This window comes from Antechinus flavipes, chromosome 4 (genome assembly GCF_016432865.1).
Source record: "Antechinus flavipes isolate AdamAnt ecotype Samford, QLD, Australia chromosome 4, AdamAnt_v2, whole genome shotgun sequence".
Lineage (NCBI taxonomy): Eukaryota > Metazoa > Chordata > Mammalia > Dasyuromorphia > Dasyuridae > Antechinus > Antechinus flavipes.
Genome location: NC_067401.1, coordinates 1278765 through 1415692, shown reverse-complemented (window position 1 = coordinate 1415692; position 136928 = coordinate 1278765). Strand labels below are relative to the sequence as shown.

The following is a 136928-nucleotide window of genomic DNA, read 5'->3' as shown; positions in this document are numbered from 1 at the left end:
GCCAGCCTGGGGCCCACTGGCGGCATGGTCTGCTGGCTGGGCGCAGGCAGGGCCCTCCTGTGGGGCTGTGAGGAGGGGGAAGAGCAGAGGAGGAGACCCCCACCTGGTCTGCTGCAGGGAGCCCCCGAGCCACAAAGGGAATGGGAGGGAGAAGGGCACGGCACGAACCTGAATTCGAATCCTGCCTCCTCGTACTCCCTTCTCGATGGGGCGCAGTTCTTCCTCTGTAAATAAGATGCCTGGCTCTGTCCCCTCCGAAATGGTGACTTGGGGCAGTGGAGCACCCGCCGTCCTCTCCTGGAAGCCTGGGGTCCTCCCGTTTGTGGCTCCCTGTCCCCAGGCCCCGCCCTGAGGAGCTCCTGGATAAATGTGGATGGGGGCAGTCTCCGCTCAGCACCCACCGTACCCGTCTTTACGGTTAAGATAAAACTTCCCAGCCAGGGCTTCCATGTTTCAGAGCTCAATTTCATGGTAAGGCCTAAAAGCCCCCGCCGGCGGTCCCACAGCTCTGCGCTCCAAAGCAGCGACAGCTCACACCGGGAGCGGCCCTTCCCCTAATCAGAGAAATGAGGGGCGAGCTGGGGCCAGAACTGGGAGGTTGGCACCCGCCCTTCGTTCCGCAGGAGACCAGCTTCCCCGCCCATTAGGTGCCAACTCATTAACACACTGGATTTTCACTGGGAGAAAGTGAGGGCAGATGCAGCGTCTTCTCAGAAAAGGATATTTTAAGATACATTTGTCCTGTTAGTTAAGCCAAGGTCTTGCTTTGTGAACGTGAGAGAGCCCTGGCTCTGAGGCCGGCCCGGGGCCTCGTCAAGGTGAAAGGCTCCCCCCCACACCCGGTTCTCCAGGGGATCCTCAAAGTCCTGACGGGCAGGCTGGGCCGGGAGCAGCGGCCGGGCGGAAGGGACAGTCAACAGCCAGAGGCCGGAGCCCGGCTCCAGAGCTGGGCCGAGACACTGGTCACGGACCCCAGGGCTCCCGGGAGCCGGAAAGGACCAGAGAACGTGACGCCAGCCCGGCTGAAGGAGCCTCTAAAGTGTGAGGGGGGGGCCCAGGCGGAGACTTTGTGGCACACTCACATATTCACACTCACACACACTCACACACACACAGACACATATACTCATACACACTCTCTTGCACACACTCACACACAGACACAATGACACACACAGACACACTCGCACTCACACACACTCACATACAAACACACTCACACACACATACACACACACTCACACACACACACACACACACACTCACACAGACATACACACACACAGACACATATACTCATACACTCTCTTGCACACACTCACACACAGACACAATGACACACACAGATACACTCGCACTCACACACACTCACATACAAACACACTCATACACACTCACACAGACACAGACACACACACTCACACACACAGAGACACACAAGTTGCTGCCATGGACACCATGGGGACACTGATAGCATGGTCCGGCTCCGGGCCATCCCTGGCCTGGGTGAGCCATGGATGCTCTAGCCCAGTGAGCCCCACCTGAAAGGCCGAGTGGGAGACAGACAGAAGGGGGAAGGGGAGGTGCTGGGCAGCCGGAACCGGGACCTTGAGGGCCAGGGCCTGAGGAGGAAAGGCCCCGAGGAGTTTCTCCATCCCCCGGCTTTGCTTCTGCCTCCGTTTCTTTAGGCGTCGCACAGAGCTGGCCCAGGAGGAAATCCTTTAGAGTTCTCTGCCAAGGGGCCAAATATAATCGAGGCAGAGTTTCCAGCTGTTAACAAGCAGGTTAATCATTAGACCAGACAATAGCACCAGATTGTCAGGTTTCTCTCAGTAACCAAAGACCCCGAGGGGGATCCTGAAACACCTTCCATCAGGAGGGACCTTCTGCCTGGGCCCCTGACAAGGGAAACCCAGCCCTGATTAGTGGGCATTTAATGAGCGCAGCGATAGCCATTCCCAGTCCAAATGAGGGCCTTGCTGGGGGGAGGGGTCAGCTGAGAAGTGACCTGGGGTTGGGGGTGGTATTCTGAGGCCCGCGGGCTCCCCCTGCAGCCGCCTTTCTGCTGTGCGCATGGGCTGGGGGCCCATGAGTGTGCCAGCCAAGTGCCAGGGCTAGTGGGCCCTGGAGACGATGCCCTTATCTAACGAGCGGAGGGATGGGGACCCCTCGGTGGGGGGTACAGTGGCTAGAAGTTGGGTCTGAAAGATTGAAAAACTGGGGTTCAGATCCTAGCGACTTCTGTGACTCAGGGCTTCCCGCTTCCAGTCTCTGAACTTCGGTTTGCCCGTCTGAAAAATGGAGACAACAGTGTTCTACCTCATATTTTAATGTTGGGAAGCCTTCTGGATGTCCCAGAATGACCCACTTCCTCCTGATCTGGAGGTTAAAGGAGAGAAACTGCTGCCCCCCAAACAGGACCGGAGAAGCCAGGCCCCAGGGTCCAGCTCACCTTTGATCTTGCCCCCAACTGCAGGACCTGGAGGGGCCCTCGCGTCCATGCGGCTCCGGATGGCAGGGGCACCCGTGCCCTCCCAGCTCTGCCAGCCTCTCCCCGTCCAGACTTCACAAGTTCTGGCCAATCCACCTCCTCCCTGAAGGTCAAGCCCTTTACTTCCTTGTGCGTCTGCCCGCAGAGGCTCCGGGGGCTCAGTTCTCCTTCATGTATCTCACTGCGGAGTGCTGGGGCACTTCCTGAGTCCTTCCCACAGACCTTTGGTTGTTGTTTTTCCCCTTCTAGGCAAGGCTGATGATCTCTGAGCTACAGCGAACCAGGAGACTCAATAATCAACCCAAGAAGCTCAATGAGATTTAGTCATTGGGAAGGGTGGGACAGGGCAAGCTTGAGCCCCCCCCCCTGCAGGCCTGGGGGCCCTCCCTGAGGGCGAGGAGAGAGGGGCTCATGGCCTGCAGCTGCCAGGTAAGGAAGGCTCGTGGAGACGTCATCGAAACACAGGGATTTTTCCTCATTAAAACAAGCCTTGCACCTGCAGGGGCCTGTGCAGAGGCTCAATTAAGCCCCATCACCCATCTGCACACAGCAGCAGTGCCCTCCAACCTTCCAATTATCCCGAGAACCTGAATTACCCAGGGAGGGATAGCGGGGATGGCACGTGGGCTGAAGGGGGAGGGGCTGGGCCGGTTCAGTGCTTGGGTTTTTATCCTGTAATTTAGAAAATGAATTGACATCCCTGGGACAGGTTTGCAGCCTAGAAGCCCCAATCACAGAGCACTAAGGACGAACCTGTGGCTCCGTGTCCCATGGGCCCGTGTACCTGAGGACAGACCTGTGGCTCCATGTCCCATGGGCCCGTGTACCTGAGGTGGGACCTGTGGCTCCGTGTCCCATGGGCCCGTGTACCTGAGGTGGGACCTGTGGCTCCGTGTCCCATGGGCCCGTGTACCTGAGGACAGACCTGTGGCTCCGTGTCCCATGGGCCCGTGTACCTGAGGACGGACCTGTGGCTCCATGTCCCATGGGCCCATGTACCTGAGGTGGGACCTGTGGCTCCGTGTCCCATGGGCCCATGTACCTGAGGACAGACATGTGGCTCCGTGTCCCATGGGCCCGTGTACCTGAGGTGGGACCTGTGGCTCTGTGTCCCATGGGCCCGTGTACCTGAGGTGGGACCCGTGGCTCCGTGTCCCATGGGCCCGTGTACCTGAGGACAGACCTGTGGCTCCGTGTCCCATGGGCCCGTGTACCTGAGGACGGACCTGTGGCTCCATGTCCCATGGGCCCATGTACCTGAGGTGGGACCTGTGGCTCCGTGTCCCATGGGCCCGTGTACCTGAGGACAGACCTGTGGCTCCATGTCCCATGGGCCCGTGTACCTGAGGTGGGACCTGTGGCTCCGTGTCCCATGGGCCCGTGTACCTGAGGTGGGACCTGTGGCTCCGTGTCCCATGGGCCCGTGTACCTGAGGACAGACCTGTGGCTCCGTGTCCCATGGGCCCGTGTACCTGAGGACGGACCTGTGGCTCCATGTCCCATGGGCCCATGTACCTGAGGTGGGACCTGTGGCTCCGTGTCCCATGGGCCCATGTACCTGAGGACAGACATGTGGCTCCGTGTCCCATGGGCCCGTGTACCTGAGGTGGGACCTGTGGCTCTGTGTCCCATGGGCCCGTGTACCTGAGGTGGGACCCGTGGCTCCGTGTCCCATGGGCCCGTGTACCTGAGGACAGACCTGTGGCTCCGTGTCCCATGGGCCCGTGTACCTGAGGACGGACCTGTGGCTCCATGTCCCATGGGCCCATGTACCTGAGGTGGGACCTGTGGCTCCGTGTCCCATGGGCCCATGTACCTGAGGACAGACATGTGGCTCCGTGTCCCATGGGCCCGTGTACCTGAGGTGGGACCTGTGGCTCTGTGTCCCATGGGCCCGTGTACCTGAGGTGGGACCCGTGGCTCCGTGTCCCATGGGCCCGTGTACCTGAGGACAGACCTGTGGCTCCGTGTCCCATGGGCCCGTGTACCTGAGGACGCACCCGTGGCTCCGTGTCCCATGGGCCCGTGTACCTGAGGTGGGACCCGTGGCTCCGTGTCCCATGGGCCCGTGTACCTGAGGTGGGACCTGTGGCTCCGTGTCCCATGGGCCCGTGTACCTGAGGACAGACCTGTGGCTCAGTGTCCCATGGGCCCGTGTACCTGAGGTGGGACCCGTGGCTCCGTGTCCCATGGGCCCGTGTACCTGAGGTGGGACCTGTGGCTCCGTGTCCCATGGGCCCGTGTAACTGAGGACAGACCTGTGGCTCCGTGTCCCATGGGCCTGTGTACCTGAGGTGGGACCTGTGGCTCCGTGTCCCATGGGCCCGTGTACCTGAGGTGGGACCTGTGGCTCCGTGTCCCATGGGCCCGTGTACCTGAGGTGGGACCTGTGGCTCCGTGTCCCATGGGCCCATGTACCTGAGGACAGACCTGTGGCTCCGTGTCCCATGGGCCCGTGTACCTGAGGACAGACCTGTGGCTCCGTGTCCCATGGGCCCATGTACCTGAGGTGGGACCCGTGGCTCCGTGTCCCATGGGCCCGTGTACCTGAGGTGGGACCTGTGGCTCCGTGTCCCATGGGCCCGTGTACCTGAGGACAGACCCGTGGCTCCATGTCCCATGGGCCCGTGTACCTGAGGACAGACCTGTGGCTCCGTGTCCCATGGGCCCGTGTACCTGAGGACGCACCCGTGGCTCCGTGTCCCATGGGCCCGTGTACCTGAGGACGCACCCGTGGCTCCGTGTCCCATGGGCCCGTGTACCTGAGGTGGGACCTGTGGCTCCGTGTCCCATGGGCCCGTGTACCTGAGGACGGACCTGTGGCTCCGTGTCCCATGGGCCCGTGTACCTGAGGACGGACCTGTGGCTCCGTGTCCCATGGGCCCGTGTACCTGAGGTGGGACCTGTGGCTCCGTGTCCCATGGGCTCGTGTACCTGAGGACGGACCTGTGGCTCCGTGTCCCATGGGCCCGTGTACCTGAGGACAGACCTGTGGCTCCGTGTCCCATGGGCCCATGTACCTGAGGACGCACCTGTGGCTCCGTGTCCCGTGGGCCCATGTACCTGAGGACGCACCTGTGGCTCCGTGTCCCATGGGCCCGTGTACCTGAGGACAGACCTGTGGCTCCGTGTCCCGTGGGCCCATGTACCTGAGGACGCACCTGTGGCTCCGTGTCCCATGGGCCCGTGTACCTGAGGACGAACCTGTGGCTCCGTGTCCCATGGGCCCGTGTATCTGAGGTGGGACCTGTGGCTCCGTGTCCCATGGGCCCGTGTACCTGAGGTGGGACCCGTGGCTCCGTGTCCCATGGGCCCGTGTACCTGAGGTGGGACCTGTGGCTCCGTGTCCCATGGGCCCGTGTACCTGAGGACAGACCCGTGGCTCCATGTCCCATGGGCCCGTGTACCTGAGGACAGACCTGTGGCTCCGTGTCCCATGGGCCCGTGTACCTGAGGACGCACCCGTGGCTCCGTGTCCCATGGGCCCGTGTACCTGAGGACGCACCCGTGGCTCCGTGTCCCATGGGCCCGTGTACCTGAGGTGGGACCTGTGGCTCCGTGTCCCATGGGCCCGTGTACCTGAGGACGGACCTGTGGCTCCGTGTCCCATGGGCCCGTGTACCTGAGGACGGACCTGTGGCTCCGTGTCCCATGGGCCCGTGTACCTGAGGTGGGACCTGTGGCTCCGTGTCCCATGGGCTCGTGTACCTGAGGACGGACCTGTGGCTCCGTGTCCCATGGGCCCGTGTACCTGAGGACAGACCTGTGGCTCCGTGTCCCATGGGCCCATGTACCTGAGGACGCACCTGTGGCTCCGTGTCCCGTGGGCCCATGTACCTGAGGACGCACCTGTGGCTCCGTGTCCCATGGGCCCGTGTACCTGAGGACAGACCTGTGGCTCCGTGTCCCGTGGGCCCATGTACCTGAGGACGCACCTGTGGCTCCGTGTCCCATGGGCCCGTGTACCTGAGGACGAACCTGTGGCTCCGTGTCCCATGGGCCCGTGTATCTGAGGTGGGACCTGTGGCTCCGTGTCCCATGGGCCCGTGTACCTGAGGTGGGACCCGTGGCTCCGTGTCCCATGGGCCCGTGTACCTGAGGTGGGACCTGTGGCTCCGTGTCCCATGGGCCCGTGTACCTGAGGACGCACCCGTGGCTCCGTGTCCCATGGGCCCGTGTACCTGAGGTGGGACCTGTGGCTCCGTGTCCCATGGGCCCGTGTACCTGAGGACGGACCTGTGGCTCAGTGTCCTGAGCCAGGGAGACAGAGTCCTGGAGACATCATGCGCTTGTGTGATCTGAAGCAGGTGGGCCTGTGCCAGACTCAGAGCCTCAAATGTACCAGCCCAGGCCCAGGGAGGAGGTGCCCAAATTCAGCAAACACAGGCCTGTTTGTGCCGTCTCTGAGCACCCAGAATGTGCCGGGCACTGGGAACAGAGGAGACAAAGATCAGCTGCCCTCCAGGAGCGTGGCTCTGCTGGGGCCGGAGCCTTTGTGGAGAGGGGGACGCGAGGCCGACGAGGAGGGGAACCGGGGCGGGGGAGGCGCCAACACGGGCCAGGATGGGGGCCGCAGGGAGGAGAAGAACGCCAGGGAGAGCGTGGAGATCTTCGCCACGGCAGGAACATCTCAGGAGGGAGAAGGTGGCCCTGTATATAGACCAGGGCTCCACCTTCCAGCCCCACGGCCACCTGGGAGGCATGTGTCATTAGGATGCCTGTTTCACAGATGAGGAAACAGAGGGAAAAGAAGGGAAGGGACCCACCAGGCTCCCCCAGCGGGGAAATCTGTGCTTCCTAACTCCAGGCAGGAGCTCTGCACTGCCACTGACCATTCATCCAGGCCCTCAGGGAGCCCCTGGGCTCCTGGTCAGGGTGTGCTGACCTCTGGCAGCCGAGTAGAGGACTCAGAGGAAGTCTGGACCCCGAGGGAGGTGAGGGGAGGGGTCTCATTTAGGCAGAATTGCCCAAAATGGGCAGCGGTGTAACACTGGACAAGTCAACCTTCTGCCTCAGTTTCCCAATCTGTGAAATTAGAGAGTTGAACTTGGAGGCCTCTGAAGGCCTTTCCACGTCCGGAGATGGGATCCTATAATTAGACCTGGGTGGGGATGAGGAATGGAGGGCGACACTTCAGATGTGAACCTGTGAGACGGGATCGCAGCAGCTTCCGGAGAAAGTGGCCTCCCAAGGTGGGGAAGCCTTGGGTGGGGGGGATTGTGAGGAGAGGGAAAGAGGCAGTCTGTGGGGGCTTGTGAGGAGAGGCACCTGGGGAGCTTCTGAGGAGGGGGTAGCCTGGGAGGGCTTCCTGAGACGAAGCAGCCGGAGGAGGGCTGGGGAAGGAGCCTCAAATGGTGGCAGAGGCAGGATTGGTGCCAGGTGTCCTGACCCCGAGACTGCCCACTGCCTCTCAAACAAACAAAAACTAACACTTAACTAGGAGAGGGCAATGGGGACTTTGATCCTGGGAGAAGTCTTAGAAGGAACTGACATCCCTCCCCTCTGATAGCACAGACTCATCAGAGCTTAGCCCCATTCAGAATAATTTCCACCATCTGATTCCCCCCAACACCAAAGGAGTGACTTCATTTGTCTAGAATCACCAAATCCTAGGCCAGTGCCTTGCATATAACAGGTGCTTAATAAATGCAGATGACTTCCTTAATTGAAGCCCCAGGACCCCTAACAAAGCCGACTTTGTTCTGCTTGTCCCAGATGTGGTTCCTAACAGGGCAGGAGGAGACAACGTTGGCAGAGCGGGTTCCAGGGACATGGGGCAAAAGAGTATCCCCCTTCTGTCCAGAGCACAGAAGATCCCTCTAATTTCCAACCCACTTTCTCATCCAAGGACGAGCTTCAGACAGGAAAAGCCAGCACAGCATCAGCTAAGGGAGGGCCAAAGCCCAAGGACAGGGAGGAACCCGGAAGCACATGCCCACCTGGCCCCGAGCCCAGAGCCAAAGGATTCACCTCCCCTAATTCCAAAGAAGCCACGGGTGCGTTTCCTGCAGTGGTAAATAGTGATGGGCCCCGAATGGTGGTCACCCTAGATAATGCCCCCTTGTTGTTCTGCCCCGGGAACTGCTCCACGTCGCCCCTTTGAGAAGGGTACGAGATTCTGCAGCTTCTGGCAGCCTGCTGACCTTGTGGAACCTCAGTTTCTCTTTCTAGATGCTTCTTGTCACCCTTATTAATTCAGTCTGCCATTTTACCAGGAGCCCAAGACAAGCAGGTGTATACGTCTGCACCTGCTGTTTTCTTCCTGTTCTGAAAATCAGAACATCCATCCCTCCTTGGCCCAGCAGTCTCTCAGGGTCACTGCTATTTAGGGTGACCACCATTCAGGGGTGGTCTGGGGCTAGACAATAAGAGGACGACGTGAAGGGGCTCCCGGGGCCGGACGGCGAGGGGGCGACGTGAAGGGGCTCCCCGGGCTGGACGGCGAGGCGGGCAATGTGAAGGAGTTCCTGGGACTGGACAACAGGTGGGCTTCACAGGGTTTGGACATGGTTGGACACACGTCAGATCATTCCAGCTCGGCTTCCTCATGGTGGGAGGTCTCCGGGCCAGCGCCCCAGAGATGCCTAATAATGTTTAATATTTCTGTCAACAATCTGGATAAAGACAGACATAAAAATAATTACCATGTGCTCATGATCAGAATGGACACGTGACGCTTTGGTTTCTCCCACAAGCCCCCAGTTGCTGCCCTTCTCCGGCTCCCCAGACCACCCTGCTTCCTCGGTCCCGAGCCAGGACAGCCAGCTCTGGGCACAGGGCTCCCCTGAGAGAAGGTAAGCTCTGGAGCCCCAAGGGCAGGGCCCCTGTACTCCAGCACTCGGTGGGGCCACAAGCACTTTCCAGCCCCGGTTGTGCATGAGCTCTGCTCTCCACACTGGCCCATGATCCCCAGGGCAGAGGGCTGCAAGCGGACTCCGCCTCGGCACCAGTCCAACTGGGCCCGACCAAGAACTTCCTCTGGAATATGATCCCCCGACAAGCGGGCTTCCGGGGTCTGCTTGATGGCGTCCAGAGAGGGAGCCCCCCTCCCAGAGCAGCGCCTCCTGGCTACGATTCCTGGGGAGCCGACCCCTCTGCAGCCTCTGTGGCTGCTCCTGGCTCAGTTTCCCGTCGTCCCCCTTTTGCACTTGACGGTTTTTGAGACACTGAAGGCGGCTCTCATGCGCGCTTCTCTTCCCCAGGCCCAGCATCCCTGGTCCCCCATCTGAGGCCCTTTCCTGGCCCGGGCTCCCTCCTCTGGCGGCTCTCCAGCCCCTCGTGTCCTTCCTAGCCCGCGGTGCCCAGAACGGAACCTTTCATTAGCCGGTGGCAGCCGCTCCTTATGTCTTCACAGGGCTGTATTAGCAAGCAAATGAGCGGTTTGCTTGCCAACGCTCTGCCATCAGGACATGGGCCAGCTTCCTCACAGAGCCCCCGAAACACCTTGGCAGACTGCGGCTCCTCGGGGCACGTGGTCCTGCGTGGTCTCTGGGTCAGTGGGGAGCCAAGGTGGCCTCTGGGGCCCCCCAACCCCTCCACCACGGCCTCCTTCTCTTACATCTGTGGCGATTTGATCAGAACGTATCCCGAGGATGTCTGGGGGGCCTCTGGAAAGGGAGGCTGAGACCACGGGATTTCCTCACCCCCCCCCTTAGTTGCCCTAAAAGGAAAGTTTGGAGATGGAGCCTGGGGGTTATTTAATGCCCATTTCTCTTTTTACTCACTGGGAACATTGTTTTTTCCATCTGACCACTTAGGGTTGGCAAGTCTTTATTTGGAAATGGTTCCCGAATATTCAGAGTCGGGGCTCCCTGAGGGGAGGGATCGGGTCACATTCATACTTGCACATCAAGCCCTAGCCCCGCCGGTACCGCTAACCCATGCTGATGGACAGGATGGACCCCCTACTTGTTGACATGTGGTGGGCAGCTTTATGCATTTTTCTAATCACTATGTCAGAGACGTTGGAGGCAAGGGCTGGGGGAGGGGGTTCCCCACTTTGCTCGGAATCTTTGAATTTACTCCGAGTTCAGCTGGATCACTCCGTGCCCCAAGTGCTGGCTGTCCCGGAGGCCAGCACCCAACAAGCCGGGGCCTTTCCGTTTCCTTGCGAGCATTCTGGGCGGACGAGCAGCTTGTGGAAGCTGGGAAGGCCCTTGTTCCCCCAGCACCGAGCACGTGGGAGAATGCTGTTAGAGTGGACCCAAGGGGGGAAATGTAGCAGGAACCGCTGAAAGGGCACAGGTTTGGGCTCAAGGATTGACTTTGTAAGAATGAGCCGAGGGAAGGACGCTGATTTCAGCTCTCCCCGCTTTGGGACTCTTCCTTGTATCTGCTTCCAGCTGAAAAAGGCCCGGCCTCCGGTGGAGACACAGGCCAGACTCTCTTCTGCCACCCCCTCCCCCACCCCTGTACATTGAATGGAAAATGCCCCGGGCCCTCATTCTCGGATCCCGGACGGGAGACCACTTTACAGAACCTTCCGCGTGGCCGCCGAGGACTCTGGGAGGCTGCAGGATGCCCCGGGCCCTCATTCTCGGATCCCGGACGGGAGACCACTTTATAGAACCTTCCGCGTGGCCGCCGAGGACTCTGGGAGGCCGCAGGATGCCCCGGGCCCTCATTTTGGGATCTCAGACTGGAGACCACTTTACAGAACCTTCCGCGGGGCCGCCGAGGGCTCTGGGAGGCTACAGGCCGCCCGGGCCCTCATTCTCGGATCCCGGACAGGAGACCACTTTATAGAACCTTCCGCTTGGCCGCGAGGGCTCTGGGAGGCCGCAGGATGCCCCGGGCCCTCATTCTCGGATCCCGTACCAGAGACCACTTTACAGAACCTTCCGCGGGGCCGCCGAGGGCTCTGGGAGGCCGCAGGACACCCGGGCCCTCATTTTGGGATCTCAGACCGGAGACCACTTTACAGAACCTTCCGCGTGGCCGCCGAGGACGTTGGGAGGCTACAGGACGCCCGGGCCCTCATTCTCGGATCCCGGACGGGAGACCACTTTACAGAACCTTCCGCGTGGCCGCGAGGGCTCTGGGAGGCCGCAGGATGCCCCGGGCCCTCATTCTCGGATCCCAGACGGGAGACCACTTTACAGAACCTTCCGCGTGGCCGCCGAGGACTCTGGGAGGCCGCAGGACGCCCCGGGCCCTCATTTTGGGATCTCAGACTGGAGACCACTTTACAGAACCTTCCGCGTGGCCGCGAGGGCTCTGGGAGGCCGCAGGACGCCCCGGGCATTAACGGGAGCACCGTTTCCGGGGTAACAGGAGATCGCCGTCCAAGAAAAACTCGAAAGTACCTCCAGCTGGATCTTTCCAGGCCGGGCCGGTGACGAGCAGCCCAAAGGCTCCCAGGCCGGGCAGCAGCTCGGGTCCGCCGCGCCCCAGACCCAACAAGGCCCCGACAGAGCCCACGGCCGCCTTCTGCTTTCCGGCCTCAGCGGGTGCGGGGGAGGGAACGGAGAAAGGCCATTTCCCCCAGATCCCAGAATCACTAAAGCACCAGACCCTCGGCTCGGGCTGCTGCTGCCCCCGTGTGGCCGGAGGGGTAACGGAGCGTTTGCGGAGCAGCCGCCGACCTGCCTGGGGAGGGCCACAAGAACAGCATGACGCTCTGCTGCCCCCTGCCGTCCGAAGGCGGCCCGCCGGGCACCCCTTTGGCGCTGGCGCCTCCTCCCTGGCGGTCTCTTTCTCTCTTATCATCCGTCCTAGACCGAGGAGCGCCCAGAGAAGAGGAGTGGCCATCCGTACTTACATCCCAAGCCCCTGGGGGGCGTCGTGGCTCCCCCCACTCCTGCGAGCTCTCCTTTCGCGTGTCTTCCGTGTCTCTTCTCATCCCGGGGTCTCTTGTTATTGTGCTCTGTTATTATATGGAAGCAGAAGAAGAGAATATTATCATATTCTATTACTGTACATTAGAAGTCATATACATAGGTCATTGCTATGATTATGTTATTGTTCTATCATCTTGTGTCCTTTGCTTAGGGCTCACCTCCTCCCCTTATGAAACTGGAAACTCCTTGAGAACAGGAATGGGGTTCTTTTTCAACTTTGCATCCATCCTTCTCCTCTTCCTCTTCCTCTTCCCCTTCTCCTCTTCCTCCTTCCTCTTCTTTCTTCCTCCTCCTCTTCCTCCCCGTCCCCTTTCTCCTTTTCCTTCTTCTCCTTCCTGCTTCTCTCTTTTTCTCCTCCTCCCTCCTGCTGAGCCTCTTTCTCCTTCCTTCCCAATATTTCAGTCTCTTTTCCCAGTTTCTCTGTACCCCTCCCCCAGTTCTCCCCACTCCCTCAATAACAACCGGCAACATTTAGATAGCTTGAAGCTTGGCAAAGCACTTCCTATCCTCGGAGTCCTTTGAGACCCCAAGAGTTTTGTGAGATCGCTCCGATGGGCACCATTACCCCCCAGAGATGTGAGGAAAATGAGGCTTCCTCAGTTTCCCCACCACACATACACCCCCTGCTTAGCCATCTACTTTGGCCCCTCTGAGCTGAGCCCATCTCCCACCTCGGGGACTTTGCACAGACCTGGGGCCTCCTCGGCCCCACCCCAGAGAATCCCTCCCTTCCCCCCGGAGTCCCAGTGAAGCCCTTGCCGATGTCCCCCTGCCCCATTTATCGGCTTTATCTTTTTCAGGATTACCGTGTCCTGCCTCGCATTTACATTGTATAGTGGGAACACCTCGGCCCTGAGTTCCAGGACTGTTTCTGACATCATTATTGATTCCTGACAAATCATGAGACCTCCGGCTGACCTCTGAGGGGTCTCCCAGCTCTGGGTCCGCCTTCCCTGAGCACATGTTCAAGGCCATTGTCGGCAGAAGGGAAGGATTTGCATAGCATCCACTGTGTGCTAAGTGCTTTAAGGTTATTGTCTCAGTCACTGGGAGGTGGATGCTATCCCCATTTTACAGAAGGGGAAACTGAGGTCAGCAGAGCTTTATGACTTGCCCAAGGTTACACGTCTAGTTAGTGTCTGGGGCTGGATTCAAACTCAGGTCTACATGACCCCAGAATCAGTGTTCTAGGTCCTCTTCCAACAGATACCTCAAGTAGTGCCAGAAGGGACTTAAGAAGCCATCAAGTTTCTCATTTTACAAAGGAGGGGACTGAGGCACAGAGAGAGGCAGTGGTTTCCCCACAAATGCTGGCTCCATAGTCCAGGGGCTTCTCTTTCCACTGCAGGACAGTGAGCACTGTCTTTGCTCTGGGGACACAGTAGGTGCTTAATAAGAGCTTGCTGAACTAGAGAAAAACTATTTGTTGAATTGAGTCACACTGGGAGAACTGAACTAATAGGAGATCTGGGAGACCAAGAGGAATGGAGGACAGCAAGCTCAGGCAAAGGGGCCCATGGAGCAGGAGGAGGAAGAGAAGAAAGAGCAGGAGGAAGAGGAGGAGGAGGAGGAAGTGGAGGAGGAGGAGGAGGGAAAGGGGGAAGAAAAAGGGGAACAAAAGGAAGAGGAATAGGGGGAGGAGGAGGAGAAAAAGGGAAGGAAGAGGAGGAGGAAGAGGGTGAGAAGGAAGAGGAGAAGGAAGAGATGGAGGAGAATGATGAATAGAGAAAGGAGAAGGAGGAGGGGAGGAAGAGGACAGCAGCAGCATCCAGCAGGCAGGACAGGCAGGATTTTCCAGCCCCCAGGAGCACCTCCCCCACCAAGACCAAAAGCACCTGAGATAGCCCATCCTTCCCTGCTGGCACAAAGCCCCCTGGCAGGGCTCTTTCTGCCTTATTGAAAAACAGCCTTCTGGAGTCCTGAGCAAGCCGTCCTGGGAGAGCGGTCTGAAGCCGCCCAGTGGGACAAGAGGCGGGCAGCAGGGGAACCGGAGGGGTTCCAGAGGGGCTCCACAGCAGGAGACCCCAGCACCCACCCCCGTGACCCTGGTGAGACAGACAAGAGCAGAAATGCCACGTGAGGAAAGACGGCCAGGATTCTGGCACATGGACAGCGGAAGAGGGATTGGCCAGATTCATCTTGGAGAGAAGACTTGGGGGATGGGGGAGCCGCCCCCCGATTGGCTAAGGAGGTGGGCGTGGCCAAGAGGCAGGGGGAGACTTCCCCGGGGAGCTGTCCCAGAACCCCTGGCCAGCCCGAGGAGGAGGGAGGGGGCCTCCTCAGCGTCCTGGGGCTTAGCACGGGCCTGGCGCATAGTGGGCACCTGATAAAAGCTGACTGACTGACTGCCGGTCTCTGCTGCTTGTGCTAATTTGGGCCTAACAACGAACACTAAGAAAGCCCGGGTTCTCCACCAGCCAGTCCCACACCAGCCACCATGGAGCCGTTGGTCAGAGCAGATGGAGAAGTTCTGAACAGTGTGGCCGAGTTCACTTCCTTGGCAGTGTGGGTGAAGAGGTTGGCCCCCGCGCTGCCAGAGCTAGCTCAGTGCTTGGGAGGCTCTGGAGGAAAGGGTGGGAAAGGAGACACAATCCTGACTTCCAGACTGAAGATCTACAGAGCCCGTGCTGACCTCCTGTGTGTGCCCAGGAAACCCAGAGCCGGGCCTAGAGACTGGGGACACTTCCATTCGAATTGTCTTGGGAAGATTCTGAAGATCATCGGGCAGGACAAGCTACCAGACCCTGAGGGCTTTTCTCAAGGAAACCGCCCACTCTGCTGCAGAGAGCTCCGATGGCTGTCCACCTTTGGCTAAAAACCCGTCTACAACGACTCACACGGGCCAGCGCTCACCAGGCATTGGGAAAAGGTAGCGAGACTCTCAGGCTCTCTCTGAACAACTGTGCAATCCACTGGCGTAGACAGGCCGACCCAGTACGGCCCCGCGCCGTGGAGGAGGACCGGCGCTCGTGGGTCCACAGCCCCGGACTCTCAGGCCCACCGCACATTCACACACAGAGACTCGCACCGCGACTTGTCAACAAGTCTGAGACAGTTTCTGGGTCACTGACGCCTTTATGAATCATGCCGGCGATAACCGATGAATGGGGTCGGGGCCCTTCTGAACGCCAAAGGCGCCTCCCAGAACCCACTCAGCCCTTCCAGGCCCTCAGAAGAGCGGGCGACATGGCATCACACACACTCACACACACTCACACACACACTCACACACACACAGACTCACATCCAGACATAGGAGCATCACACACACACACACTCACACACACACACACACGTCCCTATGTACCCAGAGACATACGTGCATCTCCACACACAGACTCACATCCAGACATAGGAACATCTCACACACACACACACACACACACACTCACACACACACTCACGAGACCCACGTGCATTACACACTTAAACATGCCCTCACACACACGGACACATACATTCCCATGCACACACACGCATGCACATACACACATTCCTTGCAAACCTATGATGTCAGCCCTTCAGCTCGTCTGTCCCTCCCTCCCCCAAAGCCAGCCTCCAGTGCCGGGGCGGAGGCCGGCTGCCGGGCCCCAAGGGCCGCTGGCCCCGACCTTTCCCAGACACCCACTGCCACGACCTTTGCCCTCCGGGCCAAAGGAAGGAAGGACACTTCCTTTCAGGGGATGCCACAGACGCCGCCTACACATTTGGACAAAGTGTTCCGCGGAGATCCTCCCGTCCTCCTCCAGCCTCTCAGAGGCGGTTCTGGCCGGTCGCCCTTCCAGCTTCCCTCAGGGTCAGGGCGCCCGGGCCTTTTGAAGTGACCTCAGTTACCACGCTGTCCATCTTCAGCTCAGTGTAAACATTTTTGGGGGGAGGGGGAACAGGTGCTGTTCTGAGTCTGTCTGTTTCCGGCTCCCAGTAGGAGTTTCATTCAAGCCTGGCTGAGGGTGGGTCAGCGAGGGGAGGGAGCAGGTGGTCCCTATGGGTTCCAAGGGTCCCTCCAGGCCCTTGGAGGCAGGAAGCCCCAGGCAGGAGGGGCTTCAAAAGGACCAGGCTTCGGGTACCTGGCCCCGGCCTCCAGGATCTGCCATTGTCTCCCTGAGACTCCCTGCAGGAGCAAAGACAGAGATGGGTTAGCCCAAATGGTGTGAGCCCTGGGGGGGGGGACCTCAGGAGGACCTCTCTGGCCAGACTCTGCTTCCCCTCACCGGAACATCACAGACACACGTGTGGACACAGGTTCTGGCCCATGGGCAGCCTCGCAGCTGGTCCGGGGGGCTCAGGGAGGAGTCATTAACGGTTCTGTGTCCCGCTCACTGGGGGTCAGACAGGGGTCTCCAGGGAAGTCCCATGGGCTCTGTGCCCGGGCCTGTCCCCAGGAAAGGCTGCAGGGGAAGCATAATTATTTGTGGATTTCCAATTACACCCAAACGATGATTTTGGGGGTAAAATACAAAGCTGTGGTTCAGTCGCGTTGGAGTTTTCGGGGCAGATTCGAGGGGGGCCATTCCTTCTCCATTTCACAGCCAAGGAAACTGAGGCAAAGGGGGTGGAAGCTCAGGGTCCCACAGCTGCGTCTCAGACAGGATTGGGAGTCATGGTCCTCCCGACCTCCATCCACTGCACACCCCGCTGCCCGTCAAGAATGCATAGACATCTATTAAGCTCCTACTGGGTGCCAGGCACAGCGAAGAAGCACCAATGACAGACCCCGCCCTCAAAGAGCTTCCCAGTCCGTTGCCCACCAGGAGGGTGGTCATCAGTGGGGGGGGTTCCTGGCATGGGCGAGGGGGGGGGGCAGGACGGCCGCTGCCGGACCCTCTGGGGCCCTTCATTCAGCGCTTACATCCTCCATTTAGGGGGGTACGGCGGGGGAGGGGTTCGTGAAGCCGGGGAATCTGACTTCAAGCTCCGCCTTCGCCATTGGTCCCTTGTTTCCTCCTCCTCCTTTCCCTGGGCCTCCCCCGGGGTCGGGAAGTTCTCTTTTCTTTCTCTCCCCACTCTTTCCTCCCTCCCTTTTCCCCGTGAAGGGGCGGGCCCTTGCTGAAGCTGGGGGCGGGGTCAGGCAGGATCTGGGGGCCGGCCCGAAGCGGGGGCGGGCCTGGGGGCGGGCTTCCCCAGACTCCCGCTTGTCGCCGGACACGCCCCCTCAGCCAGTCCCCCATCCCGCTGCCTCCTGGGCCTCGTAGTCCGCTGGTGCTTGGCGCGCACGCGTGTCCGCGAGCCCGGGACTCCAAGTCCCAGAAGGCCGCGCGCCTACTCCCTCTGCCCCGTCCCCTTTCCCTCCAAGTGCCAACAGATCTTTCCCCGCCAGGCCCGGTCCAGTCCAGCCCAGTCCGCTGTCCGCCCTCCACCCCGGTGTCCGCAGTCCGGTCGCTGCTGCCGCTTGCTGCCTCTCCCGCGGCCGCTGCCCGGGCCACCGCCGGGTACGCCCCCTTCTCCCCCCACCCGCCGCCCCGCGCAAGATTCCAGGACTTGGGTGCTGAGGACACGTAACTCAGGTACTGGCATCTCCCCCTCCCACCCCTGCCCTGCCCGGGGGTCCGCGGCGGGCGGAGGGGAGGGAGAGACGGTGCACCCAGAGCCCGGCCTTGCCCGCCAACGCGCGTGACTGTCTGTCGGACTGCGAGGAACCCGCGGGTCCTGAACCCCCGGCCCCGTACCTGGGTCCGGGCCAAATGGGGGGCCAAGGAGAGGACGGGCTGGGGGGATGGTGAGGGTGAAGGGGAACAGGCCCTTCCTGACCCCGCGCTCAGTCCCCATCCACCCGAGCACATGGGTGCGCCACGTGGGGCCCTCCCGGGAGGCCCCAGATCACCCATGTTGGAGCAGGGCAGGCTGACCCAGCCCCACTTTATGAAAAGGCAAAGGCCCACAGAGGGAAGGGCTCTAGCCCCCAAACAAGGGTGGTTAAGGAATCGAACCCTGGTCACTCGGACTCCCCTCAATGCTGGGGTTCCCCCCATTCCCGGTTGCCCCCCCTCAGTATCCCCAGAAAATCTTTGGGAAGGAGCCATGCTGGGGATTTCCTGCTGTGACCCTTTCATTTTCTCGGAGGAGGAGACTCCAAAAAGCCCCAGCCAAAGTGGGGGGGGCTACAGCCCAAGCTGGGGGGGGGGGGGGCTTCTAGGAACTCCTCCCAACCTCCCACCTGTGTCTCTATGGAACTGGTAGGGAGAAGGGGGTGGGTACCAAGAAACGGACCCTCTTCCTCCCTCCTCCCAGGGTCCCAGCACTAGCCGCGGTCTGTGGCGTTCCAGCCAGAAAGCCCCATGAAAAAGTGCCTTGGCAAGAAGTGCATGTACATGAGTGTGTGAATGTCTGTGTGTGAGCGCATGGATATAAGTGTGAGTGTGAGTAAGTGTGTTCATGAGTGTGAGTGTGAGTCCATGGGTCTGAGTGAGGGAGAGTATGTGTGTGAAGGAGAGTGCTTGGGTATGTAAGTGTGAGTGTGAGTATGTGAGTGCATGTGTAGGATGTCGGGGCTGGTGAGGGCAGCAGATCTGGGAGGGGCCGCCTAGGCCCGGACAATCTCCCTTGGGACTTCTGGGACCCCCTAGTGGCCAAGCTTGAGGCCCATTGGCACCAAAGGCACCTGCTGGCTGGCATCCCTGGTGTCATGCAGGCCCCCCCCCCCCAGAGAGGCCAGAAGTGGGGGCTCCCCGGCTAAGGGGGAAGCAGCGAGCAAATACGGGACAGACCGAAGCGATGGATAGGGCAGGCCCTGGAGGGAAGATGGCTTTGGGGGGCGGGGGGGATTTTAACAGGGACAGAAAGAAAGCTGAGCTGGAAGGGTGTCCTGGCATGGGAATGGTGATGCAAAAGCAAGGAGGTTGGAAACAGTTCCAAGTGTGAGGGAGAGAGAGGGCCAATCTGAACTTGGCAAATCTCAATGTGCTATAGAAAGGAGGGGGAGAAGGAAAGAGAAAAGGAAGGAAAAAAGGAGGGAAGGAAGGAAGGAAAAAGAGGGAAGGAAGGAAGGAAAAAGGAAGAAAAGAGGGAAGGAAAAAGGAAGAAAAGAGGGAAGGAAGGAAGGAAAGAGAGGGAAGGAAGGAAAGGAAGAAAAGAGGGAAGGAAAGAGAGGGAAGGAAGGAAGGAAAAGGAAGAAAAGAAGGAAGGAAAGAAAGAGAGGGAAGGAAGGAAGGAAAGAAAGAGAGGGAAGGAAGGAAAAAGGAAGAAAAGAAGGAAGGAAAGGAAGAAAAGAGGAAGGAAGGAAAGGAAGAAAAGAAGGAAGGAAAGGAAGAAAAGAAGGAAGGAAGGAAGGAAAAAAGAAAGGAAAGGAGAGAGGGAGGGAGGGAGGAGAAAGGAAGGAAAAAAGAAAGAAAAGAGGGAAGGAAAGAGAGGGAAGGAAGGAAGGAAGGAAGGAAGGAAAAGGAAGGAGGGAAAGAGAAAGGAGGAAAGAAAAAAGAAACAAGGAAGAAAGAAAAGAGGGAAGGAAGGATGGGAATGACCAGAAGGAAAGAGGGGAAAGGTGCATATATTAAGAGATTAGTAGATACTAAACCCTTGTGACACAAACTGAGAAGCCAGTCTGCCCTCAAGGTTATCGCCACATCTGGAGCAGGGGCAGGAGGGTGATCAGGAGGGGGGACAGGGTCCTGAGGGCGCAGGAGGAGGGGCAGGGTCCTTAGGGCAGAGCAGCGAGGCAGGAGGAAGAGCAGGGTCCTGAGGTTGCAGCAGGGGGGGCAGGAGGCGGGGCAGGGTCCTGAGGGCACAGGAGGGGGGGGCAGGGTCCTGAGGGACAGCAGCAGGGCCAGTGGTCCAGTCTCTTCTTCATTCATTGTTACTGATAAAACAGATGGAAAGGTGCTTTAGTCCGCCAGGGCCCCCGCTCCAGCTTCTGGGTCTCCGCTGCCCCCTCCCCACAAAGAAGGGGGCCCGGCCTTGAATCCTGCTGCTGCGGGGCAGCCCAGCCAGAATGATCAGATAGCATTTCCCTAGTGCCGGACAATGCCCAAGGCTCTACAGAGATGATCTCACTTGGTTCTTTGGTCCCACAAGGCTAAGAGGCAGGGAGCGTCTGAGGCTGGATTGGAACTCGGAGCCTTCTAACTCCCGGCTGCCAGCTGCCCCTCCATCAGGGGCCTCCTCTGTCTTCCCCTCCCTCGGGGGCTGGGAGTGCCATCTGGGCGCCCTCAGAGGCTCCGCGGCTCTGCTCTTACTTGTGCCCACAGGGGAAGCTTTGACCTAAAACAGGAACCCCCGAAGGCGGCAGGGGTGCTGAGCGCCGGCTGTGTGCCCTCTCTGTTCCTTCAGTCCCTGGCCTTGTGGGAGGAGGGAGCTGGACCTCAAGGCTTTCTGGTAGCCTCCTCCTGCCGCGCCCCGTGGGTCATCCCTCACACCGGGCCAGGTTGGGAGCTCCCCCCCGCCCCCCCAGCCCCTGCTGCCCTTCTGGCCCTGTACTCTTCCTCTCTCCTCTTCCCTGTCTCTTCCTCCCTTCTCCCCCTCACTCATTTCTTCTTCCCCTTCTTCCCTCTCCCTCTTCCTCTTCCCCGCATCCTCTTCCCCCCTCCTCTTCCCTTCTCTTCTTCCCCCTTCCCCTTCTCCCCTCTGGCTTCCTCCTCCCTCCCCTTCACCATCTCCCTCCCTCCTCCTCCTCCTCCTCCTTCCTCTTTTCCCCTCTCTCATTCTCCTCCTCCCTCTCTTCCTCTTCCCTTCTCTTCCCCCCCTTTCTTCCTCCCCTCCCCTGTCCCTCCTTCCCCCCCAGAGCCTGGACTGGGGGTGGGCGAGCCGCCCACAGATGAGGGGGAGGAGGCGGGGCAGGGCTGGAGCCTGTGTCCTGGGCTCAGTCTCATCTACTCCCTGGCTCTGGGCTGGCTCCGAGCTCAGCGCACATTAGGGGCTTACCAAAGCTCACGAGGTCTGTTTTGTGGTGGGCACTGAAACCAAGAGCGGAGTGCCCGCGGCTCCCTGGTCAGCCTGGGAGGCTGGGCCAGGCCCTGCTGCCCCAAGAGCCCGCCCCTCAGGGCGCAGGCCCAGGCTCTGGGACAGCTCCCTGGGGCACATCCTGAGAAGCTGACAGCCTGAGGAGGGGCCTGGGAAGAGGCCTGAGGAAGGCCAGGGACAGGAAGCAGGGGGTGCGGAGGCCTCTGCTAGCCTCGGAGGGAGTTCAGCGGGCCTAGCAATGCCCCCTGTGGCTGCCCCGGGCCCCGTTCTGGTGCTAGTTGGGGCCCTGCCCGACGCAGTCTTTGAGAGGAAGGGCTGTAGTCCTTGAGATCCCAGGGCATAAAGGCTCAGCCCGACCCTCTTTCCTAACTCAGCATGGGGCCCTTTCTGGGTGCCTCAGTTTCCCTTTCTGTAAGTGGCTTTCCACGCCCAGCCTGTGGCCAGTTGAGTAGGAGCAGCCCCCTTCCAGCTCCCCTCCCCAGCTGATCTCATCCGCTGCGGGTCTTAGCTCTCTCCATATTGGGAATGGACACCGAGTCCAGGAACTGCTCCGGCCTCAGCCTGGGGGACGGGGAGGGCTCTGGGGCCCAGTCAGATTACTGCTGGGAAGAGATTTTGGGACTGACCTCCCCCCGCCCCCTCTGGGATCATCCCTTACTTCCTTCACCCAAGCCCTTCCTCAGGGGCAGACGCTGTCTGGGAGTATGGGAAGGGACAGATATCGCTGTGCCCTCCCTGGGGGAGAAAGCCCGGGACCTAGGTGGGGGAGGGCGCCTGCCGAGCACTACTCTCAGCAGAGGGCAGGCAGGGGGAGGGGGCTGTCCTGGGCTCACAGGTGGACCGTCCGTCTGTCTGAGGACCCTTGGGCGTCACTGGAGTCCTGTGCAAACTGCGTGCTAGCTTAGGGGGCGTCGCCAGCCAGTGAGCTTGGCAAGCGGGACTCGAATCCAGCTCCCCTCCTTTCTTGGGGTGTCTCCTCAGGCAGATCCCTTTCTTCCCTGCGGCCTCAATTTCCCTTTCTGATGCGGAAGTCGAAAGGGCCTAGAGCCCTGCGCCAGGGAGCAGCTGTTGAAGGAGCGGTTCTTTCCAGTTCTCCAGAGCCTTGTGGTCGCTGCAGCTTCTGTAAAGGAAGTGGCCACCCAGGGGACACGAAAAATCACGAGGGCCCGTGGCAGCCGAGAGCTCTGCCGTCCTCTAGAGCTTGGGGGGCTGCTCAGGACTGAGTCAAGGACGAGGGGGGATGATGGGAAGAATCTGTGAGAGCCATCCCAGTGTGGGGGAGCCATCCTAGCATGGAGGGGCTGTCCCATTATGAAGGAGCCATCCCAATGTGCTAGCCAGGCATGGGGGAGACATCTCAGTGTGGGGGAACCATTCCAAGGGGAGGGAGCTGTCCCAGTGTGGGGAAACCATTCCACTGTGGGGGAGCTGTCTCAGTATGGGGGAACCATCCCAGCAGGAGGGAGCTGCCCCAGCATGGAGGAAGAGTGTCTCAGCATGGAAGACTTTGAGAAAGAGTAGATGTCCACTTGTCATAAGCGCTGGACCAGGCTCCTATGGGCTATTAGTGACTTTAGGACACTATTGGGGAGGGACGTTGTGTGTGCTTCCGAGGCAGAGGTGTGTCCCCTGATGCCTGCTTGTCACTTCTGTGAAGGGGACGAGCATTTATGTAGCACCTACTGTGTGCTGGGCACCTGCTAAGTCAGAACTTTTATAAATGCGATCTCAATAGATCCTCAAGATCAGGACAAGAACGTGCTGTTATAACCCATTTACAGTTGAAGAAACTGAGGCAGACAGACTTGCCCAGAATCACTGGGCTACTGAGTGTCTGAAGTCATACTTGAACTCAGGTCTGCCCAACTCCAAGACAAGCGCTCCCTTGTTCCAGACTTGTTTTTTAAATAGTTTTTTCTTTTTAATTCTACATCCTCTTCCTCCCTTGCCCTTGGAGAAGAGAAATATGAGGTCGCTCGCTGGTACACAATGGCATCATGTAGACATCTTGCCTCAGTCACATTGTGGAAAAGGAGAAAAGCAATTGAAATACAGGAGGCCAGCTGCTGCGCCCCCCCCCCCTCTCCCCCCAGCCATGTAGTCAGGTGACTCCCTCTCTGCAACAGGCCTTTGGCTGCTCAGGATAGAGCCTGGGGCGTGCTTGTTACAATGTTGCAGTTTCTGGATCCTTTGGCCTGCTTTGTTACAATGTTGCAGTCTGTGGATGTTTTGGCCATGGTTGTTACAATGTTGTAGTTGTTGGGTACTCTGGTCGTGTTTGTTACAATGTTGCGGTTGCTAGATACTTTGGTCATGTTTGTTATAATGTTGCAGTTGTTGGGAACTTTGTTTCTCCGGATTCTTCTGTTTCCAGAATTCCACTGGCAGGCTGGGCCTGCCCAGCCATGTGCCCTGCGGCTCAGGCAAATGTTTCCGTTTGTAAACCTGTCTGGTGTTTTCCTCCCCCTGGGTCTTTGCTCACATTGTTCCCCCTCCTAGCAGTGCCTCCCTCCCCTTCAGCCTCTCAGGTTCCTGACTGCCCTTTCAAGTCTAACCCCAATGTTACCTCTCCCATGAAGTCTTCCTTGATCCTCCCTGTTGGGACTTCACAGAATGCTTTGTTTTGTAGTCCAGCTGCCCCTGAGTCTTCTCCCCATACATCCCTAACAGTCCTGCTCCCTCCTCCTCTCTTGCCTTTCTTCACATCAGGGGATCAAGATGGGGGTTGCTGCGGCCCCTTCACCTACTCCTGACTAGATTTGAGGGTGAACAGAGCTTTGGACCAACACTGTCCTTGTTCTTTTTGTTCCAGCCCCCACCGGAGCCAGCCTGGACTGCCATGGCCCCCGCCGTGGCAGACGTGGAGAAGGCAGGGCCTGCGGCCCCCGATAAGTCCTGGAGGTTCCTGGTTTTCTACATCTGCTTTTACGGCTTCATGGTTCAGATACGACCCGGGGAAAGCTTCATCACGCCCTACCTGCTGGGCCGGAACTTCACCCAGGAGCAGGCAAGTTCAGGGGCGTCAGCACAGCCCCACCTGGGGAGCCAGTGCCCTTGGGATTCTTCCCCCAGGCTCTCCCCCTCCCCGTGAGGCTGTCTCCCCCCCAGAAGCTGGCCCCTTAGCCCCAGCCTAGACCCCCTCCCTCCTGGAGGATTGCCTGCTGGTGCCACAGGGTGCCCCTTTCTGGTTCTTCTCATGGGAAGCACTAGGCGGGGTGGGGGGAGGAGCTGTGGGGTGGAGGCCTTGGCAAAGCACACACGAGTGACTTGGGGCTGTGGGACCTCCCAAGTCTCATTTCCCCTAGATCTGGGACTCCCAGGGCTTCTCTAGTCCCTCAGTTTCCTCATCTATAGAAGGGGCTCAGCTCTCTATGGCCCCTTTTCTTGCCGAGTCTTGGGGAGCCTGTGGTCTGAAGGGCCTTCTCTGAGAAGCTTTTGGTCGGGAAATCACATTTACGGAGCCACCCCACAAAACTCCCCTCTGTGTGTCTGCTCTTCTCATCCACTCTGTATGAATCTCGTCAATGGCCAGTTATTGATTGTGATACCATACACAGTGGGAGGCCTTCCACCCTTGGCCTCCCCCTTCACTCCTGGCCTCCCCCTTCACCTCTGGCCTCTGCCTTCCGTCCCTGGCCTCCGCCTTCCGCCCCTGGCCTCCGCCTCTCCAGAAGGTGAACTCCTTGAGCTCAGGGCTCCTGCACGGGCACCCAGCAGGTGCTTTGGGGATGCTTGCGGGGTGATGGGGGGCTCTCCTTCAGGTGAGGAGGGTCAGGCAGAGAGCTCAGGGGACAGGAGGGAGGCAGAAGGAGGCAGGGAAAGGACCAGAACAAGTCACTGGCCTGTCGGGATTGCAGGTTATCTCCCTTGGAAGGGGAGGCCGTCCCACAGCCCTGCGCACACCAGGAGGCGGCTGGGCAGCCAGCTAGGAGGAAGCGGGCGAAACCTCGGGCTCTGGGGCTCCTCAGACTGTGCATCAAGAACCCCGATGTATTCCTCCCAGGCTGAGCGGGGGCGGGGGTGGCCTTCCAGCAGAGGCTCTGGGTGAGATTTCTGCGGAACACCTTCAGACTTTGGCAGCGTTCCCAGCTCTGACTGATTAACCAGCCCGGCCGGGAGGGCCGGCCATGGGGCCTATGTGCCTCAGCTGCGCCACGGGGCTGGGGGAGGGTCGGCCCACGGGGCTCACGGGCCCCGCCCCGCCTGCTCCTTGGGCACAGGAGGCTGGGAGCAGCTCCCTCTCCTCGAGCCTGGTCCTTTGCTCTTTGTAAGTGGGTCGGGGCAGCGAGGGCAGGAATGTTTGCCTGCTGGGACCTGCGGGAGCCCGGAGACAAAGTCCAGGTCAGGGGACACTTAATTACGAGCCCGTCCTCCCGCCAAATCCTTGGCTGCTTAGTCACCCAGCAGCACAGCTGGCGATTTTCCCCTTTACTCAGCAAGAAAAAGGAATGGAGACGCGCCCTACCGGGCCAGGGCGGCGTGACTGAAAACCCATCCAGATCGGTCCATTCCTGGATGGCCGCTAAGCCCTCTGGGACTGGAGAAATGGGGACGGGCCCTGGTGGAGACTGGCCCTGACCCCAAACGCCAGGTCAAGAGGCCCCTTCATGCCCCACCTCAGCACGTGGGGAACCTTGGGTTACGGGGAGCTCCCACCTCCCAGCCAGCTCAGCACGTAGGGGACCTCCGGTGCCGAGGAGCCCCAGATTCCAGTCTCCACCAGCAGTGGCCTCTCAAGGCCATACCTTGCAGAGGAGGGGTCAATGTCCAATGGCCCAGCGGTTACTATAGATACTATCTGTATGCATAGAAAACCCCCTCCCTGTGCTGGGCTCCCTCATTAGAATATTAGCTCTTTTCCCCTAGGGACTCTCCCTCCCCCTATCTCGGGCCTGGCTGTTTCTATCTCCGGCCTGGGCCTGGCCTAGGGGACTGTCTGCTGGGTCCTTCCTTGGGCCCCTCGCTGCAGGGGCGCCAGTTTCTGGCTGGATTTGGGCCTCCGGGGCTTCCCCCTCGTCCCCAGTGTTGCAGTTGTTGCCCCCTGCCCGTACAACGGAAGCTCTGTGAGGGCCAGAGAGTCCCGCACACAGTAGGTACTCTAACAGGACCAAGCCCATGAGGGGGCTGGGTGAAAGGCAGAAGGTCCCAGAAGGAAACTCGGCCCGGAAGCTAAAGCGATTGGACCAGAAGTGAGCACTTGGCCAAGTTGATTCTGGGTGGCGCCTGGCGGAGCCTTGCTTCTTCAGCACCAAGGTCAGCGCTCCCTGTCTGGGGCCAGCCGGCTATTGTACCCTGTGCCAGCCTGTGCCCTGTGCCATGTGCATTGTGCCGTGTGCCCTGTGTCGTGTGCCCTGTGCCAGCCTGTGCCGTGTGCCCTATGCCATGTGCCGTGTGCCAGCCTGTGCCCTGTGCCCTATGCTGGCCTGTGCTGTGTGCCCTATGCCATGTGCCGTGTGCCAGCCTGTGCCCTGTGGCCTGTGCTGTGTGCCCTGTGCCATGTGCCTTGTGACGGCCTGGGCCGCCAGCCTGGGTGCAGAGGAAGCCGACGGGATCGAGATGCCAGCATCTCCCGTCTCAGGGGCAGGTTCAGAAGCTCCCACTGTGCCCGAGAGCCCCCGGCCGAGGCTCTGAAGCTCGGGGATGGCTCCACCGCCCTCCAGGGGAGCCCAGATCTCCTGAACTCTGGCTGCCATCTTGGTTGGCATTTCCACACTCACCTTTTCTTTCCCAAAGCTCGCAAGAAGTCTCTGCCTCATCCAGACTGAACTCCCGGGGCGGGAGGCTGAGGAGGCCTACTGTGTCCGTCCTGGGTGGGCCAGTGGCAGCGAGTGCTGCCCGGGGAAGGAAGCTGGGCCAGGGGAGCGCTGCTCCGGCCCGGCCTCCCCGAGAACCTCCCCTTCCACTTGGGCTCTGGTTTCCAGCGAATGCGCCTCTGGCTAAATGTGCGTCCTGGCCCCCGTTCTGCCCCCTGGAGGTCAGGGGAAGGAGGCAGCTGGAAAGCCTCCCAAGACATGGTAAACACTTGCCTCCTCACCTCCCTAAGCAGCTGATTTCTCCCCCTTCCTCTTTCAGTCTGGTTCATTACTCATGTGCTCCCTCAGCCCCATAATCCACTGCTCCCACCCCAGAACCCGCAGGAGCTGCCAGCTCCACTCCCCATCCCCCTCCTCTCCCACTCCTCTCTTCCCCCTCTCCAGCAGGGCTGGCCAGTGGGCCCCCAACCCTCCCAACCCTCCCCGGCCTTCTGAATCCCTCTCCAGCTGGAGGGGCCGCGGCTGCTGAGCCTGAGTCAGTGAGGAAAGCCGGGCTGAGTTCAGCCTCAGCCCCTTCCTAGCTCGGTGGTCCTGGGTGAGTCACTGCCTGTGCCTCAGTTTCCTTATCTATAAAACAGAAATGGCAGCATCCACTGCTACGGAGGATTGTTGAAAGAATCACTGAGATAACTTAGAAAGCAGTTTGCGAACATCAGGCGCCGCCAAATGCTCATCGGGGCCGTTGCCATTTTATGTGAAGAGCTCTGCCTCATTCCCGGGCAAACCAGGGGGCCTGAAGAGCAGGAGGGCAGCCCCTGCGGCTCCCTCTGAAGTCAGACCCGGCTCCCCCCCACAGGCAGGCCAGCTCCCCCCTCCCCCACAGGCAGGCCCAGCTCCCCCCTCCCCCAGGCAGGCCCAGCTCCCCCCTCCCCCAGGCAGGCCCAGCCCCCCCCCACAGGCAGGCCAGCTCCCCCCTCCCCCAGGCAGGCCCAGCTCCCCCCTCCCCCACAAGCAGGCCCAGATCCCCCCCTCCCCCAGGCAGGCCCAGCTCCCCCCTCCCCCACAGGCAGGCCCAGCTCCCCCCTCCCCCACAAGCAGGCCCAGATCCCCCCCTCCCCCAGGCAGGCCCAGCTCCCCCCTCCCCCACAGGCAGGCCCAGCTCTCCCCCTCCCCCACAGGCAGGCCCAGCTCCCCCCTCCCCCAGGCAGGCCCAGCTCCCCCACATAGGCAGGCCAGCTCCCCCCTCCCCCACAGGCAGGCCCAGCTCCCCCTCCCCCACAAGCAGGCCCAGCTCCCCCCCCCCACAGGCAGGCCAGCTCCCCCCTCCCCCAGGCAGGCCCAGCTCCCCCCTCCCCCAGGCAGGCCCAGCCCCCCCCCACAGGCAGGCCAGCTCCCCCCTCCCCCAGGCAGGCCCAGCTCCCCCCCACAGGCAGACCCAGCTCCCCCCTCCCCCATAGGCAGGCCCAGCTCCCCCTGCTCTTGGCCAGCTGCCCCTCCCTGGCAGCCCCGGATGAAGGCCCAGTTCTGTCTTCTTCCCTCTGGTCAGTGAGAAGGGCATGGGGCCGTTATGGAGCAGGGGCTCCCTTTGAGCGCTCTGACCTCATCTCACCAATGGCTCCCGACTCCTGGCCGGGGCAGACCTCCTTCCTGGCCATTGTCTCCCTGGTGACCAGCCTGGCCCTTGCTGCCAAGTGTGGCAAAGGTGCACTGCCTCGGCTTTCGCCTTCCCACTGCCCCCGGCCTGCTCTGGCCTCCTTCCTGCCCCCCCTTTGATCCGACCCTGGGGCTCCCGAGATTAGTCCTCGAGTCCCTTAGGGCCTGCACAGGACGAGCTGCAGAGGTCCCCTGGGTGAGACGGCCCCCGGAGGCAGGGACTTCCTTAAGGCCCCAGTTAGCCCCACTGATGGCCGCGATAGGGGAGGGAGGGAGGGCCTGCCCACTGCTGGAGGGGCTCCCTGATGGCCAGTCCTTGTCCCCGTGAGGCCTCTGCTCCTGCGGCTGCCCCTGCCTGACCTCACCTCCAGGGGTCAAACCCTGCAGATTGTGCCCCTGCCTGGGAAGGTGGGTCCCTCCTGACCTCACTGCAGCACGGGGGCTCCTCCCTCGGACATTGCGGACCTCCCCCTTTCCTCCTGGCTCAGGGAGCTTCCCTCGGGGCACGGGATGAGGGAAGGAGCAGCGGCTGCTCCCCGGGCCATCTCCCTGAGCACAGGAAGCCCAGGGACCCCCCCCCAAAGCCCCGGGCCTGTTTGTGTCGTGTGGGGGCTCTGGGAGCGGAGCCCCGGGTTCCTGGCAGAGCAGATCCAGAACTGGGCAGGTGGGGGCGGGGGGGACCACCCTGCATGCACCTCGATTTCAGAGCACTGGCCCAAGCTGGGCCCCGGCCTGCTCCGGGTGTGGCGGCAGGGGGAGGCTCGGCCCTCTCAGGGAACAGAACCCCTGGGTATCTGTTCAGGAGTAACAGAAGGGTAGAGGCGGGAGGCAGGGGCCACAGCGGCCTGAGAAGTCCTGGGCCCCCCGGGGCTGGGGACATTTTGCGCCCACACCTTCATTTTCCCACAGAACCTGCAGGTAACGGCAGGGGAGGGAGGTGGGAGACCTGAGGGCCAAAGCCTTTCACTCCCCAGGCTCCTGGGGAGGGGGCTCCAACTTCTCAGGGGGTGAGGGGGGAGAGCACCACAGTACCCGCTTTTTCTTCCTTTTAGAAAATGCCTTAGAACACATGGGAGTAACTCTGGGTAATTCCCCCATGTCCCTGCTCATTAGCACTGAGAGTCCCCAGTGGTCCCCTGCAGGCCCAGCCCCCCCAGGTCCCCCATCTCACCCCCCATGGACCTCCCATGAGTCCCCTGGCTCAGCCCCCCCCCATGGGCTCCCCAGCTCAGCCCCCCTCCCGTGGACCCCCCAGCTCCCCAGCTCAGCCCCTCCATGGGCCCCCCAGCTCAGCCTGCCTCCCCCCGTGGGCCCCCCAGCTCAGGCTGCTCACTTCCCCCGTGGGCCCCCCAGCTCCCCGGCTCAGCCCCTCCATGGGCCCCCCAGCTCAGCCTGCCCCCTCCCCCCATGGGCCCCCCAGCTCCCCAGCTCAGCCCCTCCATGGGCCCCCCAGCTCAGCCTGCCCCCTCCCCCGTGGGCCCCCCAGCTCCCCGGCTCAGCCCCTCCATGGGCCCCCCAGCTCCCCAGCTCAGCCCCTCCATGGGCCCCCAAGCTCAGCCTGCCCCCTCCCCCCATGGGCCCCCCAGCTCCCCAGCTCAGCCCCTCCATGGGCCCCCCAGCTCAGCCTGCCCCCTCCCCCGTGGGCCCCCCAGCTCCCCGGCTCAGCCCCTCCATGGGCCCCCCAGCTCAGCCTGCCTCCCCCCGTGGGCCCCCCAGCTCAGCCTGCTCACTTCCCCCGTGGGCCCCCCGGCTCAGCCCCTCCATGGGCGCCCCCCCCCCCCCCCGTGAGCCCCCCGCCCGGGCTCAGCGGCCGGCCTCCCCTTGCAGGTCACCAACGAGATCACGCCGGTGCTGACCTACTCGTACATGGCGGTGCTGGTGCCCATCTTCCTGCTGACGGACTACCTGCGCTACAAGCCGGTGCTGATCCTGCAGAGCCTGAGCTACCTGTCCGTGTGGCTGCTGCTGGTCCTGGGCACGAGCCTGGCGGCCATGCAGCTCATGGAGTTCTTCTACGGCGTCACCATGGCGGCCCGCGTGGCCTACTCCTCCTACATCTTCTCGCTGGTCAGCCCCGCGCGCTACCAGCGCATGGCCGGCTACTCGCGCTCGGCCGTGCTCCTGGGCGTCTTCACCAGCTCGGTGCTGGGCCAGCTCTGCGTCTCGGTGGGCCGCGTGCCCTTCCTCACGCTGCACTACGCCTCCCTGGGCTTCCTCAGCTTCGGCCTGCTCCTGACGCTCTTCCTCAAGCGGCCGCGGCGCAGCCTCTTCTTCAACCGGCCCCGGGAGGCGGCGGGCGCCTCGCCCTCGGAGCTGGACCGCATGAGGCCGGAGCCGGCGGCGGGGGGCGCGCCGGGGCGCCGCCTGCTGGCCGCCTGCAAGGGCTCCACGCTGGTGCGCATGCTGCTGGAGCTGGGGGGCGTGGCGCGCGAGCCGCGGCTCCGCCTCTGGTCCCTGTGGTGGGTGCTCAACTTCGCCGGCTACTACCTGGTCATCTACTACGTGCACATCCTGTGGAGCGACACGGACGGCTCCAAGGTCTACAACGGGGCCGTGGACGCCGCCGCCACCTTGCTGGGTACGAGCCGTCCCCCGCGGGCCCCCCCCCGGGAGGCGCCGGCCCCGGTAACCGCCCTGTCTCCCCAGGGGCCCTGACGGCCTTCGCCGCGGGCTTCGTGCGGATCCGCTGGGCGCTGTGGTCGGAGCTGCTGATCGGGGCCGTCACCGGCCTGCAGGCCGGCCTCGTCCTGCTCATGTACACCACCCGCAACATCTGGCTCTGCTACGCGGCCCTCGTGTTCTTCAGGGGCTTCCACCAGTTCCTGGTGCCCATCGCCACGTGAGTCTCCCCGAGAGCTCGGCCCCCTCCCTGCCTGCGGCGCCTTCTGGGTCCCGGGGGCGCTCGGTTAGTTTGCGGGGAGGAGGGTCCCAGGGTCGCTCGGGTTTGGCCCCGCCCCTTCGGAGGCATCTCGAGGGCGCGGTGACTCCTTCCCCGCCACTGCGGCCGTCCCAGAGGCCAGCCGTCCTCCCCGCCCGCCACGGACCCCCGCCGCGATCCTGGCCCGGTCCCCGGGGGACCAACGGGCTCTCAGGCCTTCACGGGCCTGCTCCCGGGAGGAAGGGGGAGGCCGAGGCAACTCCGGGCCGGTGACTTGCCCGTCCCGCTCAGTTTCCCTCGAGTGACCCTTCGGTCACCCCGCGGTGCTGGGAGGGTCTCTCTGGCCACCCCCATTTTACTGACCTCAGAGAGGGACTGTACCTTGTCCCCAAGACGTTATGTCGGAGGCCTCCGACCACAAGCTTCTCAGGGGCAGCAGATGCGAGGGGGGGAGCAGATGCAGGGGGGGACGGATGTCTGGGGGGCAGCGGATGCCTGGCGGAGGGCAGGATGGGCGGGACTGGGAAGGCCCCTCTGAGTCACAGGAAGCCCGAGACTCACATGCCTGTGTCACTTAAAGGCTTAGGGGAGCAGGGTTCAAATCCTGCTCATGGCACTTCCTGGGAGACTTCGAGCCCCAGGGTACTGGTGAAGAGACTTTAGCCCCCGGGGAGTTCTGTCGGATCAGTGTCCTGCATGAGAGCTCTTCTCCCCTTTGGTAAAAGCGGCGTGAGCACCGGCCAGGCGGAGCCCCCCCGGAGGCCCCGTTTCTGCCGATCCCCCGCGCCCTGTAACGTGGCGGCCGCTGTCTCTGCCAGTTTCCAGATCGCCTCATCGATGACCAAAGAGCTGTGCGCCCTGGTGTTCGGGGTCAACACCTTCCTTGCCACCATCCTGAAGACCATCGTGACTATCATCGTGGCGGACAAGAGGGGCCTCGGGCTCCCCGTCCGCTCCCAGGTACGCCGTGGCTAGCGTTTATGTGGCGCCGACTGTGTGCCAGCCGCCATGTTTTACAAACTGACCTCGTTAGAGCCTCACCACCACCCAGGGAGGGAAAGATGTGCAGTTATTATCCCCGTTTTACAGATGAGGAAACAGAGGCAGATCGTGCTAATGAGACTCGCCCAGAGTCACACTCTTGCCCAGGTCTGGGACCAGACTCGAACTCTAACCACTGCCCACCGAGCTGTCGCTCTTCTTCCTTTCCCACTCTACCCTCCTTCTTCATTCTGTGGTCTGGCCAAGTGCCCTCCGGCTCTCACCTCCACTCCTTGTGTCGGTCATCCCTCCCCCTGCCACAGCCTGCCCCACCCCCCGCAGGAGCAGAGGGCCCGGGGCCCGCGACTGCCCGGGCCCCCCTGGGCCATAGGAGCAGAGGGCCTGTGCCCGGGCCGCCTCTGGGGCTGAGCGCGGGGGCAGCCTGGGACGGGCTCACTAGCGGGCGCTGCGGTTCTGCCTCAGCAGCTGCTGGGGTCCTCCCGGGACCCACCAAGGGGCAGCCTTTGCCCACTCTGGCTTCCTGTGACCGGGGCGGGCTCTAGACAAGGCCTTGGCCGGCCGCCCGGTCCCGAGCTCAGAGCAGCTCCCTCGGCCCGGCCGGCTCCCAGCCGCCCGCCGCTTTCTGACCGCCCGCTCCTCTCTTCCAGTTCCAAGTCTACTTCGGGTACTTCACGGTGCTGGCCGTGGCCTACTTCTCGGGGGCTGCGTACACGGCCGTGAGGCACTGTCGGCAGAGCCGCTTCCACGGCGTCCCCTTGGCGACCGAGCTGGGAAGCCCCGCGGAGGCGCCAGAGAAGGCGCAGAGCCCCGAGGAGGACGGCGTCGATGGCGTCCGGGCCTGATCGGAGACACCGGGGGCAGGAGGACGACGGCGCGTGGTGGGCGCCGGCTCTGCCAGTGTCGCGCCCCTGCTCGCCGTCCCTCCCGCCCGACCTGTGCGGGAAGGGGGTCCAAGCACGTGGCCACAGCCCCGGCCGGTCCAGGCTCGCGGCATGGGTACCTTGGGAACCGGGGCTGGAGCATGGGCCACGTTAGGTGGACGCCTTTGTCCCGCTTCCAAACCATGGAGAATCCCTTTTCCCCCACTTGATTAAGACACAGTTCTTGCCCGGCCCGTGCCATGATGCCACACCGAGCCTCGGCTGCCTGACCGGACCAGCCGGGCTGGAGAACCAGACGAACCGAGTGCCCGAGGCGTTGCCCGCTGTGCCCAAGGCGTCGTCCACCATACCCAGGGCATCACCCACCATGCCTGAGGTGTCACCTACTGTGCCCGAGGCGTTGCCCGCTGTGCGCAAGGCGTCATCCACCATACCCAGGGCATCATCCACCATACCCAGGGCATCACCCACCATGCCCGAGGCCTTGCCCGCTGTGCCCGAGGCCTTGCCCGCCCCTCCGGCAGGGAGGCTGAGCTCAACCTGAGACAATCACAGTAGGAATCTACCTCCAGGCCCCAGGCGTGCTCACGGCCCACACAGGGACACAGCCACACGTTCTCATGCACATGCTTGCATTCTCACACCCATTTACGTTCATTTGCATTATTCCCGTACACACGCTCTCATTCACACTCTCACACACACGTTTGCTCACTGAACACTGGAAAGGCGGAGACCCCCCCTTCCCCCCCCCCAGCCCTTCTCAGCCTGTGAATACAAGCGGGACTTCCCATAAGTGGGGACCCTCCAGCAGGGCAGTGTCGCACCCCCTCCCCGCACCGGGCAGTGGGTGGGAAAGCCTTCTCCCCTCCCTCCGGAACGCCCAGTCTGGGGGAGATCGTTGCTCCCTCGGCCAGTGGCCGATCGCACCCCGAGTCTCCGATCGCACCCCGAGTCTCCGAGGCCCTTCTGAAGTCGGGAGGCAAAAGGTGCTGCTGCTTCCGCCCAGCCCTGTTCCACCCCCGGCTGTGGCCTGTGGGGTGGTGGCAAGTTCAGGTTATTGACCTTAAGGAAGGAGAGCTGCGAGGGGGTTGTGGGGGGGGGCGCCATGGAGGGGGAGCAGCCGGCCCAGGCCTGTCATTAGTGAGCCCCTCAGGTCCTGCCTCTGCCCAGAGCTTGGCTGAGCACCTGTCCCAAGTGGGCGCCCCAGCCCTGCCTCCCCAGCCCTGCCTCCCCACCCGCTGCACCAGCCCTCGGCCAGGAACCCCGGGGGCTCCCTGGGCGCCCCACCACTCGGGCCTCCAGGAAAACGGAAAGCTGCAGCCCCCCATCCGGAAGCGAGGCTGTGGAGCCCGTCTGTGCACGGGGCTGTCCCTTTGTTCGCTCGGCGCCCAAGTGAACCGTTTTTGTGGACTGTTCCGCCTTCCGACTGGCTGGGTGGGCCCGGGGTCCTGGCCATTCCCTTCACCCACATCCCGATGCACAGTGGGCTGGTCGGCCGCCTCCTGGAGCCTCAGTCTCCCCATCTATAGAATGGGTTAATACCGACCTACCTCACAGAACTGTTTGGAGGGTAGAGGAGAGCAGCTAATAGGGGACTCAGTTGGGGCTTGGGAAGAAGCGGGGTGTCTGGCACCTGTCCCCCAACAGTATTATCTCCCCTTCATCCGGGATTGGATCAGGCCCGTGTCTGGGCCCTAGCTGTGCCAATGGTTGCCTTAGATCTTTGATTCTCTGCAGAAGAACCAGCCCTGCCCACCCTGGCCCCTGGCCCTGCCCACCAGGATCCCCAGCCCCGGCCCGACGGGCCACACTCAATACACAAAGCACTTCTTCTGAGCCAAGGGCACTGGACCTCTGGCCTCGTTCCCCCCCCCCCGCCCACTGGTGTTCCCATCACCCCTCCCTCCCTGCAGGCCTTCTCCCTGGCCCCTCTGAGGGGGGAAACTTGGGAATCCAGAACCTGGCCAAGTTTTAGAAATCAGATTTTCTGCTAGAAGAGGATTTCTTTTGTGTAATAAACCGGCTCCTCCGAGAGACACGTGCTGGCTGCTGCATTGCGCCGCTTCCCAGGCTGGGGCCCTTGTCCGGGGGAGGGGCTGGAGGGGGGCTCCCCCAGGAGCGAAGCTGGGAAGCTGCAAAGAGAAATGATCCTTCTCGGGAAGTGGGAGACTCGGGCACTGGGTGCCTGGGGAGCTCTTGGAGCTGGGAAGGTCCCAGATGGCAGAAGTCAGGAGGAAGGCTGACTGCCATGGGGAGGGGGGGCCAGAGGGTGGGGGGCTCTGGGGAGGGGCTGAGGGGAGCCCCAAGCTCGACCACTTTACAAATCCCCAGGGCTTCTGGGCCTAGGCAGCCTTCTCCGAGGTTCAGCTGTCCTTCCTTCTCTAAGACCCGGGGCATGACCTGCGGGTAAATCGCTTTCCCGGCTACTTCTTGCGGACCGGGCCTTGAACCCCACTAATCTGATTCCCATCGGCCCCTGGGGCCCCAGGCCGGCCCATTCACCATCCGGGGCCACATTGACTCGGAGCGAATGCAGGAGTGCTTGCTTGTGCTTTGGCCAGAAACCCTGCGGCTGGTCCATCTAGCCCATTGTTTTTGGGCAGGGCCCCAGGGCTCCCCAGCCTTGAGCACTGAATGGGTGTTGCCCAGGTCAGACAGACCCCGGGAAGCCCCGAGCTGTCGCTGCACCTGGGACATCTCTGGGGCCACTGGACCCAGGTGGCTCTGGAAGGGAAAGTGAGGCAGGGGACCCTCCTTCACCTTCATATATGAAGGACAAATAACAAGGGGGGGCGGCCCCTAATGATTGGGGAGCCGGGGAGGAGTGGGTTAGACAAAGCTGGAAATGGAGCCATTGTTCTCAGTGGAAGTAAGTGGGACGTTTGGCCCGGAGAAGGGGGGACTCTGAGACCCCCCCAATAATCCCACCAGAGAAGCCACATGGTCTATGAACCCCTCCATGACGGCACTTAGGGGCTACCTATCCGAGAACAGGACAAGGCAGGGCCCAAGGAGGCGCAGGGGTGAAGGCCCGGGGGCCGACGTGGTGGGTGCCGGGAGAGGCGCCCAGCGGAGAGTCCTGCCCAGCGGGGCTTTCTCCTGAAGCGGGGACCCCCCCCCCCGCACTGGAGCAGAGGCCGGCCGGTCTCTAGGCATCTGTTGTCGGGGGTTCGCGGGGGCCCAGCCGAGGTCCCTTCCAGCCGGAGCTTCTGCCACCACGACGCCGCCCCGGCCCCACCCCCCACCCCCCAGACAGCGACAAGGCCCGGAGGAACGACACGCGGTCCGTGAGAGAGGCTGCTTTCCTTTATTCAGTGCTTTCAGAAACGGTCCCGCGCACACGGGCGCACGCGGGCGGAGCGCGCTTCGGCGTACAGCGGGCGTGAAAACGGGAGGGGCGGGGCTGCTTCCTGGGCCTTTACGGAAACCTCCTCACCGGGACAAGAAGCGAGGGGCCGAGCCCTGGCTCCGGGCACCCGGGAGCGGGGACAGGAGCGGCGGCTCCCGGCAGCGCGTGCCCCACGAACCCCCGGGAACGCAGAGGGACGGCGGCCCGCACCGCTTGTGGGCTCGCCACGCCCACGCCTCGTGGCCGCCCTCGCCAGGTCCGGGCCCCGCCCGCGGCGGCTTCTGTCCCGTTACTCGGCCTATTTCTGTCGGATTCCTGCTCTTGGGCCAGCCGGTATCTGTCTGCCTCCCCCCGCCTCCCAAGGCTTGGGCCCCAGTACATTTGGGGGAGATTCACACCTGCCCAGCTGTAAAGTGACCTTCTGCTCCCCGAGGTCTGAGAACTGCAGCCCCAGCATGCAGCCGTCCCTCCGCCCTGTCCCTCCCCCTTAAACACCTCCTTCTGCTCACAAAAACAGCCCTGAGTGAGATCTGCATTCCGGGTCTTCCTCCCCACCCCACCCCCCACCAGGGGCAGAAGCCAGAGCCTGCCCAGGCCATTGCTGAGGCATCTCAGCTCCAGCATAAAGCCCGGGCATCCCTGTCTTGGGTAACCATGGGAGGAACATGGTACCCCGGCCCAGGGGGGCCAGGGGGCAGGGGGCGGGCACCCTAAGGGTCTGTGCCCGGCCCCAACAGCAGCACAAGTAGGCAGCTCAGCCTTCCCAGCAGGGACAGCCCCCCCCCGGGCACTCAAGGGCTGGCAAGGAGCTGTGGATCCCCTGGCAGGGCCAGGCCTGAGGGGCATAGAGCCCCACAGGCCCTCCGGCAGAAGCACCGTCACTTCAGGTACAGGTACATGGGCACGGGCAGCATGCGCGGGGAGCCAGAGGCCAGAGGGCAGGAAGGGAGCCAGACCCCGAGAAGGAGAAGCCTTCGAGAAGACCTCAGCTCCCCAAAGCTGCGAGGAGGAGGGAGCCGAGCCGCAGGGAGCACCAGAGGCCCAGCGCAGCCCTTTGGGGAACCAGCTCGAACCAAAGCAGACTGTGCCAGGCAAGCGCAGCCTGGCCTCTCCTTGAGGGACGGTGGCTCGCTGCCAGCTTGGGTGGCCACAAGGCAGGCCCGGTGGGAGGTTTCCCCTGCCCCACTCTGATCCCTGAGCCCAAAAGCTTTCCTTCCAAAGCCACCGTGGCCCCCACTGGCCCTCGCGCCAGGGCAGGCCTTGCCCCCTGGCACTGCCAAACATAGGCAGATGCCTCCATTCCTTCACTGCCCAGCCTCCCCTTAGCCTCCTTGCGTGCCCATGAACCCCCCCCAGGAAGAGTAAGCTGGAGCAGAACAAGGGGCCATGGTGCTGGACCCCAAACTTCAAGGGGGTCCCCAAAAATGCCCCCAGTGCCCGCCCCCCTCCTGCTCACTGAAAGGCCTCTTGGCTTCACCTGGCCTAGCTTCCTCAGTTTCCCCATCTGTGAAGTGGAGACTGCTGCTTAGGCTCCCTACCTCTCTGCCCCTCTGGGGGGAAGGAGAGTCCTCCTGGGGGCTTTGGACGGGCAAGGGGAAGGGAAGCACGACCCCGCCATGGCCCAGTGTCTGCCCTCGTGGGGAGCTGGGGCATCAGGAAGCAAGGGCTGCCCACGGCCCTGCCGGGGGACTTGGGGGGAAGATGGCGCCCACTGCCCACGGGAGCAGGAGGGTGCTGAGCCGCCGAGAGTTCTGGGACTCCAGCCCCTTCAGCAAAGGCACGGAGGCTGAAGAGGAGGCTGGGTACTAGTTGGGGGAGGGGGACAAGGAAGAGAAGAAAATGAGGAAGGAGGGGGAGAAGCTGTGGCTGAGGTCAAGAAAGAGCCCTCCCCCTGGGCAAACCTGCTCATGACTGGGAAGTCCGGAGTCCAGAAGGGCCGGCAGAGCCAGCAGGGCGGCCAGGCCGAGGACCGGGGCCAAGGCTGGACCGAGAAGGGAGGCGCCTTCGGGAGCAGCTTTCTGTTTTTACACTTTTTTAAAAATACACTCTTTGGCTTCTTTTTATTTCTTCAGCGATTACATGAAAGTCGGGGCTGCCACGTGGGACGTGGGCCGGCCGGGCCGGAGCCTGTCTGGGGCCCCTCTGGGGCCGGGCCCTCTGGTCCGGGCCATGAGCCACCCCCGGAACCCGGCCCTGTCCTCCGTGTGTCCATCCATCCCTGGGCCACCCCTGGGGGGCAGAGGCGCCTCCTACTTCTTGGAGGAGGAGGAGGTCATGAAGCTGTTCTCGATGCAGAGGACGATGAAGGAGTTGTGGCAGCTCACGGCCTTCTGCTCCAGCAGTCTGCCCGAGAACAGGGAGGACGCCTGGCCGGTAGCGGCCCCCTGGTCCGTGCGCCAGGTCTCACAGTAGCTCTCTGTCAGCCGGCGTCCCTTGGCGTCAGAGCCGTGCCACACGCTCTTCTGCGGCCTACGAGAAGGACCAAGATGCCGGCGTGGACCCAGGACCTGGCCCACATGGGCCCGACTCACCCAGGGCCCGGCCCACATGGGCCCAACTCACCCAAGGCCTGGCCCACCCGACTCACCCAGGGCCCGGCCCACACGGGGCCCACGCGGGCCCAGCTCATTCAGGCCTGGGCTCTTATTCACATGGGCCCAGCCCAGGCGGGGCCCACACGGGACCGGCTCACCCAGGCCCAGCCTGGGGGCGAGCAGCCAGGTCCTGGCCCTTCTTAATCCAAGGCCTGAGTCCTCCCGTCCTTGCCTGTGGGTGTCAGGCAGGACTCTGGGGAGCAGGGAGCACACCTGAGCCCCCGTTCTGGCTCTCTTCAGCTGCCCCGCTTGGGAAGTCAGACCCTTGGGGCCGCCCTGTCCCGAGTCCTGCAAGTGCCAGGGCCCGCTGGAGTCCCAGGAAAGCCCGAACGGCAGGGCTGTGTCCCACCCACCCAGAATCCGGGGGACTCACCAGGCGGCGTGCTGCAGGACGTCCCTGCCGTCAAAAGAGAGGATGCGGGCGCCCGGCCGGAGCTGGCCTTCGGAGCCGGAGAACAACGCCTCCCAGTTGTCAAAGAGGAGCTCGTCCTTGGGGGAGGGGGGGAGAGGGGTAAGAGGAGACGTTTCAGTGCAGCCTCGGGGGGCTGGGCCATGTCACGGTGCCCGGCCTGCACAGCCGGGGGGAGGGGGCTGAGCCCCGCCCTGGCGCCCGGCCCGCGCACCTACCTGCAGGTTGAGGATGGGCACGTTGCCGCGGTCGGCCCTGCGCACGATGCTGTAGAGGTCCTGCAGCCGGGAGGACAGGAAGGCCCTGAAGGTGCCCATCAGGCCCACTTGGCGGGCCTGCTGGAAGCACTGGAAGTCGGCCCCCCGGATGCCGCGCATGCTGCCGCTCTGGGGACCGTTGAGAGCGATGAGATGGAGCTGGAACGAGAACGGACACGGCGCCGGCCGTAGGTGAGCCGCCATCCGGCAGGCGGTCGACACGCCAAAGGGGAGCCACGAGCACGGCCTGGGGCGGGGCAGGCGTCACTGCTGGCCGAGGGGCTGCACAGGCGAGGGGCTCGCTGCCCACAGGGGACAGGCCAAACAGGCCAGGGAGAAGGGGGCCGGGGGCACTCACCGCGGGCTGGAAGTCGTGGTGGGTGTGCAGCAGCGCGGCCGTGGGCTGGGCCGGCCGCCCGTTGGCGTAGGCGCCGTGGTAGCTGGGGACGCGGTCGTGGTGCTGCTGCTGGACGCCGGGGTACGGGGGGTGCTGCCCGCCGTGCTCGGGGAAGCGGGGGGGGCCGGCCTGGATGTCGTCCGCCCGCCACGGCTTGGCAGTAGAGTGCGGGTGGCCCCGGCGGGGGTAAGGGAGGCTGCCCGCGGGCGCCGGGTTCCCCGGGGAATACTCCACCACGGGCGGCTGCAGGACCGCGACCTCGTTATCCTGGAGGAGGGAGAGCGGCAGTGCCTCAGCCCGGCTCCTCCTGGGGGCCCCAGGCATCACTGGGAGCTGCTGTGGGAGCACCGTGGGGCACGGATGTGGGCTGGAGGGGTCTGGGGGGGCTGTGGGGATGCCCAGGAGGGGCTTTTGTGGTCGATACCCAGAGGGGAGGGTGGGGGGAGCCCGGCCCAGCCCTGCTCCCCTGGCTGCCCCTCCCCTCTGCCACCTGGGCCAGCAAAGGGCCTCACTCACCGCCCCCCGCGAGAGCGCGATCCGGGCCTCGAGCTGCAGAGAAGACACCGCGTCACCAGCTTGGCCACGATCCCCCTCAGTGGGACCCCCCACACACACCCAGGCCCAGCCCTGCTGCCTCCATCTCCCGTCTCTCAGGGGCCCCTGCCTGGCTCATCTGCTGGGCAGGCCTCGGGCTCCGTGGCATTTCTCCCCCAAGGCCAGCCAAGGGCCCGGGCCCCATGTGGGAGGAAAATGGTGCCCGAGGCCCGTCCCCCAGGGGCCCGAGGCCCGTCTCTCTGGGAGCCCGAGGCCCGTCTCTCTGGGAGCCCGAGGCCCGTCTCTCTGGGAGCCTGAGACCCGTCCCAGGGCCCGAGGCCCGTCTCTCTGGGAGCCCGAGGCCCGTCTCTCTGGGAGCCCGAGGCCCGTCTCTCTGGGAGCCCGAGGCCCGTCCCCTGGGAGCCCGAGGCCCGTCTCTCCGGGAGCCCGAGGCCTGTCCCCTGGGAGCCCGAGGCCCGTCTCTCTGGGAGCCCGAGGCCCGTCCCCTGGGAGCCCGAGGCCCGTCTCTCTGGGAGCCCGAGGCCCGTCCCCCGGGGGCCCGAGGCCCGTCTCTCTGGGAGCCCGAGGCCCGTCTCTCTGGGAGCCCGAGGCCCGTCTCTCTGAGAGCCCGAGGCCCGTCCCCCGGGGGCCCGAGGCCCGTCCCCTGGGAGCCCGAGGCCCGTCTCTCTGAGAGCCCGAGGCCCATCTCTCTGGGAGCCTGAGGCCCGTCCCCCGGGGGCCCGAGGCCCGTCTCTCCGGGAGCCTGAGGCCCGTCCCCCGGGGGCCCCGCTCCGAAGGTTTGCGAAGGCCTCCCTGTGGGTAGCAGGGCCCTCCCCGCAGCCCCGGGAGCGGCCCCGTCCCCCAGCCGAGCACTCACCGGGACCTTCCTGAGGCCGCCGCGCACGCGCACGAACAGCTCCTCCCTGTCGGCCACGTAGACCAGCCAGCCCTCGGGCACCTCGTGGGCCTGCTGCAGCATGCTCTGGTAGCTGCTCCACAGCCTCAGCTGCTGGAGACACAGACGCACGAGCCCCGTCGCTGGCGCCCCAGAGGCCGCGCGCCCCACCCCCGGCCGCCTCTCTGGCCGCCTCCTGTCTAACCCTGAGGGGCGGGGGCCCAGCTCCCCGGGGGGCCCAGGCCACAAGAGCCAGTGCCAGCTCCAAGTCTCCCGGGAGCCCTGGTTTGTTTGTGGGGGGGCCTGGCGGGCCAGAGTCAGCTCAGCAGGGGTTTCCCAGCATGCCGCCGTATACCCAGCACTCACCCCTGATGATGTCCCTGAAGTCCCAGGGGGCCCCGGGGGACCTGGGGGCCCGGGGGGGCCAGGAACACTGATAGCTGAAACACAAATGCCCTATGATGAAGCCCCCAGGGGGCACCCCCAGCCAGAGCCCCCCGCACCATGGCTCCCCTGCGTACGCTTCTCACGGCCCTTACTCTGCCTGTGCGGTCCTGGGAACGATGGCGGTCCTGGAGGCCCTGGGGGCCCGGGGGGGCCCTGTCGTCCCTCATAGCCTATGCCCGGAGGCCCCTGAGGTCCTGGGGGGCCGGGCTGACCCCTGACGCTCTCTCCCTTGGGACCCTAAGCACGAGACAGGGAAACACACAGGCCATGTTGGTTTTCCCCAAGGTCAAGGTCCCTGGAAGCACCTCCAGGCCACAGGGAGCCCGGCTCCAACCCCCACAATTCCCAGCTGCCATCTGCCCATCCTGGGGGGCCCCAGGAGATCCCGTTGCCGCCCCTGCCAGAGGGAGGCCACGGTGTGGGGCTCAGTCTCACCGGAACTCCGGGGTATCCTGGGGGACCGGGGGGGCCGGGCAGGCCTGGGACTCCGGAGCTGAAAAATCCTCCACTGCCGGGTTCTCCCCGTTCCCCTTTCGTGCCTGCTTCCCCCTTCTCTCCCTGGAGACAAAAGGAGCAAGTGAGGAACGCCCCAGGGGAGGGCCGGGGAGCAGGCTCTCCCCATCCTGAGGGGCCGGGGCTCCACGGCCCCCCTCGGCCCAACCCGGACTTCCCCTCCCACCACGAGCTGGCCACACCATCCTCCCCTGGCAGGCTCAGCCCCGGCCTTTGGAAGGCCGCCCCCCCCCCAGCCCGGCTCTCAGCCAGGGGAGTCCGGGCCGCCCTCATGGGTCTGGAGAGAAGGGGACCTCACCTTCATGTGCTCAACCAGGGAGCTGAAATCATATGGCAGGAGCCCTAGGCGAGAAGGGAGGAAGCTGTGACGGGCACCCTGGCAGGGGCCCGGCCCGGCTCCTAGGGAACTCGGGGGACTCGGGCCCAGCCCCCTGGGAGACTCGCGGGACTTGGGCCTGGACCCCAGGGGGACTCAGGGGACTTGGGGGACTCGGGCCCAGCCCCCTGGGAGACTTGCGGGACTCGGGCCCGGCTCCTGGAGAACTCGGGGAACTTGGGGAACTTGGGCCCAGCCCCCTGGGAGACTCGCGGGACTTGGGCCTGGACCCCAGGGGGACTCAGGGGACTTGGGCCCAGATCCTGGGGAACACGTCCCCCCAACCACTGACCAGGTGCCCGGGGACCAAGGAGACGTTCTGAGCAGGGAGCCCAAGGAGCGGCTGCCCAGCCTGGGCTGAGCATTGCTGCCTGGCCAGAGGTGGCGCTGAGCCCGTGCCCCCAGTCCGAGGTCCTGCCGTTCCAGCACCCCCTCTGGCTGACCCCCCGCCTCCACGCCGCTCCCGACTGGGGCCTCCTCCCTCTGCCTCGAGCCTTCGAGGAGCCGAGTTTGGAAGGGAGCTGGCAGGGAAGGGGAGGGGCCCATGGGGGCCCCCGAAGGGCAGGGTGACGGCAGCTGCCACGATCCCCCGGCGCCCAGACGCAAACATCCCCACGCCCGGCACGCCGCATTCGGGCTCACCTGGTGGCCCGGCAGGTCCGGCTTCTCCCTTATCGCCCTTGGCTCCGGGGGGGCCTTGGTAACCTAGGACAGGATGGCATTGGGAGCGGATGCCAGGAGCCGCCCGGCCGGCCCCTCAGGGCCCCACGAGGCCAGAGGCAGCGCCCAGGGGTGTGTGACGAGGGGCAGGGGGGTGGGAGCCGCGGCCCCTCCGGGGGTGGGCACTGCCAAGCAGCCAGGGCAGGGCCGACAGCGGGGGCGGGGGGATGGGAGCCGAAGCAGGGCCGACAGCGGGGGCGGGGGCCCACCCAAGGACCCAGTGGCCAGAGGGGAACCCATGGGAGGGAGGCTCTTGCCCTGCTCAGGCTGCGGGGGATGCACGTTCTCCTTACCTGGCAGTCCTGGAGGCCCAGGGCGGCCGGGCTCGAGGAATCCCTGAGAAGCACAAGTGGAAGCCGGAGCCCGGGTAAGAGCCCGGGTAAGGCCAGGCCCATGGACGCCCCCAGCCCTCCCCTTCCCCTGAGAAGCCCCAACTCCCAGGGCCTCCCCCCACTCGTTCTGGCCAGGCCGCAGAGAGCCAAGCTCGGGGGTCACCGAAGCCGTCCCCTGCAGCCCCGGGGGGCTCCCCCATTCTTTCCAGCTCTGGCTTCCAGAAGTATCCCGGTGGGGACAAGGCCAAGGGCAGCACTCGGAGCCCCCATAACAGTAACCACAACGACGAGCACGTGCATTTACACAGCACCTACTATGCGCAGGGCACTCGGCCGCACGCTTCCCAAATAGTAACTGATCCACAAGCGCGGCACAAGCGAATGGGCCCCGTTCGGGGACTTTTTTAAAGCCACGGGGGGAGGCCAAGGTCTCCCCCAGAATTGCCGGCCCTCCCCAGCCGCTCTGCGGGGGCCCCGGGCCTCTCTCTGGGGTCCTGGGTGGGGAGGGGGAGCGTGGGGCCAGAGGGGCAGAGGGAGGAACTACTTACGTTATTGTCATAGAAAGAAGTACCAAAGGAGCCTGGGGGGCCCGGGGGACCCGGGGGCCCTGGGAGTCCAGGAGGGCCCTGGGAGGGAAGGAGGAAACAATCAAGGAGGAGCCTTGGCCCCCAAGTGTGAACGGGAGGGGAGAACAAGGCTGAGGGAAAGTGGGCGAGATTTTTAACAGCAAGACAACCGGCCACTTCAGGTTCGGGGGAGCCAGTGTCAGCTCCATAGCTCTGGCAACATTTCCTGGCCCGCCCCCTCCTGGGAGGCCGCCTGAGGCCGGGGGGCATCCATGCCCAGGGGAGCCTTGGGGATTCTTCCCTGGGATAGCCTCTTGGTCCCCAAGGTCCGGGTAGCCCCCTCACCCACACTTCGGAGCTTACCCTCGGTCCTACGCCTCTGCCGGCGTCCGCAGGCTCCCCCTTCTCGCCCTTCAGGCCGTTCATGCCCGGGCGGCCCTGAAAGAGGCAGGGGGTGGAGTCAGCTTCTCGCCTACAATCCCCTCGGTGACCACCTCACTTCCAGAAGCCAGAGGGCGGGCCAGCCAGCGGTGGGGCAGAACTGCCATCCGAGGGGCCACGGAGGGCAATGAGGGGCCTGGGGGGGCCACAAGGGGCCACGGGGGGGCAATGAAGCCCACAGGAGGGGCAACAAGAGGCCATGGGGGCCATGGGGGGCCAATGAGGGGCCATGGGGGAGGCCCCACATATAGACAGAACTCGGGAAGCGAGCCCTTTGAGAGGAACCCCCCCCCAACCACATCTTGACTCTTCTGGCCTTGGAGCCCATCCAAGCCGAGCCCACGGGTCCCTGGGAGGGACCTCCATCAGGAAGCCAGCCAGGCTGCAGTGTCTGTGCCAAGGCCTGCTGCCTGATGGTGCCCATTATGGGCTACCTGGCACCCAGATGAGCTGCCTTGCTGGGCCCCAGGCCAGCCCCTCCCCCTGCTCCTGCCCACTTCTCCAGGCTGGATCTCTGCTTTCCGGACCTTCCTGGGGCGAGGGACGCCCCTCTGCCCAGCCGCTAGTCTCCCTATTGCCAGCCTTCGACAGCAGCAGGCCTGGCTCCTGACAGTGAGACGAGGGCGGGGGACGCTGGGAAAACCAAAGCGGAAACGGAAGGTGGAGAAAAGTGAGACGGAGCCATGCTTACCGGCCTTCCCGGCATCCCGATTTCGCCTTTGTACCCTGGCCGCCCGTACGGGCCCTACGGCAAAGAAACAGCCTTTGAGAACCGCCCCAAGGAGGCAGCTTTCCCCTGGGTCGGTGCTTCAGAGGATCCCGGAACCTGACTAGAGGCCCTAAAGTCCAGCCTGCACATTTACAGATGGGGAAACTGAGGCTCGGGGGCATCATGGGATTTGTGACTAGTGGGCCAGATGGAGGGCCTGGCCGAGGGCCCTCGCTGAGCAGAGCTGAACCTGGAGACCAGGTGCCCGCCCTCCCATCGGGCTTACCCCACATCACCCCCTTCCCACTGCAGAAGGCCGGATGCTCAAAGGCCGCTCGAGCGAGGACCTGGGAGAAGCCCGGGAACGGGAGGGGGCGGGCAGGGGCACAGGCTCCACCGGGGACGGCGGGCTGGGAGCCACTGCTCCTCATGCCAGGGCTCAGAGAGGGCGGGGCCTCGGTCAACGCTCACGCCACCCAGAGCGGCTTTCTCGGGCTCTCGGGACAAGCTGGGGCACCAAGAAAGCGTCCAGACTTACCGGGGGCCCCCTGTGACCTTGCTCCCCCTGTCAAGGAAAACCAAGCCCCGTTAGTGCCGTCACCATTCCCTCTGTCCACCCTGCCCCAGCCCGCCGGCCCTGGAATCCCTCGCTCGGGCCAGAGCACTGCCGAGAGTGGGCTGTGGGCCTTGGAGAGCCCTCGGGGCAGCTACTCAGAGAAAGAGCCTGGGGGCAGGGGCTCCCCCGGGGCAGGGGCCCCAGACCCCCCTCACTGCCCCCAGCCCCAGCTTCATGTACAGAGCACAAACACCTGCTACAGGTCACCGCTAGGGGCAGGTTTCAGCACCTAGGACAGCACCAGACAGTCTTAGGCACAGCCACAGCAGGGGCCGGTGCAGCTCAGAGGCAGGGAAGAGCCAGGAGGCAGGGGGGAGCCAGGAGGCAGGGGCTCCCCTGAGGGCCCCCCGAGTGTGGGGCCCAGACCCCCCCCTCACTGCCCCCAGCCCCAGCTTCATGTACAGAGCACAAACACCTGCTACAGGTCACTGCCAGGGGCAGGTTTCAGCACCTCGGACAGCACCAGGTGGGCCGGTGCAGCTCAGAGGCACAAGGGAGCCCCCAGGATGCCCAAGGCTCAGGGCCACATTAACAGCTTCATGGGGCCGCTTCCCTCCCTCTGGGGCCGCCTGGAAAGGGCACAGGGGACTGGAGAGAATGGCTCGGAGTGGGGGTGCTGCTGGAGAAGCCGGGGCCAGCAGGTGGCCCGAGTGCCGGAGGCTCCCAGCCTTTTGCTCCAGAATGCCCTTGCTCTGTTCCCCAGGCCCGGTGACAGAGGGGGGTCAGCTCGGCGCCTGGAGCTTTCCCTGCCAGGGGCTTCCTCCTGGACTCGCCTCCCCGGCTAACAGGGGCGCTCCTCTCAGTCCCAGCGTCTCCAGTCAGGAGAAGGGCCCGGGCGGCAGGCAGGGGAAGGGCCGGGCGGCAGGCAGGGGAAGGGGCCGGGCGGCAGGCAGGGGAAGGGCCCGGGCGGCAGGCAGGGGAAGGGCCGGGCGGCAGGCAGGGGAAGGGCCCGGGCGGCAGGCAGGGGAAGGGCCGGGCGGCAGGCAGGGGAAGGGCCCGGGCGCCAGGCAGGGGAAGGGCCGGGCGGCAGGCAGGGGAAGGGCCCGGGCGCCAGGCAGGGGAAGGGCCCGGGCGCCAGGCAGGGGAAGGGCCGGGCGCCAGGCAGGGGAAGGGCCCGGGCGGCAGGCAGGGGAAGGGCCGGGCGGCAGGCAGGGGAAGGGCCCGGGCGCCAGGCAGGGGAAGGGCCGGGCGGCAGGCAGGGGAAGGGCCCGGGCGCCAGGCAGGGGAAGGGCCCGGGCGCCAGGCAGGGGAAGGGCCGGGCGGCAGGCAGGGGAAGGGGCCGGGCGCCAGGCAGGGGAAGGGCCCGGGCGCCAGGCAGGGGAAGGGCCCGGGCGCCAGGCAGGGGAAGGGCCCGGGCGCCAGGCAGGGGAAGGGCCCGGGCGGCAGGCAGGGGAAGGGCCGGGTGGCAGGCAGGGGAAGGGCCGGGTGCCAGGCAGGGGAAGGGGCCGGGCGCCAGGCAGGGGAAGGGCCGGGTGCCAGGCAGGGGAAGGGGCCGGGCGGCAGGCAGGGGAAGGGCCGGGCGGCAGGCAGGGGAAGGGCCGGGCGGCAGGCAGGGGAAGGGGCCGGGCGCCAGGCAGGGGAAGGGCCCGGACAAAGCCTCTCACCTTGTCTCCTTTCTCGGCCAGCGTGAGGACACTTCCAGGCTCGCCCTTCTCCCCCTGAGGTTGGGGAGCAAAGGACACACGAGGATTAAAAAGGAGGCAGACTGGCAGCGGAGCTCTCCTCTGGGCAGTGACTTGGGCCTAGTCCCCGCCCTAGAGCCCTCTCCAGAGCAAGGAGATCATAGCCCCATTGTACAGCCCAGAAAACCCAGGCTCTGGGGATGGGTGACGGCACTCAGGGCCGGGCTTTGCTCACCTCCCTGCCTCCCGACTCTCACCTTGGCTCCCGGGGAGCCCGGCAGCCCGTTATCTCCCTTGGGACCAGCTGGGCCCTGGAAAGGAAGCGGATCGCACAGATGTGACAGAGAGCCTGCTGCCGGTGCTGGCAGAGGCCGAGGGGGCCATGTGGAGGCAAAGACCCCTGGGACACTAAGCCCCGTGGCAGAGCGCTGCTCCCTCTGACCCATTCCCAAAGGGGCAAAACTGGCCGGGCCTGGTGGGTCCCACTTGATCAAGAAGGAACTGAGGCTCCGGGGGGGTGAAGAGGCTTCTCAAGGCCGACCAGATGCCAGATGTCCCGGCCCGGGTCTGGGGCTTTTCCCGCCAAACCCTGCCCCGTCGGACAAGGCTTTTTCCCTCCCTTGCCCACCATGCTCGGGCAGTTTCTGTTTTAGCCCCTATAGGCCTTTACTCTGGGGCTGCTCCTGTATTGGAGGAGTCCCCCCAAAAGTGGGACAGGAGGTGGGAAGGAGCTTCAGAATGTCCAAGGGGCCTCCTTCCTGGAGGTCTGGGGGGGGCACATCTCCTCCCTGGAGGTCTGGGGGGGGGCACGCCTCCTCCCTGGAGGTCTGGGGGGGCACACCATCTCCTCCCGGGAGGCCTCCATTCACGCCCGTGCCTTGGAAACCTGCCCCCTGGCCTGGGACTCATGAGGGCAGGATGCTGGCATCTGTCACTCCAGTGTGATGCTGCCAAAGTCCAGCAAGGGGCAGGGGGCAGATGGCACCAAAGGTTAGCAAGAGCACAGGGAGACTCCTGGGATGGCCACTCACCGGGAATCCAGCGTAGCCGGGTCTGCCCTGGGGGAAAGCCAACGGGCCGGTCACCGGGGCGGGAGGGCCCACGCGCCATCCCACACTCCCGCCAAGCCCCTTGGCTGGGAGCCCCGAACGCCCGAGAAACCAGCCCGGCACCTACCTCCCGTCCTGCCACACCGGCCAGCGTTCTCTTTAAAGTGGCCAAAAGAAAGAAAGGGAAAGGGAGATGAGACCCCCGAGGTCCGGCTCCCGCCGCCCGCCCTCTGCCCATCACACAGCCCGGGGCCAGGCGCCGGGCCACACTCCGGGTCAGCCCGAAGCTTCTCTCAGCGAGCCAGACCCCAACCCACCCCCTGGCTCATCCCTCAGAGAGGGCACTCCTCCCACAGCAAAGACCCCTGCCAGTCCCAAGGCGCAAATTTAGGGTTAGTCGGTTAGTTAGGGCCATTAAGAGGCCCTCTGAACAGTGAGGGGCATGGGGAGCATGAGCAATGAAGTGTTAGCTACCTGGGTGGGTATGGGAGCATTTGCAGAGTGGTGGTAGTGCCCTGGTTGGGCATGGGGAACACTCAGAGCCGGCATTAGCTCCCAGTGGGCACGGGGAGCACTCAGAGCCTGGCATTAGCTCCCGGTTGGGCATGGGGAGCACTCAGCCTGGCATTAGCTCCCAGTTGGGCACAGGGAGCACTCAGAGCCTGGCATTAGCTCCCGGTTGGGCATGGGGAGCACTCAGCCTGGCATTAGCTCCCGGTTGGGCACAGGGAGCACTCAGAGCCTGGCATTAGCTCCCGGTTGGGCATGGGGAGCACTCAGCCTGGCATTAGCTCCCGGTTGGGCACAGGGAGCACTCAGAGCCTGGCATTAGCTCCCAATTGGGCATGGGGAACAAACAAAATCAATGCAACCCAGGAAGAAGGGACAACGGTGCTCTTGGTAGCTGGCGCTGTCCGCCACAGCCACCTGCTCGCCCGGCCCCTCTTTTGGGTCCCGCCTATAAGCCTGCCAGAGGGGCCTCCTTCAGGGGCTGATTCTGAAGCGTCGTCCCCCTGCAGGGCGAGCTGCGGGCAACCCAGCCCTTCCTCCCAAGACTCATCCCTCCTCCTGCCCGATCACTGCTGTCCTGACTTCCGGCTGGACGGGATCCCAGAGGCCACTCTCCCAAAGGAGGCCCCACGAAAGGGCCAGGGGGGCTGGGCCCAGAACCCAGAACCCGGTTCCTCAGCCGGCCCTGCCGAACGCGGGGCCAGCCGAGGTGGCGATGGGGCCTGTCACTCATCACAGAGGCTTTGGGCTTTAGGATCGCGGAGCTTCCGGCCACCAGCCCCAGCTCAGGGAGGACGCCCGCCCTGGGGTCCAAGTCGCTGCCAGAGACCCCCGGGTGCCCCCAGGTCCGCCCCACACCCAAGCGCAGGCGCGGTCTGGCCGGCACCGTCCCCAGATCCCAATGGCCACGGCCGGGAGCGGACGCGGTCCTTACCCCGTCCTCGGACACGTAGGTCAGCTCTCCTGGGGGGCCGGGAGGCCCGGGGGGGCCAGGCTGCCCCAGCCCGTCCTTCCCTGGTTCTCCCTGCAACAGAACAGGGAATCCTCTCAGCAAAGAGACACTGGCACCGTGCAGACAGGGCTGGGTGAGGGGGGCGGGGAGGACTGGCCGGGAGAACTCCAGCTCCCTCCTCCTCCTCTCCCCAGTTCCCTCCTCCCCCTCCCCCCCACCCCCCGCACAGCCCAGCATTAACCTAGGAGGGAGATGGGGGCGGCGGCCAAGAGCCCGGGGGGCTTTCCCACACTGGGACGGCCTCGGGCCCCTGAAAACAGAGTGACCTGGCACCAGCCCTCCTGCCCGCCCGCTGCTCGGGCTCTGGGCACAGGGGAAGGTCGTTTCACACTGGAAGGGCTCTGAGAAGTCACTGAGCTCCCCCACTTTACAGAGAGGAAAATTGAGGTCTGGGAGACTTAGGGACTTCTCCAAAGTCACGCAATCAGTGAGGAAGGGGGGGGGGCAGGAGCTGAGCCCGAGCTTCCTCCAGCCATGAAGGTGTCCACATCCTGGCCATGGGCGAGCCCCAGACAAGCCCCCGGCAGTGGGGGGAGGGGGCCACAGTCTGTTGGTCAAAGGACAAAAAAGCGCCAGGCGCCCTTTCTCCTACCTTCTGCCCGGGGCTTCCTGGATCCCCTTTGGGGCCCTGCAGGGAAATAAAGGCGGCCTCAGCCTGGAGAAGGCGAATCCCGAAGCCTCCCGGAGCAGAGTCCGGGACCGGGGATAAGGCCGCGGGCTCTCGGGCCTCCACGCGGGGGGACCGGGCGCCCGACCCCCTTGTCTCCCAGCGGAGGAGCCCCGGGAGGGGCCGGCGCCCTGACCGCGGCACTGCCTGGGACGAGACGCGGGCCGACGGTTCCGGCCACGACCGCCAGGACCCTCGGAGCCCTCTGGGGGGCGTCACCAGCTCCACTCTGCAGATGAGCAAAGTGAGGCACCCCCGGGGCCAGCCTCCCAGGCCTTTGGGCCTCTCATAAGGGAGCCTATGGGACCGTGGGACGTTTCAGGCTTTGTCTCCCGCAGAAGAGCACAGTGGTGAGCACACAGTAGGCGCCTAATGGTTGCTGACCCTCCCTCCTGCTCCACCTTGCCCTGGGGCGTGGGGCCTGCGTAGCCCTTGGGGGGAGGGGGTCCCCGAAGCTGGGGGTTGGGGTGAAAGGCATAGTGGTCCCCTCCCCACCCTGCCCTTTACCTGAGCCCCTGGCACGCCTTCACTCCCCGGCAGCCCGGGAAGGCCGGGATCTCCCTGAAACGAGGAGGGGAACCCGGGTGAGCCCCACCCCCCGCCGGATGGCCCCTCCTCCAGCCCTGGGAGGGGCGACGCCCCCCAGGCTTCCCTTTGGCAGCGGAGAGCTCACCTCTGCCCTCCCTGCTCCCGTGCCCTCGCCCCTACTGATGCCGCCCCCGGGAAGGCTGCCCTGGCTCCGGATGTGGGGCAGGAGAGCGCCCTACAGCCGCTCCCCCAGTGTCCGGATGAACAAACTGAGGCTTGGGGGTGGGGGGAGATTCGAACCCAGGGCTCCACCCTGCCCCGTTCCCCATTTGGCATAAAAGGCCTTTTCTCTCCGTGCACGCACCCAGGGCCTCATCCAAGTCCCTCCACGGGCCGGCCCAGAGCTTTCCCACGGTCAGTGCTGGGCAGGGGCAGGGGAGGGGTGGAAGGTCATGAGGGGGGAGGGGAGATGATCTGGGGGAGGGGGCACCCAGCCGGGCACGTCTGCCCAGGACAGCCTCACCTTCTCTCCAGGGAGTCCAGCCGCACCCCGGTCACCCTGCAACGGACAAAGCAAATGGGGGTGAGCTGGGGGGGGGGATGAGCGGGGGGGGGATGAGGGGAGGGGAGGGAGGGGCCTGGGGGAGGGGCCCGGCCTCTCTGTCACTCCCACGCCCGCCTCCAGCACACCCACTGAGAGCAGCCCACCTCCCCCACCCCCCCCCGCCCTGCAGGCCCGGTCTCTGACATTTTCTGCGTGGGCTCCAGGACCCCCACGGAGGCCCGGCTGGACCGAGCGGACCGGGCCACGCCAGGCAGGGGCTCAAGGGGCTCCTCACTCATTTTACGGAGGAGGAAATGGAGGAAATGGATCCCAGGGCCCTAAACTCCCCAGGCAGAATTTGAGCCCCGGCCCTTGGACTCCGGAAGGCTCTTTTGTCCGGGATGGAGGCTGGGCCGAGTGCTCGGGGGCACGCCTGCCCTCCGGGGCCTCCCACGAGTCGTCTCCCCCACTGCGTCCCAAACCACAAAGCAGACGCCCTTCGACTTCATCGGAAGGGCCAAGAGCCCCCCGAATGGCCCCCGTAGACGCGGTCACGTGCCCGACTCTAACTGTAACCCTGAAGTTCACTTAAAACCAAGACGAAAATGTTTCTGACCTTGAGCCCAGGAAAGCCGGGCAGTCCCTGTTGGAGGAGAGAAGGAAGCTGCCATCACTACCCAAGCTACGGTCCCGGGAAATGGTCACGGGCCGGGGGGGCCGACAGGGAAACAGGCACGGGTCAAGGGGGGCACCCAATGGGGAAACGGGCACGGGCCGGGGGGGGGCTGACAGGGAAACGGGCACGGGCCAGGGGGGCACCCAATGGGGAAACGGGCACGGGCCAGGGGTCCCAACAGGGAAACAGGCACGGGCCGGGGGGGGCCGACAGGGAAACGGGCACGGGCTGGGGGGGCACCCAATGGGGAAACGGGCACAGGTCAAGGGGGGCCTTGGGCCTTGGGCTCCCTCCACCCACTCTGGCTCTGGGGCCTGTGGGCATCGATCCACTGGCCCCGGGGCCAGGCCCAGCTCAGACCCACCGACCGGGGCGGGAGGCCGCGGCTTCCAAGGAGAGGGGGGTCCACCCCTCGGACTCCATCCCGCTCCAGCCCCGTGGGTCGGCCGCCGAATGGCTTCCTCCCAGGGAAGGGACCAGATTTCCCTCATGGGGCCGGCTCCCAGCCTCCCCCTCGGGCCAGACGCAGCCCTCCTTGGGCGCCTGCCCGAGTCCTCCCCAGCCGTCCGTACCTGTGGTCCCTCGGCCCCTCGCGTGCCCGGGCCGGCGGTCCAGAACGTTCCCCCTGAGCCTTCCATGTCATCCTAGGGGCAAACACAGACACGCTCGCACCAGGCTTCCCGAGTGCGGCCCGGCCTGGCCCATGGAGGGCCCGGGCGAGGCTGCAGCTCAGGACCAGGGAGGCCCGCCTGGGGCCACAGAGCTCGGGAAGTGTCCAAGCCCCAAGGGAAAGCCTGGGGGGGGGGGCAGGCTCCTGGGTGAGGGAGCCCCCACTCAGCTACATCGAGCTGGGCCCAGATTGCCGAGGGGTCCCTGGTGGGAGAGATGATGGACAATGTGGGGGGACCCCAGTCAGGAGGGCTTTTAGATGACTGCCCCCCAGCCCTCCGCTTCATTCGGGTCCAGTCTAAATGAGAAGTCCCACAAAGCACAGGGGGCAGAGGGAGGGAGATGGAGAATTCTGGGGGTTGGGCCCAGGAGCCCCCCGACTCTCAGGGAGCTTAGACAAGATGTCGGTGAGCAGAGGAGAGGGAGGGGTCCATACTTACAAATCCAGCTCCCCAGCCAGGACCAGGAGGCCCCGGGGGGCCCGGCAGTCCTCGAGGGCCCATGGGTCCCGGGAGACCAGCCAAGCCCGTTTCTCCTGGAGCACCGACCGGGCCGGCGTCTCCCTTGCTGCCCTGCAGGGGGAGACAAGCCGAGGACGGGCTGTGACCCTGCCCTTCCCTGGGGGCAACCACCCAGCAGCCCTTCCTCTGGGGGACGCCCTCTCTTCTTCCCCACATGCCGGAGAACGGGGCCTCCCCACGGGCACCACACGGGCCCAGGAGCCGAGCCCCATCTCAGAATCCCGGGGCGGGAAGGATCGGGGTGCTCCCACTCCCTACAGCTGACCGGCCTCCCCAGCCTCTGCCGGGAGCCCCCTCCAAGCACAAGGGCTCGCTCTTCCTGAAGCGGCCGGCTCCGTGCTCGGTGAAGTTCCTCCTCATACCGGGATGAGGTCGGAGTCGCCGCCCCCACCTCCACTGCTTCCTGTCCCGCTCCTCAAACCCCAGGCCAGGGATCCCACCCCCGGAGCCCCCCCTCCCACCAGCCAGCTCAGCCACGCCACAACCGGCCACAAGAAAGGCAGGTTCGGCCCTACCTTCAGTCCTGGGGAGCCCACGTCGCCCTGCAGAAAGGAAGAAGGGAAATCAAGGCCCCTGCTGACGGGTCACCAAGTAGGCGCAGGGCCTGGGCCCCGGCCACAGACTCGGGCCCTGACTCAGCTCTGAACACGGACTCAGCCCCGGCCACAGACTCGGGCCCTGACTCGGCTCTGAACACGGACTCAGCCTGGGCACAAACTCAGGCCCTGACTCGGGCCCTGACTCGGCTCTGAACACGGACTGGGCCCCGGCCACAGACTCGGGCCCTGACTCGGCTCTGAACACGGACTCGGCCTGGGCACGGACTCAGGCCCTGACTCAGCTCTGAACACGGACTGGGCCCCGGCCACGGACTCGGGCCCCGACTCGGCTCTGAACACGGACTGGGCCCTGGCCACGGACTTGGCTCTGAACACGGACTCGGCCCAGGCATGGATGCGGCCATTAGGAGCCGAGCCGCTGGGTGCTCCACCCCAAGGCCTTGGCTGGTCAGTGGGGCCCACACGGCCCTATTACTGCCAGCCTCAGCTTAGGGCCCCTAGAAATCCGGGCTGAGCCAGTCCCGCTCACACACTCTGGGCTTGCCGGGGCTCGGCCATCCTGGTACAGCCCCCGCCCTTGAGGAGACTCCACTTCCTGGGGGTGCGCTCATCTGAAAGGCGTGAGAGGGGCTGCCAGAGACCCTGGAGACCACCCGGCCAACTCTCCCATTAGAAAGAAGGAGACCGAAGAAATGTCCCCCAGGCCGGAGCACCAAAGGTGGGCCCCGCGGCCTCCGAGCCACTTGTGACCGCTCCATGGGACTGGGGCAGAAAACCCCTCCTGGGCCGGGGGCCTCGGAGAGTCAGGGAGCCCCTTACCTGGTCTCCTTTCGGCCCCTGGGGGCCTTGCTGCCCATCCTTTCCTGGAAGCCCTGCGGGGCCCTGGGAAGAAAACAGAAGAAGCCGGCGTCGGTGATCAGAAGCCAAACCAGCCATGAGGCCGTGCTCCACAGCCCCGGGCGCGCTTTCTGGCGGTCTAGCCCCAGCAGGAGCTCCGGAGGGGAGGCAGCCGCTCCCTCTCCTGGTGAAGGGGAAGCAGGCCGGTCACCGCAGGGGCAGAGGGGGCCCCAGGGCCAAGGCTCCGGCTGGGAGGCAGTGTGGAGTCCTCCCCAGGCCAGAGTCTGCCCAGACCCTGAATGACCGGTGTGGACCTCTGGCACACATCAGCTCTGAGCTAAGGGCTCCCCGCACCGCAGGCGGCCAGTCCTATCCTCAGGGGCGTCCATTCTAACTCACTGTCAGGGCCACACATGGACCTTAGACTTCACTTGAAGCGGAGGGGGTGGGGAGGAGGGACAAGGGCTTACCGGGGGTCCTCGGGGTCCAGGGGAGCCATCTCTTCCTGGCACCCCAGGAAGGCCAGGGGGGGCCGGCCCATCAGTGCTGTTCATTCCAAACCGCCCCGGCTCTCCTGGTAAGCCCGGCACACCTGGGGGCCCCGGGGGCCCTGGGAATCCTCGAGGACCCTGGAAGGTGTGAACAGGAAGAACATGGAGGGCTGCCCCAAGAACAGGCTCGCCCACCTCAGCCGCTCAGGAGACACGGACTCACCCTTATGCTCTCCAGGTCCCCTCCAAAGCCAGATCCTTCCATGTCGATAAAAGTCTACAGACAAACAGACAGAGGCTGAGGGAGTGACCGCTATCAGATGCCCACGCTCTCCGGCATCCTGGATGCAGGGCCAAGGCGCAGGAGAAGGCTGGAGTTCAGCTACGCCTGGGGGCCCAGGACAGCAGAGCTCACACGGCTCACAAGTTACTGTGGCCCTGGGGCAGGGCCTACAACCCACCCCTGGGGACCAGCCCAGCGACACTTCCCCAGGTTTGCCACCAAACAGTAAGCTGCCCAGTCGTAGTGTGTGTGTATGCGTGTATGCGTGTGTGTGTGAGAGAGAGAGACAGAGACAGAGAGAGACAGAGAGAGGCAGAGACAGAGACAGCCAGAAAGAGAGAGAGAGAGAGAGAGAGAGAGAGAGAGAGAGAGAGACAGACAGACAGCAGGAAGAGAAAGAGAAACAGAGAAAAGAGAAGGAAGCAGGCATAAAAATCCTTGAATATTTTGACTATGCCGTGGAGGGGCTGAAATCAGCATCAGTGGAAGGACTCTGGAATTACCGTTCTCAAGTATTAAATTTAGCTCTGGCACCTTTGGGGCCACCGGCAGGCAGGAAAGGCCTGAGATGCTCAAAGATGACTGACTCCCAGAAGGAGAGCAGGTCTCTCTTTGGACAAGAGATTATGTCCGGATAAAGAGGAAATAAGATACTTAAATAAGCCCATTTTAGAAAAATAAATTGAACAAGCCATCAACTCCCTAAGAAAAACTCTCCAGGGCCAGATGATTCACACCTGACTTCTACCAAACATTCAAAGAACAATTCATTCTAATTCTATGTCACCATTTGGGAAAATAGGCAAAGAAGGAGTCTTGCCAAATTCCTTCTATGACACAATGTGATGCTGATACTAAAACCAGGAAGAGCTAAAACAGAGAAAGAAAACTCCAGAAGTCTATTGATGCAATATTGATGAAAACTTTTTAAATAAAATATTAGCAAGGAGATTACAACAATTTATCAGCAATTTTATAACACTACGACCAAGTGGGATTTATACTAAGAACGCAGGGCTTGTTCAATATCAGCCCATAATTGACCACATCAATAACAAAACTAACAGAAATCACATGATAATCGCAACACATGCAGAAAAGGCTTTTGACAAAATACAGCACCCAAGCACTAGAGAGCATAGGAATAAATGGAGATTTCTTTAAAATTTTCCTTAAAATGATAAAGAGCATCTATCTAAAACCATCAGCAAGCAATCCTTGTAAAGGGAGAAGCCAGACACATTCCCATAAGATCAAAAATGCCCATTATCAGCAGGATATTCAATATTGTCTAGAAATGCTGGCTTTCGCAATAAGAAAAAGAAATTAAAGGAATCAGAGTAGGCAGAGTAGGAGATAAAGCCCTTTATAGATGATGTGATGGTCTCTTTAGAAAATCAGCCAGAATCTCCTCGAATCAATTAGCTGCTTTAGCCAAGTTGCAGGATATAAAATGGACCCACACAATCATCAGCATTTCTATATGTTCCTGACAAAACCCAGCAGTACGAGCTAGAAAGAGAAATCCCATTTAATAGCTAGACAAAATAAAACATTTGGGGGTCTGTCTGCCAAGACAAACCCAAGAACTATGTGAGCACAATTACAAAGTGCTTTTCGCATAAATCAAGTCAGATCTAGACCAGGGAAGATTCTGATACGCAAGGAATAGGCAGAGGAAGACTGAGCTCGTACAAGGGAGGGCAGGGGAATGTCCAGCAGTGAGAATGATGACTGCAGTGTTTGGGAGCCACGTTCCTGGATCAAAGGGCTCCAGTTAATTAATGACAATTATTAGCCAATTATTATTTATGTGATACAAGCCTTGGACGTGCCCGGCCCAGAGCAGGCAGGGTGGGGCTGACCTGCTGGCCTGGACTCTGACTGGGGCACGAGCGGCCTTCCTGGAGCCGCCCGTCTGGGAGTAGAGGAGCGGGCCCAGGGGCCCAGGCTGGGCAGCCCTCAGGCATCGCCCTTTCCAAGAGTGCCCGGCCTCTCTCTTCCGGCTCTGCACCTCGAGTTTCCTAGGGGGGAAGCCCCCTCTGTCCGTGTGGGTCAGAGCCACAGGGACCTGGCTAGACTCGGAGTCACGCAGCCTCAAAGACTCGAACCCAGGGCTTCTGGACCCCAAGGCCAGCTCTAGCCATAGGCTACACTGTTGACCTTTTCTAGGAAGCAAAGTTCCCACTCCTTGGGGTTGGTCCCTTCCAAATGGAGGCTGAAGGAACGAGGTCTGGCCTCCCTTGGCCAGAGACAGGGCAGAAATCTGGGGGCCATTCGGCAAACCCCCTGAATGGGAACAAGGGGAGGGGGCTCTGGAGGAACGGGGGACAAAGGAGCCCTACTGCAATTGATATTCACTCCCGTGGAGGGCAGTGCTGACCAGCAGAGGGCACCCCAGGCCCAGAGCATCGGGTCTGTTGGCAGGAACATCTGAGTTTAAATTGATGTAATAGACACGGTGTCCCTCAGATCTTGGGGGGGGGGAACCTGGGTTAGAAAAGCCCTGAATCTCGACTCCTCCCCACCTTTGGGAGCAGCCCCACGCTGCTGTTCCTAGGGGAAACTCCCACAGTGATCCCCAGCTTCGATGCATCTGGAGGCTCTCTAGGACCCCAACCTGGGCTAACCTGCCTGGGGAGCGTCTCCCAGGGTGATGAGCCTGGGAGGGGCAGCTTCGCTGCTTCCAGCGGGCCCGGGGCTGCCCCACCCAGTCCGGGCCGCCCTCCCGCCACGCTGGGCCCTACTCTCTGTCTCCCCTACAAGACACAAAGTGGCGGTTTGGGGACAGGCAGCAAGGAGAGCCGCTTCTGACCCGGGCCCTGGGACAAACAGACCGGGCCAGATGGCCCCGAGGCCCCGGGCGCTCTCAGAGCTCTGCATGCCCTGGGCCGGGGGCGCTCCTTGGGCCCTTCCAAAAGCCCAGCGACTGGGAGCAGGCGACGACCGGTGGCCGGCCCCATCCGGGACCTTCTGCTGGCCTGGCTCTCCCCAGAGCCTCGGGAAAGGGCCTGTTCCACAGAGACCCTTCCCAGGTCATTAGTGACGCCAGAGCTGGGCCCCCTGCCCCGGAGACCAGCCCGAGGCTTCCCTCCGAGGGTCTCAGGTCAGCACATCGTGAAGGGCAACGGCAGAAAGGTCACGTACCAACTTGTCGGGTCGGAAAGCGGGTCCGGGAGGTCCCGGGGGTCCCGGGGGACCAGGGGGGCCCATCGGCCCAATGCCAGGATCTCCCTGTTAACAAAGAACGAGGTGCATCACGGGACCCGCCTGGCCGCACAAGGCCGTCCCCGCCCTCGGGCCGCGGCTCACCTTCTCGCCCTTGGGCCCCGCGTCTCCTGGGGTTCCCGGGAAGCCCTGAGGCCCCATCTCGCCCTGCAAGGAGAAAGAAGGGGAGGTGGTGACCGCCCGGAGGGGGCTGGGCTCGGGCGCCGTCCTGAAGACCAGTCGGACAAGCCGGGCTCTACTGGGGGGCAAACGTGGGGGGAGGGGCGCCCGCATCAACTGCAGGTGTCTGTCAACGTCGGCCGGGCCGTCCTAGCGAGTCCCCAAACTCGGCGCTTTCAAACTCAAAGGGGTCGGACAGAACCGAGAGCCAGAGTCACGGGAGGGACGCCCCGCGGGCTGCTGGGAAAAGCGGAGGCCTCTGGGCAGAAGTCAGCGCCACCCCCACCCCGCGGACCCCAGTGAAAAACCGCGCTGGGCCCAGGTGCGGCTAAAGCAGAGAGGGAGGATCAGAGGGAAAAGGGGCACTTACCGGCTTTCCGTCCTCACCGGGATCCCCCTAGGGAGGGAACAGAAGAGACGTGGATCAGAGCCCGCGGGGGAACGGGGCTGGGAGCGGGGAGACCCCAGCCGGCTTTTGTGGGGGAGGGGGGGAAGCTTCCCCGGCCCCGGGGGGGGGGGACAGCTCGGCTCCTGATTTCTTCCCGTCCTTCAGGACAGGAGGCAAACCTCCCTCATTCCCAGGCAGCCTCGGGGGGCCGCTGCCACAGATGGGCCCCCCGGGCCCCGCCAGCCTGGTTATTCCCCCGAGACTAGAAGGAAGGAGCAGAGGGGGCTTCTGGCCTCGGTTGGGAGCAGGCGCCGCGCTTCCCCCCGACCTGGAAAAGGGCCCAGACTGCGGGCGGCGTGAGCGGGGACTTACGGGCTCTCCGTCCTTGCCGGGGGGTCCTGGCGGCCCAGGCACCTGCTGCGCCGTGGAACCGTCTGGGTGGTGGAGGGCGGGGCCGGCGGGGCCCTGGGGACCGACCGGCCCAGGCGGGCCCCGAGCCCCGGGCTCACCTTTCTGCCCCTTCAAGCCTGGAGCCTCGTGTCTGGGGCCTTCCTAAGGAGAAGAAGGCCCGGGCTCAGGGCGGGCGCTGGCCCAGACTTCCCACAGCCAGGGCCAGCAGGGCAGGGGGGAGGGGGAAGGGAAGGAGGGGGCAGGGCCAGCGGGGGGGAGGCTGGCCGGCCCCAGGGCTCACCTCTGCTCCTCTCCTGTCCTGGTCCTGAGCCCCTTCAGACCTGCCTGAGCCTCGAGCCCCCTCCTCCCCACTGGGAGCGGGCGGCACTGAAACAGGAAACGAGAGTGGGGGTGGGCCCTTCAAGAGTGGCCGAGGACACGGGCACAGAGGGCACAGGCCCAGGGGCACAGAGGGCATGGGGCACAGAGGGCACAGGCCCGGGGGCACAGAGGGCATGGGGCACAGAGGGCACAGGCCCAGGGGCACAGAGGGCATGGGGCACAGAGGGCACAGGCCCAGGGGCACAGAGGGCATGGGGCACAGAGGACACAGGCCCGGGGGCACAGAGGGCATGGGGCACAGAGGGCACAGGCCCAGGGGCACAGAGGGCACGGGGCACAGAGGACACAGGCCCGGGGCACAGAGGGCACAGATGGCACGTGGGCACAGAGGGCACATGGGCACAGAGGACACAGGCTCAGGGGCACAGAGGACACAGATGGCACGTGGGTACAGAGGACACAGGCCCGGGGCACAGAGGGCACAGGCCCAGGGGCACAGAGGGCATGGGGACACAGGGGCACAGAGGACACAGGCCCGGGGGCACAGAGGGCACAGATGGCATGTGGGCACAGAGGACACAGGCCCAGGGGCACAGAGGGCATGGGGCACAGGGGGCACAGGCCCAGGGGCACAGAGGGCACAGGCCCGGGGGCGCAGGGGGCATGGGGAACAGAGGGCACAGGCCCAGGGGCACAGGGGCACAGAGGGAACAGGGCCTGGGCCGCCCCACCCAGGACCAACCCTTCCACGTACCCCACAGAGGATCTGAGGAGCCTTCATTTGAGGCTGTGTTACCTCCAGAGGAGGCTCCTGCCTCCACAAAGCTCGGCTGTGAAGTCGTGGGGATCCTGTCCAGGGGTGGCAACGTGACCGGTGGAGCCTCAGGGAGCCCGGGCAACAAGGGGGGCTCCTGGGAGGAGGAAAAGCCGTCGAGGGTTCTCATGTTGCCCTCCCTGGGCCACAAGCCCGCAGTCAGGCTGCCGGCTCCTCTGTCCCTCCCTCCCTCCCTCAGCCAGGTTCCCCCCCCCCCAGAGTCTCCAGGGCCGCCCCCCCCCAGAGTCTCCAGGGCCGCCCCCCCCAGGGTCTCCAGGGCCGCCCCCCCCAGGGTCTCCAGGGCCGCCCCCCCCCAGGGTCTCCAGGGCCGCCCCCCCCAGGGTCTCCAGGGCCGCCCCCCCCAGGGTCTCCAGGGCCGCCCCCCCCAGGGTCTCCAGGGCCGCCCCCCCCAGGGTCTCCAGGGCCGCCCCCCCCAGGGTCTCCAGGGCCGCCCCCCCCCAGGGTCTCCAGGGCCGCCCCCCCCCAGGGTCTCCAGGGCCGCCCCCCCCAGGGTCTCCAGGGCCGCCCCCCCCAGGGTCTCCAGGGCCGCCCCCCCCCAGGGTCTCCAGGGCCGCCCCCCCCCAGAGTCTCCAGGGCCGCCCCCCCCAGAGTCTCCAGGGCCGCCCCCCCCAGGGTCTCCAGGGCCGCCCCCCAGGCCTCCGGCTGCGTCTCACCGACTGGCCAGACTTAAAGGAGGGGCAGAAATCGGCTCCCGATGGGGCTTAAGCACAAGAGCATGGTCTGCTCTCTCAGCAGCCGGTTGTTAAATGTTTATTAGCAGGGCTTTGGGCAGAAGGGGCCGAGCAGCCGTTGTGTCTGGGCCGACTTTGTAAGCATGAGACTGAGGGACAGAGAGCCCGTCCCGCCCCAAGAGACTGGGCCTTCGAGGCCGGATCGGGGCTCTGCAAACCAGACCACGTGCTCGATTCCCCCCGCTGGGATCGCTATTAAGGTCACAGACCCCCTGAAACCGCCCAAGTACAAGCGCCTGGACAAGTGCCCCCAAGGGCCGCAGGCGCTCGCCCACGCCAGGAGACGGCCTCGGACCCCAGACTCACCATGTGCGCGCCCGAGGCTGCCCCCTGCTCATATTCTCCGCTTCCAAAGTCTCCGGACGCCTGGATCGGTGCAGAACCAGAAAGCCGTGAAGGTCCCGAGCAGCGCCTGCTGGGGGCCCCCCTCTGAGCCCAGCCCCAAGTGGGCGGGGGATATGTGGGGCCGTGGTCAGCAGGGCCGGACTCCCTGGGCCTCTCAGGGCACTCCCCGCCAGGTGCCGAGGACAGAGCCCCCAGCAGGGGCGAGCACCCCCAATCCCAAGCTCCCGCTCCCCCCCAGGTGCCAAGGACAGAGCCCCCAGCAGGGGCGGGCACCCCCAGTCCCAAGCTCCCGCTCCCCCCCAGGTGCCGAGGACAGAACCCCCAGCAGGGGCGGGGCACCCCCAGACTCCAGCAGCTTCCCAAGACCCCTTTGCAGACCCTTGGCCTCCCACCCCCCCGAGAACACAGCCGGGCCCCCAAAGGCCCCCGGGTCCGGGCCACACTCACCCCGTCGCTGTCGTCATCGTCATCATCCAGACACTGCAGCAGAGTCACCCGGGGGTCCCCTCGCAGCTTTAGCTCGGAGATCACCCCCTGAGCAAAGAAGGGAGCAATCACAGGGAGCCCCGTACTCGGCCGGGGGCTGACCCCCTCACTCCCCTGGGGGGGCCTTGGAGCCAGGGAACCGGCCGGACCAGGCCCCCCCAGAGAGGCCGGGCAGGGGGCCGCCACCCACGAGCTCGAATCCTGCTGGGGGGGCGGGGCCTCAGGACGCCGGGGGTGGTCCCGCTCCCTCCGTCTCCCATCACCCTCTGGGGCTGCCCTGGGCCCCCCTGCCCCTCCTGCGTCCTCCACTCAGGGCCACGTGTCTGTGGGTCGGCCCCTGCCCAGAGGCCCCGGGGCTCGGACCTGCCTTGGACCTGCCCGGGGTCCCTGCTCGGTCAGGAAGCACCTCCTGCGGCCAGTGGGGACCCCGGGGGGGGACCAGGACCTGTCTCCCTTCTGCTGCCGGAGCTCAGCCCGGAGCCGGACACAGAACGACGCCCCCGCCCCCCATTCCTCCAGCCGGCCTCACTCTGGGGGAGCAGAGCTCACTTGGGGCGATGCCCGAGAGGAGCCCAGCACTCTGGGGGGTGGAGACAAAAGGGAGGCCGGGGGGGGGCCGGAAACAGCCAAGTCGTGCAGCTAAAACCTTGGGCTGAGTGCCCACCCCCCCCCGGCTCTGCCCCCTCCCAGATTACCCCCCCAGACCCAGGCCAAGGGCCGCAAGGAGGCGGAGGCCAGAGAGCTGCCGGGGGCACAGGGAGCGGCTTGTTGGGCGATGGGGCAGAGTGACTGGAGCAGGGTCACACGACCAGCAAGCGCCTGGGGCTGCGCTGGAACTCGGAGGCTGGTGTTCACCCGCTACGCCCCCTCGCAGCCCCCAGACTCATTTCTGTGACATACGAGGGTTGAAAATGCCCGTCACCGGTGGGCTCCCTCTGCCAGGGTCACCTGGCAGTCCCAGCCCGTGAGTGGCACGGCACCCTTGGGTGCCAGCCTGCGGCGTCCCGTGGGGGCTCCTGAGCGCGGCCCAGTTCAGCCCACAGACCTGTGGGAGCGTGGCCCCTCCGGGAAGAAAGCCCCCCGGGGCCTCCGGCTGCCCTCCCCCATCCCCTCTCCCCCCCCAGGCCGAAGGCCAGGAGAGCTCACCTGGAACTTGTCGGGGTCGGCGCCACCCGCCTGGGCCACGAAGAGGCCGGCCCCGGGCTCCAGCTCCAGCTCCTGCGCCGACCGCGCCAGCGGGAGCCTCTGAATCTCCTTGCAGTTGACGTAGAGCGCCACCTCGTCGCCGTCCACGCTGAGGGCGAAGCGCGTCCACTGGTTCACGAAGGAGGGCAGGCTGAAGCTGGCCGCCGTGCGCGTCTCGCGGGCGCCCGGCTCCGTGTAGAAGAAGAGCACGTCCTGCTTGCCCCCGCGCGGCGCCGAGAGCTTCACGCCCACCGAGATGACGGCCTGGGCCGCGTCCGTGAGCGCCAGCAGCACCCCCGCCCGCGCGCTGGTGGGCTTGACATGGAAGAGCAGCGAGAAGTCCCGGTAGAAGGGGCTGGGCACGTGGTAGCGCGCCACCTGCCCGCCGCTGGCATCCGGCCCGAAGGCGTAGGCCGGGCCGCTGTCGGGGTCGTAGACCTGGGAGACGTGCTGGGGGGGCGGCTGCCCGAGCAGCTGCACCAGGCTCACCTCGGAGCTCGCGTTTTCTGCAAGAGAAGAGACGCTCTCTGTGAGATCTGCGCAGGCCAGAGCCCCCCACCCCCCGCGGAGCCACCACGGGAGCCGGCCCGAGGGTCCCTCCGGGCCCAGGCCGCGGACCCCCCACCCCCCGCGGAGCCATCACGGGAGCCGGCCCGAGGGACCCTCCGGGCTGAGGGTCCTGCCAGCCCGGATCGCTGGGCCCAGGCCCAGGGCCTGCACCGACACCGACAGAGAAGACAAAGCCCTGGGGGAAAGGGGCTGCAGGCGGGAGGAGGGGACCCCCACTGGCCACAGACCACGAGACTCAGAATCCTCGGTCCCGCAGGGCCTCCCCGGACACTCCCAGAGCCGTGTACCCCGAGCCAGACAGGGGCTCCCCAAAGTGAGAAGGGATTCACCAAGGGGCCAGCATGGGAGAAATGTCTCCCTGGTCCACATCCACCTGGCACAGGAAGGACAAGCTGCCATGGAGTGTGGGAGGCCGGGCCCAGCTCCCCCAGGGGGCAAAGGCCTGGAAGAAGTCGGGGCACCAGGTGGAGATGCCCCCACAGCCCAGCCAGTCCGCCCCGGCCCTGCTCCCAAAGCCAAGAAGATTCACCCCCCACGGGACAACGTTCTCCTCCGAAACTCCTCCCGGCCACTTCTTAAAAGAGGGAGCTGCTTGGGGGGCTGCTCCTGCCCATTGGGGGTCTATCAGCAGGGCAGCCCGGGGCTCTGAGGCAGGGACACTGCCAGGCCCAAGGATTAATCAGAGAACATTGATTAAGCGCCTACTGTGTGCAGGCACTGTGCTAAGCACTGATGTTGCTGCTTGATCACAGACACACACCCCAAGACGCACCCGAGCACTCGGCCGGTAAATCGTCCCCACAGAGACCGAGTGCGGACTCCCGAGTGCGGGGGGTCCCGGGGGGATAACACTGACCCAGGCGCCCTTAGGAGCCCCGCCCACATCACGTGAACTGAAAAGTGCTCAAAACCAGAGATCCCCCGGAATATCAGCGGAATTATTGGGGGGAAGTGCAAGGGAAGGCGGGCTGTCGGCCACGAAATCCAATGGTGGTCAGTGAAACAGACCAGGAGGGTGTCACGGGAGAGAGCACCACAGGGAGCGAGTGTCCGATAAACCCAAAGATCCAAACCTCTGGGACAAAAACCGCAGGAAAAGCTGGAAAACAGGAGGGCGGAAGCCGGCATTCCCCAGCACCTCACACCCCATACTGAGATACATCGAGAGGGCCTCTAGACATAGGGCGGGACACCACCAGCAGTTTAAAAAGCAACAAAACACTCTCCCTTTCGGACCTAGGGAGAGGGAAGAGTTTAGGAGAAAACAAGAGACAGAGGACATTATGAGGAGGGGGAGAGGGAGGGAAGAATGGAAGGAAGGAGGGAGGGAGGGAAGGAGAGAGAGAGAGAGACAGACAGACAGACAGAGAGAGCGACAGAGTCAGAGATAAATTAAAAGGTTTTTGCAAATCTGGAACTATGCTCAAAAAGTTATCAAACTGTGCATCCCCTTTGATCCAGCAGTGTTTCTACTGGGCTTATCCCCCAAAGAGATACTGAAGAAGGGAAAGGGACCTGTATGTGCCAACATGTTTGTGGCAGCCCTGTTTGTAGTGGCTAGAAGCTGGAAACTGAGTGGATGCCCATCAATGGGAGAATGGCTGGGTAAATTGTGGTATATGAATGTTATGGAATATTATTGTTCTGTAAGGAATGACCAGCAGGATGAATACAGAGAGGACTGGCGAGACTTACAGGAACTGATGCTGAGTGAATTGAGCAGAACCAGGAGATCATTATATACCTCAATGATACTGTTTGAGGATGTATTCTGATGGAAGTGGATCTCTTCGATAAAGAGGCTAATTCAGTTTCAATTGATCAAGGATGGACAGAAGCAGCTACACCCAAAGAAAGGACACTGGGAAACGAATGTGAACTATCTGCATTTTTGTTTTTCTTCCCGGGTTATTTCTACCTTCTGAATCCAATTCTCCCTGTGCAACAAGAGAACTGTTCGGTTCTGCACACATATATTGTATCTAGGATATACTGTAACCTATTCAACATGTAAAGGACTGCTTGCCATCTGGGGGAGGGGGTGGAGGGAGGGAGGGGAAAAATTGGAACAGAAGTGAGTGCAAGGGATAATGCTGTAAAAAAAAATTACCGTGGCATGGGTTCTGGCAATAAAAAGTTATTTAAAAAAAGGTTTTTGCAAAAACAAAATCAATGCAGCCAAGATTAACAGAGAAGCAGAAAACTACAGTCAAGTGTTTCTGATAAAGGCCTCATTTCTAAAAAGTATAGAGGACCAAATCAATGATCAAAGGACACAAAAAGACAATTTTTTAGACAAGAAATTAAAACCATCTATAGTCACATGAAAAAATGCTCTAAATCACTGTTGATTAGAGAAATGCAAATCAGAACAACTCTGAGGTACAAATGCAAACGAAGACAACTCTGAGATACCACTGCACACCTCTCAGACTGTCTAACATGACAGGGAAAGATAATGTGGAATGTTGGAGGGGATGTGGAAAGCTGGGACACTGATGCATTGTTGGTGGAGTTGCGAACGGATCCAGCCATTCAGGAGAGCGATTTGGAACTGTGCTCAAAAAGTTATCAAACTGTGCGCACCCTCTGACCCAGCAGTGTTCCTACTGGGCCTGTATCCCAAATTGATCTTAAAGGAGGGAAAAGGACCCATATGTGCAAAAATGTTCGTGGCAGCCCCTCTTTGTAGTGGCCAGAAACTGGAACCCGAGTGGCTGCCCACGGCTGGAGAAGGGCTGAATAAGTTGTACGTGAATGTTATGGAATATTGTTGTTCTGTAAGAAACGACCAGCAGGAGGTTTTCAGAAAGGCCTGGAGAGATTGGCAGGAGCTGATGCTGAGGGAAGTGAGCAGAGACCATCGTACAATGATCACCAATGCAGACGTGGCTCTTCTCAGCAATACATGGATCCAGGACTGTTCCAACAGACTTGAGACCCTGAAGGCTGAAAGTCATCAAAGCCACCATTGCCGCCTTTTTTCCTTGTGGTTTTTCCCTTTGGAGTTTTCTTTTACCATATGACTAATATGCAAATATATTTAAAGTGATTGCCCATGTCCCCCCATATCAGATCGCTTGCTCACTTGCTGTCTTGGGAAGAGGGAAAGGAAAGGGAGGGAGGGAGGGAGAAAAAACCTGGAATGCAAAATCTTACAGAAATAAATGTTGACGATGATCTGTACATGTAAATGGGGAAATGAAATAGAAAAAAGGGGGAAGGACGTACACGTGCAAAAGCATTTCTAGCCATTCTTTTTGCAGAGGCAAAGAACTGGAAGGTGAAGGGACGGCCACCCTGGGGAGCCACTGAGCACGGCGGGTAAAGGATGCAGAGGAACGGGGTGGCGCTATAGGGAATGAGGAGCAGGCGGCTCTTGGGAAAACCTGGGAGGACTCGGACGAGCCGATGCATTAGCAGAACTCTGCCGCCATCAGCCGGGACTCATTTTGCTTCGGTGACCCAAAATCAGTGATCCCAGACGATCCCAAAGGACTCCCAAGGGAAAAAGAGAGAGAAATCGGCTCTGAACGGCGACCGAAGAGACTCTTTCCACTTTCTCTATCTTTTTGGCATCTTTCTGTTTCCTTGGGTCGGCTTCTGCCTTCCCAGCATGACCGATGTGGAAAAAGATGTTCTGGGACTGCACACCCACAATCCCTCTCACATGGCTCACAGTCAGAGGGAGGAGGAGAGGAAGAGGAGGGAGGAGGGGAGGAAAAGTTGGGAATCTCAAAGAATGGATCTTGAGAATTGTCTTTACATGTAACTGAAAAGATAAAATACTGTCTACATTCGAATCCGCCCCCCCCCCAAGTCCTGAGATCTCCAAGAGGGACAGAGACCCAGCAGGAGCAGAATAAAGCCACACACACCCCCACAGCCCCTCCCCCACTTTAATTCAAGTACAAACAGCAGGCAATGAGCAGTAATAGGAGAGGGGGCTGCTGCTGACTGAAGCCCATGGGGGACAGGGGAGAAGGATGACCGGCGTCACCACTGCATCCCCAGCATTAAGGTTTGGGGAGTGCTTCCCTCCCCATGGTGGAGCCCCGAGAGGCAGGTGAAGAGGAGAAGGAAGAGGAGGAGGAGGGGGAGGAGGAGGAGGAAGAAAAAGAGGAAGGGAAAGGGGGTGGGGGAGGGGAAGAAGGAAAGGGAGGGGGTAAAGGGAGAAAAAGGAGGGAAAGAGGGGGAGGAGGGAGAACAAGCAACAGGGATCTGCCTTTAAGGACTGCAAAACGCTATACAAATCAGTTTGGAAGGACCTGGACGTCTGCAAAGGACCCACGGTCTCCACAATGAATTGCTGCTCCCCTTTATGCTGCAGGAGCCCGAGAATCTGCAAGGTCCCAGCACTGGCCCAAGGTCCCACAGCCGCAGGGGTCCGGAGCGGGATTTCCCCCAGGCTCGGGTCTCCAGGTCTAGCCCTGCAGCCCAGTTTGGCTCCAGGAGCTGATGATGCTCCCCTCGGGTCCCGGTGCTCACTTCGGCCCCTGGCCCAATGACCTTGCCGGTGCTCTGGGTCCTCCTGAGTGGGCAGAGGGGAGCCCCGAGGACCGGTCGGGTACAGCCTGGGAGTGTGGCCGGGCCCTCATGGGGCTGATTTGGCTCCTCTGTCCCTGCCTCCTCCTCAGCCTGAGCCAGCTGCTCCTGCCTCCTCCCCCTCCTCGAGGATGAAGGGAAGGGCCCTCCTCGAACCCCAGGAAATGGGCTCTCCCAAAGAGGGGAGGGGCCCCCAGGAGAAGAACCCCCCAGACTTGGCCTGTCTCTGAGTAACCCCAGAGCAGGGAACTGGGGGCTTTGGAGGGACTGATGCCCCTGAGGGCCAGATGCCCATTGAGAGGGAATGGGGGGGCAGGACCCGCCCCCGCTGACCCTGGGCCGTGACCTCCTCTCCCACTCCGGACAAAGGCTGGGCCGGGACAATCGGCCCCTTCAGGGCCAGCAGAGAATTACTCGGAGGAAAGGAATCTGGTCTCCTGGAGGAGCCAATGACTCCCCGGCCTCGGAGGGGACTCGCCATGCGAGGCTTAAGCACAAAACCTCATTCTCCAGATGCAAATCCGGCCAGCTGCTCTCCCAGCTGCTGGGAAGTGGGGCGGGGCTTCGGGCCCCAAGAAAGGGTTTGTGAGAGGCTGGCCCACAAGCCGAGCCATGACCCCCCCCCCCAGCATCCAGGGCCCAGGCCCTCAGGCGTCCCCGGAGGGGGAGGGAGAGGGAAAGGGGAATCCTCCTCCAGCCCAGGCCTGAGTCAGCTGTGAGTCACAGGCTCCCCCTCCAGGCAGCTGAATCACCGCGGGAGCCCCCAGCCCCCCTGGCCACGCTCCCCCACGTGTTCCTGGGCCAGTCCCAGGAGCTTCTATTCCAGACTGTACTTTTAAAGCCTCTGTTTCGAGGAAGAACAATCAGCAAACCCCGGGGACCCAAGAGTCCGGCGGGTTAACCAGAGAGCACCCGGACGGGGCCTGAGGGGGTTCGGTCCCGCCGGTGCCGGGGGAGACGTGAGCTTGGGGTCTCAAGGCCGAGGGCGGAGTCCAGGACCGGCTCTGGCCAAGGGAGAAGTCTGGGGCTCCTGTGACACATCTGCCGACCCGGGAGCCTCTCTCACTAGTCACACGACCACCGGCCCCCAAAGTAATGGACAACTACACCAGGGAGGCCGGGCAGGCTCCTCCCTCCTCCCTCCCATTTATCTCGTTCCCAATCCACGAGCAGCAGCTGGTCAGGAGAGGCTGATTGGCAGCTCCCTCGGGGTGTTCCGACCCCCAGCTGTGGGCTCCCCGGAGAACGCCCCGCCCCTTCCCCCTTAGGCAAGGTCCTTAACAGGTGCGCGGTCGATTTTGAACTCAGGGCTTCCTGCCCGTATGTCCGCTGTCCTGCCTTGACCTCCGGCCTCCGTAAGGAAGAGACCCGCAGAGGTTCTTCCTGGGAAGCCCAGTGGGGCCCGGCCCGGTCCCGGCTCCTCGTTTGGGCACCGGTCAGCGCTCACCTCCGGCCAGGACGGACAGACGCCAAACCTTCCGGGCCCCTGGCTGTGCTCCGGACTGGAGACGGGAGGGGGGAGGGGGGAGGGGGGGTGCCAGCTGACTCATCAGTCGTCCTGCAGCGGCTACGTTCCCCTGACTCGTGCCCTTCCTGCCCGTCAGGCGCTCTTCTCGCCAGCCTCCGAGGCCTCCCAGGGCGCCATTTGGGAGAACGGCTGCACTTCTGGGAGTGCCCGGGCCTCTGGGCTCCATTGGCCATCCGTGGGCCGGCCACTCAGGGTCAGGAGGAGCCGGGTGCGAGTCTCGCCTCCAGCACAGACGGCTATTTGGTCTTGGCGTTCTCCGATAAGACAATGGTGACAGGGCCCTGGATGCAGGCGTCACAGTGAGACCCAGGAGAGCGGGCATCCGTGGCTGGGGGGCATCCATCTGGGGGCATCCGTGGCTGGGGGGCATCCATCTGGGGGCATCCGGGGCTGGGGGGCATCCATCTGGGGGCATCCGGGGCTGGGGGGCATCTGTCCAGGGGCATCCATGACTTGGGGCCCCAAAATGCACCGGCCACAGACAGCCCTCCCCGCTCTTGCGCCCTCTGTAGGTCCCATCTCCCCTTGAAGGCAAGGCCCAGCTGGCCTGAGCGCCTCTATACCCAGTGCCTGGCACACCCGGGGTGATTAATAAGTGCTTGTTTGCCTCCTCTGCGCCAGCTCTTCTCCGACCCCTCATATCTGAGAACGAAGCCCAGGGTCCCACGGGGGAAGCAGGGAGAACTCAGTCGTGGGTATCGGGGCCAGGATCGCCTCTCAGGGCGCGTCCTTGGGTTTTCGGGGCCAGAATGATGTCACCGTGACGCCCGATGGGATCTGGGCCAAGAAGCAGGAGACTGGGACCCAGAGCTCCGAGTTCCGATCCTGCCTCACACGGTCCAGCTCACGCTAGTCCCTCAGTTCCTCCTGCAGCTGCGGGGAGAGCGAGCGGTGGCGGCAGCGCAGGGGGGAGTCGGCAGATGTGGCTGGGTGGGGGCTCCCGCCCTGGGTGGGCTCGTTTTAGCGCACCGGAAGCCGCGGGAGAGACGCCGGGTGCCGAGTCCTTCTCACAGCCCCCTCGGCGGTGCTGGAAACGCGCTGACCACTGGCCCCGCCCAAGCCACTAAGTGGCCCTGCCTGGGAAGGGCGACATCCCTGAAAGAACTAGCCCAGAACCGAGGGGGGGGGGGGAGGGGAGGGAGCTGACGCAGCGCCGGCCTCTCCAAAGGCCCCAGCGGGACCCACAGCCGCTCAGAGGTCCCAAAGGCTGCTCTGGGGCAAGAAGCAGCGTCCCCAAAGCGCGGGGAGGGGGGAGGGAGGGAGAGGGGGGAGGGGGGGGAGAAGGCAAGCTCGGAGATCCGAGGCGAGAATAGAGGGTCCGCCCGGGAATCCCGCCCCGCCGCCCCTGGTGGGCTCCCGGCCAGAGGACGCCCCCAGACTCTGCCTCAGCGGGAAGTGGGGGGGAGGAGAGGAGGACCCCAACAAACGCAGGGGCGGCCCCGCCCCCAGAAGGGCGGGCCCCGGCCCGAGCACCGCTTCTTGGAGTCCTGATGCCTGGAGAGCCGGAGACAGAGAGAGGCAGCCGGGCCCTCCTGCCTTCTGCTCTACGGGGTATGCACGCACGCACGCATACACACTGCACACATGCACCCTGCACACACACACGCATACACACTGCACACAGGCACAGTATATAGACTACGCACGTGCACAGGCACACACATAGACACTGCACATGCACACGCACATGTATGCACATTGCACACACATGCGTAGTATACACACTGCACACACATGCACGGGCACCGTTTACACACTACACACATGTGCACACGCACACACAATGCACACGCACACACTCTTGGGCCAATTCTAAAGCCCCAGGCCACTGACCGGGTGAGCCCGTTAATGACGAAAGGGAAAGGTACATTCCCTAAGGCAGGAAGAGGAGGAAGCCGGGAGGGAGGAGGGGCAGCGCATCTTTCTGCAGGAGCCGAGGTTCCCCCATAGACTGAGGAAGCAGGACCCCGGCTCTTCCTCATCTCTCCCCAGTCCAGAGCCAGGGGAGGCCTGAGACGCTCCGGGGCCGGCCCCGTCTGAGAAGGGCCCCTCCCTCCCTTGGCCCTACCTGCCGTCCCACAGCGTTTGCTCCCCTGGCCGCCTGTCAGGAAGGCGCTGACCCCGGGCGGAGGAGGGGCCGCCCCACCAAAGCCGGGCACTGGGAGTTCTGGCCGCAGGCTGGCAGCCGCCTGGCACGTGGGGGACACAGGGAAGAGGGGAAAGTGGCGCTGGCGCAAGACCTGCTGCCTTCTCTGCCCCGAGGATGAGCAGGGCGGCCCAGAAGAGGGAGAGGCTCAAGCCTTACCCTTCCACCTTCAGATCTAGACTGTGCCCATTTTACAGATGAAGAGACTGAGGCCCAAGGAAAAGCACTTGACCAGAGCTTCGGACCCTAGAGCAAGGGATCTTTGCACTGAGCTGGAGGCTGGACAGGGCCACAAGGCAGAGGCAGGAGTCCAGCGGCTGGGAGCGGCTGCCCCCATCACCTGACACACAGACAGAGCCGGGGTCCTGCTCCTGGGCGGGCTGGGGGCGGCTCGGCCGGGACCCAGGCTCACCCCCCACCCCGGACCCGCCTCCCCTCCCCCACCCTCCCCCTTCCCCCGCGGCCCGGGGCATTACCTGCAGCGGCCGCTACGAACACGCAGGCCCGCCGGGCGTCCCCCCGGGCGGGGAGCGAGGAGCAGGGCACGGGCAGCCGGCCCCGGCGCAGATGGCCCCAGCACGCGTCTCGCAGGCCCTCGCAGAACTCCCGGCAGGGCGGCGGCGGCGCCCCGGGGTCGGTAGCGTTACAGCGGGGCGCCAGCAGCAAGCAGAGGAAGGCTTCGAGGAAGCGGTGGCACCGCGTGCGCAGCAGCCCCTCCCAGCGGCGCAGGGCGGCCCCCACCTCGCGGACGCTGCCATGCTGGGCGTAATTGGGCAGCCAGAGGCGCTCCGGCTCTCGCCGGCCGCACAAGGGCAGAGGGCCGGGCGGCCTCACGCAGCGCCCCGGGGCCGGCGGGGCGCGGGGCGCGGGGGCGGGGCCGCGGGGGCCCGGGCGCTGTCCGGAGGAGAGGAGCCCGCCAGCCGCCGCGGGGTCGGGGCCCCGAGAGCCTGCCCCGCCCCCGTGCGCCCCGAGCCCGGCCGCCTGCAGCCCGCGAGGCCCGCCGCCTCCCTCCGGGTCCCGCTGCTCAGGCTCCGAATCCGCGCGCCCGCGCCCCAAAGCGCCCGCCACCAGAGGAAGAAGCGTCCCGGAGCTCGGGGGCCGGGGCGCCGCCGGCCGGGCTCTGGAGGGGAGGAAGCCTTCTCTTTCCAGGGAAGCTTGGCCGGCGGCCACTCTCCGGGGCAGGTCCCGGGGGTCAGGAGGCCGGGGAGCCTCGGGGGAGAGGACGGGAAAAGACACGCTACCTGGGGGAGGGGCCGAGGGCTGTCCCGGGGCCAGCTCCGGGGCCCCGCTTCCCGGAGGGGGGGCCGAGGCAGAGGTCGGGCGGGGGGCGTCGGGCGGGGAAACCTCCCCGGCAGCCTGGGTGCCCACGCTCCCCGGAGCGCTGGGCTCCGCCCCGGCCCCGGCGGAGGGGAGCGTGGGAAGGGTCGTGGAGGCGCCGGCCGCCGCCTCCCCCTCGGCAGAACTCTCCGCGTTGCTGCTCTCATCCCAGAACTGAACCAAACTGCGGATCCCCTGGGCCACGTTCAGGATCTTGGCGCCCACGCCGGCGAGGTTCTCCTCCTTGAGGTCCGCCCTCTCGGGGGACGCCCGCGAGGGGGTCGGGGCAGCGCTGGCATTGGCGGGGGCGGGGGACCCGGGCTCCGGCCGCTCCTCCGGGATCGCCCCGGGGGTGCTACTCGGGGCAGCAGGGCTTGCGCTAGGGGCTGCGGACCCTGCAGAGGGGGCAGGCCCGCCCTGAGGCGTCGAGGTGACCAGGAGGGCTCCCGGGGGGGCTTCGGTCGCCTTCGGGCCCCACCAGTTAAAAAATTGAGCCCCGGCACCGGGCCAGTGAGCGGCCAACAAGAAGAGGAGGGCCACGCTGCTCGGAAGGGGTGCCATCTAAAGGGCGGGGAGCTGGCTGGGGTGCCGGACCCCGAGGTTCTCAAGTCTGCAGCCGCTGCACCATTCCTCCCTGGCAGCCCGTCTGTGCTCTCTGGCTCCGAGCACCCTTCCCAGTTGGCAGCCAAGCGAGGAGGGGTGGGGCCTGTCCAATCCTGGGCCGGCCCTCCCGCCTCCCCCATTCATTCCCGGCCTCCTCCCAGCGCCCCCCTCCCCCCGCCCCACCTACAAACACAAATCACGGTGTCCCAGGCTGTCCCGAGATGGGGGTGGGGGGCGTTTACAGCATACCTGAAGTGCCTTTTCCTCCCTCCTTCATTTCAAAGCCATGGGGGAGGGGTGTGAGGGAGGAGGCAGGGGGGCCAGAAGATCCTCTCTAGGTCTGCAATCACCTTCTGGGCTGCCTGCGGTTCTGGGAGGAAACCCAGGTCCAGCCCCACTCAGCCACCGTTAACTCCTTACTAACTACAAGGGGAAGAGATCAGCTCTAGGACAGTGGAGTCGGTGAGCCAGGGGCAGTTCAGTGCCTCTCTGGGGACAGGTAGCAGACCACCCGACAGCCGGAAAGCCCTAAAGTGGCCCAGGAGAGAGAAGGCGGCCAGGGTGAATCGTGGGGAAGGAGCAGAGGGTGAATCCTGCAAGCAAATGGTCACAGATGTCGCCAGCTCCCCAAAACTTGTCATTAACTGGGCTGTTAGAGGGGCCTGGATATCCCCCAGGCCACAGCCATCCCCAAAGCCAGGGGGCTTCCAGAAGGCGCCAGACAGACAAGCATCACCAAGGGAAAGGGAGCCCATCAGGAGCCTCCTGGTAACCGCTAGGTACCAGTGACATCTCCCGGCACCAAGGGCCAGTGGGAAGTGAGGGGAGCACAAAGCTGAAGAACGGAGCTCTGCCTGGTGGGGAAAGGGGAAGACACTGAGAACAAGAACTCCAGAGAGAACACGGCTGATTTGCCCTTCCATAAAACCACCCAGGGCTGGGTAAAATGAGCTGGTCTAACCCAATCTAGAGACGCTCTGGGGAGAGGACCAGACAGGACAGGAGCTGGGGGACCAGGGCAGAGTCCTAGCTTGGGGACTCTGAGCAAGTTAGTCCAGGACTGTCCCAAATCTATGAAATGGGCATGAAAAGTCCAACCGTGCCTTCCTCAGAGGCTGGTTGGGAGATTACAGATAGGAATATAAGACATTACATGTGCAGCAGAGACACAGAGAGACAAGATGGAGAGAGACGGAGGGAACAGACAGAACTGACTCCTCAGGCTAAAAATAAAAAGCCAATCATTGACAATGTCTGCTGGAGCTAACAGACACCTCTCCACATGCAACGAATCTGAATTCTTTTCCCTGAGGTCTATCGGGACCCATCTCCACACTGGTGTCTGATCCCCTTTTTCTAGATTATTTCTAGAAATCCACATGCACAGCAGATGTTATCTAGATTCCTCCAATCCAAACGCCTTCCCCAGATGTGAATCCCCTCCAACTCATGCTGCCCTGAAAGAAACTCATCTCCAACCTGTCCTTGAAAGCCTCCAGCAGTGACGGAACCCCACCACATCCTGAAGAAGCCAATTGCACGTTTAGGTAGTTCTGTGGTTAATTCTTGATCGTCTCTTAAAGCTTGCCCCTCTCTGATTCCTTGCATTGCTTCTGCTCTATCTCCTGAGGTCAAGCTGAACCCAAATGAATGCCCTTCATTGACATGGAAGTAACCAGGGGCTCTGGGATGCCTCCGGTTAAAAGTGAGATCGGTGACCACAGAAAGACAAAGTCTAAAGGTGCCGATGACTCACACTCGAAGCAAGACACTAATGCCTTCACCACTAACAAATGTTCTTTTTAAATAAAATATCCAGCATTTACCTGCGTTATTTCATTGGTTACTCTCTACAACCCAAGGAAGTAGGTGATATTATTTCCCATTATTATTGGAAAAACTGAGGCAGACAGAGATTACTTGACTTGCCCAGAATTCCATAGTTAATAGCAAATGTCTATTGTTACATCTGAACTCGGTTCTTCCTGATGCAAAGCCTACTGAGCACTCATGGTGGCTCCAAAATCATTGAGGTAGAAAGCTGGAAATGCTGGCCTTCTGACTCCAGATACCGCTCTCTCCACGCACCCATACTGCCACTCCTGCCCACTCTCTCTTCATCATGTGGGATTCCCCTGACACTTTCAATGAATCTTAATCCATTCAAATTCTTCTTCCACATAGAGTAACTTAAGGTTGCAAGAAGAGGGGAGACAGGAGCTCCCATGAATGAGAAGGTGACAGTCCTGCTGACCTCTGCTGTGGTCAGACCCACCTGCATTGCAGGATTCCTTTCTGGGTGCCACATTTTAGTCGGAAAGTGGGCATCCTGGGAAGCACCCCCAAGAGGAGAAAAACCAGAATGTCTCCCCATCATGCCACAGGAGGCACACTTAAAGGAACCATTGGCAACCCAGGACCTCCTGGACTCCTCACTCTCACCCTCCTCCCCAATCCAAGCTGTTTCCAAAGCCTGCCAATTTCACCTTTAATGTATCTTTCTTCTATTTCATCTTTGGAGCATCTCTAGTCAATGTCACCTCTACAACATATCTCATCAATTTCACCTGTATAGCACCTCTTTATTTCACTGGTCTTGCCAATTTCATCTCTTCATATCTGTCACCTCTGCTTTGCCAATTTCACCTCTTCACATCTATTTCATCTCTGCTTTGCCAGTTTCACTTCTAGAGCATTGCTCCGGATTTCACCTGTTATATGATTTCTCCTCTGACATTGCCCCTACCCTGGAGTGGACCCTCATCTCCTCATCTCCTCGTGTTTGGACCATGGCGATAGCTGCCGAGGATCTGACTTCCTCATCTCTCCACTCCAGTATCTTCCATTTAGACACAAAAGTGACTTTCCCAAAGATCAGATCTAATCATGTCACACATACACATCCCCTCAATAAACTCCAATGGCTCCCCACTGCCACCAGCTCCTCCAAAACCCTTCATCCTTCAGCTTCAACCTAATTCTACAGACTTATCTTATGCATCAGGCAATTTGTGCGGTCAAACCAGCCCCCTTGTTCTCTGAACTCAGCGTTCTATCTCTACCTGCATTCTGTTCCTTTGGAATACAAAACCATTATCTGTGCATCTTTCTTCTTGATCTCACCTCCATGTAAATGCCTTCTCTCTCCAAATCATTTTGTACTTCTTGATTTATTTTCTAAGTTGAACTTGATGGCTTCTAAGGCATACTAAATTCTAAAAATAGGTGATTCTAGAGTATATCCTCTCTGGAACATGGACTTCCTGGGAGCAGGGACTATTCTTTTCATCTTTTTTATCTCCTGTATTGAGTCCAGTGTGGGACATAGAATAGGCCTTAATGAATTATTATTGATTGGGGATTGGTGATGTTTAGCCAGCAGAAGGAAAGACTCAGGAGGAACAGCTCCATTCGGCCATCCAGCTCCATTCCTTTCCAGGTTTTGTATGTACCCAAGGGATCACTGCCTGCCCTCTCTCAGGTTGGACACAGGAGCAGCCACACGTGAAAGAGCTAATGGCCAAAGCTACCACAGAAAGTCATTCATTAATCAACCTACCTTTGGAGTGATTTCGTTCCCCAAAAACTTTCTCAGAGAGAGTTAACTAAATTGCTTTGTTGAGACTTTGGCCATTGGCGGTTGGACTCATTCCCTCCTTCCCTGCCTGGGCTAGGGATAGGCCAGATGCAAACATCTGTTCTTCAGCAGCCTCAGCTCTCAAAATTAATCCCCTGATGCAGAGGATTAATCCTAAACAAATTATCAGAGAATAGTGTCCTTTTGTTTCAAAATCCCTACAGACTCAAATACTGGTTTTTGTAAGGCTCTTTATCCCTCCCTTCCTCATTCCCTCACTCAGAGTGCACAGTGTCTGAATCCAAGGAGGGAGAGGGAGATGAGAGCAATGAAGCTTGAAATGCCTGGAGCTGTCCTAGCCCTAGAAAGGAGGAAGCAGAGAAGAGAGGCAGTGTGGCCTAATGAGAAGGGAACCAGTTCTTGATTTTGGAGCCAACAGAAGCTGGTGGCAAATCCATCTCAGATATTGAGGAGTATGGCCATGGGCCAATCAGCTCATAAGACCTGAGATCTAGGGGTCTAACTCACCCATTTTACAGATGAAGAAAGTGAAGTCCAGAAAAGGAAGAAAGTTCCTAGAGCTGGAACGGGGCTTGGAGGTCATCTATCAGACCACAAACTCCTTGAGGGCAGGGACTGATGTTTGCCTCTTTTTGTATTCCTAGTCCTTAGCCCAGTGCCTGTCCTACAGTAGGTGCTTAATCAATGTTTATTGACTGACTGACCTGCTCTAACCCCTTCCTTTTACAAAAAAGAAACTGATGCAGTGACTGGACCAAGGACACACAGAAAGCCAACATTTAAAAACAAAACCCAGCCCAATCCAAGTCCTCCGAACCCAGAGACCACACTAGCTAGCTCCCTGAGCAGGACCTGTGATGACCGCATATTTAAAATCAGCCAGAGTCAGGAATTCAGTTTAAGGGGAAAATCTTCAATCTTTATTCTCAGTAGAGGTGAATAAGGATTGTGATAGCAACATGGGCAGTTGCAACAGGAAGCCAGCTAGCAGAGGGGGATCGGAGGTGAAGGGTGGTCACGATAGCAATGCGAGCAGCTGTGACAAGACGCCAGCCAGCACAATCTCTCTTTCGGCTTCCCTTTCTGCCCCGCTGCCTCCACCCACCAAAAATGTCATTTCCTATACAACACATCAGGACTTGCACAAAGAGAGGGCGGGGGCCATTCTTTCTCCAAGCATATATATTAATAGAGTATGGTCCGATTACTATTTAGCCCATGTGCTTGGGACCTCAGTGCATCAACTCAAGCCTCAGCCCATTACATTTCCCACTTTCTTTTGTTTTAGAACACAGGTGGTCATGCCATCCCTGACTCCTCAGGGAGGTCAGAGCCCCCAAGGGAAGGTGATCACACCCTCCCTGACATCTCGGGAAAGGAGGTGAAAGTACCAAAAAGGAGGTGATCATGACCCCCCTGACTTCTCAGGAAGGGAGATGAAAAACACCAAAGGGAAGTGGGGATTGCTAGCAGGTTTCTGGGCTGAAGGGTCTTATTAGAAACAGGTATGCACAAACCCATCAGCATGGGAGGTATTACACAAGCACATAGCAATAACGTACAGGCTATTAGTGATGATCCGCCCCACAGTCAGTGCAGGCTCGACATGGTGTAACAAACATGAATTGTACACACAAATAACAGTATAACAAACAATATAAATCAACATAGTATTGTAAAAGATTGCCAGAAGTCCTAGAAGGAGAGTATGTAAACAGCAGTCACACATACGCCTTCTTCAGCAGCCAAGAGATAGTCCAAAACCAATCTATTGTCCATTGCTTCATATGTCAGGGAATCCAATGATCCCCCCAAGTTTTTGAAGTCCTGCAAAAGTCTTTTTATGTGTTAGGGAATCCAATGATTCCAGCAGATTTTGAAGTCCTGTAACAGTCTTATCATATCTCAGAAAATCCAATGATTCCTGAGGGTTTTCAAGTCTGACAACAATCTTATGTCTCAGAGAATCCAATGATTCCTGAGGGTTTTCAAGTCCTACAACAATCTTATCATGTCTCATAGAATCCAATGATTCCTGAGGGTTTTCAAGTCCTACAACAATCTTATCATGTCTCAGAGAATCCAATGATTCCTGAAGGTTTTGAAGTCCAACAATTTTCTGTGTCCATGAGTCAAATGCCATAACTGCCATGCTCTTTCAATGGTGAGCACAATCAGCAACAGAACCACCCGATATTTCTTGGGTCTTCTCCTTCGTTTCAAGGGTCTGCTCCATCTCTCTATGATGGACAAGGTGAATACAGCTCATTGGCACCCATCTGATTCTTTCTCCTCCTGTAAAAATACAAGCAAACCCTCTTCTCCAAGCAATTAACCTATATAATTCCCTTCTATTTACCACTTTCTGGATCTCTCCACATCACCTGGCGATTATCTAAAGATAGTGGAGCTGTTTGCACTGGACACTGCCCTGTTGTGTTAAAAGGCCTGTAACCTCCCCAACTGTAATCCTGATTGCTTTTCTGATGGTTGATGACATTAGAGTCCTGAATTTCTAAAGACTCTCTGGGTGAAACCTCAGTTGCTATCAAGACCCACCTATCTTTTGATTGATACTTTGGAGCTGGGCCCTGCCTCTCATTACTCTGGGTCAATCTACATTCAGAGGCCCAGTGAAAGCCTTGGTTCCATTTTGGACATGGGGTTTTGGGTTTTCTCTCACCCTGTCTTCTCATTCTATCTCCATATCTACAATGAGCTCTCAAATATCCAACTCTTCCACACTGAAAGCATCAACGAGTCTCTCTGGAAGTCCCTTGCCAAAAGGGACCCTATCTCCCCATGTTTGGATTTTGGGGAGTCTGCATCATAGCCTGGCTATAACAGGCATTTGTGCCCACTGTGGCACAGCGTCTTATGAGCTCCTCTAAAGGAGCATCCTTGTGTAGTCCTAATATAATTCTTCTGCAAACCTCATTAGCAGTTTCCTTAGCAAGTTGCCTTATCAAAATGTCTGTTACTGCATTTTCCCATTTGTTCTTGTGATAGCTGTCTGCAAACGTCCCACAAAATCAGCAAAGGGTTCATTTGGCCTTTGTGTTAAGGACCCTACTTTCACTGAAGAGTCTCCAATGACCAGGAACTTAGGTGAGTATAAGACAAACAGGGAACTTATTTTCTTAAAGACTAAACTAGTAACCTTTTTTGGCTGAAATAGGACAGATGCTAACTAAAGATTCTCCATCCCCCACCCCAACCGCCCTACCTCCACCCCCACCCAGGAGTGGCACTATAGAAAGCCTGCTTAAGTTGATAGAAGATCAAGGGCTACTTATAACTTGGGAACAGACATCTAGACTTCTTGGTACATTAAAACGCACCTCCCTTTGGTTCTTAGAGGAAGAGCAAATCTCTCCAGATAATTGGACATTAATTGGGCAACAGCGCTCCGCATATTACAATGAAAGCGGTCCTCATTCAATTTCCATCAAGGCATTCTATGTATACAATATAATACAATTGGCCTTAAGATACCATATAAGTTATAGAAGAAAAGGAAAAAAACTCTAGGAATAGCCAAATGGGGAAGCCTGAGATAAAGGAGGAAGACAATGAACAGATTAATCACCATATCCCCACAGGGCATAGAGACTTAAGTGAGGCTCAAGGGTATGGTGAATCTGAGGCAGCTTCAGCCCCACCTAAGGAGCAGGTAATTGACTCTCCTCCATCAACTCCACCCTCCGGGATGGAGGGAGGAGGGGTAGTGGGGGGGGGGACGGAACAGTGACAGCACCCTTCCTATGACTAGATTACAAAAGAGACTAATTAAGGCCAAGGTGGAAGGGAGAGATGTATCGGAATTTCAACACCACATTTTTCCTGTAATTCAACAGTTTAATTCTTCAGGTCAAGAAAGTAGAAGATATGCTCCTTTTGATACAGAAATACTCAAAGACTGAAAAAGGCTTGCACTCTTTATGGGACTAGATCAGCTCATGTTAAGATGTTATTATAGAATTTGGCTTTTGAAATCTTGACCCCTAATGACTGGAAATCTATAGCAAGGATATGCCTAGAACCTGGACAAAACTACTTGTGGCTTTCTGAATATAGTGAGCTCTGTAGGATACAAGCCCAACAAAATAGTCAAAGTGGAGTTCATGCTGAAATCACCTATGACCTACCAACGGGTGTAGGTTCCTATGCAGATGTCGCAGTACAGATTAATTATTCCATAGCAGCCTATGAGCAAATTGCTGCTGATGCTATCAAAGCGTGGGCTTCTCTCCACAGTAAAGATGACAAGGGTGAGGCCCTCACAAAAATAACACAAGGGCCAAATAAACCCTTTGCTGATTTTGTGGGACGTTTGCAAATAGCTATCACAAGAACAAATGGGGAAAATGCAGTAACAGACATTTTGATAAGGCAACGTGCTAAGGAAACTGCTAATGAGGTTTGCAGAAGAATTATACTAGGACTGCACAAGGATGCTCCTTTAGAGGAGATCATAAGACGCTGTGCCACAGTGGGCACAAATGCCTTTTATAGCCAGGCTATGATGCAGACTTCCCAAAATCCAAACATGGGGAGACAGGGTCCCTTTTGGCAAGGGACTTCCAGAGAGACTCGTCGATGCTTTCAGTGTGGAAAAGTTGGACATTTGAGAGCTCATTGGAGATATGGAGATAGAATGAGAAGACAGGGTGAGAGAATAAAACCCCAAACCCCATGTCCAAAATGGAACCAAGGCTTTCACTGGGCCTCTGAATGTAGATTGACCCAGAGAAATGAGAGGCAGGGCCCAGCTCCAAAGTATCAATCAAAAGATAGGTGGGGCATGATAGCAACTGAGGTTACACCCAGAGAGTCTTTAGAAATTCAGGACTCTAATGTCATCAACCATCAGAAAAGCAATCAGGATTACAGTTGGGGAGGTTACAGGCCTTTTAACACAACAGGGCAGTGTCCAGTGCAAACAGCTCCACTATCTTTAGATAATCGCCAGGTGATGTGGAGAGATCCAGAAAGTGGTAAATAGAAGGGAATTATATAGGTTAACTGCTTGGGGAAGAGGGTTTGCTTGTATTTTTACAGGAGGAGAAGGAATCAGATGGGTGCCAACGAGCCATATCCACCTCGTCCATCGCAGAGAGACGGAGCAGACCCTTGAAACAAAGGAGAAGACCCAAGAAATATCGAGTGGTTCTGTTGCTGATTGTGCTCACCATTGAAAGAGCGTGGCAGTTATGGCATTTGACTCATGGACACAGAAAATTGTAGGACTTGAAAACCCTCAGGAATCATTGGATTCTCTGAGATATGATAAGACTGTTACAAGGACCCGCGGGCGGCACTTAATAAATGCATGTTCACTGGGGAACAGATTGAGGAGATCAATCCCTTAGCAGCTGGCAGACAAGAAGGAAAGGCACTCCACTGAAAGTCCCACTCAGAGCTGGGCCCTCCTCCCGGCCCTCACTAGGGCCCCGGCCTGACCTGAGCCCCAGGGGACACAAGCTGGGCCACAGGGAGATGCCTCGAGGAAGCAGAGGCTCTTGGGAGTCTTGGGAGGAGGGGGCAGGGAGGTGTACTAGCCATAGAACGCTCTAAATGTGAGCAAACCAGAGGAACATGGATCTGCCCTATGTGTGAAAATCAAGCTGCACAAAGAGCTGCATGTGGACAGACGTGGCCACAGATATGCTCCCACAGAGACACAATAATGCCTGACGCTCTTCAGTGACACACCAGTGGGCACCAGCAGCCCCCCCACACACACATTTCTGGCCCCCAATGAGTGGCAGAGGTCCTCCCAGAACCTCGGGCTCCACCTCCATGCCAGCTGCACCATCCTGGCCCGCCCTCCTGCCAGGATCCTGCTCCGTCCCGGGGTCTTGCTGGGACGTGATGGGAGGATCCCTCCCCCCTAAAAGCCTCCTTCAGAGGCTGTAAGCTGAGCCTTTGCCAGCTCTGCGGGGAGGCTGAGCGCAGGGAGGGATCTTCCTTGGGAGTTCTCAGGGAGAATTCGCTAATCCTCTGTTCTCCCAGTGTGAAGGGCCAAGCCCCCTTTTGTGGTACGGACCTGTGCCCCAACATGTCAGCTGCTCTCCCGGCATCCCACACTGCAGCCAGGCCCCGCTCTGTCCCAGCATGCTCAGCTTCCATTCCCGGGGGACAGCTTTGGGCTGGCAGGAGGTTCTGCCCATCTGCGGGGCAGACATGGGGGCGGGGAGAACCCAAGGCCCGAGTGTGAGTCCTCTCTCCCTGGGAGCTGCTGGACGAGCCTGGGGAGCTGCTGGGCCCTTCTCCAAAGCCTTCGGGCTGGATCCACTAAGAAGTCTATACTGCTCCCTCCGAGGGTGCCCGGGTTTCTTGGGAACCGCGCCGGGAATCGTGTTTCCCCCAAAGAGAAAAGTAGAAGTCCGAGGTCAGCCGAGAGCCTTCCCTCTGCTGCCCCCCCCCCGCCCCGCCCAAGCCTCGCCAGGGCCCTGCAAAGCCGAAGGGAGACTCCAAAGGCCTCCAGGTGGGGGGTGGGGGTTCTTCAGGCCAGAATCCCCCTGTCCAGGGGCACCGACCCCGAGGCAGGGCAGGGACAGAGCCAGACCTCGGCCCAGAGCACCGCCAGACTTCCCCCGCGGATCCTCAGGGGGGATAAGGGAGCGCTGCCCAGCTGGGGGAATGTACACATCTCCCGGCCCCCAACAGGTTCCGAGCCCTTCTCAGGACGCACCTCATCCAACCTTCCCTCCCCCTCCCCACCTCACCAGCGCTCCGGAGGCCGGAAATGCTGAAGGAGATTAAGGTTGAACACACAGGCTGAACCTCTGGAAGATGGGTAATGGGGAGGGGGAGACAAGCCGGCTCTGACAACCCCCGCGATTCTCATCCCCAGATTCTGCCTCAGTTTCCTCAATCTGTAAAAAGGGGAGGGAGGAAGTAAGGCCACATGACTTCGCTGCCACTTGGGGCTGGAACCTTCGCCTGCGGGAGCCAGACCCAAGCTCCAGGAAGGGCGTCGGGGAAGGGTGCTCACAGTCCTGGGTTACTCACCCATAAAATGGGGCCATGGTCTGAGGGGCCTCCAAGACCCTCCCAGTTCCCTAGGATCTGGCCAGGGGGAGGGAAGCCCAAGGCCTGAGAAAGGGGCCCCGGGGACGCGGGGCTCGTGTTTTTGCCTTTTTATTCCCATCAGCAAACCCAGAGTCAGGCATACATTAAGCACTTAATAAATGCTTCTTGGATCGGAGGCCTCCCACTCTAGAGGCCTTTTGTTATCCAGAGGCCTTTGATCACAGTAACCCCGGCTCCTTTGTAGCTTCTTCCTATCCTGAGGTAGGAAAGAGGAGGAAGAGGAGGAGGAAGAGGAGGAGGAGGGGAGGAAAAAGGGGAGGAGGGGGAGCCTAGCTCCCACTGCCCTTAAGTTCTCCGTTTCGGAGGCTCCTGGCCTGGGTGGGGAGGGAGGGGGAGTAGACACTGCCCAGGGCCTGGCTCTCCTGCCATACCCAGAGATGCCGCTGCCCTCGGGGAGCTCGATCCCAGCGCCTGGAAATGGGTGGGAACCTTTGGCTCTGAGGCTCCTTCCTGGTGCAGGTCGCCAACGTATGTGGGGGAGGGGGGGGCAGAAGGGGCTCCGCCTCCTCCCCCCTTAATCACCCGCCTCCGGGGGCTCTCAGCCAATGCCCCTCTGCAGGAGCCCGGCCCCGCCCCGGCCATCAGACACAAACACACCTGCCTTCGACCCCTCCCCACCACTGAGTCACAGCAGCTTGTTCGTTCCTGTCTAGGGGTGGGAGTCTTCCTTCCAGCAGCCTCTTAGTTCTATTATTAAACACAATCACATACACACTCTCACACACACACTCTCACACACACACATATACACACACACACAGAAACTCACACACACAGAAACACATTCATACACACAGGGACACACACACACTCACACACACACAAACACACACTCACATACATGCATACACATTCACACAGTCACACTCATGCACACTCACACATTCACACACACTCACACATTCACACACTCACACACACACTCACACACACTCACACTCACACACACAGACACACATTCACACACACTCACACACACACACAGACACACACTCACACTCCCACACAATCACACACACAGACACACACTCACACACACTCATCCCAAGTTGACTCCTGGGGCTCGGAGGGATCAGCTCTGGTTCCAAGGTGGGGCCAGAGGGGACAAAGGTGAAGACCATTTGGGGGTATGTGATGGGGAGCCCCCCGTCCACGATGAGAGGGTGCCTCCCCCTCAGCCCCTTTGCTTCCTCAGCTCCCATCCCCTACCCGAAGTCTCCCACACTGGCTTTGGACGCCCTGGGTGGACACCTGGGAGCTGAGCTCAAGAGCTGAGAGGAGCCGGTTCCAGCGTGTCCTCTGCCACCCCCGTGACCCAGGAGGACTCAGAGAAGGTGCCATGGCGGCGACGTCCCTCCCTGTTCCCGCAGGTGCACTGGCTGCTTCTCCAAGGAGAGGGAAGCCTCGGCTCTTGGGCTCTGTCCCAAGCCCTGCCCCCACTGGGAGCAAATCCTGGCTGACCTAGCTTCTGGCCCGCTAAAACCTCCAGATCTTTTTCCAACAAGCGACCCCCCTGGCCATTCCTCCACCATCTTTTACTTCGGGAAGCCCAAATGTAGGGCTTTGCCCTTTTCATCCGGACTCTCATTCTGGGGGGTCCGGGTCAGCAATCTAGTCTCCCCAATCTTTTGGGGCAGTCCCCTCGCAAACGTGGCCGGTGAGGCACTTTCAGGGCTTCCAAGCACTTTGCCCGTGTTCTCTCCTATGAGCCGCACAGTGAGAACCCCCTGACGCAGGAAGTCCGGGCCCTTTATCAGTTTTACACTTGTGGAAACTGAGTCTCAGAGAGGGGACATAACGTGCTCAAGGTCACACAGCTGGCAAGGGCTGGAGGCAGGACTGGAATCCAGGTCCTGGGGGTTTCCTCTACCTCAGCTTTGAGTCCTTTACAAGCCATAAATCAGCCTTCCCTCCAGGCATGCTTCGTCCTAGGAAATGATCTGAGTGCCCAAGGCCCAGATCCCGCCCAGATTCTGCCCAGATACTGTGGAGTCTCCACAAGATCCCACCCAGATCTCCCCAGATGCCACTCAGATTCTGCCCAAATCCCCCCAGATCTCACCCACATCCCCCCAGAGCCCCGGGTCACCCCGCGGCTCCCCGCCTGTCCTACTCCCCCGCCACCCCGCCACCCCCTCCCATCACCCAGACCCCGCCTCGCTCCGCAGCCATTTTTTTCTCAGGTTTCGCTCTCCCTGACCCCCCCCCAAGAAGCCCCCGGTTCGGAGGCTGCGGTTAGACTAGAGGTGAAGAGAAAAACAAGGGCCTGAGCTGGCGGGAGGGCGGCGGCGGCAGGAGCTGTGCCGGGACGGGTCTGGCTGCCGCCCAGAGGTCACGGGCCAAGGCCCCCGAGCCTTCTGAACATCAAGGGGCCCAAGCCGCCTCATCCGCCCAACCGGCCCACGTCCCGGCCTTGGGGGCCGGGGCCGAGGACTGATCGGTTTCCAAGAGCGATTTCCTCATCCAGGAGCGGGGTCGTCCTCCGACCCCGGGCCCGTGCACAAACGCCCAGGAGCAGATCCGCTTAGGAAGCCTCGCCCTCTGGGGCAGCGCCCCCCTTTCCCTTCCGCCTCAGCCCGGGCAGACCCCCCACAGTCCCCGCAGCTCCCCACAACCCCCACCCCCAGCTCCAGGCCCCGCCCAGCGGCCCTTCCTCCTCTCGCTTGTTTGACCCCCCCCCAGCAGCCTCCAAAGCCCCCCCGAGCTGGCGCCGGGTCCACAGGCTCACACATGCTCCCCCTTTCATAAACTGAGTCCCGGACCGCCGGTCCCCACCTTGCCCCCTCCGCGGCCGTTCCCGGGCTTCTCCCAGCCTGCCGGGGATCCTCGCCCAGAAAGCTGCCTGGCTGGGAGGGGACCGTGGGGGAGACGCCCATCCCCTGGGGGCCAATGCTGAGATGTGCCGGGGGCCCTCCAGCATAAGGGGCCCCACAGGCACCCCCGGCCTTCCGGAGGCAGCAAAAGCCAGCGGCGGGCTGAACGCCTGAGCCGGAGGCTGCGAGGGCCCTGTGGGAGCTGGAGGACCCAGGGAAGCCGGGGAGAGAGCTGACTGATGCAGGGAAGAGGGGCGGGCCCAGAGACCCGGGGGGAGGCCGGGGCTGGATCCAAAAGCGCCTTCTCTGTTGCGGAGGAGAGCGCCCTCCGGGGCCTCCACAGAGGGGCCCAGACCCCCATTTCCCTCTGCTCTTCCTCGTTTCTGCAGATCGGGCCATAGTTGGGGGAGAGGAATATCCTGGGAAATAGGGATGGGGTAGGAAGGAGATGGCAACTTGGAAGATCAAGAAACTTGCTCTCTTTGGGGCTCTCACCGCGCTCATCTGGAGCCAATCGGGCGGCTAGAGCCTGGCTCAGGAATGAGGGGCCCGGCTGGAGCCTGGCATGGGAAGGGGGGCAGAATGGGGGGCCCGGCTGGAGCCTGGCATGGGAAGGGGGGCAGAATGGGGGGCCCGGCTGGAGCCTGGCATGGGAAGGGGGGCAGAAGGGGGGGCCCGGCTGGAGCCTGGCATGGGAAGGGGGGGCAGAAGGGGGGGCCCGGCTGGAGCCTGGCATGGGAAGGGGGGCAGAAGGGGGGGCCCGGCTGGAGCCTGGCTCAGGAAGAGGGACTTTGTGTTTCCTGGCCCAGAGACGGACTGGCGTCTGGAAGGGGCTCCATGAGAGCCCGGCCAGGCAGAGGCCTAAGGTGGGGCCCTTTGGACTTCTCCTGGTCACAGCGCAGGTCACCCACTATCTGAATCAGAACCCGGGCCCTGGGCCTCCCGGGCACCTTGCCCGGAGCACTCCTCCTGCCCCGCCGCCCGCAGTCAGCCTGTTGTCCAGCAGAGCCGGTGACTCAGAAGGGCAGGGTGGGCATCAGTGGCCTTCGCCTCCTGCTCCGGCCCGGCCCCTCACCCAGACGCCGGGGAAACCCCCTCCAGCTTTCCTGTTGGTCTTCCCCATCCCAGAAAGGCTCTCGGGAGGCCGACTCCATCTGAACACGGATGCGTCTGTGAGCGGCGCAGTCGTGTCCCACTGCCGAAGACCTTCCCTCCTCACCGCTGTCCCCTAAGCCCAGGGAGGGCCCCTCTCACCAGGGAGGACTCAGCCCTGGCTGACTCCATACTCCAGTCCAGCTCCCTGCAGTGCCAGGCGCCCTGCCAGCAGCTATGCCCAGTCTCCTTGAACCCAGGACCGGCACCGGGCGCCAGAAGCCGAGAAGTATGAAGGAACCCGATTGAGGAAGGAAATTCAGCTTTTGCAAGTCCCTGGATTTGGGACCACTGGCTTGGCCTCTGACCTTCTACAAGTGGCACTCCAAGTATTCTGGAAGGATGGGGCCCAGCCTACTTTGTCATCAACGAGCCCCTGTCTCCCCTTCAGTTTTCCCAATAGCAAAGCCCAGACCGGCCCAAGGCCCAGCAGTGACCAACCCAAGGCTGGGCAGTGACCACCCAGAGAGCTCCAAAATGAGAGCTCAGACCCCGAGAACGGGGGCTTCTGCGTACCTAGATAAGCACATTCAGGAGGGCAGGGCACTTTCTTAGGGGGACCGTTCGCACCTTGGGGAGGAGGAGGATAGTAAGGGAGGACCACTTCAGACAAGGTCAGCAGCGCAGCTCAAGAGCTGGAAGGAACCCCAGAAGTCTCTGAGTCCATTCCCTTCTTTTTACAGATAAGGGGGCCAAAGCACAGAAGCAAGGAAATCCATCCCAGGTCACTAGAGTTAGTCTAGAGGTGAGATTGGAACCCAGTCTTGAGCCTCCAAACCCAGGGCTCTTTCCACTGTACGGCACTGCCTCTAATCTCAATGTATGTTATGTACCCAGATTAGATCATCTGATTGTCAGAGCTTAATGAAGTGATTTATTGATAACGTGATGTCACGTGGTCTGAACCCTTTGTTCTTATTATATATAAGGTCCTTGCATATGGTGGGTGCTTACTACATGCTTGTTGGATGGATGAATGGGTGGATGGGTGGATGGATGGATGGATGGACAGATGAATGGATGGATGGATAGGTAGGTGGGTGGGTGGATGGATTTATGGATGGATAGTTAGCCAAAAAGATGGATAGATGGATGGATGGATGGATTTATGGATGGATGGATAGATAGCCAAAAGGATGAAAGGATGAATGGATGGATGGGTTGGGTGGATGGGTGGGTGGATGGATTTATGGATGGATGGATGGATAGCCAAAAGGATGGATGGATGGATGGATGGATGGATGGATGGATGGATGGATTTATGGATGGTTGGATAGCCAATCCATATGGATGGATTTGTGGATGGATAGATAGCCAAAAGAATGGATGGATAGATGGGTGGGTGGATGGATGGATGGATGGATGGATGGATAGATGGATGGATGGATGCACGAATGGATGCATGGATAAACAGGTAGATGGATGGATGAGTGTGTGGATAGTTGGATGAGTGGGTGGATAGGTAGAGAGGTGGATGGATGGGTGGATGAGTGGATAGATGGATGAGTTAATGAATGCAAGTAGAGGGCAGTAACTGGGAAGCACCTGTTCTGACAAGCCCAAACAAACAAGGGAAGTTCTGACTGAGAGCACAGTCAGGGATGGACATTTGTGTCTCTCGCAAGGACAAGTCTACAGAGTTACGCCCTGGCTTGGTCAGGGAGGGATGATGTTCTTAGCCCAACCCTCACTCCCAGGAGGCCAGACTAAGGCTTGGAGGTCTGAGGTCTGCTCTACAATGAAACCAGACTCGTTACCAAATGATGTTTGGTGTGGTGTGGTGTGGTGACAATGATCCCGACAGTAACAATAGACAACTTGTCCTTTGTGAGCCTCAGAGTAACCCTGTGAGATAGGGCTGGATTACTATCCCAATTTTACAAATAAGGAAACCGAGGCTTGCAGAGTCACCAAGCCCTCGCTGTCAGAGGCGGCTGTGCCAGGGGCAAAGTCCTGACTCCTAGCTGGGTCCCCCCCCACCCTGTTGACCACATAGCACATGCAGAAAGGTCTGGCCTGGCTCCTAGGGACGGCACAGGATGAAAGCTCCGGCTTACTCATTGACCGGACGGTCTCTTTGAGAGCAGAGCCATGTTGGCTGCTTCTCCTCCTGCCCTGTTTGTTTTAGCATGAGGGACTGTTTGTTGTTCTTTCTCCTTCTCTCTAGTCAGCAGGAAGGCCCAGGGCCGGTGTCACCCTGTTTCTGCTAACCTTGACTGGAACCTGTCCATCAGACCCTCTGCGCCACTCCCTGCTGCACTAGCTCCCACCAGCCTCCACACACTTATGTGCCACATTTCCCTGAGAAGAATCAAATGTGGGAGGAAGGAGGGAGAAGGAGGGAAAGGGGAAGGGAAGGGAGGAAGAAGGTAAGGAGGGCAGAAGGGAGGGAAGAAGGAAAGAAGAAAGGCGGAAGGGAGAGAGGGATAAAGGGAGGGAGGGAGAAGAGAAGGAAGAAAGGAGAAAAGGAATTGAAGAATGGAGGGAGGGAGAAAGAAGGGAATGAAGGCAGGGAGAGGGGGAGGAAGGAATGAAGGGAGGGAGAGAAGGAAGGAGAAGGAGAGAGGAAGGAAAGGAGGGAAGGATAAAGGAAGGAAAAGGGAAGGAGTATAAAAGGGAGGGAAGAAATAAAGGAGAAAGGTGGAAGGGAGAGAGGGAGAAAGGGAGGAAGAGAGAAGAGAAGGAAGGGAAGAAGAAGCAAAGGAAGAAAAGAAGGGAAAGAGGAAGGGAAGATAGAGGAAATGAAGGCAGGGAGGGAGGGAGGAAGGAGAGGGAGAGAGGTTCCAGCTGTCCCTGCCCCTGTCCCAGGCATGGCACCCTCTGCTCCGCTGGTGCAAGACCATGAGGATGCTGACCTCCTAGGCCTTTGGGCCCACAAGCCCTGGAATTACAAAGACCAGCTTGCAGGCCTGTGCCATTTGATCAAGGGAAAGGGTGACGCCTGTCAGCCGTGCCCCTCTGAGAAGGGCCGACCCTGTTCGCAGCCTGGGCAAACATTCGGTCTGGCTCCACTGGGACTTGTGGCCCCCATTTGTCCCTCCAGCACCAGAGACCAGAAACCAGGGGAGCTGGCACTGTGTGCCAGAAGAGGCCCCCCTCTGTCCCCCGACCATAGCCACTCCCGGCGGCGTGAAGTGCCAGGCTTGGCGGGGAAGGGCACCCTGAGGGAGACGAGTCCCAGGCCCTGTCCTGGCTGTCAGTCAAGCAAAGGAAGGGGGCAGAACTCCCATCCCTGGAACAAATGGTGGCCTGGGAGAGGCTCCAAGGGCTCTGGATGTGCAGGGATGGGCCTGGCCATTTGTGTGTGGAGTGGGAGTCCTTGGACCTATCTTGACTTCTCGGTACCCTCTGAAGGATCCCTGACCCCCATCCAACCTGAGACTTGGGTTTCTGTGAATGGGAGGACCCCAATTCTGGGCTCACCTCCCTGCCCTTCAGGAGACCCAAGCTTAGTCCCCACACAGCACACCCCACAAAGGCACTTTCTGTCTCTCCCCAGAGGCAGCTCCATCCCTGTCTCCTGCTCAACAACTTCTCCTCACACTAAGAAGGAGAAACACAGACCCCTGGCCTGGGGCCTTAGCTTGCAGGTGCCAAAGAGCGTGAAAAGAAGGGGTGCTGGCAGCTGGAGCCAGAACACCCCCCCAGACCACTGATCAAAGACCTTGGGGTAAAGCAGGACTTAGAGTGGGGGGCTGGCTCTGATACTTTTTAGCTGGGGACTAGTCTAGACCACTTTGTCTCTAGAAAACTCGATCCTCTCATCTGTAAGCTGGGGACAAGGGCCCCCCTTTCTCCGGGTGGGTAGGAAGAAGCGCTTCCTGACCCTTGGAACATGACCCAAACAAAAGAACAGCACTCTTTCAGTTAAAACTGCCACGAAATTATCATGACCCTGCAGAGGGACCCTGGCCTAAAACCCTGCAGTGACTCAGTGAGGGGGAAGAATAAGCGCCTGTGGCTGAACTAGTTTTCCCTTTTTTCCATGTTTGTTATAAAGGCTCTGGGAAGGGGTCAGGGAGGGGAAAGAATCTTGAGGAAATAGTGGCAATAGAAAGACAAGTGATGAAATAAACCCACATAAATTATCAACATTTCTAGATGTTACCAACAAAACACAGCAGGAAGAGATTTTAAATCCCATTTAAAATAGGTGGAGACAACGTAAAATAGGTAGCAATCTACCTGACAACGGCCAATCAGAAAACCATATGAACACAATGACAAAACACTTCTCACACAAATAAAGTCAGATCTAAACAACTAGAGAGACATTAACCGCTCATGGGTAGGTTGAGCCAATATAATTAAAATGAGATAAAGAACATTATGAAGCAAAACGGGTAATTTTTATTTTATTAAATTAACAGAGGTTGAACAAACAAAACCAATTCAGCCAAGATTAAAAGAAAAGCAAGAAACTGGATGGAAAAATTATACCATGTTTCTCTGGTAATGGTCTCATTTAAAAAATATAGAGAGAACTGTGCCAAATTTAAAGGATACAACTCATTCTCTAACTGATAAATGGTCAAAGAAGATTAACAGGCAGTTTTCAAACTAAATCAAAGCTACTTGTAGTCATATAGAAAAAATGTTCTAAAGCATTATTAGAAAAATGTAAATTAAAACAACTCTGAAATACCACCTCAATATCACATTGTCTAATACGACAGAAAATTACAAGTATTGAAGGGGATGCGGGAAAACTGGATCACTAATCACTTGTCGATGGAGTTGTGAACTGATCCAACCATTTAGAAGAACATTTGGAATTATGGCCGAAGGACTATAAAATGGTGTGTGCTCTTTCACCCAGCAATACCACTGCTGGGTCTATATCCCAAGGAGTTAAAGGAAAGGCAGAGGGAAGACCTATTTGTACAAAAATGTTTATAGCAGCGCTTTGTGATGGCAAAAAATTGGAAATTGAGAGGATGCCCATCAACCGGGGAATGACTGAACGAGCTGTGGTATATGACGGTGGCTGAATCTTAGTGTGCTATAAGAAATAGGATGTTTACGATACTGTTTGAGGATGTATTCTGATGGAAGTGGACCTCTTCGATAAAGAGAGCCTTAATTGATCAAAGATGAACAGAAGCAGCTACACCCAAAGAAAGAACACTGGGAAATGAATATAAACTGCTGGCATTTTTGTTTTTCTTCCCGGGTTATTTCTACCTTCTGAATCCAATTCTCCCTGTGCAACAAGAGAACTGTTCGGTTCTGCACACATAGATTGTATCTAGGATATACTGTAACCTATTCAACATGTAAAGGATTGCTTGCCATCTGGGGGAAGAGGTGGAGGGAGGGAGGGGAAAATCGGAACAGAAGTGAATGCAAGGGATAATGCTGTAAAAAATTACCCTGGCATGGGTTCTGTCAATAAAAAGTTATTTAAAAAATTAAAAAAAAAGAAATAGGATGTTTTCATACAAACTTGGGAAGATATACGAACTGATGCAAAGTGAAATGAACAGAATCAGGAGAACGTCATGCCCAATATTGTGTGATGATCATCTGTAAATGACTTAGCTACTTTGTCCAATATCCAATGATCCAAGACTAATCTGAAGGACTTGTGATGAAAAACTCTATTCACCTTCAGAGGAAGAACTTTTCCTTTATTTTTCTTGCTTTTTGTTCTGTTTTCTTTTTCCACATGGCTAATATGGAAATGTTTTAGATGACTTCACACGTGTCATCTTTATTATGTAGCTTATCTTCTCAAGGAGGGGCAGGGAGGGAGTCAGAGAAATTAGAAGTCAAAACTTTGAAGAACAAATTAAATTTTTTTAACAGTTAACTGAAAAATCTCAAATAAGAAGAAAAAATACAAAAAGAAAGAACGCAAGAAAGACAAAAGACCACTGGGAGGAGGGAGAATACTCAGGCTCGCCCTCTAGCTCAGGCTGGAAGTACAGCAACCACTCACCAGCCCATGCTCCCTACTTGGGGTCACTACAGTAATGTGAGCTACCCCATCCCCCACAGAGGAGACTGTGACCGGGAGAGGAAGCCACTTGCTCCAGTCCACACAAGAGCAGAACCCAGCCCAGAATCAGCCCCCTGCCTCCCGCCCTTTGGGGACCAAGTTAGGTCTTTTTTCTCATATCTGTCTTCTGGAATCCCACGAAGGTGGTTTGCTGCAAAGCCTCCTGGGTGAGTGGGGACGAGGCATTTTCCCAGCATGAAAACTTGACCACTGAAAACCTGATCTGAGCTTTGGCAGAAACGCACTTACTGCAAATCCTTCAACCCCCACCCCCGGGGAATTTGCATCTGTTTTCTCTTCCTCAGCTGAAAGTTATCCCCCTCCTCTCGTTTTAAAAAATTATTTTGGTGAACGGAGCCTGAGAAATGTTCCTCTGGCTGCTGGGAACCAAGAGAAAAAGACTTAACTCTCATTCTCACGTAAAAGACCGTGAAACTCCAAAAAGGCCCCATTCCAGATTGTCGAAGCAGGTGGTCGTGGGAAGAACAGCTAATCTCAACCCAAACGGCTCTCTGTGAGCCAGCTCTGTCTCTGTCCACCCATCCATCTTCCCAACTGTCCTTCTGCTCATCTATCCACCCACCCACCCATCCATCCACCCACCACTCATCCATCCCTCCATCCATCCCTCCATCCATCCCTCCATCCATCCCTCCACCCATCCCTCCACCCATCCCTCCATCCATCCGTCCATCCCTCCACCCCTCCCTCCCTCCTTCCCTCCCTCCATCCTTCCATCCCTCCCTCCCTCCCTCCTTCCCTCCTTCCCTCCATCCTTCCATCCCTCCCTCCCTCCTTCCCTCCATCCATTCCTCCCTCCCTCCCTCCTTCCCTCCATCCCTCCCTGCTCCCCTCTTGGCGCCTGCATCCATGGTGGATGGGTTGTGTGTGTGTGGCTTCCTCTACAGCCTTCAGCTCACTTCAGTGTCTTGGACCGAAAGAAAGGAGGGGAGGCTAAGAGGAATAAAGAGACGTGATTCAGTCCATTTCACTGCGAACTAACGGACCTGTCTGGGCTTGAATCAGCTGGAAATGATCAATCCCCATTCCCTCCATCCTTGTCCCCGACAGGTCCATCTCCGCCAGGCAGTAAGCCTGGAGCCGCAGGGACCAGTCTGGTTCCCCTTCCTTTTCAGAGGAGGAAACTGGGGCCCTCATCAAGGTGGTGACTTCCCCCAGTCACAGAATCAGAGGGGGAAGTGGCCTGGCCGGGGCTCAGCTCCCTCACCTGCAGCCCTAGCAGGATGCTGTCCACATGGCCCGTTCACCGGGCAAGGACTAGGAAGCCCCTGATGAGAGCAGGCACCTACTGTGCGCAGGCACCTACTGTGTGCAGGCACCCTGCTGAGAGCAGGCACCTACTGTGTGCAGGCACCCTGCTGAGCACAGGCATCCTGCTGAGAGCAGGCACCTACTGTGCGCAGGCACCCTGCTGAGAGGAGGCACCTACTGTGCGCAGGCAGCCTGCTGAGTGCTGGGGGTGCAAAAAGAACAGAAGACCGGGTCAGCCAAGAGTTTCTAAGGGGGGAGAGCCCCGAGGCAGCCACTGCTGTGTCCGTGCACCACACACACACTCACACATCACACACATTAGACACATACATGCACACTCACAAACACAGCCCTAGGCAGATTACACAGGAAACAGCAGAGGGAAGGGGTTAGAACGAGGAGGGGCCAGGGGAGACTACCTGGACAAGGAAGCCCCCGGGGGTGGGGTGGGGGAGGGGGTCAGAAGTCAGAGCAGGAGGGAAGGCCTGGGGACCTGGAGAGAACGGCTTGGGGTGCCCAGGGGGAGCTGAGCAGCTGCCACCTCCTGGGGCTCCCCTGGGTCCCTGAGCTGCTCTGAGGGTTTGGGGGGTGTTGGGCTCCCCAGCCCAACTCTGGGCCTTTGGGGAGGAAGCAGTCCAGATGAGAGGCTCAGAGACCATGCTAGATGGGGCCGACACTAGGGGGAGCCCCAGGCCAGAGGATCCGGCCCAGGATGGACACCAGGTTCAGTCCCGCCTCCCTCTAACCTTCCTTCCCAGATCGGCTCCTCCTCCCCCCCACCCCCCCACCCCCATCCTTCGGACCAAGCTCAGGTCAGCCCCGGCCCACGGGAGTAGCCCCAGGGAGGCCGCACTGGGCCAAGGAGCCCAGGAGACCCGTCTGCCTGGTTCTTGTAAAAGAGAAGAGATTCTCGGGGAGCCTCCCCCCGACCTCCTGCCCAGCAACAGGCCCAGACAGATCGGGGACCGCCCAGCAACGGGCTCTAATGCCATTAGTCACAGACACGGGGAAGGAGGGAGCCAGGGAGGGACGGAGCGTCAGATTTAAAAAGGGGGAGGGGGAGAGAAGAAGGGGGAGGGGAGAGGATGGGAGGGAGAGAGAAGGGAAGGGAACAAAGAGAAGATAAAGGGGAGGGGAGGGGAGAGAGAAGATAAAGGGGAGGTGGGGAAAGTAGGAGGGGGAAGGGGAAAGAGAAGATAAAGGGGAGGGGAGAGAGAGGGAGGAGGATGGAGAGAAGATAAAGGGGAGGGGAGAGAGAGGGAGGAGGATGGAGAGAAGATAAAGGGGAGGGGAAGGGAGAGAGAAGATAAAGGGGAGATGGGGAAAGGAGGAGGGGGAAGGGGAAAGAGAAGATAAAGGGGAGGGGAGGAGAGAGAGAGGGAGGGGGATGGAGAGAAGATAAAAGGGAGGGGAGGAGAGAGAGAGAAGATAAAGGGGAGGTGGGGACAGGAGGAGGGGGAAAGGGTATGGAAGAGAAAAAGAGAGTAAGGGGAGGGGGATAGAGAAGATAAAGGACAGGGGGGATGTGGAGGGGGAAAGAGAGAGGGGAGAAAAGGGGAGAATGGAAGGGGGACAGAGAGAAGATTAGCAGGGGGAGAATTACATTTCTCTCTCATGTTCTCCCAAGCTGGTTCTTTGTCATTCAGTAAATGAGATTTCTAAGGAAAGAATTTTGAGAACTCGGGAGGTTCAAGGGACTTGAACCCAGGTTCCCGTCCCATCTCTGGTTTTACAGATGAGGAAGCAGGTATTATGTCACTTGTAATTGTTATTGGGAACAATTTTAACAAAAGACTAGAACTAGCTAATAATTCATCTCCACCCCTCTGGATGTCAAGGAGGCTCTCTTGCCGCTGTATCCCAGCCTCCTTAGCGGTGATAGACGGAGTAGGAAAGGTGGCCGCTGGTTTCTAAAAAGCAGCTCGGTTGCTTTGGGGCTCTCTTTGATTTTGTAAATTTTTTGTAAATTTTGTAAAATATTTGATCACATTTTGTTAAATCTTAAATGTGAGAAAAGCAAGTTTCCTGGCGGTCCGGAGTCCTCCGAATACTTTCCCTCTGCCTCTGCCTTTCATTGGTGTTCCAATGTGAACCCTGGGAGCCGGAGCGGGAGGAAGGTCAGGACCCCGGCCCTGCCCCTTCCCACCCACAGTCCCTCCTCCCAGGCCCCGATCCAGATCAGCCGCCTTCTGCAGGCCGGGGCCGGGCCCGGGACAACCCCGACATCCACATGGCTTTGGAAAGTTGGCAGAGGGACAGGTTGTCTCATCTGGCCTTGACAAGCACGCTGGGAGCGGGGCCTAGGGGATGCTTGTCCGGTGGCAGAGGCCGGATTTGGCTCCTGACCCCCCAAGTCTGGGGCTGCCAGCTTGGGGGTGCTGGGGGAGGGGACTTGGGGTACCACAAGCCCCTGAAATGCCACTAAGATCCTGGAAATTCGGCCCAAGGGCCTCTCTGGGCCTGCGCCCTCCAGAGGGCCTCAGGGTCCCTTCTAGCTCGAAGCCTAGAAACTCCCCTGGCCTCCCGGTCTCCTCCCTGTCTGACCCTCACCCCGGGTCGGCTGGCCTGGACCCTCCTTATGTTATTGCTATGGGGACTTCAGGGGCTTGTGCTCCACACTTCTGGCACTCCGAGCCCCCTCCCAATAGGGCAGGGTGCTGGGGGAGAGCACCCTAGACTTGGAGCCTCCGCCACTGGATAAAAACCTAAAAAGGAGCGTATCCCGGGGGAGGGAGGGACCCCAGAGTCCAAGCCTGCAGAGGGGTCAGGGAGAGAGGGGGAGAGGGGGAGCAAGTCAGAAGCCAGACTGCAGAGGTCAGAGGAAGGCAAGGAAACGACGCAGACATCAGGCGTACAGGGTGGGAACTGTCAGCTCAGGGACTGGAACCCACACCCTCTGGCTTAGCCCTAGAGCCCGCGATCTGCCTCCACTAGAAATCTCCCTGCGGTTGAAGCTAAACCTCCAGGGAGGCACTAGACATAGAAACAATCCCCGAGTTCAGATCCAGCTGACTAGCTGTGACCCTCACATCCCAACCCTGTAAAATGGGAATAACCACCACCTCCCTCCCAGGCTTGTGGGAAAATCCCACGAGAAAATCATTGGCAAGTGCTCGGCCCACCGGGAGGCCCCAGTCACAGACCCAAGCCGAGGCCTGCGGGCACCCCCAGAAGAAGAGCAGGGGTCCAAACGGAACCCCTGCCTAGCCAGCTCTTCAGATGATTCCTTTGGGGAGAAGAGCCCTTGTCAGAACAAGGTCCACTTCAACTTTCCTTAACTCCAAGATAGCAGGAAATACAATTAATGTAAAATAGGGTCACAGCCCAGAGCTCCGGGTCCCAGACGATTCCGTGAAGACCGGCTTTATTTGCCGCTAGTGCTCAGTGCTGGGCGGAGGTCCGAGGCGCCCCCCTCCCCGCCATGGTTGTGTTGGGGGAAGGGCTCACTCTCTGATCACCGCTCACCCCTCGGCCACCTTTCTACCCAAGCCCGGTGCGCTCTGGCCATTCAAAGCCGTCCTTAAGCTCCCCGTCCTCTGGTCAAGGGGGCAAGCTTTGCCCAGTCAGTTTGGGGGGAGAACAGACACACCGGCTCCCCAAGCTAAGTGCCCTCCCAGCCTGAAACCCCCAGGGCAGAGGGGAGAGGGGAGGGACCATCTCCTCTGGGAGGACCTAAGGGTCTCACCATCTGGAGGACAGATAAGCAACTTGGGGTCTATGAAAATAATGGAAAATCTATCCTCTGCGAAGTGATGGACGTGACAAATACAGAGAAGCATCGAAAGACTTGGGGAAACCGAGGCAGAAAACGAAACACGACGATTTCACCAATGCAGATGAAAAGAACAACGGCAACCAAAACCAACATAAGAAGCTGAAGGACCAAGGCCGGCTCCAAGAGCAGGGAGAATTCAGCCCCTCCTTTCTTTACAGGTGGGGGACGTGGGGGTGGAGGAGCACCTTTCAGGTCCCGGCGCCTTTTACTGAATCGTCCCTCCTGGCCGTGTTATCTAAGAGGAGGATCTCTGGAAGGGAGAGGCCGTACTGGGGACAGGGCGTAGATGCAGGACAGCGGGAGCTTTCTGGACTAATTCGGAGCAGGAGCAGCTCCCAGAAGGAAGCAGTTTCTGAAGCTCAACCCGAGCACCCGGGAAGCCACCAGACTCTTCGGGATCGGGGGCCATTAATGGCCTCCTCTGTACAGGGGAGCCAGGGCAGGACCCAGCCCACTCCACAAACACACAGCTGCCCTCTGGGATGGAGGAGAGCATTCCCAGGCCCGCAATCTCCACTCAGGCCACGCTTCTCCCAGTTGTCTTCTCCTGGCCCCTCGGCGATCTCCCATCCAAGCCCGTTTCCGGATCGTCCTCTCTCCCTCCGACCTCGGCCCTGGCCCCGGAGCTCCCGCACTGCAGGCGCCCTGGCTTGGGTATCGCGGCCTTTAGGTCCCCTTTCTGGGTCCCCAGCAAAGATAATTATGCAATGCTTGTCCAATGAATAGCTGTTACCTGCAGGGAGAGGGGAGACCGCGCCGTCCTCCCCACTACCCTGTCTCTGTTAAGCTCCCAGTGAGGGCAGCTGGGATCCGGGGCTGATTCCCCAAGAGAAATGAGCATCCTCTGACATCCGCCCCGTTAATCCACGTTCTGTTGTTATATTATATACACTAATGTATATTACATTATATTATGTTATAATTATAATCACATTCTGTGAATCACTGAGGGAGCGACCAAAGAGAACCAGAACTAGAACCAAACTCCACAGAACCAGCAGCTTGGGGTGGGGGGAAGGAAGAGAAAGGGGGAGGGGGAGGGGAGGAGCCCCTGCTCCCCTTCACCCAAGCTCCCGGGGGCTAATGGACAGCTCCGAGATAACATGACAAGTGGGTATGAGTGGAATTTGACCTTCTCCCGGCAACAGCAAGCCCTGAGTCTTATTAATAAATTACCTGCAAGATAAACACCATTGTACCTGGGAGTGCACCCAACAAGCCGGACCTGAGGGGAGAGCGGGGGCCAGCGGAAGGGGGGACGGGTCAGCGGGAGGGGGGACGTGGGGCCAGCGGGAGAGGGGGGACGGGGCCAGCGGGAGGGGGGACGCGGGGCCAGCGGGAGGGGGAAAGAGCTCGTGCGTGCATCCCCGGGCTCTCCAAGGCCCGTTTGTTTCCCATGCCTTTCAGCGCATGACTAACCATGAAGTAACTGAGGCTTTTAAATCCGGGGCCTGCGGGACTGGCGCAGCGGGCGGGGCCTCCTGAGCATCCCCTCGAATTTCCGGGGGTGGGGGTTGTCCCCCACGCCCACCTTCCCCCTCAGCCCCACCAAAGTTTCCCTAGTCAAGGGGTGGATCCCGAGAACCGAAGTCCCGAAGCTAACTTGGGGCACAGGACGCCAGGTGGGGGCTTCCTGGAGTGGCGTCCAAGCAGCTGCCGCGCTCCCCGAGAAGGGCTTGGATGGGACATGGGCCGAGATAATGCGGGGACTGCACGGCCGCGGCCTGACCGGGGCAGATCCCGCCGTTCGAGGCTACTCGGTGATTGCTGTCCCCCTCCGCCACCCCCGTGTCTCCCTCAGGCAGTAGCCGCCACTTCGGCGGGTTTGCCCCGGCGCCTCCCCAAAGAGCAGAGGGCCGGTCGGAACCGATTCCCGTCCGGCGGCAGAATGGAGGCCCCGAGGGAAAGGCCGGCCTCAGTGCGGGCCCGCCCCGGTCAGGCCTCGGAGCCTTGGGCCCCTCCACGTTCTGAGTCGTCCGTCTCGGGGCAAGAATGACAGCCAAGCGCTGCCTCACCTGAGGAGCAACACTTCCCGACAGCCAGCGCTCCATCAATCTCCCCGGAAAAGGAGCAAGCTCAGCGATTGCCACGTGGCCACAGACTCCTCGGGAAGGAACCGTCTTTCCTCCACAGGACTGAGCCGCCCCGGGGAGGCCACGGGAGCGAAGCTCTCCCCCCGCCCCCTCCTTCTTTCAGGGGGCTCCGCCCCTCCCGCCCCGCGCCCTCACCCAGACAGGTGAGTCAGGCTCAGCTCCCCGGGCCATGGCGTGGCTGCCACGTGCTGCACCGACACGCTCCTGGGGCCGCCCCTCCCTGGCTCCCCTTCAGTCAGCCCGGCCCGCGGAGGGAGCCAGCTTTGGGGCTGGGGTCCCAACCACTCCAGGACCGGAGGGGAGCCCGCCTGGAGGCAGCGTCCAGGCCATCCGTCAGTGTGGTCCCGGCACCGAGCCCAGTGTCCGGCACCGAGCCCAGTGTCCGGCACATAGTAGGTCTTTAAAAGCGCCTTCTGATTGGTTCCTGGATTCCGAGTGTACAGAACAAGAGTACCACGTGAGCCCGGCGCCAGTCAGGAGACTTGGCAACCCCAGAGAGCCCGCGGATTTGCAAAGGATCCAGTCAGATCCTCCAGCCCCAGCTCCCCGGGCGGCCGCCTCCCAGGCGGAGAGCTGTCTGCCTCCGAAGCAATGTCCCAACATGCAAAGCAGCGCGAGAGGGAGTAATGCTGGAGGGAGCAAGAGGGAACCTGTCGGGAGGGAAGCGCAAAGGTGGGAACAATGCGCTCATTCTCCTCCGCTGCCGCCCCGCCCGCTGCAGCCAGACCCGCGGGGCCCGACCCAGAGCCGGCCCGGGGCGCCCTCCCCTCCTAGAGCGCGGGCCGCCGTGGGAGGCAGCCGAGGAGAGAGGCTGGGGCAGAGGGAGCCTCCTGTGGCTCCAAGAGCCAGCTCCAGGGCCCCGAGAGAGAGGCACTGGGGGAGGAAGGGAGGGAGGAGTCGGGAAGAAAGGGCGGAGGCCCAAAATGAACTCCCCGAAGGATGGCTTTAAGGTCGGGCCCTCTGGGATCTGCCTGAGCGGGGAAGCCCAGGTACCTGCCAGAGCCAGACTTCTTTGCGGAAAAGTGAGGCTGGGAAGGGAACGGGGGCTTAGCGGGCCGGACCAGCAAGAGGCAGAGCCAAGCAGAGCAGAAACCTCCCAGAATGCACCTCAGCCGACCCCTGAGGCCCAGTCTGCCCGTAATAGAGCCCCCAGACCCACAAAGAGGCCCCGGGAACTGGGAGATGTGGCCCCAGCAGCAAGCCCAGGACTGGCCCCAGAGGCCAGGGCAGGTCCCAGTGTCCCAGGACACCTGCACACAAACCCCACAGTCCCACAGCGCCACCCACGTTAAAAAAGGGGCGTTCATAGATGGCCCAGAAACCTTCCTCCGGCTGACTTTGGCCCAACCGCTTCATTGTTGCCTGCCTTGGTCTCCTCTTCTGCAAAATGATAATCATCCTTCCCAGGTTGTTGTGAGCAAGCAGTGAAATTTTATTTGTAAAGCATTGGACCGGCACCCAGTAGGTGCCTAATGGATGCTTCTTCCCTCCTTTCCCATCTCTGGAGTCAGCCTAGTGTACACTCTTGTGTTCAGTAAAGATTTGGCAAAGAAAACCCGAGAGGCCATTTGTCTCCAATCAGGCCCAGAATTTCTACCCAAACAGGAATAAAACCGAAAATGTCTTAAGAGACCTGGGACCCCGATCATCCAGATCTCTTTCTGACCCTGAGCTGAGAGACCCACGAGAAGGAGGAACAGGATGGAGAGCAGAGACAGAGGACAACTGCCCTCTGGGGGGCTCCAGGGAGGACAGGAGAATGGATGACCCTGGAGGCCGGGAAGCCCATTAGGAGGCCATGGCCTAGGTGAGAAGAGATTTGGGTCTGGATTAAGGTGGTTGGCAATGTGAGTGGGGGAGCCAGAAAGAGGCTCCTTGTGGGTGGGCGGGTTGGCATTAAAAGACTTAAAAAATCAAGTTGTGTGTGTGTGTGTGAGTCTGTGTGCGTGAGTGTGAGTGTGTGAGAGTGAGTGTGTGATTGTGTGTAAATGTGAGTGTGTGAGAGTGAGTGTGTGTGAGAGTGTGTGTGATTGTGTGTGTGTGAGTGAATGTGTGTGTGGTTGTGTGTATATGTGTCTGTGTGTGTGAGTGTCTGTGTGTGAGTGTGAGTGTGTGTATGTTCTAAAGACATCTTTTACTTTTTGCTCAGTGAGCATTGGTGAGCCTTGGCATGTGTGTGGTGATGCACATGTATGTGTGAGGGATGAAGTCACAGAGAGACCCAGAGCCAGACAGGAAAACCCAGATAGAAAGATATAGAGAGACCCAGAGACAGAGAGACAGACAGACCGACATTTGTCAGGCACAAAAGCCCCCGCCGATTGCCCCCCCACCCCTGTGCCCACCTTATCTGATTGAATCTCCAGGGCCCAGAGGGGCGGAGCTCCACATAAAAGCCCACGGAGAATTTGATCCCGACTCAGAGGCCAGATTTCTGTGGCTAATCGGTAACTGGAGCTCCTGCTCCCCGTTGACAGCATTTGATGTCGGGAGCCCCGGCTGCTCCCCTTGCCCATGGGCCCCGGCAGGGCCCCAGCCTCGGCCCCCGGCTCGCCCAGAGGCACAAGGGACGGTCCTCCCTGGGAAAGCGGCTCCATTGGGATCCTTTGGGAAGAACGACTCCATTTCAGTCCAGGGCCGGGCAGCTGCCCCGCTTTTGTTTGAAACCGTGGTGTCGGGTTTTCCTGCGGCCGCTGGGACACAAGCTCAGATGCCCGAAGGCCCTTCTCGAGTCCAGCCTCCTCTTGTCAGAGGGAGAAACTGAGGCAGCCCTCAATCCTTCTGAGGCTAGACCACTGTTCTTTCCACTGTAGCCCAGAGCCCAGGGCAATCTCGCTGAAAGGCCCGGGAGAAGCGGGAGGGAGCCCCTTTAAAAACCTAGAGGAAGGACCCCGGCTCCAGGGGCAGACGGTCCAGGACGGGAACATGGGAAGGACTTTTTACCCCTGGGACTTTTGTCCAAGATTCAGCTGAGGGTGGTCACGGGGCTAGAAGGGCAGCTTCAGGCTGGATGTGACGGCACCAGCCACCGGCTGAAACTAAGGTCCCTCTCTGTCCAGCCCCAGAGTTCCCCCCTCCTCCCTCTTCCCAGGGCCTCTCCTTTCTCCACCACCTGCCAGGGAGGCCAGGCTGAGCCTCAACCCCGGCATTCGCTCTGGAAGGGCAGGGTGTTTCGCTCCCCTCCCTGCTTCCCAGCAGCCTCTAAAGGGAGCCTCCCCCATCTCATCTTGCCTCAATAAAGGGCACCCTAAAAATGCCCTGAATCCACAGAGGGGCCAGACCCCAGTACGGGCAGTTCTGGGACTGTTATCTTTGAAGGAAAAGCCCCACTCGTGCGCTCTGGGAAAGTGAAACGTTCATGGATCATTACATTCTCAACTTTAGTTTTAAAAGAAAAGCCGCAGCTCCTCCATTTCTCACCACCTGATGTCTTTAGTCAGATTGCAAACGCAGGTGCCGGACCATCCCAACAGGGCGTCCAGAGCTGCCTGCAGGCTATGGAGCTGGCCACAGATTATAGAGCTACTTGCAGGTTATGGAGTTATCTGCAGGTTATGGAGTTATCTGCAGGTTATGGAGCTGCCCACAGATTATAGAGCTACTTGCAGGTTATGGAGCTGCTCACAGGTTATGGAGTTATCTGCAGATTAGGGAGCTGCCCACAGGTTATGGAGTTATCTGCAGATTAGGAAGCTGCCCACAGATTATAGAGCTACTTGCAGGTTATGGAGCTGCCCACAGGTTATGGAGTTATCTGCAGATTAGGGAGCTGCCCACAGATTATAGAGCTACTTGCAGGTTATGGAGTTATCTGCAGGTTATGGAGCTGCCCACAGATTATAGAGCTACTTGCAGGTTATGGAGTTATCTGCAGATTAGGGAGCTGCCCACAGGTTATGGAGTTATCTGCAGATTAGGGAGCTGCCCACAGATTATAGAGCTACTTGCAGGTTATGGAGCTACTTGCAGGTTATGGAGCTATCTGCAGGTTATGGAGCTTCCCACAGATTATAGAGCTGCCCACAGATTATAGAGCTACTTGCAGGTTATGGAGTTATCTGCAGATTAGGGAGCTGCCCACAGGTTATGGAGTTATCTGCAGATTATGGAGCTGCCCACAGATTATAGAGCTACTTGCAGGTTATGAAGCTGACCACAGATACGGAGCTGCCCTTCTCCATTAAATCAGAGCCTGACATAAAGAGAAAGATGACAGAGGGCAGCCTTGGCTTTTTTGCATTTTGTCCAGCTCCACTCTTGTTGCTTTCAGGAGATCACTAAAATTCCTTGACAGAAAAGTCATTTACTTAAAAAAAGGGATTTTTATTTTAATCGTGACCCCTCAGCCCCTTGACTCAAAAACAAAAAGACTCCCAGTGCTATAAATCAGCCTCTTTTCCATTCTTCCGCCTTCCTCCTCCTGGAGAGAGGACAAAAGGTCCAGGGGCCGGCCTTCTGAACCTCAGCAAGTCTCTGTCAATCACAACTGCTTCCCAGTATAAAGGACCCTCTCTGCCTGAGGAACCATGGGCAAAGGAGAGCATTCTGGGAGGGCTGGCCTCTGGCCATGATGCTGTCCCTGGGTGTGTCTGCTCACCCCCAGAATAAGGGGGCTCTTCCCCCTCTCCAGGTTCCGAGCCGGTCCCTCCCTGCCAGGCCTGGGGCCCATCGCCAGTCCAACATGGAGGTCCCGAGGCCCGTGGGGGAATCCCGCAGAAACTGCTAACCCCGCTCCAGAGGCAGCCCGGCTCCTCCAGCTGAGCCCAGGAGAATGGCAAAGCCAGTGAACTCCCTATTTGTTGGAGAACAAGCTTAGCCTGGTTAGCCTGGAGGGAGTCGAACACGCGGCGGGGCTCGCTGCCCAGCTCTCGCCAACTTTTTGGCTCCGAGGCCCTGCTGCTCTTCTCCCGAGCCGGTCCTTGACCCCGGCCTCTGTCCTCTCCCACCAAAGAGGGGCTGGGACATGGAGAACGTGTCGGGGGCAAAGCAGGGGACGGAGAAAAATGCTCCTTTAGACTTGGAAAGGAAAAATCTGGGTGGAGCAAGGGCGCGGATAATGCGGGTGCTCCTTCTGGGAGCAGAGACCCCGAATAGATCCACACAGGAGCAATGGCCCAAAAAGCCGGGGCCACAAGGGAGACTCGGGGAAGGTGAAGGTGCGGGAGCCCGTGACCCCCATGGGGAGCAGGGAGACAGCGGGGGGCTCGTGGGAGAGCCCAGAGTCTCCCTGCAACAGCCCAGCTGACCCAGCCTGCGCGTCCTGGGCCCTGTGGGGAGTCGCCACCAGGAGCCCCCCGTACATCAGGGCCTGCCTGACCCTGCGCCAGAGCCGCCCGCAGGCCCTCCACCATCCACCTTTCTTCCCCGCATCCCCCTTCCCGGGATGGCCTCGGCTCCCGGCCTCGGCTCCCGCCCTCGGGAGGGAAGCCGGCCCTTCCAGCCCGGCCGCCTGGCCTCTCCCTCTGTGTGGGAGCCATTAGCGCATTAGAGCAGGACATAAGCCGGCCCCCAAAGACGGGCTGAACGCTGACCACTCCGACAAAGGGGCCGGTCAAACCAAGAGACCCGCCCCGGAGCCGAGGCTGCGGCCGGACGGGGGAGTGTGGGGCTAAGTCGGTGGTGGCGGGCTTCCCATCGGTCCCGGTTCCAAAGTAACATGTCGCCTTTGTCTTTGTCACAAACCGCGCGGCAGCCGCGAGCCTGGGGGAGGGCAGGCTTGGCTTTGCCCCTTAGAAATGCCTTCTCCAGCTATGAAGACGCCGCCTTTCTCAGAATCCTCCTTGAAGAGGACGGTTCTGGGACCCACGCGCAGTTACGGCGTCCACACCCCCGAGGACCCACAGCCCATTTTAAGCTACTTTTCATCTTCTCTGAACGCTTTGATTGGGACACAAATGGCTGCGATCAGACAGTAACAGAGCCCAGAGCGCCAGCCCCTGTGACTGGGGTGGGGGGGGGGGGGCGGGGGGAAGGAGCTGGCTCTGGCTGGGGTGGAAGCCCCGCCCCCTCACTGACAGTGTCGCCGTCCCTGCGTGCGGAGTTCTCCCGGCCGGGCTCTCGTCACTCGGTGTGGTTCTTGGAAGTCTTTCCTGCTCATCGCCCGATCGCCCGGTGGTTCCCGATCCCATTCGTTTGCCACATTCCCCGCGGACCGCAGCTCCTCAGTTTCCAGCTCCTTGTCACCGCAGAAAGAGCCCCTTCTTCTCTTTCTTTTTTTTGCCCCTTATTTGCTTAGCAACCCCCGTGATCCTTCCAGGAGGTGTGTTCTTTAAAATTGTCTCCCAATCCGTCTGTGGGGGTGAGACCCCTCGGGAGGAGCTGGGGTACGTAAACGGCTTCGGCCCCTCCATGGAAAGGCCCAGGGGAGGATCGTGGCTCCCCTGCTTCCGATGATGTGACTGCAGGAGGTCCCCACCCCTGCTCCCACGGGCCTCAGTTTCCTGTGTTGTCAAATAATGGTTAGCAATCGACTTGTGATGGAGAGAGCCATCTGCACCCAGAGAGAGGACCGTGGGGACCAAATGTGGCTCACAAGATCGTATTTCTACTTTTTGGTTGTCATTTGCTCTTTCTTTCTTTTCTTTCTCTCTGTCTCTCTGTTTGTCTCTCTGTCTCTGTCTCTCTCTCTGTGTGTCTCTCTCTATCTCTGTCTCTGTCTCTCTTTCTCTCTCTGTCTCTCTCTCTCTCTATCTCTGTCTCTCTCTGTCTCTTTCTCTCTCTGTCTCTGTCTCTTTCTCTCTCTCTCTGTCTCTGTCTCTCTGTGTCTCTCTCTCTGTGTCTCTCTGTCTCTTTCTCTCTCTGTCTCTCTCTCTGTCTCTGTCTCTCTGTCTCTGTCTGTCTCTCTCTCTCTGTCTCTTTCTCTCTCTCTCTCTCTCTCTCTCTCTCTCTCTCTCTCTCTCTCTCTCTCTCTCTCTCTGTCTCTCCCTGTTTCTCTGTCTCTCTCTCTCTCTTCCTTCCTTCCTTTCTCATTTTTTTTCCCTTTTGGATCTGCCTTCTCTTGTGCAGTGCAATAATTGTGGAAACACGTGGAGAAGAACGGCACATGTTTAACCCGTATTGGATTACCTGCCATCTAGGGGAGGGAGTGGGGGAAGGGAGGGATAAAATCTGGAACACAAAGTTTTGCAGGGGTGGACGTGGGAAGCCATTTTTGCACGGATTTTGAAAATAAAGGCTATTATTTAAAAAAAAACAAAAAATGAATAATGGCTAGCCTGGCTGGCCACAGAGGTCCCTTCCGAGTACCATGATGCCTCTGGCCAGATGGAGAATTATCCCAATTCTACTTGCCATAAATAACTCGGGCACTTCGGCTCAGGGATCTCCGAGACCCATGGAGAGCCCCCAGCCTGCCCCAGCCCCTGGGGATCGCCGGCGGGCTGGTCCCCAGCAGGGAGGGACGCCTTGGGTCCGAGCCAGGCTTCCTCAGGCTGGGTCGGTCGGCTTCCTTTGGTCTCTGCAAGCCTCCCTCCTCTCCCTTAGCCGCCTGCCGGCCCCTCTGTCTCTGCCAGGGCTCAGATCGCTGCCCATTGTCCAGAGGCCCTGGGGAAAGTGGCTGGAGAAGGGGACGACGAACAGGCTTCTCTCCTCCAAACACCGAAGCAGGAGCCTCTGGGAAGTCATCGGTCAGAGTCCAGAAACAGGGATGCATCAGGGGTCTGGCTTCTGGGGAAGAGGCTGGAGGCCGCCAGACTGGGCTCGCCGGGGCCTGGAGACCGCAGGAGCTGGGGCTCTGTCGGGGGCTCACAGGGTGTCCTGCTTCTGGGCCCTGATTTGCAGCAAGGAAAACGAGGTGAAGGAAGGGAAGGAAGTCCAAATGCGGCTCCCAGAGTCCTGCATTCTCTCAGACCGTGTTCTGCAGACCCTTCTTAATGGGACTGGCTCCCGAGGTTCCCTTCAATCTGAGGCAAACCCCTCCGGGGCCAGGAGGCAAGAATCACCCCAGGAATGGGCCTCAGGCCTGCTTGGCAGTCTGCCTGCCTGGGGTGGTTGGGGGCCCTCTGCGGCAGCCCGGGGTGGGGGAGGGCCCTCTGCAGCAGCCCGGGGTGGGGGAGGGCCCTCTGCAGCAGCCCCGGGTGGGGGAGGGCCCTCTGCAGCAGCCCCGGGTGGGGGAGGGCCCTCTGCAGCAGTCCCCGGGGGGGGGGGGGAGGACCCTCTGCAGCAGCCCCGGGGTTCCCCCAGCTGTGGGAGCTGGGCCATCCTGCTGCCCGAGCCCGGCAGGGACAGAAAGCGGCCCCTCCCCAGCAGCCCAGAGACCCTGAAAGGAAAGGTGACGTGCTCCAGGGGAGGCCATAAGACTGACCGCCAGATCTGAAGTGGGGAGTGGGAGGTCTCCCACACCCGGAGAAGGTGGACCAGTCCCCTGCCCTTCCCCCACACAGCTAAGACCCCTACCTCCTCCCAAGCACGCTCCAGATGTTCTAAAACACCTAGTCTGGCCATGTTAATCCAACCAGCATTTATTAGTCCCTTGAGAGTTACACAATAGGCATTTATTAAGCACCTACTGAGTGCTAAGAGCTGTAAGTGCTAACTAGACAAATCCATCCTCTCAGTGCTGAAGGGGCTCATGTTTTAATGGGGGAGACAGAAGGAAAATAACACCAGAGACCCCAAAGGAAAGCAGTTTGGAGGACTAGGCTGGAAAGAGCGGAGGCTGGAAGGGAGCAGAGGCTGGAAGGGAGCGGAGGCTGGAAGGGAGCAGAGGCTGGAAGGGAGCGGAGGCTGGAAGGGAGCGGAGGCTGGAAGGACACCAGGGAGGAGGGCAGGCCTGGGCAAGTGCTTGGCGATGGGAGACGGAGGGCTCTGTGAGAGGACAACAGGCAGGCGTGGAGCTCGGATCAAGGAGGGCGTGAAGGGGAAGGAAGGGGAAGCGGCTGAGGGAGAGGCAGGAAGGCCCCACCCTGAGGAGGGGAAGGCCCTGGCATCTTGGCAGAGCCGCCATCCTGGACAAAGGGGCCCCGCGGGCGCTGCTGCTGAGGAATCCCCGCTTGGGACTGGCCAAGGGCTTCGTTTTCAATCCACCCAAAAGGGGCAATGAAAGGGAGGCGGGTCTCGCCGGAGTGGAGGCAAAGGTGGGCCGATAATCGCCAGCCCCAGGGTCCAGGGCATCGGGCCGAGCTGAAGGACGCCGGGCTCTGCCCACTCGGCCCTCTCGACAGCCCTGGGGGAAGGGATCCCGTTTTAGGAACTGGGAGACTGAGGCTGAGGGAGATGAAGTGACCTGCTCTGACCCATGTAAGTGTCTGGGGCAGAACCGGAACCCGGGTCTCCAAGGCTGGAGCTGAAGCACCGAGGGGACTCTGAGAAAACCTACAACCACCAACCAAGTCTAGAGGGAGGCGATGGCCTGGGCAGGTGGAGTGGGCAAGTGATGCAGCCCGTTTTCAAGAGGAGACAACTGAGGCTCTCCAGGAGGGTCCCCAGCAGCCATCAAAGGAAGCCCCGCCTCCCCCAGCCCAGCTGCCCTATTGGGGAAGGACCAGAAGAACTGGATCCATATAGTGCCCCCCCCCACCAGAACTTCCCAGCAAGCTCTGGAATGAGCACGAATTTTCTCATTTGAAGACAAAGAAACATCTCCGGGGAGTGCAAGGGTGTCCCAGCCAGTGGGCGGGGGTGGGGTCAGAGGCTAGCCCACAAATGGGCCTCCCATCCCATCCCAGAAAAGCAAAGGGGAAGGGGGAGGCTCACGCGGCGGGCCTGGTCGGGGCACCCGAGTCTGGCCCCGGAGAAGCTGGAGGCACAGAGAGGAGCCCGTCACAAGCACCGTCCCGAAGCCTCCAGCGGGTCCCAGGCCGAAGATGCCCCCCCACCCCCCGGCACAGAGAGAATGCTCAGGTGTGAAAGCTCAAAGGGGACCCGGGAGGAGGCCGAGGGGAGATTGCGTCCAGGCCCCGCCCCTGGTGCCAGCCAGCGCCGACATCAAATGGGGGGGAGGGTGCTCTCAGGCGGCCCCCGCGGGTGGACAGGGGAGGACAGACACCCTCGTGCCGTGGCCGATCCGCTTAACACGGAAGGAAGTAGTCCCTGCGGCAGCCGGTGGCCCACCGCGTCTTCGGGAGCCTGCCTGGGGAGGTGGGCACGGGGTGTGTAAGGTGGGAGGGCCCCTGGGGAGGGGCTTTGCAGCTTAGACTAGACTGTACCCCCTGCAAGGACAGGGCAGGGCCCCGAGATCCCACCGGGCAGGCCCTGAGCTCCCGCCGGGCAGGCCCCGAGGCTCCCACCGGGCAGGCCCTGAGCTCCCACCGGGCAGGCCCCGAGGCTCCCACCGGGCAGGCCTTGAGCTCCCACCGGGCAGGGCCCCGAGCTCCCACCGGGCAGGCCTTGAGCTCCCACCGGGCAGGCCCCGAGCTCCCACCGGGCAGGCCCCGAGCTCCCACCGGGCAGGCCCCGAGCTCCCACCGGGCAGGGACGCTGTGGGGTGAGGACAGTCTGACTTCGGGCCCAGCTTTCCCCGGAGGCCAGCCATTCCTCCAAGTGTGGTGGCCCAGAGCTGGCACAAAGAACAGCCGCTGGCGGCGGGATCTGGGAGCTCAGTTCAGTGCTTTCAATGCAGCGCAGCCTCCGGGCTCCTCCCTCCCCTCGGCCTGGCAGCTCTCCTCCTTGGCAGGGCAAGCGGCCCCCAGGGCAGAGCCAAGTTGGGTCCCAGGCCCCAGGGCCAGCACCGTGTCCTCCCCTTCCCAGGGTCGGGGGCGGAGGCGACGCCTTCAAGTTCTCCCAGCCCTTGGGGAGGGAGCGGCCTCTGCAGAGTGGCCGGGACACAAGGCCAGATGCACCTGGCTGGGAAGGTGCCCCCCTTCCTCCCCTCCCCCAGGCTGCTCAGGCCCAGGACCCGAAAGAGCTCCGCCTGTGAGCTGGGGCCCCCTCGGCCGGCCCCGCTGCCCACCCGGCCCCCTCGGGCCCCTGCCCTGCCCGCTGACCCTTCCATGAGCACCTTGGTTCACCTGGCATTCTCAGCTGGCCCCGCGAGCCCCAATCAGAGATGCTCAACTGGGGGCCGGCCAGAGGTCACAGAGGGCCCAGGAGATCACCTCCTACCAGGTCCTTTTGTGGGGGAGAAGGAGGGGGAAAGAGGCGTGCATGTGGGGGGGTGGCGTGTCCTGTGTGCGCACAGGTGTGTACATGCATGTGGGAGGGTATGGCATATACTGCGTGTGGATCTAAGTATACCGTGGGTGTCTCATGGGTGCGCATGTGGATGTGGGCGGACACGGGGCCGCCCATGTCTGCGTGTTCGTGTACACGTGTCCATGGGTGTTTTGTATGTGCACACGGACACGGATATGGGGGTGCCCGGTTACATGCACGTGTGTGTGCCCACGGGCACAATCCCCTTCAGACTGAAACCGGACTTTCTTGCCCCAGGCCGGCGCCCCCCCTGCCCCTCTGGGACAATCTAACTGGAGGCAGCCCTGACTGGGAGCACTCTGGGGGCGCGCTGACGGGCACTGCCAGGGCCCAACTCCTTGCTGGCAAACTTTCTCCTAACGAGAGACCCGTGCAGGCGGGGGACCCAGCCCAGCTCACCGAGGCAGGGAGGCCCCAAGCCAAGCAGGCCGGGGAGGGTCCGAGGAGCCCAGAGCAGGACCTGAGCGCCCTTGGCGGGCATCCGGCCACCCCGCGTGGCAGGGACCGCGTCGCCCCCTGCGCTCGGCCTCTCGCCCACGGGAGCGCCCCAGCCCTGCCTCTGGGCCCGGCCTCTCGGACATCCTCAGGCTGTGCGACTGATGGCGTGGAAGGCCATTGGGTGGGGGGGTGACCCTCCCTGCACAGGAGAGCAGACCGCCTCGGGCACGGGCCCCCACCCTTGTCTCAGAACTACCGGCAAAGCGGGCGCGATCGCTGGGGCCGAGGACTGGCCTCCAGGCTCTGCCCTCCCGCTGCATCTTTCCAACTCGGTTCCACAGGCATCTAGTAAGCCCCTACTGTATGCCAGGCCCGGTGCTGGGGCTGAGGCTTCAAAGACAAATAAGAAAAACAAGCCCTGCCCTTAAACCTTTCTGATCCCTGCTCTGGGATCCCTCAACGCAGGCCTGACACACAGCAGGCGCTTCATCCATGCTGATGGATCCTGTCGCTGCTTTCCAGAAAGAAGGAGCTTCAAGGGTCAGGAAGCCGTGGATACCAATCCAGCCTCAAATAATAACAGCAGGGTGAGCTGGGGTCTCAGTCTCCTCATCTAAACAATGGGGACAAAGATCCCCTCCCCCTGATTGTTGTAAAGATCTAGTGAGATCATCTGGGCAACAGGTGAATTTTCAAATAAATAAGAGAAGAAAGAAAGCAAAGAAGGAAGGGAGGGGGGAGACAGGGAAGAAGGAGAGAAAGAAGGAAAAAGGAAGGAAAGAAGGAAGGAAGAAGGAGGAAAGGAAGGAAGGAAGGAAAGGGAAGGAAGGGAGGGAGGGAGGGAGGGAAGAAGGAAGAGAGGAAGGGAGGAAGGAAGGGGGAAGGAAGGGGGGAAGGAAGGAAGGAAGGAGGGAAGGAAGGAAGGAAGGAAGGAAGGAGGGAGGGAGGGAGGGAGGGAGGGAAGAAGGAAGAGAGGAAGGGAGGAAGGAAGGGGGAAGGAAGGGGGGAAGGAAGAAAAAAGGAAGGAAGGAAGGAAGGAGGGAGGGAAGGAAGGAAGGAAAGGGAAGGAAGGAGGGAGGGAGGGAGGGAAGAAGGAAGAGAGGAAGGGAGGAAGGAAGGGGGGAAGGAAGGGGGGAAGGAAGAAAAAAGGAAGGAAGGAAGGAAGGAAGAAAAGGGAAGAAAGGAAAGGGAAAGAAGGGAGGGAAAGAAGGAGGGAAGGAGGGAAGGAGGGAAGGAGGGAAGGAAGAGAGGGATCAAGTACTTTACAAATATTAACTCACTGAATCCTCCCACCAATCCAGAGAGGTGGGGGCTATCATATTCCCATTTCACAGATCAGAAAACTACCCCCTCCTCCCCCAAAGATTAAGGAAACTGAGCCAGATTGTGCCCCAGACAGAGCAGGCTGTGCCCAGTGCCCTGCACTGCCCGCCCAGCGGCCTCCGCAGCAGTCTCCGGAGGCCCAGGCGGCACAAGCCGGGGATTCTCCGCAGCTCCGAAGCTCGGTCCTGCCTGGGGAGGCCGGGGAGCTTCGGGAGGCAGCCCCTTGCTCAGCAGGGAGGTCCAGTAGAGGCCAGCCTCGGCTGCAGGCTCTAATCCAGTTTCTGGGACACGAGCCCAGGGAGAAATGCAATCCTCGAGGATTATTGTCTAGATCGCCAGATCTCGCCTTGCTTTTCTGGATATAACTGGGGGAGAAGCTGGGCTTCGGGAGGTGATTCTGGAGGGATAAAGAAGAGGGAGAAGCCGCAGCTGTGGGAGCTACTTGTGGGGCCCCGGGGAGAGAACAGGGAGAATTCCTCCTGGGAAAGATCCCAGAGTCCTCCCCGTGAGCACCTGGGGAAGAGCTTGGGAGCAGAGAGTGTGAGAGGCAGAAGGTGAGAGTGGGCAGAGGGAGAGGGAGGGAGGAGGAGGAGGGACAGAGACACAGAGACAGAGACAGAAAGAGAAAAGACAGAGAGAGACAGACAGACAGACAGACAGAAAGGGAAAGACAGACAGACACAGAGACAGGGTCAGAGACAGAGACAAGGACAGAGAGAGCGGGAGGGCGGGCCGAGCACTGCCAAGGAGGGAGTTCCCCGCAGCCCGGCCAGACAAAGGGGTCTTTCTTTGTGAGGGACAATGTCAACTCTTCAATTAGTCATGAAAGAAGAAGATGATGATTACCTCCAGGGGGATGGCTGCCTCCTCCCCTCCCCCTTCCTCTTATTAACTCTCTAATGGCCAAGGGCCAGACCGGGGCCCCAGGCCGGGCCTTCAGGCATCTCTGCTTCCAGTTCCCTTCGGGCCTCCAGGGCCAGAAGGAAGGAGGGAGGAGGGTGAGAGGGAGGGAGGGAGGAGAGTGAGAGGGAGGGAAGGAGGGAGGGGTGGAGAAGGATGAGAGGGTGGGAGGAAGGAGGTGAGAGGGTGGGAGGGCAGAGGGTGAGAGGGAGGGAGGAGAGTGAGAGGGAGGGGTCCCCCCAGCTCCCTCAGTTTTCACTCCCCCTCCCAGTGCTGGAGCGGACAGTCCCTGGGTGTGTGGGTTCCCAGAAGGCTCGGGAGCCGCCCTCTCCCCAAGTTCTGGCCACTCCAGGCTGGACCAGGATCCTGGTAAGGGGATGGTTAGAGAGCCTCAGGGTCCCTCAAACCGCGGCCGCGGGCTTGAGAGTGCCGGGGACCGTGGGGTGCCCTCCGCCCGGGACTGGAAGGCCCAAGGTCCTTCGGGGTCAGGGCTGCTGAGCAGCACCAGGTGCTCCAGGGACATTTCCAGCCCGAGCGCAGTTTAAAGCCAGAAATCCTCTCAGCGTCTGAGGGGCTTCAAGTGAGGAAGACCCGAGTGCAAATCTGCTCTCAGACACCTGCTAGCTACCCTGGGCCCGTCACTTTCCTCTGCCTCAGTTTCCTCAGCTGTAAAATGGGGATCATAAGAGCATCTACTTCCCAGGGTTCAAGAGCCAAATGCAATAATCGTTGTAAAGCACTGAACATGGCGCCCAACGGCACTCCCGGCCTCCCCTTCACTGGGTCGTGAACAGCTTCCCTGCCCCCGCCGTTCAGTACTGTTTGGGGGAGACAGCGCCATCTCCCGGAGCCGGAGGGGTGGGGGCAACAAGGGACTCCAGGGCTGAGCCGGAGGTCGGGACCAGGAGCGTTCCGGAGCCCAGCTGCTGAAACCCAGCCTGGGGGAAGGGGACCCCCTCCCCCGCCCTGCTCCAAACACCGCCACTTTTATTCCCGCGAATACCTGGGGAAACCTAAAACCTCGGAGCCGCCGCAGCACAGGGGGGGGGGGGGAACGCAGGGGGGGAGGGGGGAGGGCGGGGCTGCCACCCCCTCCCGGCCAGCCCTGGCCCTAAAGCACCTGCTGCCTTGGGGGAGGGGGGGGGTGTGCAACAGCAATACAGCCCCCGCCCTCTCACTTTGTGCTCCGGAGATCTAAGAGAACAAATCTGGCCCCGGCCCAGTCCTCGTCCCTGTCCCAGCCCCAGTCCCTGTCCCAGCCCCAGTCCCTGTCCCAGCCCCAGTCCCAGTCCTAGTCCCTGTCCCAGCCCCAGTCCCAGTCCTAGTCCCTGTCCCAGCCCCAGTCCTAGCCCCGACCCCGTCCCTGTCCCAGCCCCAGTCCCAGTCCTAGTCCCTGTCCCAGCCCCAGTCCCAGTCCTCGTCCCTGTCCCAGCCCCAGTCCTAGCCCCGACCCCGTCCCTGTCCCATCCCCAGTCCTAGTCCCTGTCCCAGCCCCAGTCCCAGTCCTAGTCCCTGTCCCAGCCCCAGTCCTAGCCCCGACCCCGTCCCTGTCCCAGCCCCAGTCCCAGTCCTAGTCCCTGTCCCAGCCCCAGTCCTAGTCCCTGTCCCTGTCCCCGTTCCAGTCCTAGTCCCTGTCCCAGCCCCAGTCCTAGCCCCGACCCCGTCCCTGCAGCCCCACAAGTGTAAAAGACCCCCCCCACCTCCGAGCCAAGCTGAAAAGGGCCCCGCCCAGAGCCTCGGTTTCCTTACACTGGCCCCGGGAGCACTGATGGTGAGGAAGAGGCTCAGTCCGGGAAGGAGCCAAAGGAGCTGGGTTCGAGTCCAGGCTTCATTGTTTGCTCCCCGGGTGTCCCGGCCAGTCCCTCCCCCCTTGGGGGGGAGGGGTGTAATGAGCCCCGAGAGCTGCCCCGGTCAAGCCGTGGGGGGGCAGGAAGCGGAGGATGGGTGGCGGGCTGGGAGCACCCCACCCCCAGGGGAGGGCAAAGGTCTTTCTCATAAGCAGCTGGATCTCAGCTCCTCAGAAAGCCGGAAAATTCCCAGGGCCCAGAGAGGAGACGGAGGCAGGGAGATCAGGGAGGAGGCCGGGAATCTGGGGGAAAGGTGAGGGGGGGGGGGGGAGAGGGAGCAGCTGCCGGGGAGAAGTGGAGAGCCCGGCCCAGCGGGGGCTGCAGGCCCTGTAGACACTGGGCAGGGATGGACCCTCCCCCAGAAATGGTCAGGAGTCCCACCGGGCCTGATGAAGGGGGAGGGGGAGGAGAGATACAAAGGGGGGAAAGGGGAGGGGGACAGGAGGGGGGAGGAGGAGAGGGAGAGAGAGAGAAGGAGAAAAAGGAGGGAGAGGGAGAGAGAGAAAAGAACGGGGGAGGGGGGAGGAGAGAGGAAGAGGAAGAAAGAGCCCAGAGTTCTAAGGGGAATGGCCCAGAGCAGCAGCAGAGCGTGGGCTGGAGGAGGAGCTCCACACTCTGGAAGCCTGGTTTTCCATCCCACTGATCCCCCCAGAGAAAGCCCCTCCGTCTGAGCCCAGGCGCGGCCTGGGGGTCGGTCATCCAAAACCTACGCAGGAATTGGGGAGGAGTGAAGGGAGGGGTTGTAAAGGTGCTGGGGAGGGGGAGGGCGGAGGGAGAGAGGGGAAGCCCCATCCCAAGGCAGCTCAACCAGCTCCCATCAGCCCCCGAGAGCCCCAAGCTGCGGGTCTGGGGAGAGCTGCCCTCCGGGAGGGCCCGAGCTCCGGGGCAGAGGCAGCGCTTCTCCCTGCCACCCTGGAAGCGGCCCCGAGGCCCCGGGCGCTGACCCGACCCCCTCCCCCACTCTAAGGTCTCCCTGAGAATTCTGACGCCCCCATCAATCAACTCCCTGATCGTCCCAGGGAGGACCTCTCTGCTCTCCGGCCCAAGGGCAGATGTCAGGCAAGCCCCCAGCCCCCACCGGGCCCCCTCTCCCCCCCCCGCCATGATTCTCACCACGCCAGCCCCCCCCAGCCCCCACCGCTGTCACCACCCTTGAGGATCAACAGGAATTAGGGCTTTTGTGCAAAAATACTGGAGCCTCTAAAGTCCACGGGAGGCTCACCACCATGTCTGAGGCACTTACAGAGGAGAAGACTGAGGTCATACAGCCAGCGAGCCCCCGAGGCCGAGTGTGATCCCCGGTGCTTGGGCGGCTTCTCCTGGCACGTTTGTGAAGGATGGATTGGATGCAGAGGCCTGAGCAGGAAGGCAGTGGTGGAGGCCCCGGGAGGGACAGGTGGGGGGCTTGGGGAGGGACAGGTGGGGGGCCCTGGGAGGGACAGGTGGGAGGCCCCGGGAGGGACAGGTGGGGGGCTCGGGGAGGGACAGGTGGGGGGCCCCGGGAGGGACAGGTGGGGGGCCCCGGGAGGGACAGGTGGGGGGCTCGGGGAGGGACAGGTGGGGGGCCCCGGGAGGGACAGGTGGGGGGCCCCGGGAGGGACAGGTGGGGGGCTCGGGGAGGGACAGGTGGGGGGCCCCGGGAGGGACAGGTGGGATCTGGCATCCCCTGGGGGGGGGACCGAAGATGCTCCTACAGAAGCTGGGGCCAGGGATAGAGAGGTGGGGGGCCCCAGGGAGGGACAGGTGGGATCTGGCATCCCCTGGGGGGGGGACCGAAGATGCTCCTACAGAAGCTGGGGCCAGGGATGGAGAGGTGGGGGGGCCCGGGAGGGACAGGTGGGAGGCCTCGGGAGGGACAGGTGGGGGGCCCCGGGAGGGACAGGTGGGATCTGGCATCCCCTGGGGGGGGGACCGAAGATGCTCCTACAGAAGCTGGGGCCAGGGATGGAGAGGTGGGGGGCCCCAGGGAGGGACAGGTGGGACCTGGCATCCCCTGGGGGGGGGACCGAAGATGCTCCTATGGGAGCTGGGGCCATCAGGAGGAAAGGCAGGTTCGGGGCCACGGGGGAGGGTTCACCTGGAGATGACGCTGGGGGGGGGGGGTCTGGGCACTAGGGGACAAGCTCGGGGGCTCCCTGGGCAGCTGGGAGGCCGGAGGTCCCCAGGGAAGGACACAGACCGGAAGCACCCGGGCAGGCAGGTGTGGGCGGGCACAGGCTGGGCCTCCGGGCTGCACCAGGACCCCGGCCAGAGGCCTGGAAGTCTCCTGCGGTCCCAGTGAACAATGGCCGCATTCATCCGCTGGAGCTCCCGCTCACCCAGCTCACCACCTTCCTCCTCCTCCCTCCCTCCTCTCTCCTTCTTTTCTTCGGTCCCTTTTCCTTCTTTTCTTCCTGAGGCAATGGGGGTTAAGTAACCTGCCCCCCCCCAGAGTAAGTGGCCAGGTCGGCCTCGGGCAGGTCCCCCCTCCCCCCCAGTCTCGCCCTGATCTCCCACGGGAAGTGAATGGGTCCCGCCCCATCGTCTTTCACTGAAAACACCTGGAGACGTTTGCGGCCCGGCTGCTTCTCCGAGTTTGGGGGCTACACAGAACGTTCTAAGGGGAGGAACCTGCTGGCAGAGAGCTGGCCCGGGGCTAACGGAGCCTGACCGCCCGTGGGGCTCAGCAATGGCCCCGATCCCAGGGGACGCTGACGGGGGTGGGGGGGGAAGGGGGAGGGAGCATGGAGCCGGCGTCTGGGAGCAGAGTCAAAGAGCAAGCCCACTCTGGAGACCTGACGATGGAAGCCAAGGAAGAAGAGGCCGAACTGGCCACGCGCAACCTCGGGCCGGTCCCCTCTGGGGGCCCCCCACGCTCACCGAGGCCCGGATTCCCTTTAAGGTGGGGTGGATTCGGCCAAGGGATAAAGCTCAGCCTCCCACAGACCAAGGCTGCAAAAGCCAGGCGGAGGCCAGAAGGGAGGCTCAGCCAGAGGAACACGTGGTGGGAAGCAGTCCGGAGGCGGGGGGAGCTCTGCCATCCCAGCCGCCAGAGCCAGCCTATTTCTTGCCCCCCAATAACCTCCCCCCTCCCCATGGGGCTGGAGATGCACGGTTCTAATCACCACACTTTCCAAAGAGCCGCTCCCAGAGGCATTTTAGCGTGGAAGGTTTACAGTCAGACTGGGGGGTCTTGGGCACAGAATGCTGGGACATAAACAGACCTCACTGATAGTGGGGACGCTCAGTCTCTCAGAGTCATTAGCAAGGGCCTGGATGATATTCGCCTCCTCCGCGTGGACGGCCCCTCGTTGCCTGCCCGCAGGGCTACTCCACCTGACCCCAGAAGGCTTCCTGTGGTCTCAGAGGCGGCTCGGGCGACTTTGCCCACACCTGGAGGTGCTGGACGATTGGCTGAGCTGCCATCAAGGGGCTGGAGAGCCGGGTGAGCCCTCAGGAACGTCTGACTGGGGCATGATGGGAAACTCCAAGTCTGGCTCCAGTGGGGCCGTAGCACCTCCGATCACTGCTCAGGGGCCGGGAAAAAGCCGACCACATCTGACTCCCTGGGCCTCGATGGAGTGACCGGGTGCGGCAGTCGGGGGTTGGGGTCTGGCTCCCCACATTCAGCTCCCTGGGCCCCGACGGAGTGACCGGGTGCAGCAGTCGGGGGTTGGGGTCTGGCTCCCCACATTCAGCTCCCTGGGCCCCGACGGAGTGACCGGGTGCAGCAGTCGGGGGTCGGAGTCTGGCTCCCCAGGTCTGGCTCCCCGGGCCCCCCTCCCACACCTTCCTTCCTGTGAGCTGTGGAAAGGGAGGCAGCAGAAGGCAGCTTGGGAGCCCTCGGTACTGGTCCAACTGAAGGGGGGCCCGAGGGCAGGGGAACCACCCGGACAGAGCAGAAGCCCCCGGGAAGGCATCCTTAGCTTTGGCTCACACAGCCCCAGCACAGCCCCAGCACAGCCCCTGGCACCCGGGGGAGCCCGGCAGCCGAACATCCATGACGTCGCTCGATGGGCTAGGCTCCGGCATCTGACTCAGCTTGGGGGAGGGCAAGGGAGGGGGAGCCGGCGCAGGATCCCGGGGAGAGCCTGGTTCCTTCCCAGCTCTCAAGCCCGCACCTGCAGGCGAAGCTCCGCGCCCGCCAGGCCCGGCTCAGCTGCGGAGCCCAGGGGCTGCTTTCCCAGGGTTATCTGGAAGGAATGGGGGGGGGGCTGCCGCAGCTTGGGCACCAACAGAGAAACCTCCCACTCCTGCCAAGAGCCACCGCGCAGGCAACGTCCCGCCTCCCAGGGACCGGGGGGCCCTCCCCGGGGCTCGGCACGTGCAGACCGGGCTTTGCCACCGGAACTGGGACAGCTCCAGGAGCCGACACTGTCGGGGAGCCGGGCCCAGAGCAGCAGGAGGGGAGGGGGTGAATGCAGTTTGCCTGGGGCACCAGTCGCTTCCAGAGGAGTTCTGAGCCGTCCCTGGCGCACAGTGGACCCCGAATGACCAACTGATCTGACTGAGTGGCTGGAAATCGGGACCCTGAGCTGCCGCTCCTGGACAGCATCACTGCCGCCCCCGAGGGGCCGGAGAGCTCCCTTAAGGCCGCCCATCAGCTCCTCTGTGGGGCTGTCGCTCTCCGAGGGACACCCCCCCGCAAGGTCTGCTCCTTGTCAAGGTGGCCAGAGTCCAGCCCTCCAAGGGCCTCCCATGAGGCCCCCTGACCTCTGCAGAGCGGGGAGAGACCTTCCTGCTGCCCTCAAGAGAGGAGGGAGGTGAGAGTAAAAGGGGAGAAGGGGCAGAGTGGCCGTTTCCCCCGCCCACCCAACCTCTCAGGCCGGCCCCGGGCGGCTCTCGGGGGGCCCTGCTTTCAGGATCTCAGATCCAACACTCAGCTCAGCCCCCAGGGGCACCTCCTCCCTCGGCCTTCCCAGGTGCTGACAGCCAGAGGAGCCGGCCTGCAAGGACATGTTCAGAGGCCTGGGCAGGCCTTCCTTCCCGGGGGATGGGAAGGAATGTGGCCCCTTCCCCCACTGTCTGATTATTAGCCAGGCTCAAATCAAGGGGGGTTAGAGAGACAGAGAGATCGAGAGACAGAAGGAGAGAGACAGAGATAGAGACAGAGACAGAAACAGAGGGAGAGAGGAGACAGAGACACAGAGACAGAGAGAAAAAGAGAAACAGAGACAGAGAGAGAGAGTGAGACAGAGAGAGAAACACACACACAGAGACAGAGAGAAACAGAGACAGAGAGAGACAGAAAAATGTCACTGGGCTCCTCTGTTCCAGGGCCCAAAAGGAGTTTACGCAGCCTTCTGGTCAGCCCAGTGAGCCCGGCCGGAGTATTAAGCTTGTCTCACACAAAGATGGAAAGGGATGAGGGTCGAGGGAAATGGAGGACGTCCCTTTTCTACTGATTTTGTGGCTCTCCAACGGGAAAAGCCAGCTCCCAGGCTCAACATCCTTCGTACCCGGGTCGTAGGATTTCATATGATGGAAGCATGTTCCCTGAGTCCCTAGGGTCACTAAATTTTGTAACCGGTGTAGAGTCAGTAAATATTAAGCGCCTACTATGTGCCGAGGTACTGTGCTAAGTACTGGGGATGCGAAGAAAGACAAAAGACGATCCCCGGCCTCAAAGAGCTCTCGCTCTAGTGGGAGAAAGCCCAGCAAAGGCTGTGGACAACCGAGTCCCGGCCGAGATAAATCAGAGCGGCCCCCAGAGGAGGCCAGAGCCACTGGAGAGGGAGGGGCAGGCTTCCTGGGGAAGCTGGGATTTTAGCTGGGACTGGAATACTCCAGGACGGTGGACACTCAGAGGCCAAAGTTGCGAGCCGAGGTCTTGGAATCCCCGACTCGAAGGGCCTGGGCGGCCACCGAGTGGGGAGACATCTGGCAAGAGGCACCTGAAATAGTCTGGGGGAAGTTTCGGGGGGAGGGGGCGGAGAGCCGGGCCGTTCCTCACTGGAAGCCGGCAGGTTTGGTGAGGGCAGCTGGGATGCATTTTTCCCAGGACACTCAGTAGCATTCATCTCAAGAGAGCAGATGGAAAACCCTCCCAGAAGCTCAGAGCGGAGGAACCCTCCTTCGTTATACAGTCTGATCTCCAGCTGCACAAGGATCTCTCTAAACGCAATTCCCCAAGGATTAGTCAGCAGCCTCCGCCAGCAGGCCTCCGGGGATCCATTTCACCTTGGCTAAGCTCCCCCCGGTACCAAACCCGAACCCGTCTCTGGGACTTCCAGCCACAGCTCCTCCCTGTACCCGAACCCTTCTCTAGGACTTCCATTCACGGCTCCCCCGGTACCAAACCCGAACCCGTCTCTGGGACTTCCAGCCACGGCTCCCCCCCGTACCAGAACCCGTCTCTGGGACTTCCAGCCACGGCTCCCCCCGTACCAGAACCCGTCTCTGGGACTTCCAGCCACGGCTCCCCCCCGTACCAGAACCCGTCTCTGGGACTTCCAGCCACGGCTCCCGCGGTACCAAACCCGAACCCGTCTGTGGGACTTCCAGCCATGGCTACAGTTCTAACTTCTGGGGTTCAGCAGAACAGGAGAACCTGCCCTCAGATACTTGGATCCCACTCTGACACCCCCTGCCCCTGCCCAGCCTTCCAGCTGAGCCGCCCTAGGTCCTGGGACAGATTCCCGCCGTGGCCGACCTCCTCCAGACCCTCCTGGTGTGATCGATCCATACACAACTGGGCCTCTGCCTTCCAGAATGGGACCCACTGAACAAACGCACTGAGCAACTGGGGCAGATAAAGCCGGGCTCTGGGCCTGGGAAAGGCACCTCCATCTCCACTCATGTAGAGTCTTCCAAGAAAGTCTCTTCCAGAGGCAGGACAGAGGCTGCCCTACACTGGGAGAGAGGCTTCTTCATGGGGCGTCATCGGGACCAGGGACATCACGGGGACCAGGGACACCACAGGGACCAGGGACAGCACGGACCCAGCAGCCGTGATCGAGGGAGCTCGGGGGGACGCTTCCCCCACCAAGTTATAGATTGGGGCTGGTGTGCACACATCCTCGGGGCTGTGGCCAAGGTCAGAATCCAGGGTCTACACTTTCAGCGAAATGAGACTTCTAGGTTTCTACAACATAGCATCGAAAAAGAAACCGAGTATTTCAAACAGACAGAGAAAGCTGGGCCCAGAAAAACACGTTTTGCTGAAATTCAAGACTGTTTTAACAGGCAGGGTTCAAGGATGTGTGACATGTGAAGAGTTTGGGCCAGGCTTCGTGGCTCTGGCTGAACATCATCCCCCACTGGCCCCCTTCATCGCTTGGTAGTCCAACAAGCTCCGTGGATCCTGCTCCCCATTAGCCCCCCATTGATCACTTGGTAGTCCATCAAGCTCTGTGGAGCCCGTTCCCCATTAGCTCCCCGTTGACCCCCCATTGAACATTCAGCAATCTTTGTGGAGCCAGACCCCCATCCCCCATCCCAAGAGACCACACATCATAATCTGCCATTTGTTTTAAGTGGGAAGGGCAGCCCCAGCCTAGAGCCCAGAACCCAGAACACAGGTTCTAGAACCTAGAACCTCTCCATGATGCACCCAGAATGAAATGACTAAAGTCCAGCCAGCAGGGCTGGAGGCATCAGAACTGGCCTCCCCATCTCTCATTCTGGGGTTCTTTGCCTTCTCCCCCCATTTATGTGCTTTACATTGTACTCAGCTAACCCTACCCATGTGACCTGGCTGAGCCTCAGTTTCTTTACCTGTAAAATAAGAGTTTGCCCAGAGGGTCCCTCAGCGACCCAGAGTCCTCCCTCCCAACTCTCCCACGTCCTGCTGTGGAAAGCCTCCTCGGGGCCCTCCCTGACCGTCCCCTCCCCAGAGCTCTCAGACGCGACCTTTAGCAGATCCCTCCCCCTTGGCCCTCACCGCACCACGCTCTGCTTTGGGGCATCAGCTCTTCCTCCTGCCTTGGCAGCCCCCAGGCCCCGGGGCCTCCAGCACCACAGACACGGGGCTAGCAGAAGCCCTTCAGAATCCCTGTTGGAAGTTGGCGTGTGGGTAGTGTGAAGGAATGAGGTGTCGGGCCTGGAAATACGGCCCGGGGGGAGGGACTAGGGCTGGTTCTGCCCCTCCCTAACTGTGTGACCCCGGGAATGACAATGAGGCTCCCAGGTGAGCCCCTTGGGCTGCCCAGTCAGAAAGAGCATCGGACTCCAGGGGCCTCCCAAGATACACAAGGCACTTCTAGCAGAACGCTGGGAAACAGCGGGGGGGGGGCGGGGCGGGGGAAGGGGGGATAGTGGGGAGCAAAGGGTGGACAAAGTCCCGGGTCCGAGCGGTTTCCGGAGGGGAGGAGTCATCCTTTAAGGCTACGGTGCCCCACAAGAGGAGAAGGCGGGAACCAAATCCAGACCACCGCTGTTCTCCCAAGAGGGCAGAGAGCAGGTACCCGCCCGGCCTGGCCCGCCAAAATGGCCACCAGCCGGCCAGACCTGCCCGGAAAGGGACCCACTCTTTTCCAGTCACATGACTGCTTATGCCGCTGCCTCAGTAAATGGGGGTGGGGAAGGCTTAGTAAGGAGAAAGGAGCTGACCATGGCACCCTTCCTGAGCCCCCTGTCCCCGAGGCGTTGATCTCAATCAGGGCCTCTTGCCAGGCTGGCTTTGGAGGGTCGCACACAGAGCTGGCCCAATGCCACCCTCAACCTGCTCCACAGAAATCCATGGATGAGGCTCAGTGACATCCGCCTGTCTCTGCCCCCCCTCCCACCCCTGGCCAGGGCCTGGGGGGCATCTGCCTGTCTCTGCCCCCACTCCCCCCTCTGGAGGGGCTCCCACCATCACACACAGCTCCACACTGTCGGAGAACGCTCACCCGAACGGCCGGGCTTTGCTCTCCTGGCCGGACCGGGCCTGGCAGCCCTATCCCTGCCAGCCGGGCCGGGCATCTCCGCCACGCGCAGCCCCAGCCTGGAGGGAGGAGGGGAGGAGGGGACAAAGGCTTCTCCAAGGCTTCCCCAGACAGGAATCTGTGTCAAGGAGACCGGTCCTTGACTTGCATCGACTCTGCCCTTGGCACCCGGCCACCAAACTCTCCGGCGTGTGAATGCTGGGCCAGCTGGGCCATTGCAGCCCTGGGGAGCTCCTCGGGCTCCGGCCCGGCCCGTTCGTGCTGCCGAGGCTTTGAGGAAGCCCGGGATGTTCTTGCACTTGGCAGCCGAGCCCGGGCCAGCGGTTAAATCGTTCCTTCGGGCCGCGAGCTTCCCACTTCCTACTGCCTCAGTGCCCATCCCTCTCGCTCACTCACGCCTGCACATACACGCAGGAGCTCCCGCGCGCACACGTACACAAGCTCCCGACACCTGAAGACAGACGGGGGAGTTTCCTGGAATTCCACGGCCCTGCCCCATGACCGCGGGCCCAAAAGGCCACTGGGTAACGGAGGCAGGAGGGAGGCTCTTCTCCCGACCGGCCCAAGGACCGGGGTCTCCATTTCCCTCTGACAGAGGGTTAAAGCTCCTGCAGCTGTGGCCGGGCCCGAGTTCAGGAGGGAGAGAAGCCGGGCCTAAGGCCCCCCCACGGCTTCCTCTTTGTCTGAACGAGGGGACTCCCAAGGCAGCGCCCAGGGAGGGGGCTTTTTATGTGGGGTGGGGCAAAGGAGGACCCGCAGCCCCAGCACTGCAGGCAGGCACAGGGAACAGCTTCCCCGGCCCGGGTGGAAGAAGCAGGGCCCTGATTTCAGCTGCAAATGTGCCCCCCAGCAGCTTCTTGTACCATGAGGTGACCTAGGCTGGGGAGAGGAGGCCGAGCCCCAGCCAGCCTTCCCCAGACAGGTACTCCCGCAGAGTGCAGCTCACCGAGCGGCAGGGAACCCCTCGAGCTGGGGCAGCCGGAGAACACCACCCTGGGTCTGGCAGCGCCAGCAGCTGCGAAGGAAAGCCTGCAAAGGCTAGGAAGCCTGAGGTTGTAGCCGGGCCCTTCCTGGGTGGCAGCTGCCCCCAGCCCCAGCTGCTGTGCAAACAGCTGGCTCCCAGTATAACCCCCCCCCAGCACTCCCTCAGGGGAGCAAATGGAAAGCAGGGCCGGTGGGGACAAGGGAGACTGGCGGGCTGAAGAGCCCCAGCCCCTGCCCCCAGCCGCTGACCACCAGGGAGGGAACGCTTTGTCAAGTGGCCATTGTCCCACTAAATGCCTGTTTCTGGTCCCCGTCCTCCTACAGGTTGGTCTGCTGTGGCTGGCCCCAGAGGGGCCGATAAAGGTCCGCCACAAAGACTTTGGGGGCCCCTGCCTCCCAACCGCGCTCCCGTTGTCCTTAATATAGTCTGCTGCATTCCTGCCTTCCCCAGTCATCAGTCAGGGCAGGGGGAGGTGCTGGGCCGTGGCCCCACGGGGCCCGGAGGGAAGGGCTCCCGGGGGAGGGGGAGCTTCCCGGGAGAAGGAGGGAAGCGGAGGAGGGGAAGCCGGGGAAGGGAAGGGCTCCCGGAGAAGGGTGGGGGCCGATTCTGTGCACCAGAGGAGAGAAATGCAAATCCTCCCTTCAGAGACAGCCCCCCCCCCCGAAAAGTTTAAGAGCCCGTTAAAGTTGAGGAGTGAGCCGGGCTCCCAGGACGGCCCCCTGGTTCCAGCAGCCGCTAAACCCAGGAACAAAATGCGGAGAGGAAAGAACCGAGGAGGGGAGGGGAAGTAGAGGCAGGCCATGGAAGGAGCTGGCCCGGGGACGAGGGAGACGAAGGGGACGGGGAAGACAAAGGGGGGGACGAGGGAGACGAGGGGTACGGGGGAGCCGCCCTCCAGCCCTCTACTCCATTGCAAAGACGAAGGTATGTCCCTCCTTTGAAGAGGGAGGGGAGGAGGCGGGGAGCCGCCACAGCCTGCCTCGCCTTCCCTCCGCGCCGCGCTCCGTGCCCTTCTCCTATCCCCAGCCATGCCGGGCAGTGCCCCATTCCTCCGCCTCCCTCCAGCCCGGGCTGCCCCGGCGCTTGGGCTTCGCCCGTCCGAGCGCCCGCCTCCGCCGCTGCTGGGGCCAGCGGGGGCCCTCAGCGCCGCCTCCTAGCAGCCAAGTCGGGCGCAAGTGGGTGCAGAGCAGGAGGAGCCGGGGCTAAGAGCAGGGCCGACCAGGCCGGTGGGGGCGGGCCGAGGCAGCGCAGGAGTGCCGGGGTGCGGGGGGTTACAAGCACGAGTTCCGAGACGGAGTGTTGGGGGGGCGGTACCAGCACGGACTCGGAGTCCCAGTGCTGGGGGGGGGGGGGGTGGGTTTACAAGCACGAGTTCCGAGCCGGAGTGTTGGGGGGGCGGTACCAGCACGGACTCGGAGTCCCAGTGCTGGGGGGGGGGGTGTTACAAGCACGAGTTCCGAGCCGGAGTGCTGGGGGGAGGTCCGTAATCAGGGGTGCGGCGAGTAGCTGCGGGCTTGAGCTAGGGCTCTCGGACACCTCCCCGCCTCGCGCGCGCGTCCTTACCTGGCTCCGCGGCGGCCAAGGAGGCGGCGAGCAGCGCCAAGACTGGCAGGAGGGGCATCTTGGGCGGCGGCGGCGGGGCCGGCTCCGGCTCCCGCTCCGGCTCAGAGGGCACCTGCGGGGACCGAGGAGATGGTGAGCGGGGACCGAGCATGCAGAGGGACCCCGGTGTCCCTCCCCCCGGCCCGATGCGGCCCCGACGGGCTCGCAGGCTCCCTACCTGCGGGGCTGCGCGGAGGCGGCCGAGCAGGGACGCGCGGGGAAGGGACGCGCGGGGCCAGCAGCAGCCCGGGCCGAGAGAGCCGGCTGAGAAGGAGCCGGCGGAGAGGGAGCCGGCGGAGAGGGAGCCGGAGCTAGAGCCCGCGAGGGAGGGAGGGAGGGGCCAAGTGTCCGGGGCGGGGCCTACGGTTTCCAGCACCGCCCCCGGGCCTTCCGCCCCGCCTCCTCGGCCCCTCGGGCCGGGGGCCGAGGGGTCGGGGGATGGGGTTCAGGGGCCGAAGAAGCTGCTCCCCCGGGTCCTAGCGCTACACTTCCACCTGTGGTCAGGGGCCGGGATTGCGAGTGGAAGCGGGAAGGGCAGAAAGAAGGGAGGAGGCACTCGGGGCTCTCCCTGACCCGTCCCCCTCCACCTGCGCCCCTATCGCTCGCCCGACGGCCCTGGCGCGGCCCACATGGGTGACGATCTCCCTTTGAGGGAAACTGAGGAGTAGATGGGGAGAGGGCCCGGAGGGGTGGCGCTGTGCCCATCAGAGCCTCAGCGGCCCCCTCACCTGGCTTCGAGCTCCTCCTAGACTAGCGACCCCGGGACTGCTGGGGCCGGAGGAATGACCAAGCTCCGCCCCCCGGCTGGGGCAGGCCCCCCGCCCCCCTCCTTCTTGGGCAGCTCCCCCGCCCGGGCGGGCGGGGCAGGGCAGGACAGTGGGGGGACCGAAGCCAGCCCCGCGGGCATCCGGAGATGGAAAGAGGTTCTCCTTCTTTGTCCCTGCTTTTGAACTGGGGGTTGGGAGGGCAGCGCTCGGGCCTCTGGGGATTAATGGGGGGCGGGAGAGGGGAGGGGGCACGTTCGAGGAGGGAAGAAGGTGCTGTCCCGGGTTCTCCGAGATTCGAACCCTGGCGCTGCCCCGGGACCCTCCCCTGGAGCCCCTCCTTCTCTCCCAGCCAGTGGCCAGGGCCTAGCGAGCCACCTGAGCCCTAGCTCCCCAGTAGGCCCCCTCCTCTCTACTCCTAGGCCCATCCCCTTGGAAACGAGCCTCTGCCTCCCCTCCCCCTCCATACACAAATCCACCGCCCCAAAGGCGACCTGGGGCTTCCTCCCACAATCCCTTCTCTCTCAAGGAGCTGGAAGGGCCTTGGGAGGCCCCGACCCCTCATTTTACAGATAAGCAAACTAAAGCCAGGGAGGGGGCTGGAATCCCTGGATCCCCGGATGGGCCGGTTTGCAAAGCAGGGGAGGGAGGGACAGAGGCAGGGAAGGAAGGGGAGGGGAGGGGGCCGGGAAAGGTCCTTCAGAGGCCATTTTGTCCCAGCCCCTCAGAGGCTCCATCCTCGCCCTCTGCCCCGGATTTCCAGTGCGCCCTCGGTCCCACATGTTCCCCAACACCTGCCGCCCAGGCCCGGGAGGTCCCCCCCGAGCTGGTTACTCCTGCCGGCCCAGCACAGCTCTCTCACACTTAGCTCCTCCTGTGACCTTCCGTGCTTGAGGCTCCGACCACCCCATAAGCCTCAGGACTCAGCTCCTACCTGAGGGGGGCGGCTGACAAAGGAGGCCAGCGGGCCTCCAGATGAAACTTGCCAAGGAGCCTCCCTCCTCAGGAGGCCTCCCTTTCAGTCTCTGAACCAAGTGGGGGCCCTGGGAGCCGGGGAGCAGGGTCACCACCGTCCAAGGGGACAAGTCAGCCGCAGGTCTTCATTAAGCTAAGACCCTTCTCTGCGCCTAGAGTGGGGGACCCGGCCCTTTGGGAGCTCTGAGACCTGGGGGGGGCACAGGTCAGAGGGGGCCAGGGTAAGTGGGCGCCTGTGGCAGAAGCAGCCTTGAGAGGGCAAAAATGCCGTGCGGGCTGAGAAGGCAGCCAGGGACCCTGGCGGAGGCCCAGGAGCCCAGGAGGCCATCCCAGAGCAGATCAGTGAGATGCAACCTCCAAAGCCGGGAAGGAGCCAGATTGGGAAAAGCTTTGGAAGGGGCAGCTTGCCCAGGTGAGGCGCCAGGGGGCGCCATCGTGTACAGTGAGGGCCGGAGTCGGGAAGCCTGGACTTGCCTAGTTCAAATCTCACCTCAGACAATTAGTGGCTGGGGGATCCTGTTTGTCGCAGTAATCTGTAAAATGGGCAGGACAAGGCAGTGGCCGGCATCTCTGCCAAGAGAATCCCAGACGGGATCACAGAGTCGGCCTGTGGCGCGGCCGGCCCCGGGGGGGGTGGGAGGGTGGAAGGAGCAGACCGGCCTCGGCCCAAGACGAAGATTCCCCAGTGCGTCCTCAGTTAACGATGCAGATTAACCCGGGGGGTTGTGACCACTGGCTGTATGGTCTTAAAGGTTTGCAGAGCACTTTAGAGAAAGCTGATCTGGAAGATGGGAGCTATTATTATCCCCATTCTACGGATGAAGAAACTGAGGCTCCATGACTTGCCAGCATCTGTCTCCAAAGCTGTTTGAAGTCGTATCTTTGTGACTCTTGGGGACAAAGGGGGTGCTCTCTCTCCAGTGAGGGGCTGGAGGGGGGAGGCCCCTCCCGCTCTCCCTCTGGGACCACATGGATCACAAAGGTGGCTCTGAACCTCCGGTTCCTCCTCCCTGGTTTTCCCAAGCTCCCTTGTTTCTTTATCGCAGCCCTTTTAACCTGAATAGCCTGAAATGAAGGAAAACGGAGGGACTCAGGTCTGCAGCCCAGGGCAGGGGCCGTGGGTCCTCAGGAGGCATTTGTAAATAAATGAAAAAGGACGTAAATAAGCCTAACTAAGAGCCAGCGTCGGCTGCCAGAGTGCGCGGGTCCCCGAGGGCTTCCGTCCGCCTAGGGAAGCCCTGCATGGGAGAGGGTGTCGGCGGACGGCAAGGCCCCAGGTCCGCAGGGCGACGCAGCAGGGCAGCGGGCAAGCTCTGCAGCCCGGAGAGAGCGGGACGCCCTCCTGCGGCCGTCTCCCGAGGCTGCGGGCTGGGTCCGGGCTTGGGCACCCACCCGGGGATCTGCGGGCCAGATGGGGCTGCCTGAGTTCAGGGTGGGGCCCGTCTGACACGTTTATCAAAAACAACTTGCTCCAATGAGCTCATTTTTTCCCAGACTCCCCCCATGACTTTGAGAGACTACCATGAGGTGGAGGGGGGGAAAGCGCCAAGTGCCAGAGCCGGGCCTGGCATCGAGGAATCCTTGTTGAATCCTGGCGTGGCCACCTGCTTACTCCCTGGGCAACTTTAGGCAAGTCGGGGAACTGCCCTGGGTCTCCAGGCCCACCTTTCTGGCTTGAGGGGCCCAGCAGCAGCCTCAGACCTGACCACTGGTCACATGGGCCCGGCCACTGCCCGTGCCTGAGAGCTTCCTCGGTTGCTGAGGTTTGCCCGGAGTTTGGAGGGCATTGTGGGCCGGGCTCTGAGGGGAGTTAGGAGCCCGCTCTAGCCCGTCATCTTCTCCAGACTGGGCCAGGGCAGTCCAGCTCTCCTGGGCTGCTGCCGGGTTCTTGCAGGACTGACCTAGTCCCGAATTGGGGGGGGGGGGTAGGCCAGAGGAGGAGGGGGCAGACATTCCCGCCTGTCAGACTGGTCCGAGGCCGCCCCGTGGGCCTGAGGATTTTCCTGGGGCCATGGCCGCAGCCTCCCCACTCTGGGCAGCTGGGCCTGAATCACAAAGGTTTCCGGAGCGGGCCGGGCCCCCAGGGGCCACCTGGGCCGGCGTCAGCCTCGCGGGGGCCACGGGGCCGGCCCTGACTCCGGCTGGCCTGGGTCCCAGGCGCTGGCTCAGTCATCCCCTGGCTCATCAGCGGCCGCAGAGCCAGGTCTCCTCACCTGCCCTGTCGGGGGGCCGGGGAGAGGGGGGGAGGGGAAGGGGAGGGAGGGGGGGTCAGACAAGGGAAACTGGGGCTCTGGGCTCACAGCTATTTTCCTTGCTCAAAGTGACTCATTGCCAGAGGCGGGGGAGGGGGGCGGGAAGGGCGGAAACTGGCAGGGAGGGGGCTTCTGTGCATTCGTCCCCAACTATTCCCTTCTGAAAAACACAACCCCATCTATCCTTCCTCTCCCCGACCCTCAGCCCACCCCCCATCCCCACAGGAACTCGAGGTGAGTCACACATTCTATGGAAAATCCTAACCTGACTTACGTCTGCCACGTGACGGGCTGGGAGAAAGGAACAGAGCAAGAGCCAGGCCCGCGGGATTCTGGGACACCGGGCTCTGAGCCGCTGGGAGGGAGGCAGAGGGCCATGATCTGGGTCACAGAACAGAAGCCTCGTCAGGACGGAGGTGCGAGTCTGGGCCCCCAATGCCCGCTCTAGAACCCGGCACAGAATGGCAGCTTCTTGCCTGCTGACTCGGCAGCTCGGCCCCAAACCAAGCGTCTGCACCCCAGGCTCTTAGAACCCCTCCCTCCGTGGAAGACGAGGAGCCGGCCTTGGCTTTGCTGGGGGCAGCCAGCCCCAGTGGGGGGATCTCAGCTCCTCCTGCCCCCCCAGCGGGCACGGACACATGACTCAGGGGCGGCCCATCGAGGGCTCTCCTCCCAGCCCCCAGGGAGGGAGCTCCCCGCCCCTGAGGCAGCCTCTTCCCACCCTGACCCAGGCTGATTGTTAGGACATGTTCCTGACTTCATGTCTGAGTCTGCTGCTTCTCCTGGATCTGCCTTTGGGGTCCGAGAGCTGCTCCCTCCCCCATCTGGCAATGTCACCCAGCCCAGCACAGCCCCCTAGCCGGGAGCCTCCTCCGTTCTCCTCAGTGGGACCCCCTCCCCGGACACAGTCCGTGGACCCCCTCCCCGGACACGGTCTGTGGGAACCTCTCCCCGGACACGGTCTGTAGACGCCCTCCCCGGACATGGTCTGTGGGAACCTCTCCCCGGACACGGTCTGTGGACGCCCTCCCCGGACATGGTCTGTGGACCTCCTCTATCTGGCTTATCAACGTCTTCTTGAAATACGGCTCTAGGGCCCACACCAGGATGTCACGGGTGGTGGTGGTGGGGCGGTTAATCCGCACCTGGGGTACCGGGGAGGGGGCTGGTGGGACACAGGCTCCCGGGTGCCTCACTAGCACACCCTGTCACACTCGGCAAGAACTCAAAACACATCAGGGCTTCCAAAGTAGTGCTGGGGAAAAGATCCTGAAGCAATCCTGAAAACAGGATCATCCGGGAGTCAGTTGCCGTCTTCACTGATTCCTCTATCAAATCTGAGAACAACGTCAGTGTCCACCTTGTGGAATTGTGGGAAGGTTCCTGGAGTTACTTTGCGCCAAAGGGCCATTAAAGCCAGAGCGTCCGAATATTAAGGCAGGAAAGACTGGCTCTCCTCCATGAGGACCCCGGGGGACAGGAGAGCAGATGGGGAAAGGAGGCGCCGGTCTGTGTTGGACAGCACCTAGCTCAAGGAAAGCTCTTGCGATTTCCTCCTGTGGTTGGTGCTCCGCCCACACAACGGGCTTTTGGGCCAGGCAGAAGACACCCTGACCCAGGGCAAAGCCAGTTTGGGGAGAGGAGAGAGCGTCCCTCCGGGAGGCCAGGACCCCGCTTACGGTAGCTGTCCCAGTCTCTCCGGCAGCCGGAATGCCTTCGCCATCCCCGCCAGCTCTGGGCATGTTCTGGGGAAATAAGCCAGCTGACGGTCAGACCCGCTGCGAGCCAGGCCGGACCGTCCTTGGGATGGGAGCCTGCGCGACACGGACCAGCCCGGCTGGCATCGCTCTCCTGATCTCACACCCGCCACAGGGTTGGCATCGTGGCACCCGTGACCAGGAGCTTGGAGGGCCTGGACAGCCGAGGGGCCGGGACGAGGAGTGGGCCTCCTTTGCCAGCCAGATGCCAATCCCGACCTGCCGGGGTACAGAGCACCAAGGAAGCGAAAGCTCTGCCCAGATTCATGCTGCCCCTGGAAGCGCCGAGGGCCCCCTCCCGAGGCCTCTGGGAGAGAGATTCCCAGGAAAGGCGAGAGAGCTGCGGGCCCGAGGGGCAGGGGGACCCCGGGGAGCTCCTGTGCGCATGGGACATCATGCTGGGAACACCCAAGGCCTTCTCAGTGAGAGAAAGCCTGACTTCCACAGAGGGAGAGAACAGTCAATTATGTCCCTGTGCCGCCCCTGGCGCACGGCCTGTCAGCCGAGAATGGCCTGAAATGGGAGCGAAGGCTCAGGGCAGAACCCCTTCCAGGGGTGCCAGGGATTTCTGGTCGTGGGCCTGCCTCTTTGACATCAGCTTCTTCCAGGGATTCTGGGAGCTCAGAGGCAGCAGTGCATCCCCACCCCAGAGAGCCACCGGGACCACAGGGATATTACCCACAATGACCTGTCCGGGACAAGGGAGGCAGCCTGGTACTATGGGAGAAACACTGCCTCTGGTGCCAGAGGACCTAGATTCCAATCCTGCCGCTTGCGAGAAGCCCCTTGTATCCCTCGCTCAGGGGGCTCTGGCCCAGATCCCTGGGGCCACGGGCGGCCCGCTCAAGCTTCAGGGTTTGGGGCAAGAGTGGCCAAGCTCAAAGCGCAGAATGCTTGGGTGAGAAAGCCCCCCAGGAGCACCCCGGGCCCCTTGGAAGCTTTGGGGCCGGCTCCCCCGGATGTGGAATCGGAACTGATAGCTTCTGACCTCTGGGG

At 61.3% G+C, this 136928-nt stretch overlaps 3 protein-coding genes across 6 annotated transcripts; 1 reads left to right on the top strand and 2 right to left on the bottom strand.

The window, feature by feature from the left end:
- Nucleotides 1-2114: 2114 nt before the first annotated feature.
- LOC127559350 (collagen alpha-1(I) chain-like) lies at nt 2115-6660 on the bottom strand. Its single transcript, XM_051993067.1, has 4 exons — nt 4922-6660; nt 3362-4307; nt 2453-2761; nt 2115-2201 (listed from the first exon to the last, which is right to left on the bottom strand). Exons 1-4 carry the CDS (start codon nt 6658-6660, stop codon nt 2115-2117), a joined length of 3081 nt encoding a protein of 1026 aa, XP_051849027.1.
- A 10872-nt stretch (nt 6661-17532) lies between these two features.
- SLC19A1 (solute carrier family 19 member 1) lies at nt 17533-33444 on the top strand. The gene is made up of 6 exons (XM_051998311.1): nt 17533-17834; nt 24032-24226; nt 30453-31203; nt 31272-31464; nt 32322-32463; nt 33153-33444. Exons 2-6 carry the CDS (start codon nt 24059-24061, stop codon nt 33345-33347), a joined length of 1449 nt encoding a protein of 482 aa, XP_051854271.1. The 5' UTR covers nt 17533-17834; nt 24032-24058; the 3' UTR covers nt 33348-33444.
- Nucleotides 33445-36677: 3233 nt separating this feature from the next.
- COL18A1 (collagen type XVIII alpha 1 chain) lies at nt 36678-130627 on the bottom strand. Of its 4 annotated transcripts, XM_051998307.1 has the most exons (42): nt 130363-130627; nt 130146-130257; nt 64564-65108; nt 63379-63465; nt 62893-62952; nt 61817-61931; nt 60980-61065; nt 60661-60840; nt 60271-60297; nt 59826-59888; nt 59661-59747; nt 56454-56507; nt 56210-56368; nt 55722-55784; nt 54858-54884; nt 54262-54393; nt 53725-53796; nt 53093-53119; nt 52456-52491; nt 51912-51965; nt 51330-51365; nt 50660-50749; nt 49343-49372; nt 49198-49224; nt 48424-48477; nt 48149-48202; nt 46467-46493; nt 45911-45964; nt 45142-45216; nt 44761-44838; nt 44174-44216; nt 43803-43865; nt 43083-43126; nt 42707-42829; nt 42364-42508; nt 42191-42264; nt 41807-41938; nt 40912-40944; nt 40357-40662; nt 39960-40157; nt 39706-39821; nt 36678-39207 (listed from the first exon to the last, which is right to left on the bottom strand). In XM_051998307.1, exons 2-42 carry the CDS (start codon nt 130201-130203, stop codon nt 38988-38990), a joined length of 3954 nt encoding a protein of 1317 aa, XP_051854267.1. In that variant the 5' UTR covers nt 130204-130257; nt 130363-130627; the 3' UTR covers nt 36678-38987. The 4 variants fall into 4 exon arrangements, with proteins under 4 accessions (XP_051854267.1, XP_051854265.1, XP_051854264.1 ...); XM_051998305.1 differs by lacking the exons at nt 130146-130257; nt 130363-130627 and adding an exon at nt 75561-75603; XM_051998304.1 differs by lacking the exons at nt 130146-130257; nt 130363-130627 and adding an exon at nt 74633-75340 and having other exon boundaries at nt 41807-41935.
- Between the last annotated feature and the right edge of the window lie 6301 nt (nt 130628-136928).

What these genes read in the sequence shown, in the direction of transcription:
- SLC19A1 (XM_051998311.1), top strand. Translation starts at nt 24,059, where the DNA reads ATGGCCCCCGCCGTGGCAGACGTGGAGAAGGCAGGGCCTGCGGCCCCC. An exon ending in GGAACTTCACCCAGGAGCAG is followed by an intron (nt 24,227 to 30,452) that starts GCAAGTTCAGGG and finishes CTCCCCTTGCAG; the next exon opens with GTCACCAACGAGATCACGCC. An exon ending in GGCTCCCCGTCCGCTCCCAG is followed by an intron (nt 32,464 to 33,152) that starts GTACGCCGTGGC and finishes CCTCTCTTCCAG; the next exon opens with TTCCAAGTCTACTTCGGGTA.
- LOC127559350 (XM_051993067.1), bottom strand. Translation starts at nt 6,660, where the DNA reads ATGGGACACGGAGCCACGGGTGCGTCCTCAGGTACACGGGCCCATGGG. An exon ending in AGCCACAGGTCCCACCTCAG is followed by an intron (nt 2,762 to 3,361) that starts GTACACGGGCCC and finishes GGTTCGCTGTAG; the next exon opens with CTCAGAGATCATCAGCCTTG. An exon ending in AGTTGGGGGCAAGATCAAAG is followed by an intron (nt 2,202 to 2,452) that starts GTGAGCTGGACC and finishes TCAATCTTTCAG; the next exon opens with ACCCAACTTCTAGCCACTGT.
- COL18A1 (XM_051998303.1), bottom strand. Translation starts at nt 75,269, where the DNA reads ATGGCACCCCTTCCGAGCAGCGTGGCCCTCCTCTTCTTGTTGGCCGCT. An exon ending in CCGGTGAGGACGGAAAGCCG is followed by an intron (nt 59,889 to 60,270) that starts GTAAGTGCCCCT and finishes TTCTCCTTGCAG; the next exon opens with GGCGAGATGGGGCCTCAGGG. An exon ending in TGGGCCTCCAGGACTGCCAG is followed by an intron (nt 43,866 to 44,173) that starts GTAAGGAGAACG and finishes ATCCTGTCCTAG; the next exon opens with GTTACCAAGGCCCCCCCGGA.